We start from the raw sequence: 130182 nt of genomic DNA, 5'->3' as shown, positions 1-130182 counted from the left end.
AAGGAGGCAGGCAGACAGGGGGAGAAATGGGATGGGGGCAGTTGGGAAGAGAAAGAGGGGAGAGAAGTTGGATCTGGAGATGGAAGGGAGGGAGTTGAGATGCAGCATCTCTTCCCCCCCCCTCCCCTTCCATCTCATTGTTCAGCATCAAGGGGGAAGGGAAGAACAACAACAGAAAAGAGAGGGAGTAAAATGTTGGACCAGGAGGAGAGAGAGCAGGATTAATAGGAGGCTTGGAAAGGAGTGAGATGGGAGAGCTACAGCATAAGAGAAGATGGAAAATTCATAGCTAAAATTTTAAAAAGAGGGTGAGATTTGAGTGGACAGAGGCAGAAAAGAAAAAAGGAGAAAAGTTGAAAGGGAAAAATCAATATGTTGGAGATGGGGATTGGAGCAAGAGAGGAGAAAAAAAATGGACAGCAAACACTGGAAAGAGAATTAAAAGATAGAAAATAAAATTATTTTTTCTACCTTTTGTTGTCTGGTCATTTTGCTTTTGGTCCCAGTTTTTCTTTCTGATTTTTTCTATTTTGTGTTTACAATATGTCAGATTTGAAATGTGAATCCTGTTGGAGCTGTTAGGCAGCAAGCGTGAACTAGGACCTAAAAGAGACAGGAAAAGTCTATTTATTTTGTATGTAATACATAGCTGGCGTGGGGTTGGTGAGGTTGTATCCCTATACTTCTACTAAGACTAACCCCCTCCTTTGTTGGCGCCACTGGTGGTGGTGATTGATTTGACGCTCATAGAAGTCCTGTGAGTGTCTGAGCAGTTGCCACCGCTGCCCACATTGTGCATTAGTAAAGGAGGGGGTATTTTAATAAAAAAAATTCAGCCCACAACTTAGCCTGTGTTTTAGATTTTGGCCCCTTATGTGATTTGAGTTTGGCATCCCTGCTCTAGGGGGTGAAGTACTTCTATGCACAAAAGAGGAGTGGGACTTGGATGTGATTATGTGTGATGATCTTAAGGTGGCCAGATAGGTAGAAAAGGTGATAGCAAAAGCTAGAAGGATGTTTGCGTGCTTAGGAAGAGACATGGCCAGCTGGAAAAAGAAAGGTGATAGTGACTATTTAAGTTGCTGTTGAAACCTCATGTCTACAACTCTGGAGATCTCATCTTCAAAAAGATATAAACGGGATGGAGTCTGTCCAGAACCAAAATGGCCGTCGGCAGAAATGCTCGAGTGGGCAGCTCCATTAGTACTCTATAGTGGATGCTTCTTTGGCATACTCTAACTCCATTTTTATGTGGAAGGGGAAAACCAGATCTACCCTCCTGATCCACGTCCGACTCCAGCAATGAGGCAACACTCACATTAGTCATTTTTTGGTCTGCTCCCTCTACAATGATGTCATTTAGCTCGGTCATGAAAGCTTCGGTGTGCAACAGTGCTGAAGGGGATTTAGCCCTGAAGAGAAAGTGGTTCCTCAACACAGTAAATGACCAGATATTGACCAAAAGACAAACAGGAGAAACTGCCTTCATAACGGTGAGAGGCATGAAAACAACAATGAAGGAGACCAGATGGTGCTCAATCCCTTTTATTATCAAACAGACTCAACACGATCGTGTATCTATCACAGAGTTACCAGATAATGCACAACTTCCAATTAATAAAACTCCAGAAGATATAAGTGGAAGCAAAAGAGTAAGGAAGGATTCTGGAGACTTATTTTCATCACCTCTCTCTAGCGTACCCATGGTTAAAGCTAACGATCAAGCTGGCGGTTTTTTGTTGTTGTTTTTTTTTTAAGATCAACACTGGCCTGTTGGCCCAAACAGGATTATATCATCTGAACACAAGACAGAATTATTACAACCAGTATACCAACACGAGATTTCTGCTTTACAAACAACAATCCAACAACCCTATCAGACAAGGTACAATCAACAAGTCGCAACCATATCACCAAGGTACTTCTATCCACAAAGAGGAAGAGGACAAGGTTACTTGTGGCAAACCACATTTGACTGATAATCTGCCTATAGCTAGGCCTAATGAACATCATATTGAAGAAACTATACCCCCATATTTAACCTCTACAGACACACTTTGACTGCTATGGTCTCTCTTTTGTACCAACATTCAGATATGATCCTCTACAAACCAGGGTGGTTTTATGTCAGTTCAACAGAAAGTTAAGGATACAGCAATTTTTCTCAAACAATAGTAGCAGCATTGATTTGTCTGTTATGAGGCTTTAGTCAAAATAGATGCCTCCTGGTATCAATGACCCAGCCGTTGACATGTTCCACCTGTGTGTGCTAAGAAACATCACTAAGTTGGAGGAAAGTCACAAAAAGAAACCGTTCTACGATTTATCAAAAGAAGAACAGAATGCAGCATTCAATCTCTCAAAGAACAAAGATATTGTCATCAAGCCAGCTGATAAGGAGGTGGGATAGCGATCCAAGATAGAGATGCATACATTAAAGAAATTTAAAGAAAGAGAGACAAATTTTTGACAATACATATTACTGTGTTTTAGATAAGGATCCTACTGCTGACCTGAAAAACGAAATAGAAGTACTTATTCAAATAGCCCAAGATGTTGGGTACATTACATTGAAGGAGAATAATTTTCTTCTAGAAATAAAACCCTGTGATCCCTACAATCTACACATTACCGAAAATTCACAAATCTTCCACAGCACCCCCCCCCCCCTTCCCGGGAGACCTATCATTTCTAGTAATAATTCCATCGTAGAGCCACTTCCAAAATTTGTCGATTTTCTTTTTACGTCCTTTCATACCACAAATTGAAACCTATGTCAGATTCTTCTCACATGATTAACATTTTGGAGACAGTAGATATAAATCTCAGTGATACTTTTCTCAAACCATGGATATAGATGCTCTCTATACGAATATACCTCACTTAGAAGCACTAAATACAGTATTGTGGATAAAGCATTACAGAGACGTCAGACAGATAAGAGGATACCTAATCATTTCATCCTTGCACTAGCCACCATAGCATTGACTAACAACTACTGTACTTTTGTTTACAAGGGACTTTTTTTCAGCAAATCTGAGGCACGGTCATGGGGGTCGTCTATGGCTCCAGACCTGGCAAATTTATATATTGCTGACTTTGAGGATACATATTTGAAGAATAATCCCTTTGCTGATGCAATCCTTCTATATAAGTGGTACACAGACAATGTTTTTATTATATGGAAAGGTGATTCAACCCTAAGACTAATATACTCGCTGAAAAAATACAACCACATTACCTTAGCTTTCCAAAACTCACACTGGCTCCCAGTACAAGCACACATACAACACAAATTCTACTGCACCCTATTCAAAGCCCTAAATCAGGGGTGTCCAACCTGCGGCCCTGTGAAGTATTTTGTGCGGCCCCGGTCGAGGGCGATGCAGTGTTTTCCTCTGCTGCCCCTGGGTGTTTACAGTCTTGCCGACTCCCTCCTCTGTCTTGCTGCAGCATTTGCACGGCCCCATAAATATTTTTTTCGGCCAATGCAGCCCAGAGAAGCCAAAAGGTTGGACACCCCTGCCCTAAACGGAAATGGACCAAGCTATCTGAACAACCGCCTAATCAGGAAAAACACATACAGACCAAGGAGAACTCAAGCACACTTTACCCACCCCCTTATCAAAAGCATGCAAAGCAAAAAAATATATGACGGTCTAAATAGACAACCACTCTCTAATCTGACCATGACGCCCAACTACAAAACATTCAGAAAAGAACTGAAAACCATACTATTCAAGAAATTTGTCAAATGATCTAACCAAACCGTATCGACCCTTCCCAGATCCCAATGCATACTATAACTATCAACCTTGGATAGGTTCCTAAAGGATAAAGGGATTGAGGGGTACAGATAGAAGCACAGGTAGGATATAAAAATGGTCAAATCACTTCACAGGTCAAAGGACCTGGTGGGCCACCGCGGGAGCGGACCACTGGGCGGGATGGACCTCTGGTCTGACCCAGTGGAGGCAACTTCTTATGTTCTTAATCTCCCTGGGAATGCCCAGGCTAATTTCTTGTTGTAAACCGCCTAGAACTGAAAGGTATTGGCGGGATAGAAGACATCAATGTAATGTAATGATTTAGAAAATCTGAACAGGTTTCATTCTTGGATGAATAGATGTGATCCTAATTTAAAATTTAAGATACAGAATGATCAATTTAGACATTAAAGTCATCAAGACAGAACACAGACTTAATACATCCATTTTCAGAAAAGACACCGATAGAAATACATATTTACATTATACCAGTTATCACAATCGGAGTTTAAAAGATAATCTGCCATACTCACAGTTTTTACAATCAACAGGCACCAATCATGATGCACAATTTCTCCCAAAGGGGTTATCCATCAACATGTCTAAAGAAAGGATACCAGAAGGCCAAGGAACAAGATCGTCGCACACTTTTACAGATAAACATCAGAAAAGAAGATCCAAAAACTCAATGCACCATGCGGTTTTCATATTTGTCCAAGGATATCCAAAAGATTATCAGAAAACATTGGCACACCATCCAAACTCATGCCTGTTTTAAAAAAATCCATCCTATTATTGCTTATTCCAGGTCTAAGAACTTAAGAGAACAGTTATTTCTGTCTACCCTTCCTTCCATGAACACAAGAACAATAGTGCCTGTCTCCCAAAATGGTCATTCTCCATTTGGTACTTGCACCATTTGTAAGCATTGTATTGCAACTAAGGAATACACACATCCAGTCACAAAGGAAAAAATAATTCTCACAGACAAAACAGATTGCAATACTTCTGTGATCTATGCTGTGATCTGTTCTTGTGATCTTTGGTACATTGGGAAGTCAAAAAGGATGATTAAAACCAGACTAATAGAGCACAGAAGTTGCATCAGCAGACATATAGAATCAGCACCCCTTGTAAAACATTGGATAGGCAACAATCATACTATTGCAGATTTGAAGTTCTTTATAATCAAAGCAGTCAAACAAAATTGGAGAGGTGGTAATCTAGATCATGACACCATATTTCCTAAAGGATTGAATGCTGAATTAGAATACACTTCCTGTAAACATGACACTTTAGGTGTGCCATTGCAGTCACCTGATCTACCAGTGCATGTGTATAGCTCAGTTTGGGAAGGGGGGGGAGGCAGGGTCATGTGTCCTCTTTTTGTCTTCACATATATGGTAACCCTACCTAATAAGTGGGAGAAATGGCTCAGAGTGTGAGAGCCTTCAAATGTCTCCTCCCCTCCCAAGTGAGGCTCACCATGTCTGGAAGGAAGCACATTCCCTTATCCACTAATCTAATCTTGCAGAAGGTGATGCTGGTGGACTGGGAATGAGGATAGCAGTACAAAATACCTGAATTTAGAGGGTCAGGATCCCCTTCTTTTTCTGGCTGATTCACCCTGGGAAGGAAACTGTGTCAAGCTTGGATGGTTAAATTTTTCTTAAGCAGGAAACATGTTTGCATACAGAAGCCCAGAGGTTCTCAGCCCACCACGAATATGTATAGAATGGAAGCAGTTCATGCAAATTTATGCATATTCAGTGTGTGTGCGCTGAAAACTTGACAGGGTTGAGAATCTCTGCAGTAGCCAAAAACCAGGCCTGTGAACTCAGCCTCTTGGTTAAAAACTAGAAATCACATATACAAAGAACTACAAAAAAACTACTTTGGTGGCTACAAGTGATCATAGTAATAGCAGCAGTGTGCATAGATCAAATTGGTCTTTTTCTGCTATTATCATGTAATTAGAATTTCTAATCTTAAGGCATTTATTTATACATTGAAAATATAGGTTTTTATTTTCCTGATACAATAATTATGTGTTCTTTTATCATCATAATAATAAATGGTAAGGAGAAATTAGGCTCTTACCTGCTAATTTTCTTTCTGTTAGCCTGTAGACTGGTACAGTTATTCTTCACAGATGGGTTATATCTCACTGTGACCAGCAGGTGGAGACTGAGACATAAACTTGTATATTTGCTGAGGCTCCCCCTACCAATCCAGTCTGCCGAATAGCCAAGCAGAAGCTAGGAAAAACTAACTGAGAACAGTAAAAACACTCCAAACAAGCAAGGCTGACTTTAGGCATGAGCCAGGAGTCGCAGGGGTGCCAAAAGCCTACCTCCGCCTTCACATCTGTGGCAATGCTAAAGCTGATATATTAAGCTCTTTAATAAACGGCACGCTGCTTTGCTCTCACCCCTGCACTGCTGCTGCTAGCACAAGCACAGGTTTAAATGTGAGAACAAATAAATCCTGCTTGTAACAAACAGAAGTACTTGTTCTCACACTTAAACCTGCGGCAGTGCCAGGAACAGCAACACACTTTCACCATTGTTTAGAGCAGTATCTCCCAAACTGTGTGCCCCAAAGAGATTCTGGGTGCACCATGAGAGATTGCAGAATTTTGCTTTATTTTTAGAAAGTCCCTCCATACGTATACACTAGAATAGATCAATGTACGTCACGTACACAAGTTGGTCAATGTTATGAGCGTCTGTGTGCGTAAGGATACAACCATCCAGGCAAGCTCTGTCCGGCAAAAAAGGCGAACCCAGGAGTCAATAATCTAATCTAAACCTTAGGTTTGTATACCGCATCATCTCTACATTCGTAAAGCTCAACATGGTTAACAAGAGTTAGGGTAGAAAGGAACTCCAGTGGGGGCAAAAAGAGGAGAAAAGAATTAGAGGACTAAAATGACCAGAGAGGGAGGGGGAGTTACGTTTTTGAGAATAACCAGGTTTTCAGATGTTTACGGAAGAGTTGGAGAGAGCTCTGAAATAAATTCCAACAGCCCTAAGAGGGGAGCTGAATTAGTCTTACCACCCGCTGGAGACTGAGATGGACTGGATTGGTAGTGGGGGAGTCTATCCTAATATACAGGTTTTGGTCTCAGTCTCCACCTGCTGGTTGTAGTGAGGTATAAACCCATTCGTAAGGAGTATATTGGTCTACCAGGTGCTACAGAACTTTATATAAATAACTCTCAAATCAAATTTTTTGTTGGTTTTACAATTTTATAATTTCAATTATAATGTGCCACAAAAAATATTTGCTCTGTTTAGTGTGCCAGAGCTAAAAATGGTTGAGGCGTTGGTTTGAGTAAGGAGCTTAAGTGGGAGGGGGCGGGCTGGCTGGAAGGGTGCTGACGCCTTGGGGAATGGGGAGCTGGCACTGGGATTGGCCTAATAGCAGGGAGCTGGAATTAAAGAGGGCTGATGCTTGTGAAAGCTGAGACATGGGGCTGCAACATGGATGCTGAAGATGACATGGGGGGAGGATAGAGACTGTGGAAGAAGCAAAAGCAGATAAGGAGGATGAAGAAGAAAGGTAGGATCAGTGCATATTGGAGGAGGTTGTAGATGAGCAAATGATAGGGAACGACAGGGGGCAGCAGCAGAAGACAAAGAATGGGGAGTGTGGGTATGAGAGGCCCTAGGACTGGCTGGCTACTGGGAGTCTAGACTCAAGGCTTGGATGGGATTACAAATGAGGATGGGATTGAGCAGGAATAAGACTAAGCAATTGGGAGAGGGATTTGAGAGCTGTAGAAAGATGGGGAGGGCTGGAAGGCAACTAAAAGGGACAGAGGGCTATGAAGAGGGCGAGAGAAAGGAGATGGACAGGGGTGGTAAAAGGGGAAATGGAAGACGGAAGAAAGGAAGTAGAGAATGAGCAACAGGGGACTGGAGAGGGGATGAATGGCATACAATAGAAGAGATTGGCGGGGAGAGGATAACTAGAGAGTGTGGAAATAGAGGACAACACAGTGGCTTTAGAATCTGGGGGACCAAGTCAGGTGGGGAATGGGAGGACAAGTGACATAAACGTGGGAAACGGAAAGCTGTTAAGTAGCTGGGAGAGGAAAAGGAATAAAACATCCCTAGAGAGAGGCAGAGGAAGGAAACAAGATGACAGATCTAAATGTATGGAAAAGGCCAGAGCCCAAGTAACAATTGACATTCACACTATACCACCGAGTCCTGAGAAATTGCAAAATTGTCCCCTAAGCAACAGCTGGCTCAGGACGCAAGGATCCCTTAAGCTGGCTCCGAGCCTGAGAACCGTGAAAAAGGTTCCCTTGCACCAGCCACCAGTCAGTTCTCACAGAACTAATGACACACCAAAAAAGAGTGACGAGTTCTGGTAAATATTCCTGGGGACATAGCTACACCAAGAATACATTCTTTGGAGCAAGTGTTAATTTGTGTATGGTTAGAGCTGGGTCCTGACTCTGGGCCAGATTTGGCAAACTTTCAACGCTGTCGCTAAACTGGTTGCAGACATTTTAGCAGCGGATTATCAAAAGGGTTTAACGTGGTCTTTAGTGGTCTCTTGGCACTGCCCTGCAAATGGGCTCTTCAGTAAATGAAATGAGCACTCCGGTGGACTCTTAAAAATCGCCGAGCCATTCTCCAAGAGTGGTGTCGGCTTTTGGTGACAAAAATCACCAACTGGTCCGGGGGTGCGTATTATAGCTCCCTTGGCAGCGGGAGAGATGCCCAGTCACTCCTGCCACCAACCAACATACTTCCCAACCCCCCCCCCTTGGTAGCGGGAGAGTTGCCCATGTTCTCCTGCCTCCCCCTGTGCCTCTGATGACCCCCACCAGCCCTCTCTCCCTTACCTTGCATGCATCCTGAATCCAAGGAGGGCCTAAGGCTCTGAATGGCCCAGACACATAAGGCCCCACTCATAGAAGGAGCCTTACATTTTGAAGAAGCAGGCCAGCTGGCCAGCTGGAGTTAGGCATCCCTCTGGCCAGCTATCTGAAAGTAAGGTAGAGGGCGGGGGTCATCAGAGGCATGGGGGGAAGGGGGGCTGCAGGAGAACGTGGGCAACTCTCCCGCTGTCTTGGTGAGTTTGGGGGGTGTTGGTTGGCAGGAGGAGAGATTGGGCATTTCTGCTGCTGCAGAGAGGGTGCTGGAGGTATGTTTCTTGGCGACGGGAGAGATTGGGCATCTCTCTCCCACTGTTGTTGGTGTGTTTTTGTGTGTGTGTGTGTGGGGGGGGGGGGGGGGAGTTAATTTATTCTGTGCATGTGCCCATCACTATAACCAGTGATGGACACTTGCAACTTTTGCTACTCTCCACCAACTTCATTTGTATAAGTGTTTTTTGGAGAATGACTTTTTTAAAAATCACTACAGCAGCCCATCTGGTTTTTAGGCTTTTTTTTTTGAGAATCTAGTCCTCTGTGCTTTATTACTTCCTAGGATGACCCCTCTTGCAACCTCAAGTTGTTAATACAGCACAGACAGTTGAAGAGCAGTTCTTTATCGGAGCTGGAGATGGCCTGGCCTAGTAAATCGGTGAACAATTCCTACTATCCATTCAGTCATGTCCAACCCTTGGATACTCTGAAGGCCAGTCCTCGCCATGCTGCCCTGTTTTCCACAGCTTCTTCAATTGCTTGATGTTCATTCCTGTGTCATTCTTGATGGTATCCAAGCCAATGGGCCTTTGGCCTCCCCTGCTTCCTTTTACCACTGACCATACCGAATGGTAAAAGGAAGCAGGGGAGACCAAAGGCCCGTTGGCTGGATACCATCAAGAATTTGATAGGAATGAATGAATCAGTGAAGTGCAGTGTACTAAAAAAAAAAGTAGTATACAAGTCCCATCCCCTCCTCCCCTTTAGCATATATGGAGGGGGAGGGATCTTAGCTGGAAATGCTGCAGGGGACTGGTTATTAATGGTGGCACCTAGTGGTCAAATTTAAAGCTCAGAAATGTCCTAGTGCGATGTCCTCCAAACCACAAATTTGTCCCCATCCCATTCCTGTAAGCTCTGCCTTAACTCCACAAGCCTCAAACACTTATGATGTTAAAGTGTTTAAGGATGAGGACAGAGCTCGCAGGAATGGGGCAGGGGCAGGAAAAGAAGTTCCCGTGGGGACAGGGAAAAATTTGTTCCCGTTTCATTCTCTACTCCAAGTCTGAACGATAAAGCAGGCTGGGATGCAAAAACGTACCTGGGTAGCTGCAAAGCAAAATGCCTGGTGCCAGTTTCCAAGCCCAGAGCTCCAGGGTTAACTGAAGAACCAGTGACGTCTGTAAGACATGAATACAGCAGCGAGAGCTGAAGCGTGGACTTGGATAGGATGCTTTGAGAACAGAGAGTTTGGACAGAAAAAGTACACAATTCGTTATTTAGGGGGGGGGGGGAAAGTAACACGAAAACAGATTTTGAACAAGATTTGGGGCTTTTTGTTATTAACTGCACCATTTTATTAACTCCTGTAACAGGACTGCAGAGTGAGACCAGCAGCTTCAAAGTGGCAGTTCTTGATCCTTTCCCGTCCCCTCCTGCAGTTTATTCTACCCACCCTAATCCCAATTTGAAAGGCATGGAAAACACATCACAAACATTTGTGTCTTTACAGGTTTAGTACCTTTTCAAAGCCATTGCTCTTGGGGGGGGGGGGGGGGTTGGCTGTGTCTCTCGTGCTGATTGAGGAGAAGCCTGACTACAATTCACACCTTCCCTTCGCTGCCAGATGCGCTGCCAGTCCAAACAAGACTCAAGGCAGCAGTATTGGCGAGACTGCCTGAACCACTGTTCTGTGTTTTAGGGTGTTTTCATTCAAGCACTCGCATGGCGGTGACTGCTGCAGCCACAGTCCTTCCTTGCTCAAGACTAGCAGAAAATTAGATGGAAAAGACCACTGCGGGAGGGCGGGCACTGCATTTCACCTTTCAGTCTGGAGCTGCCAGTCTCAGTTCCACGCCCCAAACTCATCATGGTTTCTGGAGAATTTAAGAGCACCAGAAGCAAAGCAAGCTGCTACGTGTAATGGGTAACTTGCACTGTGGTTGTCAGTCTTGAAAAGGACAAAACCAGAAATCTAAAATAAGAGCTGAAGCGTGCGTTGGTAAAAAAAAAACATTGAGACCCTCTTTGTCCATATCTTTTTAGAGTGGTACCCTTCTAAAATTTGCCTCCCTGGCAGTGTGGTCTTTTGCTACTGGGAGGCCAAGATTGTCTTTCGGGTTGATGTCTTTATCCACGGGAAGATGAAACCTCCAAATATTTTTCTGGCCAACGATGGTAGCCACACTTTGCTGAGCTTGATAAAGTATAAGCGTTGGCTTTGAACACCAGGAAACATACCGACATCTTGGATGAACCAGGTCTATGCGTATTCAGCAGCTTATTTATAAAGTCTCTTGTTAACAGGCTGTCTCGTTTGGAAAAAAAAAAAAAAAAAAAAAAAATCTCCTATGCTTATCACAAACTAACAAAAAAATATCCCCATATGTACAAGGATTACATCGTGTCCCCCTGTTAAGGAGTCAGTAGGAATAGCCTTTGCCGTAGTGCTGCGAGGAGATGTCCTGAACGTAGGCCATATTCTCATCCAGGTGGGATAGGGGGACCGTGTCTTCCTCGCTCACCTGTCGCTCAAACTCGGACTTCAGGGTTGGGCGCTGGTTGTCGGGGAAGGCTAATGAGAAAAGCGCTTCTGGCTCGCACACAAATTTGTAAACATAACGCTCTCCAGCAACCTGAAGAAAAAAAAAAATAAGAGAGAGGTTATGAGCAGGGTATGTACTGGTAGGGTGGGCGAGGTCATTGTAAGGAATTCCCCATTGCAAGGGAACACTGTCTCAAATACCCTAAAATACTAGTGGAAAGTTAGCATCAATAGCACCTACATTGATGAGGCAGATATAAAGCCATAGGTAGAGTACACACGTGTGCACATATTAGCACATTTTATAATCAACAGCTAGCATTGGGAATCTGAACATGCAGCACCTCTGGTATGTTTGCATTTTTCATAGTACAGGCGGAAAAAGATTTCTGTTTTTATTTCTCCAGGCAGCGTCCAACTTCTTGGAGTTTCCAGTTGTTGTTTTTTTGTTTGCACATTTCTAACCTATGGTAATTTATTCTGTAGTTGGTAGGACGGTATCCATATTTTGCATATGTGACACTGGTGATGTATTTTGTGAGCATGTGGATTTTTGTGTACACCTTTGTAGCAACCATTCGTGATCTCTTTTCCAAATAAGTGGTGAGTTATAAGGACGTTTCCTTTCCTTTTCACAGACTTTGTTGCTGGTTGCAGAGAGTGTGACTATTGTGGGGGTGGATTCTTCTGTAGTCATTCCACCCCTTAAAGACCTCCCTACAATTAATGGCGTAGTAAGGGGGGGCAGTCTGCCCCAGGCACCATCTTGGTGGCGCTGGCACTCATCCTCCTCTCCGCCCCCACTCCTTCCCAAACCCCCAAACACCCTTTCCCATCCCACGTAACTCTTTAACGTTCTCAGCGCGAGCAGCAACCCCAACCTCAAATACCCTGTTTTTCTATTTCAGAAGGCAGCACGGAGGTATCACAGCAGACCCATCATGTGAAAATTAAATAGCTGTCCTTCTGCACACCATCCTGGTGTACCCTAGCTCTGAAGCTGTCACTTGTGACAAAATGTCACTCTCCGATAACAGTGAGCGCTCTTCTTAAAAAGAGTGTCCTGAATATGTGAACAGAATCAGGAGACAGCGTGTATTGAGGGAAAGTAACGACACTCATTCCAGAATAAAGGACTAACTTAGTGTAGTGTTTATTAGCTTTCGAAGGTGACCCTTCTTCCTCAGATCAGAAAGAAGAACAGCCACCTTCAAAACCTAATCAAACAATGTACTAAGTGAGTCCAATAAAAAGGTATTACCTTTAATTCTATATATTATCTCAGTGGACTAACCCAGCTACCACATCATTTCACTCAGAATAAAACACAAAATCAAGCATGAAAATTTTCTGGCTGCCCTAATTTGCACCCAGCTACAGGTGCCCCAAGCCTCAAAGACTCAAGAACTGTTCCCCCTCTTCCAATGCCCACAGTCTCATTTCATATCAGGGGCCAAGGTTCGTATCATATAGAGAATGACACAGTGGCTGTTACCCGCAGCTAGTCGAGAGTAACCTGCCAAAACGGTGGGAGAAAAGAAGTGGTCACCACGGGTACGGGGACAAGGCCATTCACCGCCCCATGGAGTGAATGGCCTTGCCTCTGCAGTGGAATGCGCGTGGTCACTGAGCGTGGGGTCCAGCAGCCCCATCCCTCCTTCCTAACGATTGTCGCCATCCAGGCATCTCCCTCCCTCCCCCTCACTGTCGTGGCGATTTTAAATTTTCTCTCAATAAAGCAGCTGGAGCCTTGAAGTCGCGCGTGGCTGCCGGAAAGTTCTCCTCTGACGCAACCGGAAATAGGAAGTTGTGTCTTAGGAGAAGTTTCCGGCAGCTGCACCCGACTTCAAGGCTCCGGCTGCTTGTTGAGAGAAAAATTAAAAATTGCCAGGGAAGAGGAAAGGAGGGAGATGCTCGGAGACGGAGGGAGGGGGCTGCTGGACCACGCGAAGGGTGCTGAAGGGAAGTGGAGAGAGGAGGTGGGGTGGTAAGAGGAATAGACGCTGAAAGGAAATGGGGAGAAGACGGAAATGGGGAAGAGAGAGTGGGGAGAGGACGTTGAAGGGAACTAGGGAAGAGAGAGAGGTAGAAGGCACTAAAGAGAACTGGATGGAAAGAGGGGATAAAGAAAAAAAAGGCACATCAAGTTTCAAGTTTATTAAAAAAAAATTTTATACCGCTTAATCAAATTTCTAGGCGGTGTACAGAAATAAAATGTGTCTTAAAAAAGAAATGCAGCACAACAAAGAAAAATGGGGAGACCCAATGATCCACAGTGAAAACAATCCACCGATGAAAACAAAAACTGTGGATACAGATGTTCTGGAGATAATTTATTAAACACTGATATATAAAACCATGAAAATTCAATTAAAAAAGTACAATAATAAAAAATACTGTGATAAAAATCCAACCGGACCCTACACGGTCCATGTTTCGGCGAACACGCCTTCCTCAGGGGTCCAATGGCTTGCAAAGAATTGGACTGAAAACAGTCTACTGTCTTTAAACCTGTGAGCAAAGAACACCGCAGAGAAGCTGAAATCTTCCGACGACAAGGCCTGCGTTTTGCGGGAAAAACTTGGGACCCGCTGCATCAGGGATATTTATGTGTTGCTTAAGATATATCCTTGATGCAGCGGGTCCCAAGTTTTTCCCGCAAAACGCAGACCTTGTCATCGGAAGACAGATAAATTTTAAAGCAACGCCTGTGGTTCCTAAAAGAGCAGTTTTGAGCTAAGTACGTTTTGAAAATTAGTATGAACGGCAGTAATTTGCTTTATGAACTGAAGTTTACAAGGAAATGAAAATGGAGTCAAATATGAATTATAGCGAATTATTAACGTAGTATTTATAGCACATGAGCACTTCCAATGAATTATTTCAAACAAGCACTTTAGAATAAGCTTAGCTGAGTTTAATACCTTAAATATTGAAGGAACAACAATGAATTCAATGAACTTAATGAACTGAGACTAATTGAAATATTTATGGCATAGAAGCACTTTAAATTAGGAATATGTTTTAAAATTTGTAAGATTACTTCTGGGTGGGTTTCGAGTGTCAATTTGGTATGTAGTCTTTATACCATGATGAATTATTAAATTGATTAATTTTATATAGTAGTTTAATGATTGTAAGAAAAATGAAATAAATGAAATAAAGTTGGATAGTAACTATAAAGTTTTTTAAGTATAGGAAGTAGATTACAACATTAATCATTAATTAATTTGGTAGGGAGGTTGGGACAAAGCCTATGAGGAGTATGAGAAGATTGGTTTTCTTTCTCTTGGAAAACCCCCATTATGGGGAGATATACTCCATAATCTGAGGCTTGTCTCTATACATAAAATTTAATAAAATAATTATTAGGAAGTAGTCTACTCCCCTTTTTGACTTTTTTAATGGTTTTGTGTATGTATATTTAATTTATTTATACACACACATACCATAAATTATGTGACCAGATTTGATATGAAAAAAATTCTCAATTTTCCTCTACGTTGCTAGTTTAATTCTCCAGCATATTTCTATCTCCTTTCCCATCTCTTTTTCCTCTATTTTCTTTAATATTGTGGATATTTTTGGTTTTTTGCCATTTGATCTGATTTTCCTATTAATGATTGTTGTATGGATTTGGGATTTACCTAAGTAAGAAATCTTTTCCGTATCAAGAACTATCTTGAGATTTTTATTTATAGAATTTCTTAAAATAAAGAATGCTAGTGTAACTCTGTGGCTACTTGCCTAATTTTAGGTGTGAGTGCTTAAAGGGCATTATAAATGCTTCCATCTAACTGCTGTCAGGCGTGCAACTGACAGAATTCTATAACTTATGCACTTAGTAGATAAAGACAGGTTGTTCACCCTCTCCAGGGTAGGAAGAATGAGAGGGCACTCTCTAAAGTTGAAAGGGGATAGATTCCGTACAAACATAAGGAAGTTCTTCTTCACCCAGAGAGTGGTGGAAAACTGGAACGCTCTTCCGGAGACTGTTATAGGGGAAAACACCCTCCAGGGGCAGATAAAGACAGATTGTTCACCCTCTTCAAGGTAGGGAGAACGAGAGGGCACTCTCTAAAGTTGAAAGGGGATAGATTCCGTACAAACATAAGGAAGTTCTTCTTCACCCAGAGAATGGTGGAAAACTGGAACGCTCTTCTGGAGTCTGTTGTAGGAGAAAATACCCTCCAGGGATTCAAGACAAGGTTGGACAAGTTCCTGCTGAACCGGAACAAACGCAGATAGGGCTGGTCTCGGTTGGGGCACTGGTCCTTGACCTAGGGGTCGCCGCGTGAGCCGACTGCTGGGCAGGATGGATTACTGGTTTGACCCAGCAGCAGCAATTCTTATGTTCTTAAGTGTGAGGCATGCCCCCGATCCATTCATGCCCCCTTCCAGTTGTATACTATGGATTTTATGCATGTAATATGTATTACACTAAAGGCAGTTAAGTGCCATTTAATTCAAATTATAGCCAATTATCGGTTACTGATGGCTCTCAGAGCCCGTCAATCTGTCCAGAATTTAGCAGCTCGGCTGCTTGGTAAACCATCTCATATTCATCATATTACGCCCTTGCTTTTAAGTATTATTGCTTGCCAAGTTGTGCAGTTAAAAATGATCTTTTTGATTTTGAGAGATTAGGCAGGGGAGGTTCCTTTCTATTTTGTTCAGTCTCTGTCCTCTCTCAATCTGGTCTGGTAAGTGTGTTCTGGGACGGGTGTGTTACTGCAGTCGCCTGCTCCAAGAGATGCGTCAAAGATCTTTCTATAGCAGAGCTCTTTTTGAGTGGCAGCGGCCTACGAATGATCTGTCTTTTTCAGCGAGACAAATAATGGATTATCCAACCTTTAGAAAGTTGGTAAAATCAGATCTTTTTAGAAAAGATCTGTTAAAATGCGTGTATTTCATATATGTTATTTATTCCTGGAGTGTGTCCACCCGGCTATATGAATTGTTACCCATGTTGAGCTGCTAAGCTATTATACGGGATATAAGAACTGAATTGTACTGTAGGGTATTGTATTGCTGTATGAATACTAGTGAACTATTGTATTTTTCATAAGCAGATAAAGAAATTACTCTTTCAGAAAGCATTTGAACAACTGCTGTAAGATGGAGTGTTACATATTTTCATTATATTTTTCTGTTTGTTTTCTGCGAATCGAGTGGGGTATACAGTTTTGTTTCGTTTAACAAACAAATGAACAATTAAGATATGTGCATAAGTAACACAAACAACTTTGCATGCACGTTTATAGAAATAGGGGGATATGATCGATCATCCAACTGAGACGCACTTTTCCAAAACTCACCCAGGGAGGATTCTCAAAACTCGCTGGCAAGATCCAGCGAGTTGACGTAGTGGCTGTAATGGGAGCAATGTTTATTTTATGGGCGATTCTCAGCATAAGAGCATGCAAATTATATGCACAATATTTGTGCGGAGAATCGCTGGTAAAGATCGGGAGGAACTATGCTAAGCACAGCTCCTCCCATCCACAGGTCTCCCCAAGCCTGCAGGGGCCTTAGGTGCCTAGGCCAATCAGAGCCTTAGGCCCAGGATGCACTGGGAAGAGGCAGGCCTGCCGTCCAGAGTAGGCATCCCTCTGTCTTGCCTTCATCCAAAAGGTACTGGGGGATGGGCAGATTGTTAGGGGTTTTGGGGAGTGGGGGCATCCCTCCTTCCAGGGGGTGATGGGAGGTTGTCATGGTAAGTTTTGAGAATCCTCCTCTCAGTCCATTTATTTTTTGTCAGTTTTGACCTATGTAATTAATTTCGTCAAAGCAAGATGCATTTACTATAGCTTATTCCTGTGCCAAAATTCATGGACCGAGTGAGTTTTGGCACAGGAATAACCCAAGGGAAATCAATTTTGCCTTAATGAACAAAATTAATTACAGAGCTCAAAACTAAGCAAAAGCGGACTGAATGGTTGGGAAAAGTGCTCCTCAGTTTGGGGAATGTGACCTGGCCCACCTTTTGCATAATGCCCTTCTCATAATAGTAGCGAAGAGATCGGCTCAGCTTGTCATAGTTCATGGCTGGACGATTCTTCTGCAAGCCCCAGAGTCTGGCGACCTGTAAAACAAGAGGCGTTACTGCAGCCACAGCGATCACCATAGAACAGCAACTTCAGCCAGAGCCCTCGTGTGTCCGTCCCCTCCCCCTCCCATTACAAAAATATCCACTTCATCCAAAAGGATAAATACAGTAAATAAAAATGAACTTCAAGATATACATTAAAATACCTCTACTTAGAAAAACATTTTCTTGAGCTGGGCTAAGCCTGGACTCGTGTGGTTTTAAAAACCAGAGGCAGGCCTTGCTCCACTAGAAGGTAAGGATGGGAAATCGGGTCCTTCTAATGCAAGAATAGTAGAAATGGTGACTGATAAGACCTTCAATGTTAAAATCATGAAATATTTTGACTAAACAAAGATCTGGATTTCCTACGACATTATAAACCCTAACATTATACAGCTTTGTCACCCTCTGATCACCTTTCCATCTCTGCCTACTTCTCACCCCCTCCTTCCCTCCACAACCACTCCTGCCTTCTCCATGAGACTTATCAATGGCATGCTTTTATGTTTCGCATATGCACAGTGTCCAGAAAAAAAAAAAAACCCAACAACCCAGGACCCCCAAAGTTTTTCTAAAAAAAAACCAAACAAATGTACTATTATTAAAAAATGATTACTATTATTGATGGATATTATTGCAACCCAGACGATTCTTGTTTTCAAAAGCGACACCATTCAGGAACTGACCAAGATCTGTTTCAGCAAAGGAGAAATTAGGTTCTTACCTGCTAATTTACTTTCTTTTAGCTTCTCCAGACCAGTAGAGGTTAACTTTACGAATGGGTATATATCTAATCATGACCAGCAGGTGGAGACTGAAAACAAAACTTTGGGACAGTATATCCTAGCCCCTCCTCTCTATTTCCCTCAGTCTGCCGAATAGCCAAGCAGAACCAAGAACTGGAAAACAACAGAGAGAAAAAACAATACTCCGAAAGGAGTAACAAGTAACAAACCCAAAATGCTGTTGGAAAATGCAGAAGAGAAATTCCCGAAGGAAGAATGTCCCCACAGCTCGCCAGCTAAGCCAGCCGAGCCACAGCCGCTGTTCTTCAATTCTCCCCGGCCCTAGAAAAATACTAGAACCCGCAGCAAAAACCAAAAACTGCCCGCGCAACAGCCCCAACAACAACAACAACAGACAGGGTGGGGACCTCTACTGGTCTGGAGAAGCTAAAAGAAAGTAAATTAGCAGGTAAGAACCTAATTTCTCCTTCTTTAGCACTCTCCAGACCAGTAGAGGTTAACTTTACGAATGGGACGTACCAAAGCAGTCCCTCTCACGGGCGGGACCCCCGAAGGGCCGATACCAGTACACGCTCACCGAACACCGCGTCCCGACGCGCCTGCACATCAACCCGATAATGACGGACAAAGGAATGCAAGGAGGACCAAACCGCAGCCTTACAAATATCCACAGGGGGCACGAGCGACGACTCAGCCCAAGAAGCCGCCTGACCCCGTGTGGAATGAGCCTTGAGAAACTCCGGAACCGGCTGCTGTTTCAGAAGATAAGCGGAAGCAATCGTCTCCTTGATCCAGCGCGCAATAGTAGCCTTAGAAGCGCCAGCTCCCCGACGAGAACCCGCCAGGAGGACAAAGAGATGATCGGACTTCCGGAATTCCTGGGTCCGCTGCACATAAGAGCGAAGGACCCGACCGACATCCAACTTGCGCAGCTGCCGTTGCTCAGAAGAGCCCTCCCGACTACCCAAGACCGGGAGAACCACCGATTGATTGACATGAAAAGGAGAAACAACCTTAGGCAGAAAGGAAGGAACAGGCCGCAAGACGACCCGTTCCTTAGAAAACTCCAAGAAGGGAGTCCTACAAGAGAAAGCCTGCAGCTCAGAAACACGCCTAGCAGAAGTAATGGCCACCAAAAAGACCGCCTTCAAAGTAAGGTCCTTCAAAGAACAGTCGTCCAAGGGCTCGAAAGGCGGACGCACCAAAACAGAGAGAACCAGATTAAGATCCCAAGAGGGAACCGAGGGCCGAAGGGGAGGCCTAAGCAACTTGGCCGCCCGCAAAAACCGAATCACCTCAGGAAGCGCCGATAAACGCTGACCTGACACCAACCCTCGAAAAGCCGACAGGGCCGCAAGCTGAACCCGGAGAGAAGACCAAGCCAGGCCTCTATCCAGGCCATCCTGCAAAAACTCCAGAATGGAAGGCAGAGAAGCGCGAAAAGAGGTCACTCCCCGCGCCCGACACCATTCCTCAAAGAGACGCCAAACCCGCACATAAGCCCGAGAGGTAGAAAGCCTCCGGGACCCCAACAGTGTAGAAATCACCTTGTCTGAATATCCCTTCTTGCTAAGGCGACCCCTTTCAAGAGCCATGCCGTAAGACAGAAGGGAGACGGGTCGAACATGGGAATGGGACCCTGCCTCAGAAGGTCGTCCGAGAGAGGCAGAGGAAGAGGATCCGCTACCAGGTGCCTCACCAGATCCGCATACCACGGACGGCGAGGCCAATCCGGCGCCACCAGCACCACCAAACCCGGATGGTAAACAATGCGAAGAAGCACTCTGCCCACCAGCGGCCAAGGAGGGAACACATACAACAGCCCCTCCGTTGGCCACGGCTGGACCAGAGCATCCAGACCCTCGGCCAGACCGTCCCTGCGACGACTGAAGAAGCGGGGCACCTTGGCGTTGCCACCCGTGGCCATCAGGTCCATCAGGGGCTGCCCCCAAGCCTGCACTATCAACTGAAACGCCTCGGCGCCGAGACACCACTCTCCTGGATCTAGGAAGTGACGACTGAGGAAGTCTGCCTGAACGTTGTCTACTCCGGCTATATGAGAGGCCGAGAGGTCCAGCAGATGGGATTCCGCCCAAACCATGAGCAGAGCCGCCTCCTGCGCCACCCGAGTGCTCTTGGTGCCCCCCTGACGATTGACATAAGCCACCGCCGTGGCATTGTCCGACAGCACTCTGACTGACTTGCCCCGCAACAGGGAGTGGAAAGCCAACAGCGCCAGACGGACCGCTCTGGTCTCCAACACGTTGATCGACCAGGCGGCCTCCTCCGCGGACCAGGTGCCCTGAGCTGAGTGACCCAAACACTGAGCCCCCCAACCCAGGAGACTCGCATCCGTCAGGAGCACCGTCCACTGCGGGAGATCCAGACCCACCCCCTGAACTAGGTGAGGGGTCTGGAGCCACCAACGCAGACTGCAGCGCGCCAAGCCTCGTAGGGGAACCGGAACATCCATCCCGTGCCTCTGGGGAGACCACCTCCGGAGCAGAGCATACTGGAGAGGACGCATGTGGGCCCGCGCCCACCTCACCACGTCCAGGGACGCCGCCATCGACCCCAAGACCTGGAGGAAATCTCGCGCCCGAGGACACCGGGACGCCAAAAGCAGGCGAATCTGAGATTGCAATTTGCTCACCCGGCCCTCTGGGAGGAAGACCTTCCCCAAGGAGGTGTCGAACAGCACCCCTAGGTACTCCAGACGCTGAGCCGGGACCAACCGACTCTTGGCAAGGTTGACCACCCAGCCCAGCGACCGGAGAAACTCCACCACCCGAGCAGTAACCCGGGAACTTTCCTGCAACGACTTTGCCCGAATTAACCAGTCGTCCAGGTAGGGGTGTACCAGGATGCCCTCCGACCGCAAGGCTGCCGCGACGACCACCATCACCTTGGTGAACGTCCGCGGAGCCGTGGCCAGCCCAAAGGGAAGCGCACAGAACTGAAAGTGCCGACCCAAGATCGCAAAGCGCAGGAAACGCTGATGAGAGGCCCGAATGGGAACATGCAAGTAGGCCTCCGTCAGATCGAGAGAAGTGAGAAACTCCCCCGGCTGAACCGCCAGAATGACCGACCGCAGAGTTTCCATACGGAAAGAGGGAATCTTGAGAGCCCTGTTGACCCCTTTCAAATCGAGGATGGGCCGAAAAGTCCCCTCCTTCTTGGGCACCACAAAGTAAATGGAGTACCTGCCCGTGCCCCACTCTGGAGGGGGCACCGGAACAACTGCCCTGAGATCTATCAAGCGCTGAAGGGTCTGGCGAAAAGCCTGCGTCTTCACCGGAGTCTGACATGGAGAAGCGAGGAAAAAATCCGGCAGAGAGCGGGCGAACTCCAGGGCATAACCGTCCCGCACCACCTCCAGGACCCACTGATCGGACGTGATCTCGGCCCATTTGGGGAAAAAATCTCGCAGCCGGGCCCCCACCGGAACCAAAGGGGGCGCCGGCAAGGCGTCATTGTGCAGGACGGGAAGCGGGGGAACCGGCGGAGGGATTCCCTGCCCCCCGACGGGCCCCCCGAAAGGGCTGCGTGCGCTGGAAGAACCGACCCCGGGAAAAACCCGGAGACTGGAAAGAAGCAGCCCCACGCCCCGGGCGATACTTGCGAAAATCCCGCAAACGCCCCCGGGCCGCACCCCCCCGAGACGCCGGGCGGGCACGGTCCTCCGGCAGACGGGGAACTTTCGAGTCCGACAGAGTCTGAATCAACTTATCCAAGTCCTCTCCAAACAAAAACGACCCCCGAAAGGGAAATTTAGTAAGCTTAGCTTTGGACGCAGCATCCGCCGCCCAAGCGCGCAGCCACAACACACGCCTTGCGGCCACGCCAAAAGCCATAGACTTAGCCGAGCTCCGCACCAAGTCATAGAGAGCATCTGAGAGGAATGAGGCCGCCATCTCAATCTTCGCAACCTCCTGATCCACCAGAGACCAGTCGTCAGACTCTCGATCCAAGACCCGCTCCGCCCACCGAAACACGGCGCGAGCGACCAGTCCCCCACAAATAGCCGCCTGGACCCCAAGGGCCGAGACCTGAAAATTTTGCTTAAGGAGGCCCTCCAATTTGCGCTCCTCAGGGTCTCGCAAGGCAGAACCGCCCTCAACAGGCACGGTATGCCGCTTGGAAATCGCCGAGACCACCGCATCCACGACCGGCGAAGCTAACGTAGCCCGATCCCCTTCAGGAATGGGATACAGGCGAGCCATGCTGCGCGCCAGCCGAAACGGCGTCTCCGGCGTTTTCCACTGCTCCAGAATAATATCCCGAATATCCTGATGCATAGGAAAAGAGCGGGAAACGGAACGGATCCCCCGCAACAGGGGGTCCCCCACACGCGGAGTCTCCGGCGGCGCGTCCTCAAAACGCAAGACCGAAGAAACCTGCTGAATAAGGTCAGGCAGCTCATCTTTCTGAAAAAGACGCACCACAGACGCCTCGTCACTGGAGAACGGGAAATCCGACAACCCGCCGCCAGCTTCCGTCCCCTCCAGAGAGTCCTGGAATTCCTCAGAAGGGTCCAGGTCCTCCTCCAAACCGACCCGATCCTCCGACCACAAATTCTCGTCCCACGACACCCGCGGACGCTTGGACAAGGTAGGCGGCGGAGGGGACGTCACGCCAGACGAAAGAGGCAAAGCCGCAGGAAGCGCGGAGGAAAAACCACCCCCCGAGACCCCCTGGGCGCAACCGGGACCCCCAGCCGCCTGAAAATAGGCTCTGCATAAAGAAAAGAAAAAATCAGGAGAAAACCCCCCCGAGGGTCCCAAGGGACTCCCTGCCACAGCAGGGGACCCAGCAGAACCTTGCCCCTGCATAGTCAAAACAGGGGGAAGGTCACCTGAGGTGGAAGACAAAATGGAGGGGCCAGACAGAGAAGATGGCGGTTTTCCCGCCAAAAAAGCTCCCTCCATAGCCTGAAGCGGCTGAGAAACCTGAATAGTCTCAGCCGCTAAAGCAGGCAAGCCGGCATCAGCTGTCAAAAAATCAGCTGAGAGGGAATCCTCTACAACCCGACCGTCGGCGGTCTGGGGATTCCCTCCGTGGGCGGACGGAGAAGACCGGGCTTCGCCACCGTTCCCTGCCGACTCGCGAGGCACCATCGGCGGGGAGCTCTGGGCGCCTGCAGCCGCTGCCGACGGAGCTCCTCCACCGCCCCGGCCTGAACACCGCTTGCACAGGCCGGCCGCGAGTGCCTCGCGTCTGGAGCACAATGAGCACTTTTTCCCTTTAGAAGTGCTCATTGCTCCATACGCGACCTAGCTGTAAAAAAGTGCCGGTTAGTTGAAAAAATACAGTAAAATACAGTTTTCTTAAAGGGATACAACCCTCCAGACCAGCACTACCTCAGGATTTTTTTTTTTTTTTTTTACAGAACAGACTCCACAGGCTCTCAAAGCAATAGTCTTGCTTGATTTAGGGGGCAAGGCTTATTGCTGAGGCTCCTCTAAAAAAATGTGGGGAGGTGGAGGAAGTGGGGGGAGGGACCCCGCTCGTGACCCGCCGGGTTTGACACCCCCGAGGTCGGACGAACCCCCAAACAGAGTCCGTCCAAGCTCCGTCCGGCTAAAAACAGGGACAAAAAACACCTTAAACAAATTCCAACAGCCCTACCAAGGGAGATGGGTACAGATCACTCAACACCTGCTGGAGACTGAAAGAAGACTGAGGGAAATAGAGAGGAGGGGCTAGGATATACTGTCCCAAAGTTTTGTTTTCAGTCTCCACCTGCTGGTCATGATTAGATATATACCCATTCGTAAAGTTAACCTCTACTGGTCTGGAGAGTGCTAAAGAAATGGCGTTTAGCGAAGATAAAGTTGGGATTACATTTTTGCTTCAAAACAAGGCCTAGGGCACAAAGTGTTTGCTAAGGGAGTTTCCTAAAAAACAAAAAAAAGGTTGGATTTTCCTGTTTCTCTTTCGATGTTTACTCGGTCTGCTACGCTTCTCACAGTCAGCTGACAATTTTGATGCACAATTCAATTAATTTTGGCAACATTTTCATCGGTTCTACTCATTACTGGCTGCCCTGACCTCTCTTCATCAGTGACGCTTTCTCTCCCTTCAGAATAACGTTTCATCCATTTGTACACTGCCGTTTTCTTCATGGCATTATCCCCATAAACTTAAGACTAACATGTTCCCGACTTCACTTCCACTCTTGCCAAGTTTAACAAGAAATTTAAGGTTTGTTCACGGCTCTAATTCAAGCTCCGACAGTCTCGTGACGGAACACAAAAACACACAATAATGAATGCCATTCAGCAAGATACCACCACACATCGAAACAAATGCAGCTGTGAGACACTGATATATACTAAGATTATGGAAGTCTACATTAAGCGCAGGGAGGCAAGTTCGCCAACTTAATTGTCAGACCTCGTATGTCATCATTTCTAACCTAATCAGGATTTCTTAATCACACATATCCATTATAGGTTCTGGGCAATTTACAAGATAAGAGGCCCCTCCCGCATCATGAGAAAGTAGTTACATTGTAGTGGAAGGTTACACTGTTATAAGAAGGTGAAAGTTACATGTTTCCCTGAAAATAAGACCTACCCCAAAATAAGCCCTAGCATGATTTTTGGGGTAGGTCTTAATATAAGCCCTACCCCAAAAGTAAGCCCTAGTTCCCGGAAGCCTAACCCAAATGTCCTTGGATTCACCAGCAGCAACGCTTCCCCCGCTGACCCTCCCATCTTTCCATCTCTTCCTCCTGTTCAAACCCCTCCGACCGCGAGACCTACAAAGCAGCATCGGCAGTACACTAAACAGGCTGCTTCGTGGCCTTCTCCCACAGGGGCATTCCCTCTGCCGCATCACTAATGGAAAGCCTAGTAGCCAAACTCCTCACCAACTACCTAGAAGACCACAACATACTCCACCCTACACAGTCTGGTTTCAGAACCAACTACAGCACAGAGACACTACTGGGTTCCCTCATAGACACAGCTAGACAACACCTCAGCACAGGTAGAAAAATGCTGATTATTCAACTGGATCTCACTGTAGCATTTGACCTGGTGAACCACAACATCCTACTACAAATACTAGATACAATAGGAATAACAGATAAGGTACACACATGGTTTCAAGGATTCCTACAATCCAGAACTTACAGAGTAAAGTTGAACAAAGAAAAATCAGAACCATGGTCCAACCCCTGCGGCATATCCCAAGGATCTCCACTATCCCCAACTCTCTTCAATCTCTATATTGCATCCCTCGGCACCTGCCTGGACAAATTAGGCTTAACCTCCTATAGCTATGCAGACATCACCATTCTCCTTCCTTTTGACCAACCAACGTCCTCCATGACACACACACTACAAAGGACATTTGAAGCAGTAGCAACATGGATGAAAAATCACAAACTGAAACTGAACCCAGACAAGACAAAATTCATTCTCCTCGAAAATAATAAAACCCCAACCATAACTAATCTAGTAATAAACTCAATCACATACCCTATACAACCCACTCTAAAACTTCTAGGAATGACTATAGACAGATGCTATATCATGCAACCACAAATCAACAAAACAATACAAAAATCATTCACGGTCATGAGAAACTTAAGGCAAGTTCGAAAATTCTTCGACAGAACACAATTCCAGCTCTTGGTCCAATCCCTAGTCCTAAGTCTTCTAGACTACTGCAACATACTCTATCTCCCCTGCCCCGCAACCATGATAAAACAACTACAAACAGTTCAAAACACAGCGCTAAGACTTAGCTATTCACTGAGGAAACACAACCACATCACGGCAGCATAATTTGACTCACACTGGCTCCCAATACAAGCAAGAGTACTATTCAAATTCTATTGCTTACTATTTAAAACCATAAACAACCGCCTAATCCAAACTACCTCAACCGGACATAGGAGAACGCACAAACCGTTCACGCATCCCCCAATCAGACGTCAAACGAAAAAAAAACTGTACGATGGCCTTCTAGCCATACAAGCAGCAAAACTAGGCTGCCAACTCTCCATTTTACTGATAACGATCCCAGACTACAAATCGTTCAGAAAAGAAATAAAAACCATGCTATTCAAGAAATCCTTGAAGACAAACTAACACCCGCAAGACTCGTCCCAATTCTCTGCAGCAACCTGCTCTACTCTTCAATTCCTCTGGAAATGTACAGATAACTCCTTTTTTTTTTTTTTTTTTTTTGATGATGCAAAAATAATTAAACATTTTTATTAAGTATTTTAAAGGATACAAGAATCATTTAAAGTACATAGAAACAAAGTAAAGCTTTCTGTATATAAAATATATAAATCTATGTTTAACTGTATAGGAGCAAAGGCTCCAATTATTAAAAATGTATGTAAGGGATATATAAGATAAAGATGAGAGAGAGCAGTAAAGGAAAAAGGAAAGAAAAATGAAAGATAGAAGAGAGGAGAAGAAAAGGATAACAGGAGTGTCTAAGAAGATGAGCGTACATAGGAATCTAAGAATGACCATGGAGATTTGTTGTATTTCAAGTTCATGCAGGTTCGGAATGTAACTCTCTTCTCATATGCATAGGATTCAAATCTATGATACATACTCAGAGAGTTCCACCAAAAGGTATAATCTAGTAGCGAAGGTGATTTCCAATTTTTTAGAATGTGCATGAGAGCAGTCACCAACATGGTATCAATGAGTTTAGGTGGACAATTTGATTGTGTGAAACATGTGTGTTGAGAGCGAAGGATTACAATGTCCATAGAGATTTCTTCTGAGCAATTAGTAATAGATTGTATGGTGTTCCAGACGTAGGTCCAAAAAGAACGGACTAGAGTACAATGAAATAACATATGATCAAGAGTTCCTTCCTCTTTCAAACAGTTCCAGCAAACAGAGTCTTGCTTTAAGTTAGCTTTCCACATGCGAAGTGGGGTCCATATTGCCTGCCACATAAGAAAGTACATTGATTGTGATACTCTAGAAGATAAAAGCGGGCGATTTGTTGATGACCAGAAAAGCTCCCAATCAATGTCAGAAAGCGGAGTGGTAAGTATAGCGTCCCAGTGCTTCACAGATAACTCCTTTTGTAATCCGCCTTGAACCGCAAGGTAATGGCGGAATAGAAATCACTAATGTAATGTAACAAGAACCCGCCACAGTGATACATTCAGGGCTCGCTTAACCTATGGATCAAGTGAGGCCCTGGTCCAGAGCGTCAAAATCCCAGTCTGGTCTACCTTCAAGCTTCCAGCAGGATAGATGCTGCACAGGGATTTTGGCACCCTTGATCATCAGTGTCCTAAGCTAGTGCCTCACCTGGTCCAGAAAAAGGGGGAAGACTAGAGAGAGGGAAAGATACCAGATTGCAGGAGGAAGGGGGGAAGGAGAGTGGTGCAGTGGTTAAAGCTACAGCCTCAGCACGCTGCTCCTTGTGGCCTTGGGCAATCCCTCCATTGTATTTCCCCATGCCCCCCTCCTGTAATTCTTGTCAGTCCATAGTGTCCATGTAAATACATATACTGGTTTTTAAAAATAAATTTTATTGTAAAACCGCTTAGAAATTTGATAAGTGGGATAACAAATTTTAATAAAACTTGGATAGATTGTGAGGCCGCCGGGACCGACAGGGAAAAATGCTTGAGTAGATGAATAAATTCATGTAAACCGTTCTTAGCTCCCCTGGGAGAACGGTATAGAAAACTGAATAAATAAATAAGAGAGAGAGGGGTTTTTTTTTTTTGGGGGGGGGGACACCAAAGCAAAACTCAGGGTGCCACGGTCCCTTGAGCTAGTCCTGGACATATTATCTCTTGGGCTCCAGAAGAGCTTGTTATACAGTCTTCAATGCACAGCTGTGTGGATTTGAGGAAGCTGAGATAATCAGATCAGGTTTCATCAGCGCCAGACGCTTTACTTCAGTTCCAATCCCTCAGAGGATCTCCTTTAAGCTTTCCATAGTGACTTTCAGCACTCTGCTAGATGAATCACTAAGTTATTTGAGGGGGGGGGGGACAAAAAGCAGAGACTTTTTACTCCAGGAAGGACGTTTCGATTCTCACAGGACAAATTACTGCGGTTTAGGATGTTAGATACGTCGAGACATGCAAGCAGGCTTTTACTCGCATGCTTTTCCGAAAGAACTGAGGTGGCTGCCGGTCTGTTTATTATACAGGAAGACGCCCTGGGGCTTCTCGGCGCAGGTTACAGCCAACGGCTGCTTTTAGCTCTACAGTCAGTTTGCATTTCGTCGCTATTTTAATGAAGATGTCCCTGTCGATCTGTCAATAGTTTTTGAAATATTGCTTTGAATGTTTGGTTTAATAAATATATTAAGTGAACAATGGTGAACCAGCCACAGTTAACACAAAGATGTTATTCCCCTCCCCCGTAGCTCATGATTCAGTGGCATCTATAATGTATCCCGTAAATATCTTATACTTCTTATATGATACTTCAAGATTAAAAAATAGTTTCCAAGTTTAATAGTTTCTTGACATACAGTCTTATCACTAGTATCTAGACGGTTTACAATAAATACAGTAAAAAGATTAAAGTTTTAAGGGGCGTTCCCAGACAAAGAGGACTAAAAGGAATCTAAGAGGGGAAGGGAGGGAAAGTGACAATATAATTACAGTAGGGGAGGGGGGGAAAGGATAATTACAATTGGTGAGGGCATATTTTTTTGTTCCTGGGACATGAGTAAGTTATCAAGTATGGAAAGCCTCTCGGAATAAAAACGTTTTTAGTTTAGATTTAAGTATCATTAGGGAGGAGTCTTGTCTGAGGTCCTTGTCTGAGTTCCAAAGTATTGGGGCCATAACGTTCTTCTCCTTCCCATTATAGGGATTCCAACAGGAGAAGCCTACATTAAATACGAAACTGTCTTTGCCAGGTGGTTTCTTAGAAAGGCATAAAGTAGTTGAATTTATTTAATAATAATAATAATAATTTATTCTTATATACCGCCAGACCACAAATGGTTCTAGGCGGTTCATAGCAGATAAGGCTGAACATCCAGCGAATATACAGTTCAAAAAGATACATCAATTTCTAGAATGTAAACAATATATATGTTGTACTTAAAAGCATGAGGAAGCTTGGGTTACAAATTTATCAAATATCTTGGTGGGGACACCGGCACCTCACCACCCCCATTCCCCATGCCATGCTCACACCCTCACTTCCCACCCCCCCACAACTATACCTCTTTATATCTATCTTCGCCAGCACGAGCAACTTCTCTGACCCGCGGCTTGGCTCCCCTCTGAAGCCACTTCTGGGTCGCAGGCCCAGGAAGTGACGTCAGAGAGAAAGCCAACACTGGCGCGAGTTGCTCATGCTCCAAAGATTTAAAGAGTTACCCAGGGGTGGGAGGGCAGGAGTGTTGCCTCTATATGACTAGAGTTGGGTACAGTTGAGTAGACTCTGCTGTGATGAACGAAGGGTTTGTGATGGTTGGTACAGAGTTACCAGTTGATCGAGATACGATGAGGAGTGAAACAGACAGGTCTTGAATACTAATGAAAGGATCTTATAGGTTAATCTGTGTTTTATTGAAAGCCAATTAGCAGATTTAGTGGCAGAGTGACATGATAAAAATTTCTTTATGCCTGTAATGAGTTTTATTGCAGTGTTTTGGATGAGAGGGAGATGCTGAAGACCATGATATAGGGCATTCCAGTATAAGTTATTAATTACAAGGGCTGAGCTATCAAGATATGGTCTGATTAATTGAATCATTCTTAGCATGAGAAAACAGCATTGAGTGGCAGAAGAGATTTGTGCTGGAAAGTTAACTCATCTATAACGCCTAGAATTTTTAGCGTAGGAACTAAAGGGATCATTGTGTCAAAGAGAAAGAGCGAGATGATTTTGAGAATAAGCTAAGAAGTGAATTTTTAGACTGCATTTGAACATGATAAGGGAGAGAAATCCCTCCCCTCCCCACCCCTCGGCATCAAAACCTGCCCCTTCCCACCGAAACCTCTTTGTCCAGTCCCCACATCTTCTCAATCCAGATCTCGGGACACACTCGGCCAGTTTATCTTTTGACTGGCAGGTGGCATTGGTTGGGCTTGAATGGGCAAGGTTATCTGAGAGAGGAGGAGGGTTTCACACATTGGGTAGGGGCTAGTAGGGACCCCAAGAGCTTCAGCAGGGACCCTTTATTCTGCTGCTCCCTACAGGGTAGGTTAACTACACCTCCAAAACCCAACACAGATCATATGATTTATCATATCTATGTAAAAAAAAAAATTCATTTTCATCATTTATCAGTTGCTTTGCATGTAACGCATTTGCCACACCTTATCCATAAAATTTTCATATAGCCGGTAACTTGTGTAAATGCATTTTTGACATGCAAGAAGTGCTGAATCTCATCTTTTAAGTGCATGAACACAATTTAGGAAAGTAGAAAGCTTCATGGGTCAAGACCACTCTCATACGACAAGACACAGGACAGCAAATTTGGCAGACGGACAAATAATGCCGAGCTTTGTTTTCAGAAGCGTTTTGTGACAAGACGAAAAACAAACCCTTGAGAAAATACAACCTATTTTATAGAAATGAATAGAGGTGAGATGGAGAATAGAGTTTCGTAGAAGCGATAAACCAGCTTGACTGCCACATCATCCAGTACATTACATGTAAAAGCTACCATATCAATTAAACTGTAGCGAATAATAAAGGCTATAGATTTCTACAGGTGATAAGAATGTCTTCAAATGAATCCAGAACATTCCATTCTCCCCAGATCACAAGTCAAGAGGCGCACAGATCAACATCATTACAGATAGGTGAAGAGACGGGATGTAGTCATAAATCCCAGCATTCATCTCTACCTGCACTTTCTGAACAAAGGCCATGTTGATGTAACCTCATAACCTCATAACCTTTACCAACGCCATCAGTACTCAATTAGAAGCAGGCAACTTACCATACCCAAAGAATAAAGATGAAATGTTTAAAAAGGCATCCCTCATCTTAGCTATTAACACAGTTTATTTCAGGTCTGTCTTTAGTTGAATAAGTGCAGAACTCTCAGTCATCTGTGCTCCATCTGCTCATGCTAGAGCCCAAGGTTGAGTTGGAACCAAGCTAAATACACCCATAAATCATGGGCTGACATTAATGGATGTTCCAGACGCATTTCCTAGCTATTATCGAAGTTTAATGCTCTGTTTGGAACTGGGAAGTACAACAGAGTTCATGGCCATTTAAATCAATCTTATCTCTAGCTTGGGGAAGTGGTAAGTCCTTGTCTTGTACTGAAAAGGTTCTTTTGGCAAGGCTTGTTCAAAGCTAAAGGCTACATTGGCAATTGTGACAAGTTTGAAAAGAGAATGAGGCACAAGCATTGAAACCTGGGACAGCAAGACCAAGGTAGCGAGTCCTCTAAAGCAGTGGTCCCCAACCCTGTCCTGAAGGACCATTAGCCAGTCAGGTTTTCGGGATATCCCTAATGAATATGCATGGGGTAGATTTGCATGCCTGTCACCTCCATTATATGCAAATCTTTCTCATGCATATTCATTAAGGCTATCCCGAAAACCCGACTGGCTGGTGGTCCTCCAGGATAGGGTTGGGAACCACTGCTCTAAAGGTACTCATCGATTTAAGATATAGGAATCATGCCCTGGTTTAGAAAAGGTTAGCCAAGTTCAGCCCTTGAGGGCATCAACAGGCCCAAGTTTTCAGGATAATCTGAATGAATGTGTGTAATAGATATGTACCTCTCTTAAACATAGAAACATAGAAGATGACGGCAGAAAAGGGCTACAGCCCATCAAGCCTGCCCACTCTGCTTACCCACCCCCTGTCTATGCCCTAATGACCCAATTCCCTTATCTTGACCCTCATAGGGATCCCACATGGGTATCCCATTTATTCTTAAAGTCTGGCACGCTGTCTGCCTCTATCACCTGCACTGGAAGCTTGTTCCAATGATCAACCACTCTCTCTGTGAAGAAATACTTTCTGGTGTCGCCATGAAATTTTCTGCCCCTGAGTTTGAGCGGGTGCCCTCTTGTGGCCGAGGGTCCCTTGAGAAAGAAAATATCATCTTTCACTTCGACACGTCCCGTGAGGTACTTAAATGTTTCGATCATGTCTCCCCTCTCCCTACGTTCCTCAAGAGTGTAGAGCTGCAATTTGTTCAGTCTCTCTTCGTACGAGAGACCCTTGAGCCCCGAGATCATCCTGGTGGCCGTCCACTGAACTGATTCAATTCTGCGCACATCTTTACTGTAATGTGGCCTCCAGAATTGCACACAGTACTCCAGATGAGGTCTCACCATGGCCCTGTACAACGGCATTATGACTTCAGGCTTTCGGCTGACGAAACTTCTATTGATACAACCCAATATCTGCCTTGCCTTAGATGAAGCCTTCTCCACTTGATTGGCAGTTTTCATGTCTGCACTGATGATTACTCCTAAATCTCGTTCTGCTGAAGTCCTAGTTAAAGTTTCTCCATTCAAGAAGTACGTCCTGCATGGATTTCCACTTCCGAGGTGCATGACTTTACATTTCTTAGCATTGAAGCCTAGCTGCCAGGTTGAGGACCAACTTTCCAATGTAAGCAGGTCCTGCGCCATATAATTCTGTAAACTGCATTCACTTACTATATTACATAGTTTGGCGTCATCGGCGAATAGTGTTATTTTACCTTGAAGCCCTTGAGTCAGATCCCCTATGAATATGTTGAAAAGGAGTGGACCCAGGACCGAGCCCTGCGGCACTCCACTGGTCACCTCCGATGTTTTAGAGAGGGTACCATTAACCACCACCCTCTGAAGTCTGCCACTCAGCCAATCATTGACCCATGCAGTTAGTGTCTCTCCTAACCCCATCGATTCCATCTTGCTTAGCAGCCTGCGGTGTGGGACACTGTCAAAAGCTTTACTGAAGTCCAGGTACACGACGTCCAAAGACTCTCCCAAGTCCAACTTTCTTGTTACCCAGTCAAAGAAGCTGATGAGATTGGATTGGCAGGACCTACCCTTGGTGAATCCATGCTGACTGGGATCCCGAAGATTCCCTTCATTCAAGATCGTGTCCAATTTGCTTTTAATTAGTGTTTCCATGAGTTTGCACACTATTGATGTGAGACTCACCGGTCTATAATTCGCAGCCTCTGCCCTGCAACCCTTTTTATGCAGAGGAACGACATTAGCTAATTTCCAGTCCAGGGGAACTTTCCCCTTACTTAGGGAGAGATTGAATAGCTCAGCCAACGGTTTCGCCAGGACATCGCTCAATTCTCTGAGCACTCTTGGGTGCAAATTGTCTGGTCCCATGGCTTTGTTCACCTTGAGTCTTATGCATATTCATTTGTGTTATCCTTAACATCTGGAATGTTTGAGGTCCTCAAGGATTAAAGATGGATAAAACCTGGCTTAGAATATGGGGATCCAAATCTTAATTTAGTTTGGAAAAAGATCACCTGAAGAAGCGAGTTTGGGCAGATTGGATAGGCCAAGAATGTAGATTCCAATGGAGTGGAAAATAAGAAAGCCCACAAGTGAGAGGCTTTACAGATGACGTTCAGAAGGGGGAAAAGATTATGGTCTCCAGGTACAATCTGGCTTGAAGCAGGAGTCCAGTTCTTGAAGATGTGATGTAGTTACTGCAGTGGCTCATCCTCTGATCAACTGAAAGGGTCAGATGCAGCAAATGCAGAGTGAATACTCTGGGAATAGCGAGGATATACTTTTGGGTAACAGTTACCTGGGTATGGGTATCATGGAGTTACACAGGCTGGGCAATAGGCCGTGTGAATTTTAATTTAATTTTTTAGATCTGGTGGTTGATCCCTGTTCTTTTGGGCCTTCAAATCAGTCTGTACTAGGGCTGGGATCTGGTGCCATAAGCTTTCAATTCACATTTGAAGATCCCCTTCCTCTGATTTATATCCCTCCCTAGCACAGTCAACATAGCAAGGGGCCTAGGCAGCAGGGAAAGGGGAGGGGGATGTTTTACAGTATGGCTTCTTTTGGAACCTTTGAATCATGGTACCTTACCTGGGGATTGCCTGCACATAGATTGTGAGCCCGCCGGGACAGATAGGGATAAATGTTTGAGTACCTGATTGTAAACCGCTTAGACAACCTCTATTGATGTATAAATAACTTAAATAAATAAATGGATCCCAAATTTAGACACTAGGTGTCACCCTTAAGCAATGACTAGGACACCCTCTCCATACATATCCCCAGCCACTCCAGCTGCTAATTGTGGGATCAAACTGTGAACCTTCCACACTTTTCATCTGAATCACAGCTAGCAAAACTCTTTCTTTTACTACATATAAAACTAAAACACAAAAACCCCAAACAACTCGGCACCTTGTGCTCATATTTGTGATACAGTGGCAGGGATGGATGAGGCTGTGCTGTACTATTTCCATATTCAATCTCTGGCTTGCTACCAAACAAGTGCCAGTGCAGCAAGAAATTAGAGCAAGGTCAAGTTATAAGGAAGCCATCCCAATCAACTCGGCTTAATGCAGACAAGGAAAGATGAACCGCTGCACTAGAGATACTGTTTTTATGATTAAAAATTAGTCAAGAAAAGCAGCTGTTTGCGGGCTTTCTGAAGAATCTGTTCTTCCACAGCACCTCGAGCCTTAGTTGGCAGTTAGCTGTGTGGAAGTGGGATGGTTTCTTCCCTCCCATCTAACCCACTGACTAGCCAGGGGCTGCAGACAATGAATCTTTCCCTGTGCTGTGTGTCCAACTTTCAACTTATCGGCCTAACCATGTTGTCCAAAGATAAAGAGGTGTACAATAATTTGGTACCATATATACTGAAATATAAACTGAGACTTTGGGGCCCCCAAAAAATGGCAGTCTTGGTTTATATTCAGATCCTCAAGTCTGCATGCTCCCCCGGCCCTCACCCAAACCCGTTGCAGACCTCCCTCAAGATCCTTATGACATGGGGGCTACTGGCTTTACACCACTTGGATAATGACTAGAGAGCTGGATTTTAGTTTCACAGCGGTGGGATTTCGAGGATGAGTTCTGCCACCCCTTAAAATAAAGGACACGTGCAAAGGTTTGGTGCCGACGTGTCACTACTACCACTTGTTATCATTTCTATAGACTGTCCCTGTTCAGAAGAGCTTACAATCTAATTTGGACAGACAGGACATCTTGGGGTTGGGGAGTTTCTAGCAGAAGGCATGATATGATGGGTAAAGGTATCTGACAGTGAGTGGGAATTAGGAGTTGAAAGGGGGCTTTTAGCTTAGATTTGAAGACTTCTAGAAACAGAGCATAATGTATCAACTGGCAGCCTGTTCCAGGCCTATGGCGTGGCAAGAAAGAAGGGATGGAGTCTGAAGTTGGCAATGGAGAAGGGTGCAGATAAGAGGGACTTGCCCGATGAACAGAGTTCACGGGGAGCATAGGGGGAGGCAAGTGAAGAGATATTGAGGGGCTACAGAGCGAATACACTTGTAAGTCAGTAAGAGGAGTTTGAACTGTATTCAGAAATGGATGGGGAGCCAATGAAGTGACGAGGAGGGGAGGGTAATATGAGCATGGCAGCTCTCACGGAATATAGGCCGTGCAGCAGCATTTTGACTGAAAGGGTGAGAGAGGGATAAGCAGGAGACCCGAGTACGATGCAGTAGTCTAAGCGAGAGGTGATGAGAGCATGGAGAAGGGTTTTTTGATCATGTGCTCAGAGAGGAGAGGTCGGATTTTGGTAATATTAGTGTTGCATTTCCACTGATTGAAGTCCCCCGATGGAGTCTCAAATGAACAGGCAGCTCTCACTACATGCCCAGTCAATGGGGTGTTTTTTTTTTTTTTTAGGATATCCACAATGAATATGCATGACTTAGGTTTGCATACTAAGGAGGCAGTGAATGCAATATGCATAGTCATTGTCGAAATCCTGAAAACCTGACTAGCTGGGTGGGCCCTGAGGATTTAGTTGAGAACCAGTGGACGACCTACAAGGTGAGGGCTCACGGTCACCAATAAGGATAGTGTGATGAAAGGTGGACCCAGGAATTTCTTCAGAAGACACAAGGATGAACCTTCCAGTCAGTCTTGACATTTCAGATCCCATCTCTAGGTAAATTCTAGTGAAGTGTCCAATGCCATTTATCTGTTCCGTTATCATTCTGTAAAGGATATTACCGACAAACAACTCAAGAGACAACTGATTAAGAGAAAACAGTAGAAACAAATGTGAATAACAGAGATAGCCATCAGTCTTCCCTTCCCATTGCTCCTCAGCAATATCCTTCATCAGTGCCATAATTCAAACAAGTACTCCATACTAGAACATTCTAGGATGGAAATCAAGAAGCCTGTACTGACTGGAAGCTGCATGTTCATTTTTTTTTTTTTTTTTCTTAAATTTGCAAGCTGAAAAATGCTTTTGAGTTCCATTCAGAACCTCTAACAATGTTTTAGTTTTTTTAAAAAATACCAGAACATTCAAGTTTTCCAGTCTCTGGTGTCTCCTTGGCATCACTTTAGAAAACCTCAAGGAGTCGGTGTCTTATAAGTGCATGATCCCCCACCTGCACCCCAGAAGACCTACAAGGTCTTCGCTTTCAGGCCTAAGTATGGATCTTACTTCTTCTGGTTCGATGAGCTTGAACTCCATTCCTCTGCCGGTCCAGGCAATGAAATGAGAATTGGTAGGATCATCCAGCAGAGCCACCAGGAACTGCCAAAGCTGGAGAGAGCCCCGTCGCTGATATGGTGGGCCCTCTCGGTATGCACCAATTTCCTGCTTGATGTCCCCTGCTGTATTTAACAAATGGCAAAAATTAGTTTGATTTTCACCTCCTTTCAGCCCTTACCACCCCTTCAGCAATGACAAACTTTTCTTTGGCAGGTCTGGAAGCAGAAAGGTAAACGGATATTTCCCCAGAGTTGTACTATTTCTAATCACATCATTAGAAAGTCCCAGCACATTGTCTCAAAGAATGACAATTACGATAAGCTATCATGACACAGGTCAATCACATTTACACCTCTGCTAGTTAAAAATTAAATTTTAGGTTACACAAGTGCATTAAAAAAAAAAAAAAAAACCAAAGCAAAAGTTTCCAAGTTTATTTAAAATTTGATAAAATCGCATTTTCAGAAATTCAAAGCGATGTAGAATAGTGAAAAAAACAAAAAAAGAAAAAGGGGAGACAGACAATTTTAGGACAATACTGACTTATTGAAACGGAGAGGGTGGTACGGGTATAGGAATCGGTATAGGAAAGAGAACGAAAAAGGTAGAAAAACATAGATGGTGGGATGCCTTCGTAAGGGTCGGTGTCCTACTAATACGAAGGTGAATGTCTACCCAAAACATGTAGCAAAACCAGCGCAATGATCTTTTATCGTGCAGGGGTAAAACTGTGGAACTCACTTATGGGCTAGATACAGAAATGTGGTAATAGAGGTACATTTAGGAAACTACTTAAACCAATTGTTTGTAAAAGCCTTTTTCTAGGCATCGATTTTTGCAGATTGTTGATTTTTTGAAGATCTAATTATTTATGTTTATTTTGTTTTCATTTTGTTTTAACAATTATGTTTGTAACATTTTGTAAACCATTTAGCCTGGGCAGGAGGGCTTGGGCTCCCTCCTGCCTGAATCATTGTCAGGTGGGGTGGGGGTCGCCTGGGTAGGAGGGTTGGGCTCCCTCCTGCCCGGATCATTGTCGGGGGAGGTGGTCGCTGGGGCAGGAGGGCTTGGGCTCCCTCCTGCCTGAATCATTGTCAGGTGGGGTGGGGGTCGCCTGGGTAGGAGGGTTGGGCTCCCTCCTGCCCGGATCATTGTCGGGGGAGGTGGTCGCTGGGGCAGGAGGGCTTGGGCTCCCTCCTGCCTGAATCATTGTCAGGTGGGGTGGGGGTCGCCTGGGTAGGAGGGTTGGGCTCCCTCCTGCCCGGATCATTGTCGGGGGAGGTGGTCGCTGGGGCAGGAGGGCTTGGGCTCCCTCCTGCCTGAATCATTGTCAGGTGGGGTGGGGGTCGCCTGGGCAGGAGGGTTGGGCTCCCTCCTGCCCGGATCGTTGTCGGGTGTGGTGGTTGCCTGGGGCAGGAGGGCTTGGGCTCCCTCCTGCCTGAATCATTGTCAGGTGGGGTGGGGGTCGCCTGGGCAGGAGGGTTGGGCTCCCTCTTGCCCGGATCATTGTCGGGGGAGGTGGTCGCTGGGGCAGGAGGGCTTGGGCTCCCTCCTGCCCGATCTGATTGGGGGGGAGGGGTGGATCGCTGAAGGAGAGATGGCTCATCTCTCCTGTCGCGATAGCGATCGCCCACCCCCCTGAACCACGGCACTTCGGGATGAGGATCGCCGGCAGGGGAAATGCCCTGCTGTGATGTTCACCCCAAAGTGCCACGATTCGGGGAATGGGTGATCACCATCACGGCAGGAGAGATGGCTCATCTCACCTGCCGCGATAGCGATCCCAAGTGCTGGGTTTGGAGCACTTGGTGGTATCGCTATCGCGGCAGGGGAGTTGAGCCATCTCTCCTGCCGTGATAGTTGCTGGGGGGGGGGTTTGGATTCTGTAACCGGTGTTGTTTTTGACAGACACCAGTTACAGAATCCAGCTTTTAGGCGAAGGAGTGGCTCCTCCTTCGCCTAAAAGCTCTTGTGTTGGGCGTTTGGGAATTAGGATTTTTTTAAGGTTGATTATACGGTATAAGTTTAGACGTAGTGGTGTTCTGGCCATTTAAACAGCTGAACGTAGAGGCAGGCCATTATCCCAAAAAAAAAACCTCCTTTTGGACGTTTTTTTTAAATGGACATTTTCCCTGCTTCTGCTTTCAACGTTTAGGGCCTTAGGCCAAAAGGGGACTTAGATGGGGGGGGGGGGTTTATTATGCCCCTCCACGTGTTTATATAATTGGGAAGTACCCCTGGGAATGCTTGTCTCTAGGTTGCTATTCCTAAGCATAAATGGTACCGTATAGAATCAAGCCTAGGAGCACCTAAGCGGACTTAGACCTCCTAAATAAAGGGTCCGCTCCATTAGGCCAGCTTTTCACTCGCCTAATTTGGTGCTGCCTAAGTCAACCACGCCTATTCTCCACCATAACCATGCCTACTTTTAAACATACGAGTCCTTAGGCATGGGAGGGGCGCCTCGACTTAGATGTCGAGAGGCAGTTTGGCGCTGAACTTTTTTAAACCGATTAAAGTTTTTATTTTTGATTGGCTGAAATAACCACTTGAAGCTCCTTCCCAGCTCCATTTTCCCAAGACTGTATTTTTTTCCTTCTTTGAAAGGGACACTTTGTGGTAAAGAGAGCATGATTTGAACTCAAGTCTCAGGGTCTTTCCTGAATAGTAACGGAATGCTCTCACTGACACAGTCCAACACCCCACAATTCCTCACAAGCCAACCCAAAATAATCTTATCTTTTATTAGGTGTAAACGAAAAAGTTGAGTTTGAGGAGTCCACGTTCTCCGTTTCTGACCTTCAAATTTCTCTGGCACAACACAGGCGTCATCAGCATAAACCCTCATCTGTTTCTCATAGCTACATCCTGCAAGAGAAGAATGCCAGGCATTACACAAACATACAAGTCATGAGCAGATAAAATAAACTTGGCCCACCCAGGCTGCCCGTTTGTGCTCACTGACTCTGGTATTACAGGTCTGTTTTGATCCGAGCGCTCCTCTGGTTCAAATCCCACTATTACTCCCTGTGACCTTGAGCAAGTCACTTAACTTTCCTTTGCCTCAGATACAAACTTGGGGCCCTTTTACTAAATGGCATTAAGATTTGGAGTGAACACAGATTTTACTGCTGGAGTGAGCTTGGACGGCAACTTCAGCAGTAGGAACCTACGATATTACCAGGTGGACTTTAGTATGTGGCCCAGAAATATCAAAGAAGAGACAAGTTAACTTAATCGTGTATTTCTAATTAACTAATGGGCAGACTGGATGGACCATTCAGGTCTTTATCTGCCGTCATTTACTGTTACTATGTGAACCAGAAATCTAAAGCTATTATTTTTAAAGATATTTTGCTATACAAGTCATGCACTAATGTAAACTAAACTAAACCTTAAGTTTGTCTACCGCATCATCTCCATAAAGATAGAGCTCGGCACGGTTTACAGGTAATCCAATAAATGAGGGAAGGACATAATAAGAAATTAGAGGTTAAGAAGAGGATAGCTAGCTTTACATCTTAAATAAATAGCTTTAATTTTGGAGAAAAGCCAGGTTTTCAGATGCTTTCGGAATAATTGGAATGAGCCTAGGTTCCGCAGCAGGGCAGGGAGGTTATTCCAAAGCTCAGAGAATTTGAAGAAAAGGGATTTCCCTAATTTACCTGCATACATGACACCTTTTAATGAGAATGAGAAAGAGAGAAAAAAAGAGAAAAGAGAGAGGAAGAGAGAGAAAAAAAGAGAGGAAGAGATAAAAAAAGAGAAGAGAGAGAAAAAAAGAGAGGAAGAGAGAGAGAGAAAGAGAAAAAAGAGACACAAAGAGAGAGAAAAAAAAGAGAGAGAGAGGGAGAAAAAAGAGAGGAAGAGAAACTAAACTAAACCTTAAGTTTGTCTACCGTATCATCTCCATAAAGATAGAGCTCGACACGGTTTACAGGTAATTCAATAAATGAGGGAAAGACATAATAAGAAATTAGAGGTTAAGAAGAGGATAGCTAGCTTTACATCTTAAATAAATAGCTTTAATTTTGGAGAAAAGCCAGGTTTTCAGATGCTTTCGGAATAATTGGAATGAGCCTAGGTTCCGCAGCAGGGCAGGGAGGTTATTCCAAAGCTCAGTGAATTTGAAGAAAAGGGATTTCCCTAATTTACCTGCATACATGACACCTTTTAATGAGAATGAGAAAGAGAGAAAAAAAGAGAAAAGAGAGAGGAAGAGAGAGAAAAAAAGAGAGGAAGAGATAAAAAAAGAGAAGAGAGAGAAAAAAAGAGAGGAAGAGAGAGAGAGAGAGAGAGAGAGAGAGAGAGAGAGAGAGAGAGAGAGAGAAAAAAGAGATACAAAGAGAGAGAAAAAAAAGAGAGAGAGGAAGAGAGAGAGAGAGAAAAGAGAGGAAGAGAAACTAAACTAAACCTTAAGTTCAGTTACAGTCCGAACTGAATTCTGCGAGCAACATGCTTCAGAATGGACAAGCCAACCTATTTGAAGAACATGCTGCCATGATATAAACCAGCATATTCACTGCTTTCTGCAGGAAGGCGTTTATTAATTGTTCTTACCATCACTGCAGAGGTTTAGTCGTCATTAGGGGATCTGTTTCCTCTGCGGCCACACCTTTTCATGGAATTCTCTTCCCGAATCTCTTTGATTGAAGACTTATTTGATAACATTCAGGAAGCAGCTGAAGACCTTTCTATTTCAAGAGGATTTTGGCACACGAGGTCCGACTGTTCTTTTAATTTGGCTCCATTATTAATGTTTAGGACGTGACCAATGTTTTATGTATTGTAAAGGCATCACTTTTTTGCGATTCTATGTGGAAATTTGTGATCTGTCTTGCTAAATTAGATTACTAACCAGGTTATACATTTGCAAAAAAAAAAATAAAAATCAGGATATCGGTGCTAACCTGACTGGTAGCACTAGCCTCTCCCCTCAGGAAGCCTGATACCCCGCTGGTCCAGGAAAAAGTGTGGCCACAGGCAGGCAGGTAGGGTATTGGTAGGAACACCCCAGTTGAGCTTCTGCAGCAGAGAGCTGTCTGAAAAGGCTCAAGAGGAAGCACTAACAGGGGGCCATGAGAACTGATAAGAGGGGAATACCCAGAAAGGAAGGCAAGTGGGAAGAACTGGTGGAAGGAAGACACATGGGAGGTGGAGCAAATCCAAAGGGGGCAGCTGACCCAGAAGAAAAGGAAGACATTCTGGAAGAGAGACTGGGAGAAAGCCGAGGAGAGAAACTAAAACCAGATGCCTTTTTCAACTCATCAAATTTATCAATTTTCATCACTGCTTGGTTTGTATGCAAATATTCCCCCATTTAAGTCTCTGGCACAGAGTTGCCCAGGTATGCCAATCCCTTTTTTCTCAGGAATATTTTGGAAAATGTTCACTTCTGTCCTTCTTCAGGGCCATTCCTGCAACTATGGTCCCTGACTTTAAGGGTGCACACGCTTGCTGAGTGCTTATCGGTCCATTCTTCAAGTGTGCCAGTTCCAAAGGGACCACATTGCAGCCTGAAGCCATTCACTCTTCTGCAGAGTTAACTTCTTAGTCCATTTGCCGTGAGCCAGAAACACCTTTTGTAATTGCTGATCACACCACAGGGGACTCCCAGACAAGAGCTAAGAGTCGGCCCCACTTCTTGTAAAGTCACTGCAGAACTGTAGATCAAAGGCCCCAATCGGCTGGAGAAAAATTCTGTGCTGCACTTTTAATTTGGGGAGAGGGAGAGAGAAAGTTAGGAAAAACAGCCTACCTTCGGCTCCTGCGGGGTTTGGGTATCCTTCGATATTCATGTAGACTGAAGGACAACCAGGCACATCTGTAAGGGAACAAATGTGGGCGTGAAGAAAGGATGCTATGTGAGTTTATCTGACAAAGGCACGTTCATACCATAACTGCAAGAGCCTGAACCAATGCTACAAGCTGTAAGATTGCCTTGTCTAGAGTACAGTACTCCCCCGAAATTCACGGGGGTTCTTTTCCAGGAACCTCCTTGAATTTCAGGCAGAGGGAGAGGGCATCTGGAGCACCGGCGGGTGAAGAAAATCCCTCGGTCTGTTCCGACCGCCTCTTCCTGTAGTAAAATCAGGCTACACCAACCAGGAGCTGCTTTGACACGCAGTCGATTGGTGTGGCCTGACTTTACAACAGGAAGAGGCGGTCAGAGCAGACCGTGAATGAGTGAGTCCGCGAACCGCAAATTTGCGGGGGAACACTACTATGTTTCAACTTTTCTTTGTCCTCGTTTCCTTTCCTTCCCTGCACAGTTAATCTTCCCTTTCATTTTCGTTCCAATTTCTTTACTTCTCTTCTAGTCGCATCGGTAACAAAAATCATATGCACGAATACAGGATGTCCAGTGCTATACTCGGAGAGACCCCCCCAGGATAGAGATTTGGGAGTACTTGTAGACAATTCAATGAAACAGTCCATGCAATGTGCGGCGGCGGCGAAAAGGGCAAACAGAATGCTAGGAATAATTAAGAAGGGGATCACGAACAGATCTGAAAAGGTTATCATGCCGTTATACTGGGCCATGGTATGCTCTCACCTGGAATACTGCGTCCAACACTGGTCGCCGTACATGAAAAAGGACCTAGTACAACTCGAAAGGGTCCAGAGAAGAGCGACAAAAATGGTTAAGGGACTGGGGGAGTTGCCGTACAACGAGAGGCTAGAGAAACTGGGCCTCTTCTCCCTTGAGAAGAGAAGACATGATCGAAACATTCAAGATATTGAAGGGAATTGACTTAGTAGAGAAAGAAAGACTGTTCACCCTCTCCAAGCTGAAGAGAACGAGAGGGCACTCGCTAAAGTTAAAAGGGAAAAGATTCCGTACAAACGTAAGGAAGTTCTTCTTCACCCAGAGAGTGGTAGAAATCTGGAACGCACTTCCGGAGGCTGTTATAGGGGAAAACACCCTCCAGGGATTCAAGACAAGGTTGGATAAGTTCCAACTGGAACAGAACATACACAAGTAAGGCTAGACTCAAATAGGACACTGGTCTTTGACCTAAGGGCCGCTGCGTGAGCAGATTACTGGGCGCGATGGACCACTGGTCTGACGCAGGGGTTTAATCCAGTGCATGCTGTGACTCGTAGCTTTGCTTTTATTAAGAAATGCAATAGGGAAATCAGAACTACAAATCCCAGCATGCACTGGATTAAACCCAGGACTGGATCAACTCTGTCCTGCAAATTGGGATCCCGTTAGCCTTAAATTAGTCAGAAATGTTAGCTGACTAGAAGAATATTATTACAGAAATTTGTGGTGCATGCACACACACACACAAGGGGCAGAGCATTGTCAAAAAGACACTGCGAGATTATAGCCCCTGTATGTAAAATTCCATTCAAGGTCCCTGTGGGCTGATGTAGGCAGTGCGGCATCTCACCAGCTCACCTTACAGGGTGGGGAGGGCGATGATCTCAGCTGCCTCCGTGCAGTGAAAGAGTACACCCCGGCCAACCCAATAGGGACTTCTAGTCTTTCTTATGCCCTCCATTTTGTGAATGAAATTCCTGCTGGTCTATTCAGTAGGGAGGTGGGGGTGGAGGTGAGGGGCCTGGATATGCTTTAGGAGAGGGATGAGCAGTTCAAGGTCACATAACGGAATCCTCAAAGCTGCAGTGAAATGCTTTGACAAGTTCTTCAATCTGTGATGGCTGCAAAATAAAGGAATCACTTGTAGAAGGAAAAAACAAGGTCTGATAGATTTGTAATTTTAGCACAAATAAAAAAAAGGTAATGCTTTTCAGTCCAATTAGGATGTGCCCCACAAGAAGTCTGCATTTGCAGCTACCCAAGGTGATTAAAATCTGTCCTCTCTCTCATCTAATCCAGTAATCAATGCCCTGGCACCAGTGCACTCTCAGCCTGCCTGTAGGTGTCACTGTTGAGCAATGGCTGTGTCTTCCTTCCTTCCTCTCAGGGATCTAAGAGCACTGCTTTCTCAGTTTCTACATGTCCAACCAGCCTAATGAGCAGGCTCTAGGAGCTAAACCCATGCTATTTCCTCAAGGTTAGGCCACAATGCTACTATCAAGTCTATGGGCTCTCTGGAAAATAGAGACAAGAAAATAAGAGTTTCCAAGCTTTCTTTTGGCAATGAATTACTCCTGAAGAAATACTGCATTTGTAATTTGCTTGTGCAGAATTCCTCGCCTATGTGGAAACAGGAAGCTGTCAGAGTGAAGGCTGTGGGGAGGGCACCAATGTTGCTTATGCATTGCTGCTAGCTACCGCTCCAAGTATTAAAAATACTTTCAGAAGATACATCCAGGGGTTGGGGCTTGAGAGGCCCAGGGAGATGCTGGATCGCTGGGGAGTGGAAGGGGTATTAGCGTCTCTGCAATGGACAGGGAGCTGGGAGAAGACCTGCTTTTCCCTGCCTGAACATGTGCAACCTCTAGGTAAGCTTCCTTTGCCGCTGGGGGATCTGGGCCAGCTTAACCTATGGACTGATGATGTCAGAGACTCAGGCATTTGGTGCCCTTTGCTGCTGGCACCCTGGGCCAGAGCCCCACCAAGTCCATAGGTTCAGCCAGCCCTGGTTGTACCAATATGCTCTCTATCATGCAGTTTTCTTTCTCTCTTAACTTCCCCCCTCCCCTATTTCTCTCTGATCATCCAAAATCTCAGGTGTGACGGGCATGCCTCAGGCAGACCCACCAAGACCTTTTCTTCTGCCATATTCCACCTACTCTGATGTAACTTATTGTGGGTAACAAAGGAAAGAACCTAGAAGGTCCGGCCAAAGGCAGCCTGTTTTCATCTCTGCCTCCACTAACCATCATGGGAAAGGGATGGAGAGAAGCTGGGCCTGCATGTGGGGGGGAAACAAAGGAGAAAATATGTTAGACCTGGGGGGTGGGAGACGCAGGGAGAAAGGGGAGAAGGCAAGAACATAAGAATTTGCCACTGCTGGGTCAGACCAGTGGTCCATTGCGCCCAGCAGTCCGCTCACGCGGTGGCCCCCAGGTCAAAGACCAGCCCTACCTGTGTTCGTTCTGGTTCAGCAGGAACATGTCCAACCTTGTCTTGAATCCCTGGAGGGTGTTTTCCCCTATAACAGATTCCGGAAGAGCATTCCAGTTCTCTACTATTCTGGGTGAAGAAGAACTTCTGTACGTTTCTACGGAATCTATCCCCTTTCAACTTGGAGAGACTTGGGAGTAGTGGCACTCTCTAGAGTGCCCTCTCGTTCTTCCCACCTTTGAGAGGGTGGACAACCTGTCCTTATCTACTAAGTCTATTCCCTTCATTATCTTGAATGTTTCGATCATGTCCCCTCTCAAGTCTTCTCTTTTCAAGGGAGAAGAGGCCCAGTTTTTCTAATCTCTCAGTGTACGGCAACTCCTCCAGTCCCTTAACCATTTTAGTCGCTCTTCTTATGTATGGCGACCAATGCTGGACGCAGTATTCCAGGTGGGGACGTACCAAACCCCGGTACAGCGGCATGATAACCTTCTCCGATCTGTTCATGATCCCCTTCTTAATCATTCCTAGCATTCTGCTTGCTCTTTTCGCTGCCGCCACGCATTGTGCTGATGGCTTCATCGACTTGTTGACCAGTACTCCCAAGTCTCTCCAATTACTGCCCCGGACATCTTGTATTCGTGTATGGGATTTTTGATACCGAGGGGAGGAGTGACACTGGACCAATGCAGGCATGAAGGGAGCAAAGGGATAGGGACACATAAGGGCCACACTGGACACAGGAGGAGAATAGGGATGCTGGAAGACAAGGGAGAACAAATATTAAAAAGGAGGAAAGCAGAAGAGAGACACTGGGACCAAAGCAATGCTCAATTGAAAGGTAGAAGGAGCATTTTTCTTAATTTAATTTTATGTCAGTTTTGAGAAAGGTGCATCTCTAATGTCCGTCGTCCTACATTTTTCTATTTCTTTTACTAGGACAGGTTTTCTAAATAGGCTCTTTGCAGTGTTCGTTTGCTGGAGCTCTGAAGGGGGACCCCCTCTCCACATCTGCCCAGGAGACATGGGGTTATAGGGGCCCATTCAGTCCTAGCTATGCCACTGTGTACTGGGTCCATCTAGCCCAGTAGTCGGCTTCCAACAGTGGTCAGTCCAGGTCACAGGTATAAGTAAGCACCAAGAAAGGTTTCTCAAATATTATTTGAAAATATTAACATGCGGTCTCATGACGGTTTGGCCTAGTGTTAAGACTCAGATGAGCAGAAATCTTGATGCACGAGTTTGGTGCTCCTTCCCCCCTCCCCAAGCTTTCAGTGACTCTGGGCAAGTCTCTTCACGTCCCTGGGCCTCAGTTCAAAGGAACAAACGTTAGACAATCCCACCCATGACTTTTGTTGCATCTTACTCCCTGTATCCTCTCATATTTTATTCTAATACAAGGTTGCTTTTTCTGTATTTTATTACATAATTAAGAATGAAGGGTGTGAGCTTTTTATTATGAACACACTCCTGAGTTGAGCATGCTGTCTGTATGTAACAAAAAAAGAATGAATCATAAGTGTTCCACCTTTCTATCATTTCATTCTTCCGCTGTGTTTACAAAGCTGGTCACCCAGATTCTTCTGGATGAGGCAGATGTGTAGTCTTATTCTAAGAGAAAGGACATCACTCCTCCAGCCAAAGCTAACATTTTTAATTTATCCCCATGGGAGCTCTCTGTGACTGATGGGCTTGCTTTTGAGTAAAAGATGAAAATGTGACAAGGAGCTGCCGTGGGAATGGAACCTGGTTCTCAGACCATCGCACCAACCACTAAGTCTATTCCTCCACTCCCGTGATGGTGCTTACGTGCTGCTGCAAGACAGAAAACTCTAGAAGGCCTAAAAGCAAACAAATCCCACCCAATTCCTCATGCTTTATGAAATGTCTTTTTATATTTTCAATTTCTCTGCCTGCTTCCCATACTGACTTTTCCAAGTAAAAGTAACAAACAGCTGGAGTACCCTCCAGTAAAACAGCTGCAAGTGCAGGCTTTTGATACCATGAGCCCAGCCTTCTAACCTATCAAAATATGCAAACTCAACATACTGCCAATTTAATTGATTCAGGCAGATCCTCATTATCAAGATGCAGTACTGCTTTTTCTTTATGAGACTAAAGAATACCCATCAGGCCCAGGCATGTTCCCTCTATACAGAGCAGTGCAAATAAATAATACAAGACAAAGAATAAGGAGAAAATTAAAACAGACCTCACTCAAACAACCAGGCTTTGTGACAAAGATGGAAATTTTGATAATGCTAATAAAGAATCAGATACCTACATACTTTGCACCTTCTAAAATTAATCAAAACTGACCCCATCATTTTTTTTATTGTGCTAGGGATGGCTTAATATTTCGTTAACAATAATTGAAATCCTTTTCTGACAATGCTACCATAAGGCCTAGATGTTTGGGAGAGATCTGATCTAAGTCCATGGCCTACTATATATTGTATATACTTTAATATAAACCTATATGAATATAAACCAAGGTAACCTTCCCCTCCCCCCAAAAAAAGGGGGGGAGGTTAACTCAGATATAAACCAAACTCATGTCAGTCTCACAAGGTTACTGTGGGAGTGAGTGGCCTGAGGTTGTGAGTTTAATCCCAACTGCCCACTGTGACTCTGAGCAAGTCACTTAATCCCTCCTTTGCCCCGAGTACCACAGTTAAATTGTGAACCTGTAGGGACAAAAAGGGAAAATACTTAAAGAGTACCTGATTATTATTCAATGTATTGTAACCACTTTGGCTGAATCTCTTCATGAAAAGATAGTTAATAAACATAGCAACCACTGTGGGAACTCATGTCAGCCATTTTGAGTAGTGAGACTGCATGGGGCAGGAGAACAGAAGGATTGCTTTTGACCTGGCTCACTACTGGACAACAGGACTTAAGGTAGGCACAGGGAGAGGCCCACAATAGGTCTGAGAGGGGGAAGTCTCAAATAGAAACTAAGACCCCCATTTTTGGGCCATTTATTTTGCCCCAAAATCTAAGTTTATATTTGAGTATATACAGTATTGTTTATTGTGAGCATCTATATCACTACTAATGACTGGGGAGTCAATTCAGAGCAATTTGCATAAGCTTCTGTAGAGGTGTTACAATATAGAGTTACAAAGAGCTTCTGCGAGGTGTTACAATACAAGGGCTTTATACAGAGCTATAGGGACTTTGGTCGCAATGTTACAATACAGAGTTAATACCGACATAATTATGTCATAATCAATCATCCTACTTATGTTACTGCCACATCAATCATCCTACTTATATGCATATGTTTATACCAAATCAATCGTCCTACGTATATTCACTTACACTTCTCCCTCGGTATTTGCGAGGGTTAGGTGCAGAGCCGGACCGCGAAGTTTGAAAAATCGCAAATAACTTCTTGGCCGGCTCTGACCCACTTCCACCTCCCTCCTGCGTCCCCAGAACCTTACCTGGTGGTCTAGCGGTGAAGCGGGGCACAAGGAAGATCGCTCCTGCCCCGCTTCACCGCTAGACCACCAAGTAGGGTTCCAGGGAGGCTTAGACGGCTTAAAAATAGCCAAAAAATGAAAATATTTTTTGTGTTAAAAAAAAAAAAAATCACGAATAACTGATTTTGCGGATACTGAAACTGCACATTTGTAGGATTGCAGCTAACTACACAATATTTACACACCTCCTAAGAAGGTTGGCCAATTCAACTAAATAATCTATGTTTTATGTTTATCTTTGAAATATTATCTTCCTCAGAGTCTAGTTTTCTGGGCTTCTGGGCTATTCTGGGTGCAAAGGTACCCCTAGACCACGTTATCTGCATTAGGTATATGATTGAAACCATGGGCATAAATTTGGGAAGTAAAGCTACCTATTTTCTTCCGAAAATGCTTTGCCAACCGATTGAACATGCATTTCTACACCAGTGGTTCTTAAACTGGGCCTCATGGACCATTCAGCCCATGAGTTTCTCCAGGATATTTATTGACTATGTGCAAGATATATTTGCAAACAAGTTCCATACTAACCGCTTTGGCCCGGATTCTATAAACGGCATCCTGATTGTAGGCGGCCAACTGCTGCCTAACCAGACAATCGGGACGCTTATTTCCTACTCCCGAACCTAGGGCTAGGCGTGGTTTGGCTCGGAAGTAACCTTAGGCGGACCTAGGCGACCAGCGGGAGACATGTAGAAGTAGACGCTGATGCTGAGCTTATCGCGGCAAGGGATCTCCCTGCTGCGATAAGTTTAGCAGCCATGGCTGCCCGTCCCCCCTGAACAGTCGCGGCAGGAGGGATACCCAGTCTCTCCTGCCAGACACTCCCCCTCCCGGTAGATTGCGTGGCAGAAAGGATGCTCAATCCCTCCTTCCGGAACCCCCCACACCCACCATAGATCACCCTATGGGAGGGGCCTAGGGGATCTAGCCAATCAGAATCTTAGGCCACTTCCAGTACATCTCAAAATGCACTGGGAGATGGGCCTAAGATTCCGGTTGGATGAGGGGTCTTAAGCGCATGGGCATCCCTCCTGCCATTAGTCTTCGCGGGGTGGGGATGGGTTGCTGCTAAACTTATCATGGTAGGGAGATCCCTTGCCACAATAAACTCAGCAGCAACCCGATTCTGTAACCAGCATCTGTAACGTGGACGTCGGTTAAAGAATCAGGTTCTTTTAGGGGGGCTTAGGCACAATTCTGTATAGGACGCCTGTGTGAGATTCTCAAAAGCCGCTTAGGCTGCTTCTGAGACCAGACGTCCTATACAGAATCCGGGCCTTTGTGCCTATTCCTTTTGAACATCCTGAAAAAAATAAGAGAGTAGTTGGGTTGTCCACAAACACTACACTGAGGCCCAATGTTCCACAAAAAAATCAAAAACGCTATATAATTCGTTCCATAGGTCATACCAGAATCATATGCATAGTCCGTCTGCTCCTGTTTGATCAACATGGTGGCTGGGTATCGGGGGCCTCTGCTGGCGTTCATCTGGTTTGCCGGCTCATACAACGGGTCATGGTATTCTTGTTTAAAGCCTTGTTGTGGGTAAGGAGGATGAGAGTCTGACACCTGGCGCTGGTAGGGGACTGGTGATTCCCGGCTCATGCCCTGAGAGACCGGAAATGACTGGCACATTTCCACAGGCTGCTGGTATCTGGAATTAAAGGGGAAATGGAATTACAAAACAAAACTTTTCTTAATTGGGCTTTAAAATCAGGTGAGAACTCCAGATTTTAGTCATATTTTTCCACCACCATTAAAATACCAAAGTGCAGTTACTGGCCTATAGGACTGTCACATCATGTGGTATTAGAAGGGAGACTTTTGGGCCGTTTCTGGTTTTAAAATTGCAACCCAAAGTAGTGTGGAATTTGTCGTACCTTATTCTACCCATTAAAATAGGATTGGCAGAAGCGGACTGCCTCCCCTCACCACATTGTTCATCCCTCTCCCAACTTTTTTATTTTTATTGTAATCCGCCGATTCCCTCTTTCCCCATGTTCCCAATAGTTTTTCTTCACGTTTTGACTTTTGATTGTCTTGTTTTGACTCTAATTTTTAAAATTTCATTTTAAAATTTTAATTTATTGTAAACCGCTTAGATATGCATCTTGGTTTTATATTTGCGGTATATCAAATAAATTGAACCTGGGCGGGGGCGGGGGCGCTGGCACCTCTTCACTCCCCCATGCCACACTCATGCCCTCCCCCCCCCCCCCCGATACTTCTTTGTCAGCATGAGCAACTACACTAGCCTGTTGCTCGCACCAGCCTGGCTTCCTCTAAAATCACTTCTGGGTCAAGGGACCAGGAAGTGATGTCGGAGAGAAAGCCAACGCTGGCGTGAACAGCAGGCCTGAGAAGTTGCTCACGCTGGCGAAGCTTTAAAGAGGGGGAAGGGATGGTACAAGTGTGGTGTGGGGGTACAGGAGTGTGGGTACTTCCCGGACATCTCCTACCCTCGCTACGTCACGGGTCAGAATTTCAGGACTCTCTCCTGGAAATGAAGAAATGAGATAAGAAGCAGGCTCTCACTCTCACTGTCATTCCCACCTCCCCAGTTTCCCTTGCACGTGGCCCATTACCCTTGTTCCATGAGGTAAGCTCGCGTGGGAAGAGACTGGGAAGATGAGCCCTGAGGGCTCACGAAGCTCCGGTCCTGCCTGGAGAAGTGCTGAAGGGGGGACATCTGTGCCCTGCCCTGAGTTGGTGACTTGATTCCAGCTGGTCTGTTTTGATCGTAGGCACTGCAGACATCAAATAATAATAATAACTTTATTTTACTATACCGCTACAATCTTGTGACTTCTAGGCGGTTTACAATCAAGATAGCTGGACATTCAGCGAAATACAATATTATAGGCAGATATTCAGAGGAGATACAGTGAGCAGAGATTTTAAGAAACCAGAATACAACCTTTATGTATTTCATGAAATTCATCCGTATAATACAATGAGCCCAATATTCAAAGGATTTTGCTCCTAACTTTGAGTGCTCTTTTCATAAATTGGCCTCTGAAAATTTACTGGGGAGGTGTGCGTAAATATTTGCTCAAGATTCTACGAACTCTTAAAATTTAGGCACGTAAGAGAGTGTGTGGTGCAGTGGTTAAAGCTACAGCCTCAGCACCCAGAGGTTGTGGGTTCGAACCCATGCTGCTCCTTGTGACCTTGGGCAAGTCGCTTAATCTCCCCCATTGCCCCAGATTGTGAGCTCGCCGGGACAGGGAAAAATGCTTGAGTACCTGAATAAATTCACGTAAACCGTTCTAAGCTCCCCTGGGAGAACGGTAGAGAAAATTGGACAACAGGGGCAGATTTAAGGTGGAGAAATAAAAGGTCCTATTTTACTAAGTTTTCTACCGCGGCCTGGAATGCTAAATATTCCAAAGGTCATAGGAATTCTAGGAGTGTCGCAGCATTTAGCACGTCGGGCCATGGTAGAAACCTCTACTTCAGAGGAGGGGGCGTTAAAAGTTTAGTACTGATTTTCAGCACTGGGCTCAAATCAGGTGGAAGATAAATTTTAAACTCTTAAAGGTAGGTGAATTTTTCAGCAGAAAAGTTATGCTCCTAAATCTGGCTGAAAACAGGGCACTCATAGCCTAACGTAGGAACATATGTTTAGGAGCTCAGCATTTTCTAAATATTGGGCTCAATGCAAACATTCAGCAAATTGCAGTGCTTTCGCCAAGTATGACAGCTTATTTGTTGAATTGAAATGCGAGTTAGTTAAACAACGGGCCTAAAAGTAAGCAAAGCATTCCCATTTACCAATTCACATCCGTTTTCAATTCAGCAGCACAAGATAACAGTCCTGTTCCGAGGCACAGAATACACTTCCCCTTCCCCATTCGCAGTTCCTGCACTCGCGGTTTCATATACCGTATTTTCACGCATATAACGCGCGTGTTATACGCGTTTTTACCTACCGCGCATACCCCTCGCGCGTTATATGCGTGAGCGCGGTATACAAAAGTTTTAAAACATAGTTCCCACCCCGCCCGATTCACCCCCCCAGCAGGACCGCTCGCACCCCCACCCCGAACGACCGCTCGCACGCGCTCCCACCCGCACCCGCATCCACGATCGGAGCAAGAGGGAGCCCAAGCCCTCTTGCCCGGCCGACTCCCCGACGTCCGATACATCCCCCCCCCCCCCCGGCAGGACCACTCGCACCCCCACCCCGAAGGACCGCCGACTTCCCGACAATATCGGGCCAGAAGGGAGCCCAAACCCTCCTGGCCACGGCGACCCCCTAACCCCACCCCGCACTACATTACGGGCAGGAGGGATCCCAGGCCCTCCTGCCCTCGACGCAAACCCCCCTCCCTCCAACGACCGCCCCCCCCCCAAGAACCTCCGACCGCCCCCCCAGCCGACCCGCGACTCCCCTGGCGACCCCCACGACCCCCCCACCCCCCTTCCCCGTACCTTTGGTAGTTGGCCGGACAGACGGGAGCCAAACCCGCCTGTCCGGCAGGCAGCCAACGAAGGAATGAGGCCGGATTGGCCCATCCATCCTAAAGCTCCGCCTACTGGTGGGGCCTAAGGCGCGTGGGCCAATCAGAATAGGCCCTGGAGCCTTAGGTCCCACCTGGGGGCGCGGCCTGAGGCACATGGGCCCAACCCGACCATGTGCCTCAGGCCGCGCCCCCAGGTGGGACCTAAGGCTCCAGGGCCTATTCTGATTGGCCCACGCGCCTTAGGCCCCACCAGTAGGTGGAGCTTTAGGATGGATGGGCCAATCCGGCCTCATTCCTTCGTTGGCTGCCTGCCGGACAGGCGGGTTTGGCTCCCGTCTGTCCGGCCAACTACCAAAGGTACGGGGAAGGGGGGTGGGGGGGTCGTGGGGGTCGCCAGGGGGGTCGCGGGTCGGCTGGGGGGCGGTCGGAGGTTCTTGGGGGGGGCGGTCGTTGGGGGGAGGGGGGTTTGCGTCGAGGGCAGGAGGGCCTGGGATCCCTCCTGCCCGTAATGTAGTGCGGGGTGGGGTTAGGGGGTCGCCGTGGCCAGGAGGATTTGGGCTCCCTCCTGGCCCGATATTGTTGGGGAGTCGGCGGTCCTTCGGGGGGAGGGATGTATCGGACGTCGGGGGGGGCATCAGGCTTTCAGGATGGGGACAGACCTTCAAGGGGGGACAGTGCACGGAAGTCAGGGGGGGTGAACGGAGAGTCGGGACAGCGCACGGAAAGTCAGGGCGGGCGAAAGGAGCGTCGGGCAGCATGCGCGGTATACCCGTGAGCGCGGTATACCAAAGTTTTTGTACATATCATCGTGATTTCTGCGCGCTATACCCGTGTGCGCGTTTTATACGGGTGCGCGTTATTTGCGTGAAAATACGGTAATCGCGATTTTTTATGGGGAGGGGGAAAATTTAAAAAAAAGTCTTCATGTAAAAAAAAAAATCCATCTTTTTTTCCTCCCTGCCACCTTCCCGGCCTTACCTGGTGGTCTAGAGGGCTTTCAGGGCAGGAGCGATCTTCCTACGCTCCTGCCACGTGCAGATCGCCATGAGGAAATGGCTGCTGGGAGTTCCCGTAGTCTCTCTCAGAGCCGGATAATCGCGGTTTTTCAGCATTCGCGGTCCAGCTCTGCCCGTATCCCCCGCAAATGACGAGGGAGAAGTGTATCTGTTTGGGGGGATTCCAGTCCTGGAATCTAGTACATAAACCACTGTCTTGCAAACTTTCTCAAGCCTCGGCACGCTAAACTCAGGGCCGCGTCTGCAGGGCCTCCGGGCATGCGCAGACGTCGCCGTGATGACATCACATACATGCGTCCATGTCCGCGCACGCACAGAGGTCCAGCAGACAAGGCCCTGAGCTTGCTAACCCTGAGATTATTACGCCAGTGTGCGTGTGCGGCAGAGAGGAGGAGAGGCACCAGCTCACTGCTTGCAGCCTACCTGGAATCTCACCAGGGCACGCTTTTTGCAAAACAATGATGTAAACACACCAATTCCCAGGCAACAATTGCCAACAGTATCTCAAAGCCTAGGCAGCCTTAACAAGACATCAGGTCAAGCAGGCCTAGGTTTAGTTTGGGCAGCCCCTAAACATGAAGAGTAGTTCAGAGTCATTCCTGATGCGTTTCTAACTGACTTCTGAATCATCGCTCAGGCCTAGATACTTCTGTAAAGTTAACTAGCCTAATGGGACAGACATCTTGTAAAGGCTGTATAGGCCTTACAGAATACCATTATTTGCTCGCAGGCTCCCTTTGAAATGTTCATACCTACCCCACAACTGCAATTGCTTTGCAGAAAATAAACTATGATAATTTTAAGAAGATTTGGGGGCCATTGGAAAGTTATTGCAATGAGTGAATATCATTTTCCTTTGTTAGGTATATATATTTATTGGGGGGGGTTTGGGGGAGAAATATTTATATATTTTAATATGATATGATTCATTTGAAATTTGTTTATTTATAATAATTGAGGGTGGATGGGTGGGATGATTATTTGAATAAATTTTTCAAGTGTTATATGTTTGTTACGTACTGGTATAATTGTGTACACTTGTTGTTTGATTTAAAATGAATAAAGAAGTTAAAAAAAAAGAAAAGTCCATACCTAGTATAAAGGCACTGCTCGCCATTGCGATACGGGAACTGCTGCTTGAGGCTGCAGGACAAAGACGGATCCGAACAGGGACTCCGCTGCTCCTTTTTAATTTTGACTGGAGGGCTGTGGAAAACTATGGTAAAGAAAAAACAAATAAAGTTAAAATGGCTGGTTAACACTCCTTAATGGGAGACACGTGACAGCCTATAATACCTTCAGTGGCATCTGAGTCACTCTGCTTAGAAAGCAAACCAAATGAAATTCTCTCAGTCAGCCCTACAGATTCCCTCTCCTCAGTGGGAACATTTGTGGTTCAAACATCCAAACCACGCTCAATTGCAAAAGCCCACAGCGAGCACGAGTCTGAACTCCTCATCAGAGGCACTATAGTTTGAAGACATAGACAAGTGATATGTTACAAAGGCCTCGCAGGCACGCTTTAATCCTCCAGGCGCAACATCAGTTCTGGATGGGGAAGGGCAAACAGCGCAGGACTCTGGAAACCCCAAAATAATGGAGTATACATCTGTCAGGCAGTAAATGAGTCAATGCATGCAAAAGTACTACATAAATATTTACTAGGGACAAGGGCTGGTCAGTCCTAGACTCGGTGAATATTATGGAATGGCTAGGGTTACCAGATTTTACTAATGGATGACTGGGGGAGAGTGTGGCGCAGTGGTTAAAGCACCCTGAGATTGTGGGTCCAAACCCCCGCTGCTCCTTGTGACCCTGAGCAAGTCACTTAATCCCCCCATTGCCCCAGGTACATTGTGAGCCCACCGGGACAGACAGGGGAAAATGCTTCAGTACCTGAACAAATTCATGTCAACCGTTCTGAGCTCCCCTGGGAGAAAATTGAATGAATGAATAAAGAAAGTCCAAAATCTTCCTAACATAGTACAAATGGTACAATCCAAATCAGGAAACTTGATGTGCTTTTGTTACATAAGAACATAAGCAGTGCCTCCGCCGGGTCAGACCATAGGTCCATCATGCCCAGCAGTCCGCTCCCGCGGCGGCCCAAACAGGTCACCTGTCTGAATCATCAGAAGGGGCCCCCTTGCCACCCTGGTTTCCCATTGAAGTCCTATCTTCCCATCGAAGTCCTAACCCTCCGGTTTTGCACATGCACGACCTGGTCGGGTTTCTATACTTATTTCCTGGATACTTCTCTCAGTATCCCACGATCCCTTTATCCCTCAGGAATCCGTCCAATCCCTGTTTGAATCCCTGTACCGTACTCTGCCCGACCACCTCCTCCGGCAGCGCATTCCAAGTGTCCACGACCCTCTGGGTGAAAAAAAACTTCCTTGCATTTGTTTTGAACCTATCTCCCTTCAGTTTCTCCGAGTGCCCCCTCGTACCTGTTGTCCCCTTCAGTCTGAAGAATCTGTCCCTATCCACCCTCTCTATGCCCCTCATGATCTTGAAGGTCTCTATCATATCTCCCCTGAGCCTCCTTTTTTCCAGGGAGAAGAGCCCCAGCTTATCCAACCTCTCGGCGTATGGGCAGTGTTCCAGCCCTCTTACCAGTTTCGTCGCTCTCCTTTGGACTCTCTCAAGCACCGCCATGTCCTTCTTGAGGTATGGCGACCAATACTGCACGCAGTATTCCAGATGCGGACGCACCATCGCTCGATACAATGGCATGATGACTTCCCGCGTCCTGGTTGTGATGCCCCTCTTTATGATGCCCAGCATCCTGTTGGCTTTTTTCGAGGCTGCTGCGCATTGTGCAGATGGCTTCAGTGATGCATCCACCAGCACACCCAAGTCTCTCTCAAGTCTGCTGTCTCCCAACAATGCCCCCCCCATTTTGTAGTTGAACAACGGGTTCTTTTTCCCTATATGCATGACCTTGCATTTTTCCACATTGAAGCGCATTTGCCATTTGTCTGCCCAGTCCTCCAGCTTCTCCAGGTCCCTTTGCAGGTCCTCACACTCCTCCCTGGACCTAACTCTGCCGCACAGTTTGGTATCATCTGCAAATTTTATGACCTCGCACTTTGCCTCTTTTTCCAGGTCATTGATAAATATGTTGAAGAGTAACGGCCCCAGCACCGATCCCTGTGGCACACCGCTTGTGACTCCCCGCCAGTCAGAATATTGGCCCTTTACTCCAACCCTCTGCAGTCTACCCGACAACCAGTGCTCGATCCATCTGTGCACATCTCCTCCCACCCCGTGGTTCCACAGCTTCCTAAGCAGTCTTTCATGTGGCACCTTGTCGAAAGCCTTTTGAAAATCGAGGTAAATGATGTCGATGGGTTCCCCATTGTCCACCCGACTGCTTATTCCCTCAAAGAAGTACAGAAGGTTCGTTAAGCACGACCTTCCCTTACAGAATCCGTGCTGGCTTGTTCTCAGTAGACCATTTCTTTCAATGTGCTCGCAAATGCCGTCCTTGATCATAGCTTCCACCATCTTCCCTACAATTGAAGTCAGGCTCACCGGCCTGTAGTGGCAAAACTGAGCCTTCTTCGGGGACCTTTAAAAATGTACCAATATGCATTCAGGTCTTTATCTGCTCTCATCTATTAGGATACTAAAGAAAGCTAGACTCTGGCATATTCGACTTTACAGATTAATTGAATAATAGCAGGAAAATATTATTTTGTTCTTTTGACGAGTTTTTTAAAGTACATAAATGCTGTTTTTCCCCTCCAAAATACAAGAAACGAAATTAACCAGAAAGAGGTAAAATGAAAGAAAGCAGGTTGAAAAGAAGACAGAGCTTGACCCCCCCGAGTGCTCTTTCTTCTCTGTGAGCAGGAAGTGCATAGGCCAGTTCACTCAAAAATGAAGGAAAAAGCCTCAGAAAGGGCCCTCCCACCTCACCAAAACGCCTTTCTGAGGCTTTTTCCTTCATTTTTGAGTGAACTGGCCTATGCAGTGGAGGCTTCGTCCAGGGCAAGACAAATGATGGGCTGCATCCGTAGGGGTTTTGTCAGCAGAAAACCTGAAGTCATAATGCCGCTGTACAGATCCATGGTGAGACCTCATCTGGAGTATTGTGTTCAATTCTGGAGACCACACTACCGGAAAGATGTGTTGAGAATTGAATCGGTTCAGCGAATGGCTACCAGGATGGTCTTGGGGCTCAGGGATCTCACGTATGAAGAAAGACTAAAAAAACTGCGGATGTACTCACTGGAGGAGAGAAGAAAGAGGGGGGACATGATTGAGACCTTTAAGTATATCATAGGGCGTATAGAGGTGAAAGATGATATCTTCAGTCTTACAGGGCCCACGGTAACCAGAGGACACTCGCTGAAAATCAGGGGAGGGAAATTTCAAGGTGATGCTAGAAAGTACTTCTTCACCGAAAGGGTGGTCGATCATTGGAACGAGCTGCCTCAGCAGGTGATTGAGGCCAACAGCGTGTCAGATTTTAAGAGAAAATGGGATATTCATGTGGGATCTATAGGGGAGTAAGAATCAGGGAGTGGGTCATTGGTATGGGGAGACTCGATGGGCTATGGCCCTTTTCTGCCGTCAATTTCTATGTTTCTATGTTTCTATGCTCTTCCTGTTTACTTTATTGGACATTACCATACTCGTTTTGAAAGTGTTTATCTTATTATACATTGAGTTTTCATAATATCTGGGTTTTTACTGGCTTTCTTCTCTGTGATCCATCTGAACTACAGCTTACAGACCACTTCTAGCCAAGTCCCACAGAACCTTGACAATGTCTTCCCTTTGTTCCCATTGTATTTGTAATCATTGCGTCCTTAGAGATCACACAAGTGCCGCTGACATATTATTCATTAACGTACTGCCCCCCCCATGACTCATGTTTCATAGCAGAAGTCCCCGATGACAGGCAACGCCTAACACTTTCCCACTAATGATGTAAAAAAAAAAAAAAGAGCTTCTTCCATTTCTGGGGAGTGATGCAATGCACTGCCCTGCCCCCATCTCAACCTGATGCCATCCTGGCTCTGAAACAGGACGCAAGATACACAGCCCGATATGATTCTGTTAAGTTTTTAGTAGTGAACCGACATGCAGGGTGGACTGGCAAACCACAGTAAGGCTACCAAATTAAGTTTTCCTTACAAGCTACCTCCAGTTCACACAGGAATCTCTGGAGGCCAGAATGCACCATTAAGCCACTGGAAGAGAGTAAAAGCAAACTCGTCAGATATGCTGTATCCACTACATTGGCCGACTCATGATTCTTGTAAATCTGGCACAGAAAATCATAATATGGTCAGGGCCAGCTCAAGGCATGGCCAAAAGCCTGCCTCCCCTGCTGTGGCCAAAACTTCCATCCCTATGACCTCACAATGCAAGTGTTAAGAGCCTTAGCCTATAGGAGAGAAGGAGATAGTGGATGCTGCGGATGGGCCGTTTGGCCTTTCTCTACTATCACGTTTCTATGGGTCATGATGAAAAAACACCAAAAAGTCCAACAGGACAGAGAGCCCATGGGTATAAAACAGTACAAAAGGAAGTGGGAACGGACAATGAACACTCCACCGATGATCACTGATGCAAGACCAACTTGTTTATTTCAGAAAAGGACACAAACAGAAGCTGTGGACCCAGAAAAAACACCATGCATGCTTACTCCTCTGCAACCATTTCACTTTGTCTTTGTAGACTCTGTGCCTTATTTTCATAGTTCAGCTTTTGTATATTTGTGTGTGCACAGGGAGGATCCAATAGAAACCAGCATACTTTACTTTTTTCTGTCGAGGTGGGTTTTGTGCATCTGTCCAGAGACTATACACAGATTCTGCAGCCAGTTTCCAGGGACCTTTTCTATGTGCTTAAGGGCATTAAAAAATGCGATAAAAGAGTTAGGATGACTTCCCTATTAGGAAAGGCTAAAGCAGTTAGGGCTCTTCAGCTCAGGGATGATACGATAGGGGTTTATAAAATACTGAGTGGAGTGGAAAGGGTAGATGTGCATCGTTTGTTCACCCTTTCCAAAAATACTAGGGACTAGGCATGCAATGAAGCTACTAAGTAGTAGATTTAAAACAAATCAGAGAAAATTACACAATGTGTAATTAAACTCTGCAATTCGTTGCCAAAGAATGTGGTAAAAGCAGTTAGCTTAACAGGGTTTAAAAAAGGTTTGGATCATTACCTAAAAAGAGAAATCCATAGGCCATGATTGACATGGCTTATTCCTAGGATAAGCTGCATACAATCTGTTTTGCTACTTGGGACCTAGCTTGGTATTTGGAACCTGGGTTAACCACTTTTGGAAACAGGATGCTGGGCTTGACGGACCTTCAGTCTGTCCCAGTATGCCAATTCTTATGTGCAACAGCCCCAGGGATCACCTTCAGCCCTAACACATCAGGGGACCAGCTATTCTGTGATAAATGGAGACATCCTCCTAGCGTCAGCTCTGCTGTTGTAAACTGAAGGATATCATAGTTTCCAAGCTCCACAGCCAGCTGTGCCTGACACACTACCAGAGTCTCAGAGATCAGCTTTTGAGGAATTCCACTGAACTGAAATAAGAACATAAGAAGTTGCCCCCACTGAGTCAGACCAGAGGTCCATTTTGCCCAGCGGTCCGCTCCCGCGGCGGCCCATCAGGCCTAGTGCCTGAACAGTGATCCCTGATTAATTTTATAACTTACCTCTAATCCCATCCCTATAATCTACCTTTACTCTTATCTGTACCCCTCAAACCCTTTGTCTTCCAAGTACCTATCCAAAGCTTCTTTGAACCCCTGTAGTGTGCTCCTGTTTATCACATCCTCTGGTAGCGCGTTCCATGTATCCACCACCCTCTGTGTGAAAAAGAACTTCCTGGCGTTTGTTCTAAACTTCTCCCCTTTCAATTTCTCTGAGTGCCCCCTTGTACTTGTTGATCCCCTTAATTTGAAAAATCTGTCCCTGTCTATTTTTTCTATGCCCTTCATGATCTTGAAGGTTTCTATCATGTCTCCTCTAAGTCTCCGCTTTTCCAGGGAGAAAAGCCCTAGCTTTTTCAGTCTGTCAGTATATGAGAGGTCCTCCATACCCTTTATTAGCTTAATTGCTCTTCTTTGAACTCTCTCAAGTACCTCCATGTCCTTCTTGAGGTACGGCGACCAGAATTGAACACAGTACTCCAGGTGCGGGCGCACCATAGCACGATACAGTGGCAGGATGACTTCCTTCTTTCTGGTCGTGATACCCTTCTTAATGATACCCAACATTTTGTTTGCTTTCCTTGAGGCTGTTGCACACTGCGCCGACGCCTTCAATGTTGTGTCTACCATCACTCCCAGGTCTCTTTCAAGGTCGCTCACCTCTAGCGCTGATCCCCCATTTTGTAAGTGAACATTGGGGGTTTTTTCCCTATATGTACGACTTTGCACTTCCCTATGTTGAAACTCATTTGCCATTTTTTGGCCCATTCTTCCAGTGTTGTCAGATCTTTTTGGAGATTTTCGCAGTCCTCCATGTTATTTACCTTGCGATATAGTTTGGTGTCATCCGCAAATTTAATAACCTCACATTTTGTTCCTGCCTCCAGGTCGTTAATGAATATGTTGAAAAGTAGCGGTCCCAGCACCGACCCCTGTGGAATTCCGCTCGTGACCCATTGCCAGTCTGAGTAATGGCCCTTTACTCCAACCCTCTGTTTCCTGTCCGCCAACCAGTTTTTGATCCATCGGTGGACCTCCCCTTGCACCCCGTGGTTCCATAGCTTCCTTAGTAGTCTTTCATGTGGCACCTTGTCGAAGGCTTTTTAGAAGTCAAGGTAAATGATATCTATGGATTCCCCTTTATCCACTTGGCTGGTTACCCCCTCAAAGAAGTATAATAAGTTCATGAGGCATGACCTGCCCTTGCAGAAGCCATGCTGGCTCGACTTTAGCTGCCCATAGTTGTCGATGTGTTCCCAGATGCTGTCTTTAATCAGTGCTTCTATCATCTTTCCCGGGACCGAGGTCAAGCTCACCGGCCTGTAGTTTCCTGGGTCTCCCCTTGAGCCTTTCTTGAAGATGGGCGTAACATTTGCTATTTTCCAGTCTTCCGGAAAATGATCTCATTTTGAATAGCATCTTTGGTCTTGCTGGTTAAGGATTGAAGTAAATGGGTATTCGGGATGGTGATGGAATTTCTGGAATGGACAGCTGAAATGGTGATAAAATTGCAAAGCCAAGTGTTCTCACTGGTGACAGTGGTTATGGGAGGAACTAGTAGAATGGTTTAGAGATCCCGCCCTATACACCTTACTGGACAGCCTATTCCAGTCTTTATCTGCCATCATTTACTATGTCACCGTGTTTCTCTAGTGCTGGCTGTCTGGTTAATGCTAGGCAAGCCAAAATGGGAAGTTATTCAAATTATATCCTGGAACTATTCCAGAGGTGGGAGTCATTTACTCTAACCACATTTCTGCTACTTTCCAGATGTTCAAGCTCACACTTTATCTTGCAGAAGTTGTAAACACTTATTAGTTCACTTCCAGGGGATGGAATAATCACCCATGTAGTTTTCTGGGGGGGGGAAGGGGGGATGTTAATGTTTTAAACTGAAGGCTTACAGACTGGATAGTAACATTCTACCTTTGACTACCTTACGTCCAGACATCCAAACCAAAAAAAGTTAATTATAAACTAATTATAACTCAGGCAATTTCAAAGACTCCTTAAAGATCAAAGAGCTGGGTGTGGTCTGCTGCAGTGCCTTGGGGCCATTTGACGTTTCAAAATTTGCAAGTAAACACAGGACTCCTACACACCATTCCCAGGCAGAATTATATAATAGGTGGAAACTTGTGAGAAGTGCAAAATTACTGATGTTCTGAAATGCAGCGCAAAAGAGTGGAGAGAGAAGATGCCAGCGCATTCAAGCTTTGTGTTTCTGAAAAATGACAACCTTGGTAGCATGTCAACATCTTTCAAACTGTAGATTGGTAAGAGCAGCAATGGCCCCTGAGAAACTGGATTCTCTGCAGGTCACCATAAGAATTAGCTGCAGAGATTTAAGTATTTAGATACTCAAAAGACTCAAATCACCATTCCAAGAAAGAACCCAGCAGAGGACAATCAAAATACAACACACACAATTAAAAGCCATAGATCTGTCCCTAACCAAAACCAAGCCAATCCGATCCTTCAATACCAAATCCCACCCTCACCCTTCCAACCAGTCACTAGCCTCAAAGTTGAATTCCAAAGAAAAAAAAATCCAGGTCAAGCTGGGTAAGGGGCCTAAAACATCAATTGATACATCACCAAAAGCAGTGCAGCTCAAACTTTTATTTAATATGACCCCAATCAACAACCCAAAATTTATCTCACCCTAGCTAAAGAAGCAAAATATCAGGAGGGGCATAATAAAAAAAACACATCTAAGTTCATTTGGGGCCTAAGTCGCTAGTCACCCAAAAGTCGGCAGTGTCAAAAGTCCATTCCCGAAATATATCTCCAAAATAATTAGTTGTTTTTTTTTTGAAAATCGTCTAAGTATACATCCAGCCGTTTGGCCAGACCGCTAAATCGTCTATTTTTATACCCCATTCTCGTCCAAAAATTCATCCAAGTCAAAAACGCCTAGAACAAGACCTTTTGGACATGGAAGTGATGGACTGGTCACCCAGACATAGCAACACAGTAGTGGGGCACCTTACAGGGCACTACTGCGAACATCACAAAACAGGTGCCATATAAATATCCCACCACAACTCCCTTATAAGTCATGGCGAGCCCCCCCCCCCCCAAAACCTACTAGACCACCCTACAACCCTAATAGCCCCAGACTACTTAAGCCACCTCTGTGCTGCTCTACTAGGCTTTCCTATACCAGGTGTTGATGTTCTGGAGGCAGATATGTAAAGTTTTTATTACGATTTTTATGGCGGTGGGTCAGTGATCACTGGGGGGATTGTGTGGGGGTCTGTACCACATCTCTGCAGTGATTATCTGGTCACTCTGTAGACCTTCTGGGCACTTAAGACCTGGTTTTCAATCGTCTAAGTTGCTACGTATAAGTTCCGTCTATGCAGCCTCGTTAAACTTTCGGTTATACTTGCAGTACGACTTAAGTCTAGGTCGGCCCACGTCCAGCCCAAATCCCGCCCTCACCACGCCTCCTAAAACGCCCCTTTTAGCTCTGGGCGTACAGTAGCACTGAAAAGGCCTAAGTCATTTTTAGAGGAGGAGGAGTGTGTGGCGCAGTGGTTGGATCTACAGCCTCAGCACCCTGGGGTTGTGGGTTCAAACCCTGCGCTGCTCCTTGTGACCCTGGGCAAGTCACTCAGTCCTCCATAGCTCCAGGTACGTTAGCTAGATTGTGAGCCCACCGGGACAGAGAGGGAAAATGCTTGAGTACCTGATTGTAAAACCGCTTAGATAACCTTGATAGGCGGTATATAAAATCCTAATTAAAAAAAAAAAAAAAAAAATCCTAATAATACGTCTAAACCCCGGTTTGAATATCGGCACTTGGACGACTTGTCTTACTGATCGGCCAAGTGCCGATTTAGGCCGGTTTTCAGATGTATTTCTGCTTCGATTATGAGCCCCCGGGTCTCTACCCTCCCCCAATTTGTCCAAAGTAGCAGCAACAGTCAATGGAGGGACTGTGTATCATTTTCCACCCATAGACCCTAGTAATCTGAATGGCTTTTCAGACTAGTAGGAACTAAGCTTACTTGGAAGGATCAAAGGCCTGCAGATGTTTACTGGCTCAGAGGCCACATATTGAACCCACAACTGGGTAAGGCCATAGCAGAAGTCCAGAGTTAGGGAAGTGGTCCTGTTTTTCTGAACCCATCCATGCAGTGGGAAAGAGTGTGTGTTTGTGTCAGGGGGTGGGAGGGGAGGTCCTCAAGCGACAGGAAAGAGCGCAGGGGGGGGGGTGCAAGGCACGGTGATGCAGGGCACCACCTCCCCTCGCTACACCACTGCACTTAAACTCTATGGCACCTGAACACCGCAGCGCCCGACTATACTCAAAAAGGTGTACGCTGAAATAGTTGCGACGCCTATGCTCCTCCCATGTGGACGCCTCCTTTGTGATTACACAGGAGAACACTTAGGCACCAAGTTATAGAACAGCATTAAGCACAATTAGGCACTTAACCGCTGTGTTTTTCATGTTTTGACACTCAATTACTGTTAGTTTCCATCTGACAACCAAATTAGACATCTAACTTTTGGCACCCTATATAGAATTTTAAAGTAAGTATTATTTATGCTTTATACCAGTATATCGCAAACTGTGTGCCGCATGAGATTTTAGGTGTGCTGCGAGACGAGGAGAGGTGCCAACGTTGGCTGGCTGACTGCCTACAGGATGTGCCTCTCACGGCAAGAGACAACCTGTAGGCAGTCTTCTCCTGCTTTCCGCGTCTCGTCTTTTTTAGCACCCCCCCTACTGACGATCAGGGTCCCATCTGGAGGGCTTCCGCGCAGGTGCATGACATCGTCGCAGTGATGGCCGCGCACTTCCAGGCGCCCACGCGCTGTGGCCGCCGATTTAGTATGCTGCGGCTCGTAAGGTTTGCGAGACACTGCTTTATACAGTGCCAATATACACAGCACTGTACACAGGAGTTCCATGGTTGTCATGTCCCTACCCCTGAGAGCTTACCCCATCCAAGCGTCTTATGCCATTCCACACACTACAATGCCAATACCTCATTTTTCACAGCTCAACAAGACCTTCACCCATTCCAACAGCTCCTTTAACTTTCGCTTTGCTCTGACAAATGACTTCCACTTCCCTGCCCCCCCTTCCCACTAGTCTTCAAGAGTTAAACCACTTCCCCACTGCACAAGCTGGAGCACATAGCTATTCTGCCTGCCTGAGGCAAACCTGGACTCATTCCACACTGAGGGAGAGGCAGGGATTAAAACAAAATAAAACACACTGACATCCGCTCCAGCTGCCAGATATAAAAAGAAGAGGTTCAGTGCCAACTAACAGAGCGAGGGACAGCATACTGGCAGAGACCAGGGCGGAGGCGTGTCGTGTTACCCAGCAGCGAGAAGTACATGTTTTGTCAGACTTTGGATTTTATTCAATAGACATCCCCCTCCCCCTTTAGGCATAACAGAGAAAAAATTTTTCAGGAAATAGGGCGCATCCCAAATGTTACACCTACACACAATGGAACAGAGCTGCCACCTGAACAAACTGATGCAGTATTGCTTTTGGGCCACCACAGACAAGAAACAGTAAAAATCAGACCTGAACTACAACTCCAGGAATGCAACAGGACAAAACCAGGACTGGATCCGCTTGTTCAAGTGACCTGGAGCGAGATGGCAGCTAACTAGAAATAACCTGCTATCTTGTGTCAACACTTCACTGCCTACTCACTCAACTCTAAAGCTCTTTCCAATTTGAGCTGAAAGCCATTTGCAACATTTTTCGTGTGTGTGGGTACCAAAAGTGCTTACCTTCTAAGGGGGTGTTCCTGAGATAAGGGGAGGCATAAGACTTGAACATTTTTGCCCTGGTTCACAGCTCATTGCTCTACTCACCATTCTTCACTGTACAGTCTGAAAGCCAGCGGTGGCTCTCATCAACCTGAAATGGAGTTCCCCTACTAAAAACTCTTCTCTTCCCTTCTCCAGAAACATGCAGCTGGTGTTGCCTTCACAACTAGCGTTTTCTATCTGTCCTGCAACCAAGGTTTGAGCTGGGTAGCGCCAACCTCTCGTACCACCACAAGAATGAGAACAGTATGGGAGTTTGGCTACCGTGTGGCCGACACTCAAGTGAGAGTAAAGAGGTACAAACAGAAAGCTGTGGTGCCATGAGTGGAACCTTTAGATGACCCATTGTGGTAACTATAGGGAAGTACGAGCCATCGATGCGCAGGTTGGCGCGGTCCGATCGGCACACTACCTTAAAGCGACTCCCTGTCCAAACAAACCAGGAGGCTTCTGGATGTATGTCCAAAATGACTGTGCAATGAGCCCTATTGCGAATGGGGCTCTGGAACAGACGGCTGGTGACTGTACCCAGGCTCATGAGGGTTCATCGCAAAAACGGCTGCAGTTTGCACAGGAGTATTGACACGGGACTTGCACCAACGGACAGCTCTCCAATGAGTCACGATTGAGAGCTCCATCGAACGGATGCGTCAGGCGTGAAACCACCTAGAACACACACCTAACAACCATTGTTAGACGTACACAAGCTGATAGCGGTAGCGTTATGGTTTGGGGAATGTTTTCTTGGTATGGTCTGGGTCGCTCAATATCTCTGGAAGGCACTCTCAACCGATATGAGTTCTCTCTCCATCCTAGCTGATCAAGTATTTCCCTATGGCTGTGGGACCCTGTGGAGTTTGGTGGAGCCTGTACTCGTGCAGTTTGGCATCTCCCTCTCTCCACCTCTTTCCACCGTCTACCTTAACATTTGTCTCTCTCTATGTTTAGATGTTGTTGCCAGCAGTAATCAACATACATTGTCCAAGGCTTGCTCCAACACCTTCCCTCAGATCCATTTTGCCCCTGCGGAAACAGGAAGTTACATCAGAGGGGGTGGGACAGGTAAGAGGGAAAGCTCTGGATAAAGCCTTGGACAGTGGTTGCTGCTGGCAACATCTAAAGACAGACACAAATGTTAAAATAAGGGAATATGCCAAACCTTGCAGGCAGGGGAGCAGAGGATGAAATGTCTCTAGGCAGTATAGCTGCAGAAGCACCCAAGAAATTGAGAGGGGGAGGGAGAGGAGAGGAAATGCCCCTCCCTAAGCCCATGAGGGCCCTGTGTGATCACCCTTGGGTGTCATCGTAGACAATACAATGAAACCTTCCGCCCAATGAAATTTAATGTGGACAAATGCAAAGTGATGCACATTGGGAAGAATAACCCGAATCACAGTTACCGGATGCTAGGGTCCACTTTGGGGGATTAGTACCCAAGAAAAAGATCTGGGTGTCAACGTAGACAATGAAACCTTCCGCCCAATGTGCGGCGGCAGCCAAAAAAGCAAACAGGATGCTAGGAATTATTAAAAAGGGATGATTATCGACTAAGAATGTTATAATGTCCCTGTATCTTTCCATGGTGCAATCTCATCTGGAGTACTGCATTCAATTCTGGTCTCCTTACCTCACGAAAGATATAGTGGCCTAGAAAAAATTCAAAGAAGAGCGACCAAGATGGTAAAGGGGATGGAACTCCTCTCATATGAGGAAAGAATAAAAAGGTTGGGGCTCTTCAGCTTGGAAAAAGAGACGGCTGAAGGGAGATAGGATTGAAGACTACAAAATCCTGAGTGGAGTAGAATGGGTACAAGTGGATCGATTTTTCACTCCGTCAAAAATTACAAAGACTAGGGGACAATCGAAGTTCCAGGGAAATATTTTTAAAACCAAGAAGAAGAAATATTTTTTCACTCAGAGAACAGTTAAGCTCTGGAACGCGTTGGCCAGAGGTTATGGTCCCCTCTGCTTACGGATGGCCTTCCAGCAGGGAACTACCATTTACTGCTCTGCCAAGGTTAAAACTAAAATATAGAAATGGAAAATGATGGCTGATAAAGACCATATGACCTTATTATTTTAACGCCAGAAAGGGAATGATTCCTCACCTCTGGCCCCACTACTTTCTATCCTACCCTGCAACAGAAGACTCAATTTAACACCTTGCAGCAGGCATGCAATATCAGCCCCGCATAGGCCTCATCCCTCCTTTGCACAGGTTCTGTTACCAAGGAAACCTTTGGAGAAAAGACCCAAGATTGTGCTCCTGCTGCAAGGTACCGCTGAGCCTTTCCTAGGGTTACTAGATTTTACGTCGGTAAAATCTGGGCCCCTAGACCTGCCCCCAGGCCCGCTCAGTTCCGCCCATCCCCGCCCCTTTACGCCCCAGCTCCGCTGCCCGTTCGTCTGGCAGGAAGGCATCCGCACACACCCCCTCCCGATGCAATTTCTTTTGAAAACCTGGACAAAATGCTGGGTTTAGAAAAATCATCCGGGGAAATCCAGATGTCTTGTAACACTAGCCTTTCCTAGCTTGCTACTGGTGGTAGTGGGCGTGTAGCAGAGGCCCGAATTAAAGACAAAATGTTTAGATGTTTGTATATAATTTTACTATGTATGTTATTTTGTGCTCCGCCTTGATAAAGGCGGAATATAAATAAACGAAGGGGAAAAAAATGGCATAAAAGTTTGGTGCCAAAGGCAGATATCTATTATCGTCTGTGCCTAAATCCAGGCCTACATGTCCCTCAGATCCTCTGAGGGACCAGTTGCAGAAGATACAGAAAGTTGGGACATGAGTGATAGAGGGGGGGGGGAAAAACAACCCCAGGGATTTAAAAATAAGGAAAAGAGACAGGAACAGAATGGGAGGCTTGCAGCCAATGGGAGAGAGAGTGAGTGAGAAAGCGAGATGAAGGAGAGGACCCACAGAAAGCTGAGCAAAGAAAGAGGAGCAGGAAGTTCTTGAGACTGAATATACTTTTATTTGAAATTTTCCTTGAAGCTTGGAAAAGATACAGGGGCTCATTTTCAAAGCACTTAAGACACACAAAGTATCATAGGCTTCTGTGTGTGTCTAAATGCTTTGAAAATGGAGCCCTACATAATTAATGCCCACAGCCACCCTCCTGCATTAGGCTGAACAAGCACTGCTCGCTCTGTGCCTCCCCGTGCCACACCAAACACGTCACAAAATCCCTTCGTGCCGGTCTGTGACGCACCATCCAAGGAGCTGTGGGACTGATGAAAGAGCAATGCAAGGCGGCTCCAGTCTGAGATAGAAACAAAACCCTTGAGCCTGACCCAGAGAGCTGAAGCAGGGCTTCGGATCTAACCCCAGAACGTTTACAGCATCACCCAGATGCTGGGCCTGGTCTAACCCATTCGGGGGATCTGCCTTTTAATTTGGCGTCAGATAGGAATTTAATAAGCTCACGCACACACCTAAGTATGTGTAGAATTCGTAACAATCATTTTTATGGTTTATTCATGATATATCACAAATTAAGCAAAATAACTGAGACAAGATAGTTCAAAACACACGTTCAGAAACTTAGAGAAGGTTAAAAAGAAAAAAGTGAAGAGAAGAGAGGTGTAAGGCTCCTGTAACTATTCTATACCAATTCACCCAAAATGTCAACAAAGACAGATGGCTAATTAAACGTTCCTAATACAAGGTACAGCCCTGTAAAGAGAATCTTTATGACTGAACCATGGATCTGTTCCAGTTAGATCGGCAAAGCTACGGCCATCACAGAAGTTAGAAATCAACATTAACACTCATTTTGAATCAAATGTTTCTGAAAGGGAAGACAATAAAACCAAGGCTGGGGGCCTGAACTGGTATGTCCACTTATTGAAAAGGGTGACACAGAAAAGTAGAAATTTCCAGTGACAAAATCAGTTAGAAGCTTTAATAGATCTCCAAAGATCATTTAGGGGCTTTTTTTTTTTTTTTTTTTTTAACTAAGGCCCAGATGCACTAAACTCACTATGTGTCTAATGATCATCGCTAAACCAGTTGAAACAGTTTAACGTCGGACTTAATGTCCACAATGGCTCACTGTGGGCTTTTCCGTGTGCTCATTGCAATCACCGACTCTGCCATGCAAACGACCTCATTAGTATTAAAGCGAGCACCCAGATCGATACCCTAACATTGCTTAACGACCCCAAATTACTGACAGCCACGACGGCTCCCGAATAAAAAGACAGGCAAGAGGAATGCCCATTCCCTCCTGCCATGGAAACACAGCCCCCCCCTCCCATACCCCCTCCGCATGATTGTGGCCACCTGGAGCCCCCAAGTTCCTGACCCCCTCTCCCCTGAAGATTATAGACACTCAAACACCCCCACACTCCTGACCCTTCCCCTGCGAAGATCGCAGCTACCCAAACCACCCACACCTGACCCTCCCCCCCGTGAAGATTGTGGCCCCTGATTATCACGTGTGGAGTTCCAGGTGGCTCAGTCTCCATGGGAGGGGGGGGAGAGAGGAGAGGGTCAGGAGTGTGTGTGGGAAGGGGGGTTAGGGGGGGGGTTCAGAGTGGCTGAGGCAGGGGGAAGTGTGTGTCTGTGTGTTTCTGTGTCTGTGTGTGTGTGTGTGGCGACACCCTTCCCTGATGCTTTTCCACCTCCCCTCATACCTTCATTTATTTTTACCATATAATTATAAACTTTCCTCTCCCACTTTCCCCTAAGTCCATATATGTCATTGTCTTCATCTACTTCATGTTTTACCCATTTCTTTTTTACATCGTTTTAAACAATTACTATTATTTTAGCTTTGTAAACCGGCCAGATACACGTTGATGGTCGGTATATTAAAATGTAAATAAACTTGGAAACATGGTCATACACAACATCTGTGCCCATTAAAGAAAAAAAAGTCTTCCTGCCCCAAACAGGTCTTCCCCTACCGCCCAGCATGTGTCAAAGTTGCTTTTTCAACGACTGATGGGATGAGATTATGGCAGACCTCCACGAAACTCATTTGCATAGGAAGTCATTTGAGCAATGATCACGGTTTTAAAATCGGACAACTTGTTGGCCCCACAGTGACTCACTGGATTTTAAAGACGCTTTTAGTGCATCCAAGACTAGTGCGTTAGTCTAATGTGTGATAACAGCTAACCGCTTGAGTATTTTTAAGATTACACTTCTCCCTCCGGATTCGCGGGGGATAGGGGCAGAGCCGGACCGCGAATGGTGAAATACTGCAAATATCTTCTGGTCCGGCTCTGACCCACCCCCGCCTCCCTCCTGGCATCCCTGGCATCTCGAGACTACGACGGGAACTCCCCACAGCCATTTCCTATTGGCGATCTACACGGGGCAGGAGTGTAGGAAGATCGCTCCTGCCCCGAAAGCCCACTAGACCACCAGGTAAGGCCGGGACACCGGGGGGACGGCTAAACTGTGGGGGGGTTTCTTTTTTTCATCCTCCCCCCCCAAAAATCGCAAATATGTGAAATCGCGATTGCCGAAACCGCGAATGGGGAGGGGGAAGTGTACTGTATGTGCTAAGTCACGTGTTAAAGAAATGCTATTTTAGGGGGTGATGGAAATAGGCAGGGCATGGGTGGAGAATAAGTATGGAGAGTGTAGCAACATGCAATTAGCACATGACCACTTACTGCAAAGGTCCTTAAATCTAGTTCTTGTGGTCCATAACCCAGCCTGATTTCCAGGATTTCCACACTGAATATGTATGAGATCTATTTAAATACAATGGAAGCAGTGAATGCAAACAGATCTCATACATATTCAATGTGGAAATCCTGAAAACTAGGCAGTGTAGTGAATATTGGGACTGGATTTGAGGCCGCATTGCTTAACAAATATTTCCATTCTCTGTTCATGGCTGAAGTGCTGGGAGCGGGACCGCAGAAGACAAACGTGAATAGGGATGGAGGAGTAATAGACCCTGATCGATTTTCAAAGGTTGTGTTTGTGAGGAGTTAGCTAAAATAAAGGTAGACAAAGCGACATCCGTGGGTGCTGAAGGAACTTAGGGGAGTTCTGGTAGCTCCACTGACTGACCTTTTCAATGTGTCTCTAGAGTTGGGAGTGGTACCCGAGAACTGGAAGTAAGGAAGAAGTAGGGAATTACAGGCCGGTAAGTCTTGACTTCAGTGGTAAGCAAATTAATGGAAACGCTTTTAAAACAGAGAATGGTCAAGTTTCTGGAATCCTGTGGATTTCAGGATCGGAGGAACATGGATTCACTAGAGGTAGGTCTTGTCAGACAAATCTGATCAATTTCTTTGGCTGGATGACCATAGAATTGGATAGAGGATGTGCACTTGATGTGGTGTATTTAGATTTTAGCAAAGCCTTTGACAGTGTTCCACACAGACGTCTAATAAATAAACTGAGTACCCTCGGGATGGATCCCAAAGTGATGGGCTGGGTAAAAAACTGGTTGAGTGGAAGGCAACAGAAGATAGTGATCAATGAAGATCACTATGAGGAAAGGGATGTTACCAGTGGTGTGCCTCAAGGTTCTGTCCTTGGGCCTGTTCTTTTAACATTTTTATAAACGATATCGCTGAAGGATTGTTGGGTAAGATTTGCCTCTTTGCGGATGATACCAAAATCTGCAATAGAAGAGGCACACCGGATGGTGTGAATAACATGAAGAAAGACCTGGCGAAGCTTGAAGAATGGTCTGAAATTTGGCAGCTAAAATTTAATGCTAAGAAATGCAAGGTCATGCATTTGGGCTGCAAAAACCCAAGGGGGTGAAGAACTTATGTGCACGACAGAAGAGTGGGTGTGATTGTATGTGATGATCTTAAGGTGGCCAAACAGGGTTGAAAAGGTGACGACGAAAGCTAGAAGGATGCTAGGTTGCACAGGAAGAGGTATGGCCAGTAGGAAAAAGGTGGTATTGATGCCTCTGTATAAGACTCTGGTGAGACCTCATTTAGAATATTGTGTACAATTCTGGAGGCTGTACCTTCATAAAGATATATAAAGGATGGAGTTGGTCCAGAGGAAGGCTACTAAAATGGTGTTTGGTCTTCGTCATAAGGCGTATGGGGACAGACTTAAAGATCTAAATCTGCATACTTTGGAGGAAAGGCGGGAGAGGGGAGATATGATAGAGATGTTTAAATACCTACGTGAAGTAAATGCGCATGAGTCGAGTCTCTTTCATTTGAAAGAAAATTCTGCAATGAGAGGGCATAGGATGAAGTTAAGAGGTGATAGACTCCGGAGTAATCTAAGAAAACACTGTTTTACGGCAAGGGTGATAGATGCATGGAACAGTCTCCCAGAAGAGGTGGTGGAAACAGTGACAGTGTTTGAATTCAAGGCCTGGGAAAGGCCTGGGTAGAAAGAGATAATGGTTCCTGCGGATGGGCAGACTAGATGGGCCTTTTGGCCTTTATCTGCCGTCATGTTTCTGTGTTTCTATTAAGGTATGGGCGGGTTTTGGTGGGCTCACATTTTCCACCATAAATGTAGTGGCTAGAGTGGCTTATGGGCCTGGGTCCTCCTCTCTATGGTTCACTAGCCCACCCCCAGGCTATTTCAGACATCTCTGTGCAGCTCTACTAGGCTTTCCTATATCGGGTTCTGGAGACAGGTATATATGTTTTTATTCCAATCTTTTTGGTGTGTGAGGGGGTCAGTGAACACTGGGGGAGAGTGTGGGGGTCTTTACTTTGTCTCTGCAGTGGTTATCTGGTCACTTTGGATAGCTTTTTGGCACTTATACCTGTTTTTACATCATCTAACTTACAACGTTTAAGTTCCGTCCACGATGTCTAGGGAAACCTTTGATTATCCATGCAGGACGACTAAGTCTAGGTCAGCCCCCATCCCGCCCTAACCACTCCTGCAGATATGTCCATTTTAGCTCCGGGCGCACAGCGGCATTCAGAGGCCTATAATGTCCCTGGATATGTCCCAAAAAATTGGTTTGATTATTGACACTTGGATGATCTGTCTTTTAGGTCATCCAAGTGCCGACTTAGGTGGGTTTTTAGACTTTAGAGTTAGGTTATAAATGGTATATAAATCCTTAGGGTGAACATGCCCTCTTTTTAAGAGAACTGCCTAGGCGTCCGGACAGATTTTCAAAACCCAGCACTTTGTCTGGTTTTTGAAAAGCGTTGAGATCGGGGCCACATCTGGAGGGCACCTGCACGTATGTAATGTGGTGATGTCACACACACGCGCGCACGCATACGTATGACATCATCGCATCGCCTCCATGCCCTCCAGACGTGGCCCCAAAGAGACGAGGCTTGTGATGGCCCAGAGTTGTGGCGTGGAACGAGGCATGGCTGTGGGCGGGACCGGGGCAGGGCCACACATCCTCTTTTTCAATCCTGGTAACCCTATAAATGCTGAAATAAAATAAATAAATCCCCCTGGTAGGTTTTAAGGCTTCTCAGATCAGTCCCCCTCCTGTGTTTCGGCAGTATACATAGCACTCTGGATACAAGCTTGAGTCATGCACACAGTCTCTCTCCCACATTCAAAGGGTTTCAGTTCTAGGTCACACGAGGGCTTTCCTTTGTCTCCCTGACCTGAACACTGGTCATCCCTAGGCAATGCTTTGGATTTTCATGAATGAATCAGCGGAAAGCAGAAACCTCAGCACAGGAAAGGGGCATTTCCACTTCTAAGGACAAGGTCTTGAGCAAAGAGAGGGTGGAGGAAGCAGACAAAGTGTGCAGAAAGAGCTAGACTTAGGTTACACACCTCCTCTATTGCCCCAGCTCAGCTGTACAATATCTGGTTATGATCTGAAACCATTTTGGAACTGAAAGAGATGGAGGGAGGGAGGGAGGTTGCAAGATTTTTGTGGCTTGTGGCCCATAGGCAGGTTTTGCAGGGATTTCAACATCCCTAGTGCGAGGGGGCTGTCCTGATTTCATGGGCCTTCCAAGACCGAGCTGCATGAAGAGAAATTTAATCCAAGATGTGCTGGGGAGGGGGGGGGAGTGTCACATGGGAGAGGGAAAAGATAAAAGCTATTTAGAGAGAGAAAATCTTCCTGCGGCCTCCATTTTTTTTTTTTTTTTACTTCAGCAAGGCCTACAGATCATAAGCATTACAAACAGGGCCTAATCATCCATAACAATCAATAACACAAGATTAACAGCAAACCTGCTGCGCTGTTACTGCCCTGAGGGTTATATACACTGTCCAGTGACTACCCTTCCCCAGAGCTAAGAGCACCACCACAGGGGTTATTTCAAAGGTCTACCCGTCTGCTCACTCACTTTCCACTGCCCCTCCCACCCCTACTCTGTACCCAGACACTTTACTGTACAGCAATCCTAGCATTAATTGCCTTTTACAAAGGAGCAGAAGGGGTGGAGAGGCTTGCAAGTAAATCAGTCATTTGCCATTGCCCAATCCCATCGTGGCTACCTATATTTCACTAAATCTACATTTATACTCTAGGGATTATGGTTATACTGGTAAGTCCGGCTCTCGCTGTGTGCTGCTAGCCGTACGATCCATCCATATCCAGCCGTATCTGGTGATGAGGGGCTTCTTGAGATGATGATGGGGAATTTGGAAAAGGCAGAATAAAGTTTTGAAGGCAGCTAACAAGTTTATTCTTAATGCTTTATTGTTAAGCCCCAAAAATTGGAGGGGGGGGGGGACTTCTTTTCCCCATAGCAACCCGATGCACTCCTGTTTTTCCTACTTAATGCACATGTGGACAAGCAGTTCTGATTTCCCCCAAGAATACCTACAAGAATTACTCATTCATGCATGCAGCGTCATATACATCTCCCTCCCTTCTACTCCCCCCCCCCTCTCCGTGATATACTTTGATTCAAAATGGTTGGAGCAGCTAAGGAGGACAATATCAGACTCCAGTTTTCTCCTCGTGATTAAAACAAAAATAGTAGAAACCACAAAGGAAGCCTCCTTACAGGATTTGGTTTACTGCCATCCAGCATGGAGGGTTAGATCTATCCTCGAATGCAAAACTCATCCAGAGGGAAGGTCATCTATAACGGTTCTAATCTCAAAAGCTCCTGCACAGTTCTGCTTTGGGATGGCTCTTATAATTGTCCAAAAGGGCTGGAGAAGATTGCAGGCTGCCCATCTACAGGCTAGCCCTACCTTTAAAGGGGCAGAGTAACACACTGCTTTCCACAAGGAACAAACCTTGCCGAGACTCAGAGCTGGCCAAAATAGCTTGTTCTTCCATTCTCCATTAACAATTACAGCTTGTGACAAAGAAAAAACCAACCCCAAAACATTACCCTCTGCAAGCTAAATCTCTCCCTGTATTTGGCCATCTGCGAGTCTCAGAAATTTTGCGCAGAAGCCAAGGTTAGGAAAGCTCTTTCCGGCATGGAGCAGCAGGGGCTAATGGGGAGGGACAGAAGTGGAAGGTTAAAAAAAAAAAAAAAAACCATTTCAAGACACACATTAGAAAGCACTTGTTACTTAAGAGAATATGGAATGAGCAGTAATGGCCTATGAGTAACGGAAAGGTCACTTCAGAGGCACAGAGGCAATTAGATATTGCAGGGGGAGGGGCTGGCGGAGAATGGATTGAATGGGGAACAATCTCCAAAATGCCACAGCCCAGTTTTATATCTTGCATTATTGTTGCAAGCACATACCAGTCTTACTAGTTGAAAGATGGAGGGGGGGAGGCCCAATATTCAGCGTTTTGCCGACTGCTGCCTTTAAATCCAGAAATTTTATGCAGAGTCATGTCCGGGCACCAGCTCTGAATTTCTGGGTTTCTGGAGCTGGCCAAGTGCAATATTCAGAAACTCAACAGGCTACGGGATTACTGCTTAAAGATAGGACCTATTAATGAGGTTAAGTACTGAACAACGGCACTTAACTAAGTTCCAACTTCATCCCCAAAATAGCTGGTTTTCAGTTTGGTGCCAATTATTTTCAGCAGAACTAACCAGTTGAGCGCTACTGAAAATGAGCCATTAACCCCGAGCAGGCTGGCTAAATTGTTTTATCGACCCTGGGATTGTTAAAGGGTCATTTTCATAATGGCCACACGGTCGCTAAGGCACCTTTTATTTGAACCACTTTACAAAATGCATGATTAATTTTTTCGCACTAATTTGCACTGTGAAGATACACTTGTACTTTCCATTTCAAAGCATTTTGCAAACAATCGCACATCCATTTTCTGACAATGCTTTTTATTCATGCTAACCCAATGGAATGTTGGAAAGAAATTAAACACATGGGGTCAAAATGCCTAATGGTCTTAGTAAAAATGACTGAAAACTCAACAGAATGGACCCAAATTTAGCAGAAGGAGAAACCCAGGAAGACCCATGGAGGTCAAAAGTTGGACAGACTAGAAATAAATTCCCCTAAAAAGAACATAAGAATAGCCTTACTGGGTCAGGCCAATGGTTCATCAAGCCCAGTAGTCCATTCTCATGGTGGCCAATCCAGGTCACTAGTACCTGGCCAAAACCCAAGGTGTAGCAATATTCCATGCTACCGATCCAGGGCAAGCAGAGGTTTCTCTATGTCTTTCTCAATAACAGACTATGGACTTTTTCTCCAGGAACTTGTCCAAACCTTTCTTAAAACCAGCTATGCTATCCGCTCTTACCACATCTTCTGGCAACACGTTCCAGAGCTTAACTATTCTCCGAGTGAAAAAAAAATTTCCTAAAATTGGCTTTAAAAGTATTTCCCTGTAACTTCATCGAGTGTCCCCTAGTTTTTGTAATTTTTGACGGTATGAAAAATCAATCCACATGTACCCGTTCTACTCCACTCAGGATATTGTAGACGTCAATCATATCTCCCCTCGGCCGTCTCTTTTCCAAGTTGGTACCGAAGCAGAAGATGGTTTTTGAATCTGCATCTGTGGAAATTGACATAGTCAATGGTACAGAGGTGGAACCGAAAAGCTTATTGTGTTGTAGTTGTCTTGACTTTAAAGACCTCTTCTATAAGGTGGAACAACGTGAACAGGACTTGGAACGATGTGCAGGGCCAAGGCACTGAAGGCCCCAGCTGTGGGGATCAGTGGCTGATATGGTCCTGCTACACTGAGTGGACTGCTTACAACTACTCAGTGGCTTAGTCATTGATGGAAACACCACCGACGTGAAGACAAAGAACTTAATTGTCCAGGCAGATCAAGTAAATTGTATGCTGAAAACTGTTTGATGCTCCAGGCCTGAAAAAAGGCTCTGAGATGCCCAAATCAAAAAGTTAACTCCAAATAAAGAAATAATGGAACCGGGAAGAAGAAAAATAAAGAAACTGAAAAACTATGAAGAAAGATGGCAAAAATAATGGGAAGGCAGAAAAAAAACCTGACACTTTCCATCGCACTTGGAAGAGCTCCAAGTAGAGTGCTTTCAGTTCCATGGACAACTGATGGTCCCGTGAGCCAACGTCAGGCAGGAAGGCTCCAGCGCTTGCGTGGTACAGGCAGTCTCAAAGTTTGAAAATTTCTTAAAGTGACGGCATACTTTTTCCACTGTCCGGACCGGGCTCTGTGGATGACATCACCCATACGTAAGAATATGCTGCCTGCTTGTCCTAGGACAGGGGTAGGCAATTCCTGTCCTCGAGAGCAGGAGCCAGGCCAGGTTTTCAGGATAGCCACAATGAACGTGTATGAGATGGATTTGTATGCACTGCCTCCTTGAGATGCAAATCTATCTCATGCATATTTACTGTGGATATCCTTAAAACCTGACCTGGCTCTGGCTTTCGAGGACCGGAATTGCCTACCCCTGGCCTAGGACAATGAAAAAAGCTATACTTGTGGCTTTTGGATAAGTGCATCTATGCACTGTGTTCATTACACAATGAAATGCATTTGCTTTTATTTCTGCAGTGTTGCAGTAAATGCTGAACATAACTTCTTGGATTCCCAGTTCAATTTGTGTTTTCAAATTTCTCGCTCCAGTTTGGGATCCCTTGTTCTTTATTTGGTGAGGGTCTGTTTGTATTTTGTGCGTGGCTGAGGTGCGATATTTCTTTGCATATAGTTTCTGTGTTGAGATCTGTAGCAAATCTGCCTGCTTTGTTTGACTAGAGGTAGGCGTTCTGGTGTTTTAGGTCCACTGTAATATTTTTAGAGTTGCCCATTCAAAGGTTATTGCTGGGGGGGGGAATTCTGTGCCTCAGAATTTGCTCAGAATTTTGTCCTTGCTTTGCAGAATCCTGCACAGGTAACAGAGGGCAGAAAAATGGTCAGGTCTCTGATCCGACTGCTCATAGAAATCCTCCCTCCTCTACCCTGTTTATGCTACAACGTATTTGTATCTCTGACCACCATCTGTTAACTTTCACTGTTCATCACCCACCCCTCAGACCAGGCCAATCACTACTAATCTGCTTAGGAACCTTCAGGCTATTGTCTCTGCCACCCTCTTCAACACCTCGGGCATCCCTCCCCCTTCAACAACTATGTTATACAAGTCTGTCAATGAAGCTGTCTTCTCCTATAACAGGGGTAGGCAATTCCGGTCCGCGAGAGCCGGAGCCAGGTCAGATTTTCAGGATCTCCACCATGAATATGTATGAGATGATTTGCATACACTGCCTCTTTGAGATGCAAATCTATCTCATGCATATTTATTGTGGATATCCTGAAAACCTGACCTGGCTCCGGCTCTCGAAGACCGGAATTGCCTACCCCTATCCTATAACATCATTCTCTCATAGATACCCTTGATCCTATTATTTCAAGTCTTGTAAGGGCGCCAAACTCCAGCCCTGGCTGACCTCCAGCATCTGCTACCTGCGCTCAATTTGCTGAACGTCTTTGCTTAAATCCCACACACATGCAGACTTCATACACTTCAGATTCCTGCTGATCTCCTTCCAGTCTGCCCTCTCACTTGCCAAACAAGAATACTATGCCCATTTAACTCTCTTAGATGTAACCCTCACTGTCTCTTTGCCACACTAAATTCTCTACTCAAAATGCCCTCACCTCCAATTCTCCCTTCACTTTCTCCTCAGACTATGACCGAGTTCTTCTACAACAAGGTTCAGAAGATTCACCTTCTCAACCAGTCACCTCCCCCTACCTTCTGTCCCTTCTGCCAACCTCCCCTCAACCCCTGCCACCTTTTACTCCTTTTCTGAAATCACTGAAGAGGAAACTGCACATCATCTCTCCTCCTTCAAACCCACTACCTGCTCCTCTGATCCGATTTCCACCCACCTATTCAGCGCTCTCTCTCCTGCTGTCATCCGTCCTATCTGTCACATCCTCAGTCTATTACTCTATTACACTGCAATTATTCCCAATGTCTTCAAGCATGCCATTGTTACACCTCAAAAAACCCTCACTAGACCCCATGTGTGCCCTTCCAACTATCGCTCCATCTTCCTCCTCTTCTTATTCAAGCCAGTTGGACGTTTTGTTCACCGCTGTTGCCTGGACTTCCTTTCATCTCAAGCTATTTTTGACCCTCTTCATCCACTCCATTCTACGGAAACCACCCTTACTTAGTCTCCAAAGACCTGTTCCTGGCCAAATTCAAAGGCCTCTACTCTTCTCAATCTATCTGCTGCTTTTGACAGTTGACCGCCACGTATTTCTTGATACGCTATTCTCACTGGGATTCCAGGGTTCTGTTCTCTCCTGGTTTTCTTACTACCTCTCCCACTGACCTTTCAGTGTATACAACGGATCTTCCTCCACTGCTAGCCCACTATGAATCAGTGTGCCTCAAGGCTCTGTCTTGGGACCTCTCCTTTTCTCCCTCTGATCTCCTCCCATGGTTTTCAGTATCACCTCTATGCTGATGACTCCCAGATCTTCCTGCGGGGATGCGGAGTCATCTCTCCGAGTCAGAGCGGAGGGAGTGATTAGGAAAGTATGGTCGCAGTTTGGCTGCTATGTAGGTTGGGGTATTGTGGTGGAAAATTTTATGTGCCATTACTAGGGCTTTGAAGGGTTTTTATATCATGATCTTTTGTTCTAGAACATTTTGCCCACTGAAAAACGTCTGCTTCTTCCACCATTATTGATGCCTTTGAGGTACCAGAATAATTATCGATCCCCACTTGTCAGTTCTCCACTTTAGGCATAAGTTATATATGTCATGGAGCAGGTTTTACAATATTTTGGTATTGTTCTGACAGTCATGTTTGATATGAATCTTCAAACTGAGCTTTCCCAGTTTAAGAAACATCTTAAGACATATTTGCTCTATCAGGCTTATTGAGTAGTATAGGGAAGGGCTTCTGATAAAGTACTGATGCTGGACATTTGGAGTGATTGAAACATGAAAGCAGATAAAGGCCAAATGGCCCATCCGCAGAAGCCATTATCTCTTCCTCTATCTAAGAGATCCCACGTGACTCTACCAGGCTTTCTTGAATTCAGACACAGTCTCTGTCTCCACCACCTCTTCCGGGAGACTATTTCACTCATCTACCACCCTTTCTGTAAAAAAGTATTTCCTTAGATTACTCCGGAGCCTATCACCTCTTCTTAACTTCATCCTGTGCCATCTTCATTTGAAAAAAAAAAGACTCACCTTCTGTATATTAATGCCACAGAGATATTTAAACATTCTATCATATGCCCTCTCTCCCGTCTTTCTTCCAGAGTATACATATTAAGGTCTCTAAGTCTGTCCCCATATACTTTATGATAAAGACCACTAACCAATTTTGTAGCAGCCCTTTGGACAGATGCCATCCTGTTTACATATTTTTGAAGGTGTGGTCTCCAGAATTGTGCACAATTAAATGAGGTCTCTCCGGAGTCTTATACAGGGGCATCAAGACCTCCTTTTTCCTACCGGCCATTCCTCTCCCTACGTACCCCAGCATCCTTCTAGCTTTTGTCGTTGTCATTTCAACCTGTTTGGCCATCTAATAATCATCACATACTATCACACCCCAAGTCCTGCTCCTCTTTGGGCATCTGGAAGATGAAGAGAGGAACCATGTTAACCCACTACAAAACCAGTTTGGCTGAGCAGAGCGGTTAGGTGGAGCTGGCTTAGTAAAGGTAAAAGTTACGTTCAGAAAGATCACATTAACAACAAAACTTCTGTTTTCTCTTCCAACAGATTTTAGCAGCCTTTAGTCTTTATTTACCGAGAGGATCGAGGATTCTATTATTGGCATAATCTGAAATCAAATCCTATTATATTGACCGAAGGGCTCAGAGAACATCTTAAAAGACACTTCTCGCCAGTACTTCCATTGGAAAAATGAAGACCCACCCAGGAACGCAAGTCACTTCAGCTTTTGCAATTCCTTGGTGTCTTGGGACATGCCTGCTGTGACTCACGGTAGCAGCAGAGTATGTGCGTGTGAGGTGGGGAGTGGGGGAGGGAATCGCACCGAGGCAACAGGGCGGTATGTATCAAATTTGTTCCTGTATCAGACCAAAGGCACCAGAAGGGTAACAAATGCAAAAAAAATGTCATTGAAAGCCTGCTGCCTGCCTTGGTTTCTGAAGATGTATCTGGTCCTAGACCAAATGGTTTACACTTGTATATTTACACCAAAGCCTACTCCCAGATCTGCTAAACATTTTTGGTTTGTAAGCCTTCTTTGGATAGAAATCCAGTATAAACAAGCTGTCAAGCCAAGCTGGGAAAAAATATCTAATAACGGGTGGGGGAGGGGCGAATGGTAGGAAACTCGAGAAGCAGCCCAAATCCTGAAAGCCAAAACCCGGGTTCTGTGGTATGGCATTAATAACCCAGAGCGATAAAACAAAGAAAATAAAACACAAGTAAATAAAAATATGTAAACACCTACGCAGGCTGAAAGAATGAGGAGACGGTCTTCTAATTACATCCAGAACGGAGCTGAAACAATATCTCACATTCATGCAGGCAAAGCTGAAAAACCTGCTGCAGTACTTCCTGGCTGTTCCGTTGTCCTCTCTGCTTCATTTGCTGTTTACACAACTGGTCCCGGACTCATTTTAGCTTGGGCCAGAGGACCTATTAAGCCTCTGGATGGGACCACCAACACAGACTTCCTCCTATCCTTACCCCAGTCTTCTCCTGGGTTGCCAAAGCATTGTAATGTCAGCAAGTTGGGACAAGGTTGGCAGAAAGTGGAAAACTTTCACATAAAAACTATTGTGAAAAGATTTACGATGCATGGATATCGCACTCCACTCATGACATTGAGGCTCTGGCCCTATATGAGCTCAGGAGCCATGGAAGATCAGATCCAATCATACTTGTACAGAAGACCTCCAAGGATCACTATTTATTTAGTCATTCAATTTCTATATCGTTCTCCCAGGGAAGCTCAGAACGGTCAGGTAGTCAAGCATTTTTCCCCGTCTGTCCTGGCGGGCTCTCAATCTAATATACCTGGGGCAATTGGGGACCGAGTGGCCTGCCAAGGGTCACAAGGTACAGCATGGGTTTGAATCCTCAACCACAAGGGGCTGAGGCTGTAGCTTCAATATCTGTGCCACATTCTCAGACATAGTATGGTAGAAGACAGCATGGGAAATTAAGCATTTTATTTAGAGAAATATTCAGAGAGAATGACATGGGGACAAATTTGTCCCCGACTCCGCCAGATCTATCTTCATTCCCATCCCATCCCCGCGAGTTCTGTCCTAATCTGTACAAGCCTCAAACACTTATGATTTTAAAGTGTTCGAGGCTTTCTAAAGACGCCTTTAGTACCTGAAACCATTGGTCTTCCCTGATGTGCAGCAACATTTACAGACTGAGCACCACAAACGCTTCCTATGAAGCACCCACCTCCCATATGTATCTTCCCCTCCCCCCACTTTTATCTCAATGTAATTTAATTCCCTGGTGTGTTTTTTTCCTACTTTTCATGTAAGATTTGTCGGGAAAAAACACTCCTCTCTCTTTATTATACCATACCTTGTTTTTATGTTTATTTTAAGTTATATTTATAAAACTTATTGTAAACCATTTAACCAATAATTGATAGACAGTATGTCAAAAATTAATAAACGGAAAGCTTGCAGGGATGGGACAGGGACAGGATGGGGAAACATAGTAAGACCCGAGTGGTCCATCCTGTCTTCCCAACCATACAAGCTCCATAAATTCATTTAGTTTAAATGGTCCTTTTCTTTAGATATTTCTGGGCTTAGGTTCTATCTACTGAAGTCTCCGTCAAAGCTCACTCCAGGCCATCTTAACCATCCCAGCCATCGAAGCCCTCCCCAGCCCATCCTCAACTGAATGGCCATATACGGGACAAAGGCCTGCCCAGTACTGGCCTTAGTTCCTTCAATGTATATACCCATTATTTTCTGATTACAAATCCTCTGTGTTCATCCCATACTTGTTTGAACTCTATCACTGTTTTCCTCTCCACCACTTCCCTCGGGAGCACATTCCACGCATCAACCACCCTCTCCGTAAAGAATAATTTTCTAACATTACTCTTGAGTCTACCAACCCTCAACCTCAAATTGTGCCCTCTGGTTTTACCATTTTCCTTTCTCTGGAATAGATTTTGTTCTACATCAATACCTTTCAAGTATTTGAACGTCTGAATCATATCTCCCCTGTCCCTCCTTTCCTCTAGGGTATACATATACAGTCTCTTCCTCATATGTCTTTTGGCACAAACCTCCTACCATTTTCGTCACCTGCCTCTGGATCGCTTCAAGTCTTCTTATGTCCTTTGCCAGATACGGTCTCCAAAATTGAACACAATGCTCCAAGTGGGGCCTCACCATCTACCTGAACATCCATGACGCCTTTCATTCCCATAGACATCCCCCACAAAGCGCCACAATACACTAAGTAAATCCATACACAAGACCAACTATCCCAATGATCTCCAGCAGGCATGGGTAGAGATGCCAAGAATGGACCATCCTAAAGAGTGAGATTTGTTATGCCAAGGAATGATTTAAGTGTAGCATTACTTTACAAATGAATCAAGGCAGCATTAAAATGATACTGGCTTTTCTTTGGAGCCTCTGAAAGAATTCGGACAAAGTGGGGAGCAATCTGGGTAAATTTTTTGAGCTGAAAATTGTCTTCCACCCAGGAATTAAAAGTACTGTATATACATCAGTTTAGATTGTAAGCTCTTTCAAGCCGGGACCGTTTTCTTACTCTGTGACTCTGTACAGCGCTGCGTATGTCTGGTAGCGCTATAGAAATAATTAATAGTAGTTTCTAAGCACGTGTAAAAGGAGAAGCAATAGGCAGGAAAGCGTGCTCAGATTTCCATTTACTGGTTGAACTACTTGGTAAACTTCTCTAAGGCTTCCCCTCTCATGAAAGCAGTGCTCAAGGTCATCAGTGCACTGGTAGTGAACCTCCGACGAATGAAAGCGTGTGAGGGTGAAAAAGCTCACACTCCTATTGAACTAAGGAGTGAGACTTGGCACCTCTTCATATGTGGGAGAGGGGGGGAGAATTCAGATGAAGCATTCTGAGCAGTCAGAGGCTAAATTCTATCAAGGGTTGTCCATTTCAATACCAAGAAGGCACCTATTTGGATCCGGTTCTATAAGGAAAAGTAGATGCAAACTATTCTATAATGAAAAGCTGGCATTTACTTTTCCTTATCCAACAGAATCCAAATAGGAAGGGACATAGCTAGACGCCTCATTTTGGATGGACATAAGCTCAAAGTGGGTGGGCATGAGAGCCTCGCCTCTGCCTTGCATCTCTTCACCTCACCCCACCCTAAGCAAGATGGTAGTTCCACTCCTCCAATCCCCCAGTACCTTTTAAATCTTTATTTTATTTATTTAAAACATTTATATCCTGCATATCATCAAAATCTATGCAGGTTACAATACACTGTACATACAGATGTATTAAAACAGACAACTTCACACATTAAAATCATACACAAAATTTATCAATAAAATACTGCAAATATATTTCTCCTTTCATAAATTACCAAAAGCCTCCTAAAAAAAATAAGCTTTCAGCGCTTTTCAGTGGAAGCTCCTTCCTGTTGCTCTTGCTGACCTCAAGCCTAACCTCTGATGCAATTTCCTGATCCTGCAATCAGTAAGTTGTGTCAGAAGGAAGGCTTGGGGTCAGCGCGAGCAGAAAGTACGAGCTATGATTCGCTGCCGGTGAAGAACTGAAGGGCTTACAAAGGTTATGAGGGGTTTGGGGGAGTGGCATTAAGAGACTCCCAATCATCTGAGGGAGGGGAAAGACAGAGAGAGATGCGGGAGAGAGTTTTGCAACCAGTAGTGTTGTGTAGTAACTACCGTATACACTCGAATATAAGTCAAGACCCCCATTTCCCCCCTCGACTTGAATATAAGACAGGGGCTTAATATTCAAGTGCCCTGCCAGGCTCTGCACCCAGTCCCCCCTCCCTCACTGCCCTGTACCATCTCTCTCCCAATGCCTTGGAGGCCTCCAGCGCTGGGCTGGGATATGAGGGATCCTCCGTCTCCCATCCCAGCCAAATCCCCCCTTCCCCCCCCCCCCCCCGATTCCTCAGTGGCCATGTAGTGGGCCTACATTATCCCACAGTTCTAAGCAAGGCACAAATTATTAATATATGCATGATAAAACAATACACAAGACAAAACATTCAGAAAATCGTTAAAAAATTACATACCGCTTTAGATGGCTAATACAACTCAATAATAATACATAACAATGCAATCATAAAAAAAACAACAGTATGCCTAATACACTAGCAATATACACAAGAAACAAGGAAATTTTATCTGCGTTATAGTAGCCTGAAGAATAGCGAGGCGAATGTGACAAGAAAAACCAGGAGAGTGGCCTCCATAACCAAATAACGAACAAAGCAAACCGTGGAGACTTTCAAAGCACAAGTGGACTCGATTAATTCAGAACTCTGCTTTAATTGGGAAGTGGCTTGACACTAGAGAGTTGCGCGGGGACAGAAAACCCACCCGTCCCCGCCAGAATCCCCTCCGTCCTCACAAGGAATCCCCTTCCTGCCCACCCCTTCCCCCCATAAAAAGCAATTACTTCATCAATTCCACAGTTTCTTTTGTGTTTGCGCTTCTGTTTTCCTTGTGGAATCTCTTTGGTGGAACCTTTTTTTTTTTGTTTTCTGTTCAGGTAATCGGTTAACTTATAAACCCCCTCTTCAACTAAGGCACGCTATCTGATTTAGCGTGCGTTAAATGCTAAAGTGTCCATTATATTCTATGGCTGCGTTAGCCATGAGAGATTCCGGAATGTTACTTTATTTTTAAAAATTCCCTTCATGAGTATACACTAGACTAGACGACACGTGCGTCATGTACGCAAGAGTCTATCCATGTTACGAGTGTCAGCTTGCGTAAGGATGCAACTGTCCAGTCAAGCAATCAAGGCTTTGTTACTGGTTGAATCTCCTTATCTTTGCGAACTTGGATTTTCAGCTCTGAGAGATGGTAGATGATGAAATGTGCGTTTTGCTCGTCAACTAGTGAGCCGCATTTTGAGTTCATTTGCGCTCAAACAAGCCCATCCGCTGCACCGATTTGCAATTCCATTCTATCTCCTTTAGTTTCACCATTGTTACAATTACCCATACATAGCTTAAAAAACGTCAGACAAATAACTCTCAAATGTATTTTCTTGTTGAGTTTTGCAGTTTTATAATATCAATTATAATGTGCCAAGAAGAACATTTGCTCTGTTTAGTGCTGCCGGAGCTAAAAAGAGTTTGAGAGACACTGGTCTAGACGCAATACAACTGAAGAAAAGATAAGACAACGTTCTTGACGAGCGTGTAATGCATGGAAAGGTTGCTAAAGGATAATTAGTGAAGACAAATAACATGGTAGTATTATAATCTAAAAAAATCATTAATAGAGTTTGAACTGAAATCAGTTTAGTACTGGTAAGCATGCTAATGACACACTTGATGGAAAAGGAAGAGGGCTGCTTTATTCTGTTGCGTCTATAAGTGTTTTAACCTATAACTTGGGATACCTGCATAGAAGAAAACGGTTAGGGCTCTTCAGCTTGGAAAAGAGACAGCCGAGAGGAGATACGATTGAAGTCTACAAAATCCTGAGTGGAGTAGAACAAGTGGATCGATTTTTCACTCCATCAAAAATTACAAAGTCTAGGCGACACTCGATGAAGTTACAGTGAAATACTTTGAAAACCAACAGTAGGAAATATTTTATCACTCAGAGAATAGTTAAGCTCTGGAACGCGTTGCCAGAGGTTGTGGTAAGAGCGGATAGCGTAGCTGGTTTTAAGAAAGGTTTGGACAAGTTCCTGGAGGAAAAGTCCATAGCCTGTTATTGAGAAAAATATGGGGGAAGCCACTGCTTGCCCTGGATCGGTAGCATGGAATGTTGCTACTTCTTGGGTACTAGTGACCTAGATTGGCCACCATGAGAACGGGCTACTGGGCTTGATGGACCATTGGTCGGACCCAGTAAGGCTATTCTTATCAAGCTTTGATAATATTAGAAATACGGGGGACAAAGGATAATTCAGAGTTTATGATCAATCACAGATATTTTAAAAAGGAGACAACTGGAGTCGCACTTGAATAAAACAAACAGGATGTCCATAATGGCATTCTAGGCCAGTTATAAAGCAACATACCGCTGTCTTAGAACAATTAAGTTAAGATGGTGACATTGAAGCCAGTCCACAATTGACCAGGACTTGGGTGTGATTGTATGTGATGATCTTAAGGTGGCCAAACAGGTTGAAAAGGCGATGGCGAAAGCTAGAAGGATGCTAGGATGCAAAGGGAAAGATGGCCTATAGGAAAAAGGAGGTATTGATGCCCCTGTATAAGACACTGGTGAGACCTCATTTAGAATATTGTGTACAATTCTGGAGACCCCACCTTCAAAAAGATATAAAGGATGGAGTCGGTTCCAGAAGGTGGCTCCTAAAATGGTTGGTGGTCTACTTCATAATGCGTACGGGGACAGACTTAAAGATCTCAATCTGTATACTTTGGAGGAAAGGCGGGAGAGGGGAGATACGATAGAGATGTTTATACATGGCATAAATATGCACGAGACGAGTCTTTCATTTGAAAGGAAACTCCAGAGTGAGGGGGCAAGGTATGAAGTTAAGAGGCGTCAGGCTCAGGAATAAAATAAGGAAATACTTTTTTTACAGAAAGGGTGGCAGATGTGTGGAATAATCTCCTGCTAGAGGTGGTGGAGACAGACTGACTGAATTCAAGAAAGCATGGGATCTCTTAGGGAGAGGAGGAGATAGTGGATGTTGCGTATGGGCAATTTGGCCTTTATCTGCCATCATGTTTCTCTGTTTCAGTCATTCAAAATGGCCAGCATTGGCACTGCACTACTCCATAACCCTGAGAGAACAAATACATCCCAAGATGTTTCTTAAACTGAGAAAGATTATTTATAAATAGTGTGTATTCATGGTATAAAATGTATTTTATAAAGACCAAGATTTATTGGGAACCATCAATGTACACACAGGTTCCCTACTCCTCCATTGAACCAGATAGGAAGCAGTGTTCAATAATCTTAATTAAGTCCACTAACGTGATCCAATGAAACAAAAATAAAAAAATAATAAGAGGATTGTTTTACAAAGTACTAGAATTGTTATAACACGTTTCCCGCAGATTGTTAACAATGAAGATTCATGTCAAACATGACCGTCCAAGGACTACCAAAATAATGCGGAACCTACTCTATGACAGGTATAACATACGCCTAAAGCAGAGAACTGACCGGTAGTTCTCATAATGACATTGTGGTTATGTCATGGTAGGCGCCTACTGGACTGATCCTCAAACCTGCCCCTATGATAATTTTGAAAACTATTTCAATTACAGGGAACAATTTTGGATTTTTACATTGCGTTCTGTTGCTTCCGAGGGCCTCAATAAACAAAACAGAATGGATGGCATTGGTATAGCTCAGCTCTTAACTAAACTTAAACTTGAGTTTATAGATCATGTCATCTCTATACCAATAAAGCTAGACTTGGTTTACAGTAAATAAAATAGAAAAGAAATCGTGAGATGAAGACTTTACAATTTTGAGAATAGCCAAGTTTTTAGATATTTACAAAAAGTTTGAAGAGAACTTAGTTCTCTCAACCACGGAGATATCATTCCATAATTCAGTTATTTTGAATTTTTAAAAAAAAGAGAGACTTCCCCATTTTACCAGCAGAGGCTATGCCTTTCAGAGAAGGGAAGGACAATTTAAGTTTTTGCACAGTTCTAACCCAGTGGTCTGAGAAACTCAAACCCTTTGCAGGGCCACATTTTGGATTTGTAGGTCCTTGGAGGGCCTCAGAAAAAATAGTTAATGTCTTATTAAAGAAATGACACTTTTGCATGAGGTAAAACTCTTTATAGTTTATAAATCTTTCCTTTTGGCTAAGTCTTAAGAATAATCTTGTCGTTTATAGCTAAAGAGGCATATGATCAAGAAACTGTTTCATTTTACTTTCGCGATTATAAGAAAAATATCGAGGGCCTCAAAATAGTATCTGGCGGGTCACAAGTTTGAGACCACTGTTCTAACCAGACCAAGTCTTTTAGAATTCCAAGACAGAGGAATTAGGAAAGGACAAATGCCAAACAAGATTTTAAAGGCTATACAGGCACATCTGAAGTGTATCCTGGAGAGTATGTCCAGCAGCAGCGATACATGCTCTCTGATTGGTTTGCTGAAGATCATGTGATTCTGTTTGAAAGGGATTAAAAGCTTCTTGAAAAAAAAGCCACAGGCATCTTGGAATGGTTTGTGTGAATGAATCTGTTGGGTTCTGTACTACTGTTGGACAAGTTATTTCATTATATGACCTCATATTGTTCTATTTTTAACATGATTTTTGTATTCATAACTGCATGGCAAAACATGAATTCATGCCGGCGTTAAATGTCTCCTGTTATTGACTTCTGCTTGTAAAGATAAGTTCTTTTATTATACTGAGAAAAAAAAATTAAAATACTTAATACAGAAGATTGAAAGTAGGAATAAATAACTGGATCGATGACAAATAAGAATTTAGTCAAACTATCTTTCCCCTCGTTAAAAGGCATCATGTATGCAGGTAAATTAGGGAAATCCCTTTTCTTCAAATTCACTGAGCTTTGGAACAACCTCCCTGCCCCGCTGCGGAACCTAGGCTCATTCCAATTATTCAGGAAGCATCTGAAAACCTGGCTTTTTATCTATTTAAAATGTAAAGCTAGCTATCCTCTTCTTAACCTCTAATTTCTCATTATATCCTCTCATTTATTGAATTACCTGTAAACCGTGTCGAGCTCTATCTTTATGGAGATGATGCGGTATACAAACTTAAGGTTTAGTTTAGTTTACCCAATTGTTGAATATGGAGAATGGGTACTCAGCTACAATTTGCCTTCTGTATTCCCCCCACAGCAGGGCACTCACTGTCCCGTTCTTCTTCAAAGCAATGCGTTCCTATATGTATGAGAATATTGCCACTGAAGTCTGTCAGCATAGCTATTGCTAGCAATCAGCATTTTCAGTTGGCATAACTAATGTCAGCAAAGGTCTATGGGAAAGTATATCAATTTGACTCTGGAATGTTGATGCAGAATTCTGTGCTCCTGCACAGAATTCACATCCATTAAGCATCCAACCAGACTGGATTGTTTATCAAGAAGATAGGCTGCTTGAATGGGACAAAGAAGCCAGAGACTAATCCCATCTACCATGCCTGCAAGTATCACACCCTCCTTATCAATTAAACTAACCATTGTTTCAAACAGTTTACAATTTCTAAACAGAAAGATAAAGGGAAATACAGGAGTTTCTATATTCAGAATAAGATTCCAAGCTATAAAAGCCTCCTCTCTGCAACACACATACATCTTTCTTTCTTTCTCTCTCTCTCTGGCCGATCTCTGGAACCCGCAACTTAGACCATCACCCCATCACCCTTTCTCTCTCTCTCTCTCTCTCTCTTTTCCTCTGAACTCTGTAAGGCAGGGAAACTGCTTTGCTCTCTCATTAATTGTAATGCTTATGAATATTGCTTTTCTGTAAGCCTATTTCTATAATATATTCTTTATGCAATCACCTCTGGCTGTGTTTCTTATTGGATTCTACTCCTGGTGAATCTTCTGTGAGGGAACTGAACCTGGGACCTGGCGTTTGTAAGGGCGCCTCTCACGTAACCCCTACAACCTAATATTGAGGGGGACCTGACACTCCAAACCTTACAAAGTCCACAGGGATGCATGATGTGGAAAGGAGAAACTTAAAAATGGCTGACATAAAGGCAATGAAAAACGTGGATCTCCAGGAACTGAATTTAAAAAAAAAAATCTTAACTCCTGAATGTGATCATTAGGTGCGCTGATCACTGCACAGTGTGAGACACCATCCTATGTTCTCCCCCCACCCCCCCCGACACATCAAGCATAATACTCACAGTTCTCCGAGTGGAAGTCCGGAACAAACTGCTCATCACTGTCTGGGACCTGGGCTGCAAAAAGGGAAAAAACAGACAAATTAGTCGTTCACATGACGGCCTGAAAATTTTCACTCAGCATATTAAATGATTTCCTGCAGCATAGTTATTTCATCCTTTCCGGAGACCAGAATCAGTAAACCCAAACCTCAGACTCACAGAGACTCCAACTAGTAATACTGGGTTTTTTGCTTTTTGTTCTGGATCTAAAATACTGGTAAATGTAACTTATAAAAAACATTATTTTAGGTCTAGGACAAAAAAGCATAAATTGATAAATTTACTGTATGTTATGTTGAAGATGGTGGTGTTACATTTTTACCAATTCCACAGCCCTGCTGAAGTTAGATTCTCAAAACTTTGAAGTAAAAAAACGATGGGACACTGTTGCAGCGATTTCAAAAAGGCGAGTCATTCTCAAAAAAAAACAAACCCACGCGTGCAAATGAGGTTGGCGGAGAGTAGCGAAGGTTCGCTAGATTTACATGAGATGAGTCGCTGGTGATAGTGACCGGCACACGTACAGAATACACCACAAAAGAGGCGTAAATGTGCGCATGTGCCGAGAAAAGCAATGCCGTAAGTACACATATCGCATGCGTGCCTTACTGGAGCATAATATATGTTCACGACACATGCGGCTGTAGACACTGGATGCTCGTGTCGCATAAACAGATAAAAACTACTATAATTCATGTAAATCTTTGTAATTTTTTTTTTTTATGTCAAATTTTATCATGAACCACAGCCAGAAACATAAGACAGCTATAACATACGCGCTTAAGAAGCGTGCTTTTGACCACCCCATCGAGGGGACACTCGATGAAGTTACAGGGAAATACTTTTTAAAACCAATAGAAGGAAATATTTTTTCACTCGGAGAATAGTTAAGCTCTGGAACGCGTTGCCAGAGGATGTAGTAAGAGCAGTTAATGTAGCTGGTTTTAAAAAAGGTTTGGACAAGTTCCTGGAGGAAAAGTCCATAGTCTGTTATTGAGAAAGACATGGGGGAAGCCACTGCTTGCTCTGGATCGGTAGCATGGAATATTGCTACTCCTTGGGTTTTGGCCAGGTACTAGGGACCTGGATTGGCCACCGTGAGAACGGGCTACTGAGCTTGATGGACCATTGGTCTGACCCAATAAGGCTATTCTTATGTTCTTATAGACAAAGGAAATAACAATGCAGTAATGTTTGTGGCCAATCCGCTGCAGGCTGTGGTATCTCTTATTATGACGACACAAGAATTATCCTGTTGCACATGGTTTTCCAAACCTGGCCTGGAGAACCCACAGTCAATTCAGTTTTCAGGATAGCCACAACGAGTACAAACAAGATTAATATGTGTGTTCAAAGCATGCAAATGACTGCAAGGTTCCTAGGTCAGGCATCTGAAATCCTGCCAAAGCATAGCAAATTTGCGGCCTTAAAAAGGCTTTGTATGGTCTTGGAAGCTCCCTGAATAGGTTCTGCTTAGTTCCCATAACCAGTGCTGTAATCTGCAGAGGATCACTGGTTTCTTCAGGACCAGTACTGCTATCAGAACTAGGATTACCATATGGCTCCAGAAAAAGGAGGATGGATTGAGACATATGGGGTTTGTTCCCATTGAAAACAATGGAAGTAAAACCCGGATCCCTCAATCTGCCCTCCTTTTTCTGTACACTAAGAACGCTACTCTACCCGGCCATGTGGAACATCCCACGTCCGCTTGTCTGCGCTGCAGTTGGCTGGGGCTTAAGATGCAGATCCAGCACCAATTAGGAGAAGATCTACACCAGGTCAGACCCTGTAAAACCTGAGGTGCAACATTTGCAGAAATTTGAGGCACCTTGCTCAACCAAACACCATAGTAAACAGTACGGTTGCTGACCCTGCTGGGGGGGGCTGCTTCCTTTCCCATTGCTCTGTGATCGTCCTGCACACCCTACCCTAAAAGCGGAGAGTGGCTGGATTTAGAACCCATGGAAGAAGGTTCTGGAACAGCCTCAGGGCTACTGCTACAATGAGCAGACTAGAAATAATGGGACGGGGGTAGGTGTTTGGGAAATCTCTAGGTCAGTGTGCCCCGGAGGATTCCAGGTGTGCCACAAGGTGTCGGCAAGGAGGAGATGCACTATCGCTCTCCGACTGCTGACAGGACGTGCCTCTCGCGGCAAGAGGCACATCCTGGAGTCAGTCGGCCGGCAGATCTCCTCTCCTTCTGCAGCACCCCCTCACCGGTGGCTAATAGAAGACTCAAGGCCACGGCTGGAGGTCCTCAGAGATTAGTGTGCCGCAGCTTAAAATGTTTGCGACACATTGCTCTAGGTAATTGCCAGATTTAGTAAATGGCACTTAAAACAAGGTACTCGAAGCTATTTTAGAAAAAAAGGACAGTCCTGGCTTACATCCCCAGTATTCCAGAACGCTGTGCTCACATTTTCAGAATGCCCCCGTCCAATCCGTGCTCTTCTCCCCTTTTAGGTTGCGAGCCATGGGATTTGGGTGCTCCGCAATATAGGTATGCCCGCAACTCTAACTGACACCAGCTAACACCAGTAAACTGCTAGCGTCCATTGACTGCTTACTAATGGCTCATTAGCCAATTACACAGGTTTGCACCCAAGTTTGTGTGACCAGTATAGAATCCAGGATATTTATTTATTCAGTGTTCTTTCCCGTTCTCCCAAGGGATCTCAGAATGGTTTACATGAATTTATTCAGGTACTCGAGCATTTTTCCCTGTCTGTCTCGGTGGCCTCACAATCTACCTAATGTACCTGGGGCAATGGGGGGATTAAGTGACTTGCCCAAGGTCACAAGGAGCAGCGGGGGTTTGAACCCACAACCCCAAGGTGCTGAGGCTGTAGCTTTAACCACTGCACCACTCTAGAAATCAAAATGTAGAAGTGAGCCAAGTATAGGACAATGAAGCCATTGTGACATCACTGATGAGGCTGGCTCTTATTGGTGGAATGAGGCATTACGATGTCACGGACAATCAAGCCATTGTGATATCACTGATGAGGTTGGCTCTTATTGGTGGAATGAGACATTATGATGTCACGGACAATCAAGCCATTGTGATATCACTGATGAGGTTGGCTCTTATTGGTGGAATGAGACATTATGATGTCACAATACCAGCTCTGGTTATCAGAGACTAAAACTTTTCACACTATTTATTTATTCAGTTTTCTATACCGTTCTCCCTGGGGAGCTTAGAATGGTTTACATGAATTTATTCAGGTACACAAGCATTTTTCCCTGTCTGTCCCAGTGGGCTCACAATCCATCTAATGTACCTGGGGCAGTGGGGGAATTAAGTGACTTGCTCAGGGTCACGAGGAGCAGTGGGGGTTTGAACCCACAACATCAGAGTGCCGAGGCTGTAGCTTTAACCACTGAGCCACACTCCCAGCCGTAGCTCTAACTAACTGGAACTAAAAGAAAACTAGTGATCCAGAAAAAAAAAAAAATTCAATCCTCCTCTAGGATATAATATTAATGCTGAAATAAGAATACTTTTACCTTAGGCCTGTCACGGTAGCAAAAAGAGGGTGAAGGGTGAGGGGTGATGGAGAACAAGATGAAATTGACTTGAAGAAACCAGAACAATGCAGTAAGTTATTCATTCCAAGGCCAAAGCAAACCAGGAATAAGAAGACATACTTCTAGAAACTAGATTTTTTTTTTTTCTTAGATTTGTTTTAAACATCTTCTCGATTCTGTCTTCGCCCACTTCCTCCCTCTTGAGGAAGCGATCAGACCTTGACCCGAATGAAAAGGCAAAGAGTTAATATTAAGTGCATCGAGCGTGTTTCCATGCCAGGAACTGCATTTGACTTCTATTGCTCCCAGAGTTCAGAGTTTGCCAAGGTAAACATTCCAAGCCTCCTTCTACATCGGAAGCCACAGAAATGCCCGTGGCTTCCAAAGCAAACGAGAGCACTGCCAGTCACTGACGCAGGGCAATGTCTAAGTCCCCCTGATTTAAAGCCTGCCCTTATTTTTTTTTGCCATCCTCTGCAAGTGCCTCAGACGATGGCAGAGTCGATCAAAAAAGGTGACCACCTATTCAAATGTAAGCACCCTGAGAATCCAGTCCACTTATTCTTCTATAGCTGCGCCAGTCCTGGTTTTGCACAACCCCCTCTCCCCTTTCACGTGTATGAGCTTGTAGTTTTGATCTCTGAATTACATGGTCACATTAATGATTTTAATTCTGCCTTCTACAAGAAAATGGGAACTATAAGCCCATACATTCAAACAGATTGCTCCCAGTAGCTTGAAAGATCTGATAAAGCAGTAGGATGGTGAAGAGTGGCCTAATGGTTAGAGCTGAGGCCTCAGCACCCTGAGACTGTGGGTTCAAGCCCAGCGCTGCTCCCTGCAACCCCGGGTAAGTCACTTAACCCCTCCACTGCTCTAGGTACATTAGGGAGATTGTGATCACCTCTCTCCCCTTTTATTTTCAATATCTATATGTCCACCTTGAAGCTTTTCCATCTCTTCCCCCCTTTGAAACACTGTATATATATCGTCTATTCATTGAAAAAACATGATCACATTACTGAGGCTTCATCAATTCTCATTGGCTTCCAATCCAGGAAAGAATACAATTTAAATTCTACTGTATACTATTTAGAACTATAAATGGAGACAGCCCAACCTACCTAAACGACCGCCTCATCCAAACCACCTCTACCAGGCATAGAAAAACACACACCCCATTCACTTACCCCCCAATCAAAGAAGTAAAATGGAAAAAACTATACAACGGACTACTGGCCACTCAGGCAGCAAAGATAGACAGCCAAGTCTCCAACCTATTGATAACGGTGTCAGGTCAAAAGCGCACCGGGACAAAGGCGCGCACAGACAATTGAGCGCAGTGTGGAGGCACGCGCTGCAGAAAATTACAGTTTTTACGGCTCCGATGGGGGGGCGTGGGGGGGAACCCCCCACTTTACTTAATAGAGATTGCGCCACGTTGTGGGGGGGGTTGTAACCAGTGTTCCCTCTAAGCGGGCGGGTGTTGTGAGCAAACTTTTTTCACCGTGAGCCAAAAATATCGGGCGCCAGCAAGTTATGAGCCAACTCGCCCGATTCTCCTCTCGCCGCCCTGCCATCTGCCGTACGCCTCTTCCGATCGTGCGCTGTGACGAGAAACGTGTGCGCTGCGATGTAATATTTTGTGCGCCAGCGCACACCAGCGCAGCTTAGCGGGAACACTGGTACTTCAAATGGTTTTATTTATTTCCCCAAATTTATTTTTGTTATACGCATTGAAAATATTTGATATTGCGTTTAAATCAAAATCTCAATAAACTTGAAACGAGTGCCCGTGAGATTGTGGGAGGGTTAAATACTCAAAACTTAGAAGTTTTTGCTACGCCAGCTTTCTGGTATCTTTACATACAGTGGCGTACCTAGCATATGTAACATCCGGGGCCCATCATTTTTTGGCACCCCCCCCCATCTGTAAGAAAAACATGATTTTTAGTAACAAACCACACGTCACACATGAGTACCTAGGAAAAGGCAGCATCTTACATATTGCAGTGAGCAGTACATCAATACACCCATTGTAAAACTAAACAAGCCAGACCAGCACAGATCAATCCTACACCGTCAATCCTAACAGAAAACCATGTCTTTCGAACACACAGAACACAGAAAACACCTTCGCCTAGTAAGGAATATGTAATCACAAACTAACCCCTCCCTCTTTTACAAAACTGTAGTGTGGATTTTAGCTACGGAGGTAACAGCTCTGATGCTCATAAAATTCTGAGCATCAGAGCTGCTACCACCAAGGCTGGTGCTAAAAACGCTTCACAGTTTTGTAAAAGGGGGGATAAAATAAAAATACATAGACAAAGGTTAAATTGAACCAGCAAGAAGCTGGACTCTGCATACAATGCTTCACAGAAACAGTGACACATGTCTCCTAAAGCAATAAATAAATAGAAATTTTTTTCTACCTTTGTCTTCTGTGGTTTCTCCTTTCCTCATCTTCTTGTAACTCTCTTCCTTCCATCCACTGTCTGCCGTCTCTCTTCCCCTATATGGCATCTTCTCTCCTTCTATGCCCCTTCCAGAAACTGTATGCCTCCCCCTTCCATCTCTCCTTTCACCCCATTGGTCTGGCATCTCTCTCCTCGCCTTCCCTCTCCCACACCTCTCCTCATAGTCTGGTATCTCCCCTTCCCTGATTCTCTGGCATCTCTCTCCTTTCCTTTTCTTCCATCTTTCGCTCCCCCTCCATGCTCTCACATCTCCCCCTTCCTTTTCCCTTAGACTGGCATACCTTCCTCCTACGCTCCAAGCCCTGGCATCTCCTTTAATTCCCTCCCTCATCTTCCTTCTCCCTCCAGCTGGGTACCGCAACCCTCTTCCCTGCAGCTCTGCACTTCCCCACAATTGCCATGCTTCGGTTCCTCTTCTTCCTTCCTTCCTCCCCCCCCCCCGCGGGACCCTGCGACACCATCAACTCTTACTCCCTCTAATGTCGGCCCTGCAGCTCCAGACTTCCTCGCACCTTCTCCCCTCCCCTTTGGATCGCTATTATTTTAAATGTTATAGCCGCGGAGCTGTATCCATCAGTGGAGATGTCTAACCTCGGCCTGCCCCGGAACTCTTACTGCAGCAGCCGCCCGTCTAGGCAGGAACAGGAAGTCACTGTTGCAGTAAGAGTTCCGGGGCAGGCCGAGGTTAGACATCTCCACTGATGGATACAGCTCCGCGGCTATAACATTTAAAATAATAGCGATCCAAAGGGGGAGGGGAGAAGGTGCGAGGAAGTCTGGAGCTGCAGGGCCGACATTAGAGGGAGTAAGAGTTGATGGTGCCGCAGGGTCCCGCGGGGGGGGGGGGGAGGAAGGAAGGAAGAAGAGGAACCGAAGCATGGCAATTGTGGGGAAGTGCAATCCCCCCAATGCGTCCCCTTACCTTACCGACGCGTGTGTGCGCTGTGAAGAGAAACTTTGCGCTGCGATGTAATATTTTGTGCGCGAGCGCAGGCCAACGCAGCTTAGCGGGAACACTGGTTGTAACCCCCCACATTTTACTGAAAACTTCACTTTTTCCCTGTTTTTAGGGAAAAAATTAAGTTTACAGTAAAATGTGGAGGGTTACAACCCCCCAAACCCCCCACAACGCCGGCGCGATCTCTATTCAGTAAACTGGGGGGGCTCCCCAACAAAAACCCCCGTCAGAGCCCCTAAAAACTGTAATTTTCTTTGGCGTGCGCCTCCGTCTTGCACTCAGTTGTCGGCGCGCGCCTTTGTCTTTCGCGGGGTTGTCTATGAACCATTGACAACAACCCCAGACTACAAGATGTTCAGAAAGGAAATAAAAACTAAACTCTTCAAAAAATCCCTTAATAAAGCTTAATACCATGATAAAGCTTAACCCCCCTCTTACCATCCCCTCCCTAACCCCAGATCCTACTTTTCCCTCTCTTGGAAACCTTCTCTGATCTAACGTTGTAACCCTTCTTCCATAACTCTTTTTGTAATCCGCTTTGAACCGAAAGGTAATGGCAGAATAGAAATCTGTAATGTAATGTATATGCAGATGGCATCTTCGTCCTTCTCAAGATAGATTCGAATCTTACTAACCTCACCAAGATTATTATAGCATGCATAACGAAACTCCAATCTTAGGCTCTTACTGTACAAATGAAGCTAAATGAGTCCAAAACAAAACTACTTTGGCTTGGCCCAAAGTTAGATCAACTACCTCCGTTCATTCCATTGCCTTCTGGATCTTCACTGCAGATTGAATTCTCAAGCAAAGTTTTGGGCATCATTATAGACTCAACACTTTCGTTTACTGATCATCTTAACTCTAATAAAAAAATGATTTTTTAGCCTCCATATGTTGAGGAAAGTGAGATCCTATTTCCACCAACAACATTTTGCTGTCCTTGTTCAATCAATCATCCTTTCAAGGATGGACTACTGCAACTTGGTCTATTTAAGGCTTACCAAGAAAAGTATTCAAAGACTTCAGCAGATACAGAATATTGCAGCTAGGCTGATCTTTGCAAAGAACAAATTTGACCATGTTTTGCCGCTCTTGCTACAACTCCACTGGCTCCCAGTAATTTCCAGGATCTACTTTAAATGAGCCTGCCTAACTTTCAGGATCCTCCATGGCATTCTTCCCTCTTTAATTCCTCTGTCTTGGAATGCTGCGAGACCCGACATCACCAGATCTATCCAAAAGCTCAAATTATCTTTCCCCTCACTAAAAGGCGTTATCTACATTGGAAAACTAGGGAAATCTCTTCACTTCAAAACTACAGAGCTTTGGAATAATTTCCCTGCCCAGCTGCACAACCTGGGCTCTTTCCAATTATTCCGTAGATACCTGAAAACTTGGCTATTTTCAAAAATGTAGATTTCCGCTTCCCCCTACCACCAACTCCCACTATACTTCCCTTTTAATTTTTGTAAACCGTGTCGAGCTCTATATTTATAGAGAAGATGATTAAGGTTTAGTTAAGGGGTGCACTACCAGACTCCTAAAGAACATAAGAATTGCCGCTGCTGGGTAAGACTGGTAGTCCATCCTGCCCAGCAGTCCCCCCCCCTGAGAACTAGCATCGCACCCCTCCCCCGCTCGAACCAGCATCGCTCCCCCCTGCAAAGCCCCCCCCCAAACAAGCCCCTTATCCCATCTGGCACCGGCATGTCCTGTGGGTTGGTGCTACATGCCGGTGCCAGTGAACGAAGGCCTTCTGTCTCTCGTTCTCTCCGAGGACATTATACCAGCTCTGCTGAGGACATTATACCAGCCTGATACACAATCCAGAATAAAATTAAAAAGCACCGAATGCGAGGACTACATGCTTTGAGAAATTATAAATCAAGAGCAATACATTTCTAAAACTATTTTCTAATATAATAAACTTCATTTCATTGAAATTTTATTTCTTTTCTAACACTATATTCAGGTTCCTCTCGCGTAGGATCTAGCTTCTGCATGAGGGGTGCGGGCTGCCCCAGGCGCAGTCCTCCCAAGGGCACAGCAACCCTCCTCCTCTCGGCCCCCTCCCCCCCACCGCTCCTCTATTTGCCGTGCGCTCTGCCCCTTGCTTTCCTCTGTACCACTTTTTACATCCCTAGCGCGAGGTTGCTGCCCACTCGGCATCAGCGTTCTCTCTGAAGTCACTTTCAGGAATCGCAGCTAGGAAGAAGTGTGAGCCGACACCGATGTGGGCATGCTGCTCACGCCAGAGAAGTTAAAAAGGGACAAGGGAAGGGGACACGCGTGCCACCACCCCAGGTACCGCTCACCCTTCCTACGCCACAAGTTTGATTAAAATGTTGCATCTTCATCATTCCCAACAGAGCCTGGAAATTCTTTAGAGTCACCCAAATTGTATCCTAGTCAGACGGGTGTGCAATACAGAATATATGCCGAAGATATTCTGTTTTTTTCCCTGATAAACGATATCCTTAGTACAGAACTATGTTTGCAAAGATACATGGAAATGGATGAACATGATTTAAAATTAAATGTCAATAAAACGGAGGTAATGATGGCGAAAAGTCAAAGAGAAAATGTTGAGTTGGAAAGTGCGGTTGTTATGGGGGAGGGATTACCAGTAAAAAAGGAGATGCCTATTTTAGGAGTGTGTTTAGATCGTTGTCTGACAATGGAAAATCAAATATTGAAAACGATCAGGGCGGGTTAAACGCAACTTCAAATGTCAATGTTTATTACAAACTTTATATACTGCATAGCCTAAAAAGGATCCAAGCGGTTTACAATGTATAGTTCACATTCATAAGAAAAGAACTCCATTTAAAAATCATAAAATACTATAACAATCAACATCTCAATAACAATAATTCTAAAAATAAAACTCTCAATCAAATCTCAATAAACCATAACTAATTAATACAACTGAAAATTTTCATAAAAGAAATCAATCATTACATAAATAGAAATTACAGTCCCAGACTCAATTCTTCAATTTGAGAAAGCCAGTTGAAAAAAAAAAAAAAAAAAGTGCTTTTAAATGTCTTTTAAAATTTATATACGATTATGGGCAAGTTATTCCATAATAAATTTTCAACCAGCCCTTTTTTTGTAATTTCGTAATGAGAACATTAAATCAACTGTTTTAACAATATATCACGTCCTTTTCTTGTTCCACCCACTATTCTCATTCATATATCTTATGGATATTATGCACTGCTTTTAAAGACCCTCAGAAACACCACCTGAGACTCATTCCATTCAATGTCTTAGGTTTTAAGTGCTGTCTCCTCATCGGGGCAATAATAAAAGCATAGCTCTCTTTGCTGTGTAACAGATAAATAAATAATTCTACTTGTGGTTCTTTTAAAGCAGGGATCTCAAAGTCCCTCCTTGAGGGCCGCAATCCAGTCGGGTTTTCAGGATTTCCCCAATGAATATGCATTGAAAGCAGTGCATGCACACAGATCTCATGCAGATTCATTGGGGAAATCCTGAATACCCGACTGGATTGCGGCCCTCAAGGAGGGACTTTGAGACCCCTGTTTTAAAGTGACTAATCTTATTGTGGTCATCCGTTGAAGGGTATCTTAGCCAACATGTTTCACCAAACGGTTTTGTCAAGGCTGTAACTCCCTTTATTCAACTACATGCTGTCCATTTCGACCATTTTCCCTGTCCCCGCAGGAACTCATTTTCCTGTCCCATCCCCGCAAGTTCTTTTTCTGTCCCTGCCCCATTCCTGCAAGCTCCGTCCTCATCTGCACAAGCCTCAAACACTTTAAAATCGTAAGTGTTCGAGGCTTGTGCGGGTTAAGCCACAGCTTACAGGAATGGGGCAGGGACGGGAAAAAATTTGTCCCCGTGTCATTCTCTGCTCAAGCCACTGCACTATCCATTAGGCTAATCCTCTAGTTTACCAAATTTGGACTGCAGTTGCACTAGCTCCAGCCACAACCAGGAATAAACTGAAAACCAAAGGACGCTGCCGAACAGGCAACCGGTGATCCAAATCAACCGCATCCTGCCCTGACCCACGCTGTTGCATTTTGTCCTAAGTGTAGTTTGCAGAAGATTACAGCAAAATCAAACATTTGGGGGGAACCGGGGTCTGCATCACTATATGGAAAACCAACTATTATAAATGCTGCAGCATGCAAAGTTTCTGGAATATTGATTTTTACTGCTGTCTCATACATGATTTATTCCTCTGATGTATTTTAAGGTCCATCACATCACTCATCTCTCCACTACAATATATTTAAGGCTTTAAAACTTGTCTCATAGAGCTTTTCATACAGAGCCATTTGGGTTGCCCTCTACCTGTCTTATTTTGAAGATGTTCTCTCTAGAATGGACTAGAATATTCTAGGGAAGGTGTCATCTAAGATCTGATCACCTCCTGGGAACGCCTTTCTCGGTACACCCCAGCTCTGGCCACCATTTAGTCAGTTTTTAGATCAGATACGATCAGCCACAATGCGCGCATCGGCGTTTCACTCCCCTCAATGCATTGCTCCCTCGAATTTCTGCAGCCCAAGCACCAAACACTACACTTTTACATTTCAAATCTTATTTGCCAAGCGCTCGACCCCCTTCAAGCTTTCTTAGATCAACTAAAATGATAAAAGGAAGGGGGAGCAAGTAGTCTTCTTGCAGGAGGACCAAATGGTAACCAGGACTACTTTCTGCCCGGGCCATTAAATCAAGAAATCATGAGGTAGAAATTTTTTGAATTTTAAAAGAGATGTAAAAGTTGAGAATTGTTAATCGAGAACAATAGAGCCTCCTCCGTAGGTGTTAGGGAATTTTTATAACATGCATAGTATGTGTGTAAATGCGAGGATGAAGAAAGTGGAAGATGGCAAGATATTATTGATCACATAAGAGAATTAGAATGAAGGCTGGTAGAGCTGCAGTGATACGAGGCATGAGGAAGCTGGGCCGTTTTGGGAATCGGGTTGGTAAACGCAACCGTCGCTAAAGCAGTAAAAATAGGTTTAGTGACGATCGCTGACTAGTGCATCTAGCCCAATGTCCTTATATTAAAGGGATCTCGTTGTTCACAAAAAAAATAACGTTAGAAAACCCAATCTCTTTTTCCAGGATGGCCAGACACACATTCCTGGAGAGAACACAGACTGTTCATTCATTAAAATCTCACAGATCTGCGCAAGACCAGACAGGCTCCAGTCAGCAAGAATCAGCTTGACAACGGCAGAAGTGCCAACTTTGTGGGTTCCTCAGCACCCCTCCCCCCTCAACCACCCAATATTGTGCCAACTCCTTCATTGCCTCCAGGGAGGGTAATCAGCATCCAGTTCTTTTGGAAAGTTGGCTCCGATGGCCTGTAAAATGGAGCTGACAACTCTTACTGGGTGGGGGCTGGTCAACCCTGGTTTTAGCACCTCAGCTGCAGCTTGAAACAGTGGGAGAAGAAGGAAGTAAAACCAGGACTAGCTCAATCTTCTTTGACTTGCATCAGAGACCGAAAACCAGCTGTCTTCAGACTCCCAAAATGTTTTCTACTCGGCATCTGTTTTATTTTATTTTCACCCTGCTCACACCTTTTCAGTATTTTAGTACTTCTCAACCCAGTCCTTGGGGGCACATCCTGCAGACAGGTTCTGAGGACATCCACAATGAATATGCATGGAATAGATTTGCATATCAAGAAGGTACTGAATGGAAATCTATTTAAAACATAGGAATTGCCATATTAGGACAGATCAAAGGTCCATCAAACACAATATCCTGTTTCCGACAGTGGCCAAACCAGGTCCCAAGTAGTAAAACAGATTTTATACTGCTTATCCTGGGAATAAGTAGTGGATTTCACCAAGCCATTTCAATAATGGCCTATGGACTTCTCTTTTAGGAAAGAGAGTATCCAAACCTTTTTTAAACCCCGTTAAGCTAACTGATTTCACCACATTCTCCAGCAACAAATTCCAGAGTTTAAATTACACGTTGTGTAAAGAAACATTTTCTCCAGTTTGTTTTAAATCTACTACTTAGTAGCTTCATGGCATGTCCCCTAGTCTTAGTATTTTTGGAAAGAGTGAACAAGCGATTCATATCTACCCTTTTCCACCTCATATCATATCACCCCTGAGCCGTCTCTTTTCCAAGCTGAAGAGCCCTAGCTGCTTTTACCTCTCCTCGTAGGGAAGTCGTCCCATGCATATTCATTGTGGATGTCCTGAAAACCTGGCTGGCTGGGTCTGCCCCCAAGGACCGGGTTGAGAAACACTGCAGTGTTTAGGCCAGCAGAGACCATCGTCTCAACTGCTGAAGTCAGTGGAAGGCACATGATTCCAAGGTATCAACATATTGAGGTTATGAGATTTCTTTTATTAATTTTTTTCCCCTGCTAGTCGATCATCCTTGACTTTTAGAAACGAAGCATGGCACACGAGATCACTTGCCAAAGAGTTTAGATTCTTGATTCCACTTTATCTTTCAAACCTCAAGCCTGTTTCTTCTATAATGGGGGGTTCCCTCCCCAAAAACACTCCCCCCCCAACGGCAGTGCAAACACAACCCCCTCAGAGCGCTTTCAAATCGAGTTTAAATCCAGTGCGCTGATGGTCCTGCACACGACTGTCAGCCCGGCTTTGTCTGCACACGATTGTCTCGTGCAGTTTTAACTATGAACCATTTTAACAGTACAATTGGCCCTCGACACAGCCAAGGAAGGGAGAAACTTGGCCATTGGACATAGTGTATCCCCTTCAGTCCCCCAGGGTTCGGCGCTTTCAGCGTTACTATTTAATATTTACATGGCCACAATTGGTCAATTGTTTCAATCTTTGGGGGGTTGAATACTGCATATATGCGGATGATAACACCTTTTTCTTCCCAGTGTGTGTCTGGGGTGATGGGTTAGAAAGGTTGCCAAGAACTTATATGAGTGAAATTACAGGATGGATGGAAAGGCAAGGTCTAAGATGGAATGTCGAAAAGACTGAGGTAATGTCAGTGGGGAAATCCGACCGGGTTAATTGGCCAAAAACACTGAACGTAATGGATGAGGTACTGCCTTTGAGGGAGTCAATGACAGTCCTGGACCCAGGACTTGCAATGGGTTGTCAAGTGGTAAAGACAGTGCAAGTATGTTTTGCACAGACACATTTACTGTATCGTTTAAAACCAATGCTATCATCACCTGACTTTCGTGCCGTTGTACAAGCAATGATCCTGTCTCGGCTGGCCTACTGCAATGTCCTGTACGTGGGAATAACAAAGACCAGGTGCAAGGAATTGCAGGGGGTTCAGAATTCCGCGACTAGATTGATAACTGGAACACCAAGATATGAGCCTATTACTCCATATCTCCATCAATTGCATTGGCTGCCGGTGGTATTTAGAATTCAATACAAAGCAATGAAGTTATGTCACCAATATCTGTATATATTAGACTCAAAGGTTTAAGAAAATTAAGGAAATATAAGGATCCGATGACGAGAGGAGGTGTAAAGCCACCTACTATGAAGATTTATTGAGTGGGGAGGATCATGGGAGAGATTTTGCAATTGAAAAAGGTTTAAGTATATAAGGTATATATATTGAGGCTGTGAACCAATATCTGTATGGCACGATCCTGAATTTTTTAAAGAGTTTGATGTCTGGATATCAACCATCAAGATCACTGTGCTCCAAAAATTCAGCATTGCTGAAAAGAAAAGCTAATCCTAAATATGTGGAAACGAATACCATGACATTTATATGTGCTGGAGTAGAGTTGTGGAATAGCCTGGTTGGTCAAATCCGAAAATGTTAGAGACAGGAACGCATTTAGGAAAAATGTTAAAAACACAACTATTTGTAGATGCGGTTCTATGAATAACTGATCTTATCTAAGGATTGAATCTGTCTGCTTTTGTTCCTACTTTGTTTTACTATTTTATGTATGTAAGTTCTTGTAAACCGTCTTGGAAAAAAACGGTATAGAAATTTTTTAAATAAATAAATTACTTTTTGTTTTTGGGATTGTTTTTTTAATTGAAATTTCTTAATGCATTACAATATTAGAAATCAGGCAAATGGCATGAAAGAAAATCACCACGGGAAGGAAAGGAGCGGAAAACATCACGAAAATAAATCGCAACTTTGCTGGAAATCATATACATTTACCTTATGGAGTAGATTAAGCTGATTTTTTTCTCAGGTTTATTCAAAAGAAAAAAAAAGATTCCAGCTGACTTGATTCCAAAAACACAGAGGAATTATTTTCCCACATGACCAGGCATTTAGAAGGAAACTTCAAGAAGAAAGTGCCTCCTACTGCCAAGATTTGGGGTCTCAGCAAAAGAAAGGCCTTGCGTCTGCCTGGACACGTCCGGGAAATTTGAAATTGACTGCCCATAAAACAACACTGATTTTGGGGGGGAAAGCAAGCTTTCATAGTAACTCTTTTTGGACTGTTTGGTTTGATTTGCTCACCTTCCTGGACAGGCTGGGTAGAGAAATGGCGCACACATGTGGCAGTGGGGAGGGGGGGTGGGCGGGGAAGGAGGGGAGAAGAGAACAGGTGTTTGCACCATCACCAAGACAGACCCTCACCTACTACGCCACTGTTGATAATGTAGGCTAGATTGGATAGACCACGCAGGTCTTTAGGAGGGAAGAGAGTGAGGCATAGTGGTTAAAGCTATAGCCTCAGCACCCTGAGGTTATAGGTTCAATCCCCGCAATGCTCCCTGAGACCCTGAGCTAGTCACTTAATCCTCCACTGCCCCAGGTACATTAGATAAACTGTGAGCCTGCCAAGACACATAGGTACTCAAGTACCTGATTTGTTAACCATTCTGAGCTCCTTTGGGAGGATGGGCTAAAAAAAAAAAAGGAATAAATCATTTTATCTGTAGTCGTTTACTATGTAAGTCTTATTAAATTTGATCGCGTTCTTTCTTGAGGCACTGATGGCAGCGGATCAAGTGATAACAACTCCATAAGACTTTTTGACAGGACTCTGCAAAACAGCTCAGCGAGCCAGGCGGCACAGCAGAGGACCAACGGAGTTGTACATTGGATTGACAGGCGGAACTAAGGAGGTGGCGATCAGCAGAGTGGATGTCATTAAAGGCAACATAGTCTGGGGGGGTCAGGACTGGAACCACTTCTATTCCATATCTTTATCAGGCTTGGATATAGATGACGACACAAATCTGCACCAGTGATGAGGAAAAAGGAAAGACAACTCCAACACACACACTGGAACACTTTACCAGCTTATCTAAGGGAGGATACAGTTCTGGAGAGATTTAAAGGATCTCTAAAAGGCTCTCTCTTTAAAAATGCTTTTGAGACTTCAGAAATTAGACATGAATACTGTAAGAAATGTCTCTCTTTAAATCTTTCTGCTAGTCTTACAGCTCTGGTTTCAATCAATAGCCCTCCCTATTTGGCCTTCGACTACTTGTTCATGGTTTTAAAAAAATACAGTATATAGCTTAGGTAACTGAAGGGCATTCATATCAAATTTTAAATAAAACTTGAAACTTCAAAGTTTCAAGTTTATTAAAAATTGTGATTAATCGCTTATTCAAAGTTCTAAGTGATGTACAAAAATTAAAAATTAAAAATTTCTAGGGGACGGAATAAACAATTTGGACTAACCAGACAGAACATATAAAACAAAAGGGGAAAGAAATACAATTGTTGATAGTAAAGAAGACAAATAAGGAAAAAACAACAGGGAGGGTACAAGCGGAAGACTTAAAATAAGCCAGAAAATAAAAATTTGTTAAAGGATCCTAATCTAGCTTACAAAGAAAGCATTTGAGGGAAGAACAAACATGTTGCATCCCAGTTGCATAAATCCTTTGGCTACACATCCATTTCAAGCTCAAAAACCTGGAAACTGTCAAAGCAGGAAATATTTTTTAGAAGTTTTTTTGCATGCCAGATGAGATGAAAGTACCAATGTGTGCTGAAATGCAGAAATAGTGAGATAATACTGCCTCTGTAGAGGTCACCCATTCTCAGAGGAACGGCTGGAGACAAAAGACCAGCTGTAAGATAAATGCTTCCAACCCCTGCACCTCTGACACCATCTCATTTATTACGTTAAAGCGAAGTTCAACAAAATCCTTACTATTTAAATCCTGAATGAACTTTTGGAGGGACAGGGGTGTAGAGGGATTCATTGATAGCTTTGATAAAAGGCAGAGTCCAAGGATACATAAATCAAACTTGAAAGAATAGAAACATAGAAACTTGATGGCCCATCCAGTCTGCCCATCCGCAGTAACCATTATCTCTTTCTCTCTCCGAGAGATCCCACGGGCCTATCCCAGGCCCTCTTGAATTCAGACACAGCCTCTGGCTCCACCATCTCTTCCGGGAGACTGTTCCACGCATCTATCACCCTTTCCGTAAAAAAGTATTTCCTTAGATTACTCCGGAGCCTATCACCTCTGAACTTCATCCTATGCCCTCTCATTGCAGAGTTTCCTTTCAATTCAATTCTGTAATATAATATCATGGCTCCAGTCACATCCTCACAGACTTTGGAGCAATATTACTGTATTTTGATTTTACTCAAGCCTTTTTCAGTTTCGATACACCACAGTGTGGTCTCTTTAGTTTCTGGATCATTCTGCCTATGACTGATAAAATTGACTGTGTTAAGACCCATCTCATCTCCTCATTTTTACCTCCTGTTCCAATATGTCACATTAGGGTTGTCCAGAAAAACCTAAAAGTTGGAAAAATTGTGCATTCCCAAGAATTTGGATTGCGCTTGATCAGAAAATAATTTTTAAAAAAATTTTTTAAAGCCCATCCTGGGGTCCCTCAAAACCACTAATTACATAAAGCCCCGTTTTTCTTTAAATTTGCTATTATTTTTGCTTAATGGAGCAAATTTCTTGGTATTATAGCTCTAACTTATGTTTTCACACCCAGCAATGATACATCGATAAAAAGATATTTTCTGAAAAAAAAAAAATCTAGTGGTATTTCATTAAACCTTCAATATGTGCACTTTATTGTGAACAACATCGATTACAGACTAAGGGCTCCTTTTACGAAGCAGCGGTAGCGGTTTAACAAGCGTAATATTACACGCTAAACTGCCGGCCGCGCAAGCTGCTACCACCTCCTCTTGGAGTTTTTCGGCTAGCGCAGGGGTAGCATGTGATTAAAAGTTGCGCGCGTTAAATAAAAAGGAGCCTTAAGGGCCAGATTCTATAAACAGCGCCATAAGTTAGCGGTAGGCATCGTACCGCTGCCTATCTTAATTGTTTTTAATTGGCACGATAATTCACCGTGCCAATTAAAAACAAAAAGTAGGCACTGGTAGACACCTACAAAGGTAGGCATCATAGTCACGTCTAAGGAGGCGTCTTAATGGTTTCCCAAGGTCAAAATAGGCGTGGTTAGGGGTGGAGATAAGAACATAAGAAGTTGCCTCCACTGGGGCAGACCAGAGGTCCATCCTGCCCAGCGGTCCGCTCCCGCGGCGGCCCATCAGGCCCACTGCCTGAACAGTGGTCTCTGACTAATTTTTGTAATTTACCTCTAATCCTGTCCCTATAACCTTACCTCTATTCCTATCTGTACCCCTCAATCCCTTTGTCCTCCAGGTACCTGTCCAGACCTTCTTTGAATCCCTGTAGCGTACTTATGCCTATCACATCCTCCGGCAGCGCGTTCCATGTATCCACCACCCTCTGGGTGAAAAAGAACTTCCTGGCGTTTGTTCTAAACCTTTCCCCTCTCAATTTCACTGAGTGCCCCCTTGTACCTGTGGTTCCCCTTAGTTTGAAAAATCTGTCCCTATCCACTTTTTCTATGCCCTTCATGATCTTGAAGGTTTCTATCATGTCTCCCCTGAGTCGTCGCTTTTCCAGGGAGAAAAGCCCCAGCTTTTTCAGTCTGTCAGTATATGAGAGATCCCCCATACCTTTTATTAGCTTAGTTGCTCTTCTCTGGACTCTCTCAAGTACCGCCATGTCTTTCTTGAGGTACGGCGACCAGTACTGGACACAGTACTCCAGATGTGGGCGCACCATTGCACGATACAGTGGCAGGATGACTTCCTTCGTCCTGGTTGTGATACCTTTCTTAATGATACCCAACATTTTGTTCGCTTTCCTTGAGGCTGTGGTGCACCGTTAAGATGGGATTTTCATAGGTGTTTGCAATGTAGGCCGGTAAAACCCTGGCTCGCATTACAGGCGCCTACGTTTTCTGGTATACGCCATTAGCCTCAATTCTTTAAACAGCGCCTAAGCATGACTGCTGGTGCCAACGCAATTTTTGTAGGTGACTGACCAATTAAAACCAATTAAAGTAATTACGGGGCCCTTTTATTAAGGCACTAAATCAGTTAGCGGACCTTAATAAAAGAACCCCTATGTTGGCCAGCGGTACGGCGCCTACTGCTAAGTTATGACAACGTTTATAGAAATCGGGTCCCGCCAGCTGGTTTAGCGTGGCAGCATTTTTTTTCCGCGCAATTATCAGAACAGCCCGCCATGGTCTTTTCCGAGCAGCCTCCGACTCTGCCATGCAAATGTATTATAACGAGGTCATAAATATTAAAGGGATAGTAAAAGGGACTCATTAAATATGTCAACGAGCACTTCAGACAATTTCTTCATCTTCGCCAGGCAATTCTCCAAGCGTGGTACTGGCTTTTGGACAACCAAATTACCAGCTGGTCCAGAGGTGCTGGTACTGTGAAAAGCGTGTCACAGGTGTGTGTTTCTGGCTGTGGCTCACGATAAAAAAAAACCCTTAAAAAAACCACCATTCACATAAATTATAGTAGCATAGCTGTATAATAGTTTCAGGGGGAAAAAAAATCTCAAAAAGCATGCGTCTTGGGCACTTGTACTAAAGACATGTCTTCTGCGTGCTTGTCGAAAGCAGGGCTGTGGAGTCGGTAGATAAATGTTCCGACTCCGACTCCTCAGTTTTTTGTACTTCAGACTCCGACTCCGACTCCAGGTACCCGAAATTTCCTCCGACTCAGACTCCACAGCACTGATTAATTTTCAGATCGTTAAAATGGAATGTCAAGTTGAGAGAAATGAGCATTTTCGACACCACCTTCTTTTTGCTTTTAATCAAGGTTCTAAGGCCGCAGAAGCTGCTCGCAACATTTGTGCTGTGTATATAGTGGGTGCTATAGCTGAAAGAATCGCTCGTGATTGGTATGCCAAGTTCAAAAATGGAGTCGGTAGATAAATATTCCGACTCCGACTTCTCAGTTTTTTGTACTTCTGACTTCGACTCCAGGTACCCGAAATTTCCTCCGACTCCTCAGCCCTGGTCGAAAGCCAATCCTTTCACCTCCCCTCCCTTCCGTCCAATAGTGCTGGCATGCCTACGATCGACACAACAGTCACGTGTGACGTGTGCCTATATTGCGCTCCAATAGCACGATATGCGTGCCTACAGCGTAGCTTTTTCTTGGCACCGACGCACATTTACGCCTCGTTCTGTGGATTATTCGGCGACTCATCTCATGGAAATTTGGCGACCCGTCGCAAATTTCGTTTGCATGCACGGTTCCGAGAACGACTCGTCTTTTTTTAAATGGTTACATTTACGGCCACAATAGCAGCCTGTTGGATTTTACCGGCGATATTAGAGAATCTGGCCCTTTTTGTCTTCAAATGAATCCTATCCTGGCCCTACCACATTGCCCATTTTCCATTTGTGCTGGGTCTTCAAACCCTTTCATCCATATATCTCCAGATATTAAGGGATCCTTTCATTTAAGCTGCAGAAAAAGGTGGCTTTAGCGTACCCTTCTGCAGATCTTTCCTGCACTCCAAGAACATTTTTTTTTTGACAGGGGTAGAAAATGGCCAATTTTCCATCTTTTGAATTAACAGTCATGCTTTAAATTTTGCCATTAGCATGTGGCCAAAAATTATACTAGCTTGTGAGCTTTTGGAGGCAGCGAGGACTCGCACAATAATCACACGGGAATATAGACGCACTAAATTTGTAAACGCATGTGTCGCGCACACACATTGCAAAATTACTGCAGGAAGCCTCAGTGCATCCCATAATAACTCCTTTTCAGCTGTGGTAAACGCAGGCTAGTGCTAACTGTGGATTGTATAAGAACCCCTTAATGATTTATGTAAATGCAGAAGTTTATAGAAAATTACTAAAGATGCTGTTATTTGTAGAAATAATTTTCCTTCTCCGGTAGAGCTGATGAACTACTCACGGTTTGTTTGTATGCTTATTTTATCATGTTTTTGTTTTAAAACTATGCATGTAAACCGTTTAGTTGTAAACGGTATAGAAATTGTTAAAATAAATAAATAATACCCCCAACCTTCCACAGGCCACAAAACAAGAAAGTCTCTGCAAACAGGGATAGTCTCTGGCTGTTAAGTACATCACCACTTATCATGAAACACCCCTAAAGGGCTCCCTGAGGATTCCCAACTTCCTTAGTACAGCGAAAAAGAACCATTGTAAGTCTGTAAATTACACACGTCAACACATGCACCCCCTTATCCAATACCACTTAAGGGCTTCCTACAGCTAACTCTCGTCAGACTAAGGAGATAAAGGGTGTGAAGAGCTCATCATGACCTCTAGGCTTAAGGTAGTTTATCAGTTCCTGAATCAATACAAAGCATAGAAAAAAAAAAGAAAAAACGATCTCGTCCCTTGGACAGACTCACAGCCTAGAGACACACATGTACATTAGTATACACAGAGGAAACTGCTCTAGCGTGAGCAAATGATGTTACCTGTTACTGCAGCTAGGACCCTCGAAAACTAACCCAGTTCCCTTTTGATTCATTTCGTAACATCTATGCCCAAATGGCCACTAGCGACCAGATTGGAACCTTCCTTCTCAAGATTTAAAAAGCAGGTTACAAAGTCGACTCTTCCATCAAAACCTCAACACTCGAGACTTTGACATAATGCTGTCATTCGCCTTTCTTTCCACCGTCTTAGCTCTCCTCCTTACTTCTCCAGATTTTCAATGACACTGTGCAACAAATTTTTACTTTTTTTTTCTGGGCCAAGAAGAAAATGAGGTTTACTTTATAGAATTTGACCTCCGATCACGTACAATTTTCAGCAAATCGCAAATATTTATTTATTGCATGAGAAGTCATAATGTAACGCATTGCGCCGATTTAAGAGTTCCTATAAATATTATTTTCTAGAATCGTTTTGCTGTTGAAATATGTTTATAAATGAGATTTGGAGCATCTCTAATTAATGTCCAATAATAGTCAGCCAACATTGATGAATTCCATCTGCCCTGGTGAAACCTTTCCCCGTGCTCATACTACTAAGATTATCGGGGAAGAAAAAAAATCTAATTTGAGACAAACTGTTTTAATATTTCACAGATTGTTATAACATTTACTCCAAGCATTAGACAATATAGTGAAAATGTTAATTTTTATTGCTCTTTTGCCAAAAATCAGAGGGTTATACTGAAAAATTAAGGTCAGTTTTAAATTCAGCGACCCCCAAATCACTATAGAACAATTCATGCCCCAAAACCTCTGTTGCAGAGTGTTATTTGTAAAGTGCCTCGTTGAATTATTTTTAGTTCAATGTTGGCAATATATCAAGCCTGGGTAAATAAATAAAATATAGTCTCACCAGCTCCACACAGAAGGACCAGCAAAAGCAGAACATTCCGACGCAGTCTCTATGAACGGCTCATTCACATACACAGTAACATAGTAAATGATGACAAATGAAGACCTGCATGGTCCATCCAATCTACCCAACAAGATTTCCAAAGCCGTATCACCAATCTATTCCCAAACAAAATCCATTTTAAAATTCTTGGTGGGCAGCAATACTTGTAATAATCCATAGAGCAAGTTAAGAGGTCACGGTGTCGTAAACAGACATCCGGTATTTAGAAGGGCATTCTCTACTGGCTTCAGGAACAGAAAGCAAGCATGGTCTATAATCTCTGTTTTTACTGGCACTGGCTAGAAGCTAAAATGTTATAAGGGTAGATATGTCATCCTTTTGTTGACAATTACAGAATCCCTCGTTTCAATCTGAGTTTCTCTAAGTTTGCATGGAACTCCAAAGAGCGCCATCAGGAGAAGTTTCTTGGTCCCGTTCGTTTATTTAATTTTTTCTTAAAAAAACCCAAAAGCGGTGGCGTCAGGGGAAGCGATCCAGAGAAAAGGGGAATACTTGCGATTATCCACTCAGTTCTTGGTCATTCAATCTTTTCACTCCTCCAAGGTGGTCTCGATTCTCCTGAATATCTGCAGTGGACATGCCAAGACGTTTCCTTATAGCTAGTCTAAGAAACCCACCTCAACAGGCAGGGGCCACCAACTGAAAGCTGAGACTCTATGCAAGGAGCATTTATGCTTTTCAAAACTACTTTTAGTTCAAGAGGCCCACTCTCAAGAAACCCAAGACTTGCCTCAGGATCTTAATCCTACCTAAACGAACATTAATCAATCGCCTCTTTTGTCAGTGACCCAGCAGCAATTCTTATCTTCTCCTTAGAAACATGATGGCAGATAGTCTGCCCATCCGCAATAGCCATTATTTCTTCCTCTCTCTAAGAGATCCCAGGTATCTATCCCATGCTTTCTTGAAATTCAGACACAGTCTCCCTCTCCACTACCTTTTCCGGGAGACTGTTCCACACATATTCCACCTTTTCTGTAAAAAAGTATTTCCTTAGATTACTCCTGAGCCTAGTTCTAAAGAGCTATAAAACAAGCAAGCCCTTATTTTTGGGGGCGGGGTCTACGTGCCTGAGGTCTCTCCTGCTGAAGATAAAGAAGGTACATTTACAAGCTTGAACTTCTGCAAGGCTGAGTATTAGTGCTCTAATACAGTAGCACAACATTCAATCCAGCAGCCCATCCTTAAAAAATTAAGAAAAAGGGGTCCAAAATATTGTGATTTTGGCATCTCATTTTCTCAGCGGTCAATTACAAAAGCTGGACACTACGGAAACAAGACAGAAAGATCGATTCATTTAAGCTTTGTTGCTGGTGAAGGATTTTGTGTGTGCTTTGGACCACCAGAAGAACTAACAAAATCGATTCTCGAAAAGTTCAAACCAGCTATGTCACTCGAAGCATAAATGATGACGTTCCAACCGTCTTATTTTGGTCACACCATCTGAAGAGAAAGTTCATTGGAGAAGGACATTGTGTTTGGGAAGATCGAAGGAACCAGGCGAAGAGGGCGACCTGCAATCAGATGGCTGGACACGTTGAAAACAACCAAGGGGATGACGCTGACAGACCTTATCGGACTAGCACAAAACCAATTTCTTTTTAGATCTGTAACTCATCAAGTCTCTAGGATGCGAGCATGAATCAACAGCATCTAACTAATAAAAATCAGTGAATACAGATGTGGCATTGGTCAAAAGAAAATCATTCATGCAAAAAAGCAATGGACTTTATTATTCAAATTTTGCCTGAAGTGCAGCATGAGGTTTCACGTAGATCAGAGACATGCTAACAAATCAACTTGGCCTCATCGGGATGCTGTTTATGCTGTCAAACATCTGATGCATCAGGTCCAAATGTGGTTGAACACCAATTTTCCTTTAGAACTGATTTGGTTTGTAAATCTTTGAGCTGTTCTGCTACTTGGGATCTAGCTAGGTGCTTGGGGACCTGGGTTGGCCACTGCTGGAAACAGGATGCTGTCCCAGTACGGCAATTCTTATGTTCTTACATGAGCCAAGTATAGAACAGTCAAGCCATTGTGACATCACTGATGAGGTTGGCTCTTAGGCATTGGTGGAATGAGGCATTATGACATCATAACCTCAGCTCTGGAATGTTGCCTCTATTTGGGTTTCTGCCAATACTTGGGACCTGTATTTGGTCACTGTGGAACCAGGATCCTGGGCTTGACGGGCCTTCGGTCTGTCCCAGTACGGCAATTCTTATCTCCCCAGTCAAACCACCCTCATTTTCCAATCCTTTCACTAACTTGCTGTCCAGTCATGTTCATTCACTGTTCCACCTCCTATCTTCTCTGTGTAGATATTCTCTCTCCACATCCCTGTCTGGAATAGCCATCTCACCCCAGTTCAACTAAGCAAGCTAATCCAATCCTGGTTTTAACCCAGTGCATCCAGAGATTTGCAGTTCCATTTGGTTTTCGGTTCTTCACCAATGTAACAGAACAACTTAAAAGTCAGCATGCAAAATCATATAAGCCCAATATATTCAACACCTACTGATACAGCTAAAGGAGATAATGTTCAGATGAATTTAAGTAACTTTCTGGAAAACTCCTCGGAAGTAACTTCTCTCATTGTGACATTTGCTTTGGAATTTGATAGGGTCTCGATTCTCCGGACTTATTTCAGACATATTAATGAGCAATTTCTAGGTTCCTGATATATCTCAAGTAACACAGAAAAGGAGGAAAGACTTCTTGGCATATAGACCTAGAGTCCAAACCTTGGGTGGATCCTACATAGTGAAATTTCCTGCTGCGACACGCTGGCAAGGAGGAGAGTCATCCATGCCGGCTGACTCGTGGCGAGAGGCATGTCCTGTAGGAAGTCTGCAGGCGCAGGTGACTCTCCTCCTCTCCCTTGCAGCTCCCGGATCCCTCCACTGAAGCGGGTCGCTGCCAGATGGGCCTATGCGCATGCGCGGACATCATCGCGCCAATGTCCACACACTTCCGGGTGCCTTCTGGTCGGGGCACTGGATTGAGTGTGCCGCCAGCCAGAAAGTTTGCCAGACACTGCTTTAAGTGGGAAAAAAAACTACCTATTTTTTGAACCTAAGCAATTGTTAGATTTCATTGTGGCTAAAGTACACTTCTCCCTCCATATTCATGGTGATTGGGGGGGGGGAATGAAATGACCCGCGAATATGGAAAAACCACGAATATCTTTCTCATATGTTATTCGCAGTTTTCTGTAAAAACCCTTGAGAATATGATAAAACCGCGAGAAAGTATTTGCTTTCCAGTATTTTTTGCTTGTTTGTATAGTAGACTATTCAGTAAAAATAAACTAAACACACACACAATCCCCATAATATCCAGCTTCTTACAAACTTTAGCAACTTACTGACCATGCTACACTCTCCTAAACAATACATTAGCAATCTTGAGAAAAAGCCAGAGCAAACGGCAGGGGGTGTTTAATGAACCGATCATTTTCTTCTCTAACCGCGATAGCCATGCTGAATGCTCCGTGCTGCTCCCGACGCTCAGAGTCCCTATGAGCGTCGGGAGCAGCGCGGAGCATTCAGCACAGCTCCCTGCGCTAATAACCACCATCACGGTTTAGTAAAATGAGGTTAAACGCCTGCGGTAAAGAATTTCACAGTCTAGTGCTGCCACTGAAAACCAGCCGAGCTCCCAGGGAAACCAGCTTCACTCCTGAACACAACAACAGAACAGACACTACCTGTTTACGTGAGCGTGGCGTGCGTGATGGAACATAAGGTTGCGGTAACATTTTTTTTTTTAAATACACAGCAGGTTTGGCCATATCATCATCTGTGAGGCCTTGTTTTGCACAGAATGCGGAGGCAGAAATTGAACATCCAGGTTAGGATGCTCACAATTCATCTGGTATTTTACAAAAGGCTCTGCTGAGCGCGAAGTCTTTTGTAAAATAAAGTATGAAATACATGGACGCTGGCATGACCAGCCTCTTCAGAAAGAAAAAGGGAAAAAATAAAACAGGAATGGGCTTTACACATGGCAAAATACATGGCTGAATTGCACGAAGCAGCATTAAAGTGCAGGGTAAAAACTAGTATTTGAGATTATACAATTAACCCGTCACTCACTGGTGACAATCCCAAGTCCAAACAAGCAGTTAGCTGGCTCTCGTCCAGGCCTTGGAGCCAATGGAAGACATTTTGAAACATGATGCAAATGGACAGCGTCTCACCCAAACCACACTCCCATGAAATTTCTGCATCAGGTAGGAAGAGTGGCTTTCTGATATCGGCATTTACACTGGCATGCAAAGACTGATATTTCCACCAGCAACCTGTGCCAAGTCATCAGATGAGAATCAATATGCCCGTTGACCACAGCAACCGATTAATCACGCTGCCGAAATGTTGAATCATCTGTTAACACTTTCAGGCATGCCTGCACAGAGACCTAGAGCAATGCTTCCCAATCCTTTCTGTGGCTGCGACTCCACGATTTTGGCCAAATAAAATGTGTGTGACCCCTAAAGGTGCAGAATACTGATGCACCTATGGAGAGCCCACCTAGGTTGTGACCCCAAATGGGGTCCTAACCCACAGTTTGGAAAGATCTGACCTAGACAAATCATGATAGAGTCAGCCAGCCCCAATATTAGTCCTTGGACCAGCACACATTAAATTCCTCTTTGAAGACTGTATCAAAGTCTACAAAAAGCTGCAATTTAAAGTATGCAACTCATGCTATCCTTTTGATCTCATCAGTCATGGGAAAAAAAGTATCTAAAGTGACTCAAAAACTATTGTGTTTTTTTTTACTTCAAGTACCCAATCCCTGCAACTTAAGGGCAAAGCAATTTACCTGTGTCTTCCTATTAACTCCCTAATAGTTTGGTACATCCTATTTTTCCTTTAACCTATTAATAAATGATGCTCAACGGTCCAATAGAGATGGTATCAACCAGGGGATTAAGGTCAGGGATATATATTAGCATAAATTATAACAAACACAACACAGCATTATCCCAAAAGAGAGACCCTAAACCTCGATAATGGGACCAATCCCTGAAGTACCCCTCATAGCAAAAGACAGTCCTCCCCAGCTCACCTGCTGCCATATCAGTTTTCCCAAAACACAACGAAAACCAACTCACTAGTCCGTCACAGCCCACATCTCCCAGCCTCCAAAGAAGCTCATCGTGACTCAAAGTATCAATGGGATGATGAAATATCTAAGAAAAACAACCAACACCGCCCCTCCTGCAGCCAACTCCTGATGTAATTTGTCCAACAAGGAAAACTAACACAGTCACGCTGCACCTGAACCCCAACCAGTCTGGGTACAGAACCTCCAAGCCTCCCAAAAACCCTACCCAATCACAGCAAGCGTTTTAATGAGCGAGTGACATAATGCAACTGCCAGGTTAGTCCACAGAGATACCGGCTCTGATGAGACATTTCAACACTGTACATCTGACCAGCTTTCCAGAGCTGTGCCCACTACATAAGCACCAGACAGCTCAAAGGGATGGGGCTACCTACGGCAGATCCTGCAACACAGAAAATTGAAAAAGGCCTCCTCCATCAGGCCAGTGAATGCAAAGTATTAGGTCAGTCTAAAACAAACAAAAAAAAAAAAAGTTTCACCTTCGCTGTAAAAATACATTCACGCCCCTCTCTCAGTACAAACACATCTGCCATTTCTTTTTCTTTCCCCAGATGTTTCTGTGGGTGGATCAACAAGCGTTTTCATGACCCTCTGCTATAGCAGGCAGAGAGGATAAAAAAAATTAAGCACAAAAAATGGGGGGGGGGGGGGAGCGAGGTCGAAGGAGTGATAAAACTGAAAAAGCACCACAGGCATATTTTAGGAAGTTTCCTCTTGAAGCTCATCCCTGACACCAACAATCCTTAGCCCGCATTCCAAGCCACATTTAAAACACAGCTGGATTTTGAGATGCAAAATACCAAAATTCTAAAGAAATGTTTGGGAGACCCACAGTGTGCAGACTGAACCATTCCACATCCCTCAATAACTGGTTAAGAATACAGAAAAGCAAATATTTCATTCCTTTTTAGCATGTTTACCCATGCATCATATAATCAAAGAGGATATGCTATAAATATGGGATGCATGGTGGTGCTAGTCGACCTTCAGCATCTACTGGACTTTTATATTTAATCCATCCCATTAAATAAAAATGGTTAATAAATTTAAAAAAAAAAAAAAAAAACAACTTCAAATTTATCTATCTTTCTTCTACAGCAGATTCTGGAACTAGCTCCAGGTAATTTCACCTATTTGCAAGTAAAATTTGCCACAGAAAGCCCACAGCTCTGCTTCTCGGAGGGGACGCAACGTAGGATTACTTATAGAGTATCTGCAGCTGGATGAACACAGTATAACCCCGTCACTGCTGCCACTTCCCATCCCAAAAAACATGGATGCTGTGGATGGACAGACTGGACGGGCCTTTTGGCCTTTATCTGCCATCATTTTTCTAAAAGCACTCGGAGAGATGAGAGCAAGCAGAGTAATGCAAATAAGGATCTCTCACTGGCTCACCCTTTGCGAGCCGCCACTTTAGTCTGCTGCCAGGGTTTCTGGATCCTCAGCCAGAGCTCTTCTTGCGGGTCTCTGAGCTTTCTGAGGGAAAATAAAGTCCAGCTTTCCAAACCTATATAAATTGTTTGGCTTTCTTTCTATACTAGAAGGGTAAAATTAAAGGAAGCCAAAAAAAGAAATGCAGTAAAAATAACAGAGAAGTCCTTATGATCTTATTTTGGGACACTTCATTTTCAGTGGCTCACATAACTTAAAACCAAACTAAATAAATATTGCATAATGTCCTAGTATATTGTGAAACCTGTAGGTTTACATGTTCGGCACTCTTCCCCAACAGTGTCCATGCTATCTTACACAGTGGCATAGTAAAATCTGCCACTAGAAAATGTTTTCAGCTCAAGCCTCCACAAAAATACGAATAAAGCATCATTTAGGGCAGGGGTAGGCAATTCCAGTCCTCGAGAGCCGGAGCCAGGTCAGATTTTCAGGATATCCACAATGAATATGTATGAGATGGATTTTCATACACTGCCTCCTTGAGAAGTAAATCTATCTCACGCTTATTTACTGTGGATATCCTGAAAAACTGACCTGACTGTGGCTCTCTAGAACTGGAATTGCCTACCCCTGATTTAGGGGGACAGTCACCCCAAAGCCCAACCACAGTTCAGCAGCATTTAGGGAGTGGTAGCAAGGTCAGTCGGAGCATGATTCTCCTTCTAGTTTAAAATGCACTGCGGAAAAGGATGAGCATTCCAATTCCACTTGTCGGTGGACTCCCTCTTCACCCAACTTTGGAAGAACCTAGGGTGGGGGAGGGACTCAAGATGAACTAAGGCAGATATGGAGAAAATCCATTCTGCGACAAATTCAAATAGCAGGGTGTTCTAGGTCCACCTTATCTGGTCTGTAAAACAGGCAGGGAGGGGCTGGGGGAGGGCAGTAGTGAGGAATTATTCCTTACAGTACAGTCAATCCTTGGATAACGAGTATCGTGGTTTACGAGCATTTTGCAAGACGAGCAAAACATTTTCTTAAATTTTAACTGGAGAAACGAGCGTCGTCTTGCAGTACGAGCGTCACGTCAAATATGCACAATACACATCACTGATCGCAGCTGAACGTGATACATGCACCCGCAGTTCAAGCGCGCACAACATACGCACATCTCACGCTGAGCGCGGCCGAACGTAATAAAAGCATCACACCCAATTCGCCCGCAGTGTAGCGACTGTTCGAAACGAGTGAGATCTTGCAATACAAGTACATACAGTACCGTATTTTGTATTAAAGTTTTTGGGATGTGGAACAAATCGTCCGAGTTTCCATTATTTCAACATACGAGCACTTTGGATTACGAGCATGCTTCTGGATCGAATTATGCTGGGAAACCAAGGTACCTCTGTACTTTCAACCTGTCACTAGCTTGTGTTATCAGCTCTGGGGGACCCTCAAATATTTCACAACCATAAGGTCTCTCTATTGCTCCATAAAGATCACGCCTCTTCATTTCAGTCTGCTCTACTGTGAAAGCCGGTTGATCCCATTTATCAGCTCTGCAGCTGCTCTGTAAACACACCCCATAACACCCCCCAGTACCGAGTCTCTCACCAAGAGCTGGACAGATGAAGGGAATTTGAGAACCAGATTCAGAATGGGCGCCGACGACATCCTGCACCTCAATTTAACCAGAAGGAAATCCATTTTTCAATCCAATTTTTATATTGGGTAGGGTGGGGGGTGCGGAGGACACAGGAACCATAAGCAAACCAAGGCAGCAATTTGAGTCACAATACTCTATGTATATCATGCATTTGTACCCAAGCAAATCGTTACACCCTTCCATCCTATGTAATAATCAGAACTACGGTGGGAGTTGGGCCTAGTTATTATCTAAGTTTTGACTTGGTTGTTGCCTATTAATCCATTCAGACAAAAAAAAAAAACCAAACAAAAAAAAAAAACGTACACCCGACAGCTGGCTAACTAGATAGGAAGGAAACCCCCCCTTTATTTTCTGCATCTGAATTTAACAGATCCCAGCTATCTATATTTTACATACACTATATAAAATTAAATCAGCATTTTGCAAAATCCTAACCATCCAGTCTCTGAATGCCATCAAAGACCACAGGATACAAATTTAAGCAAAGAAATCTCTGCTTATCAGGAGGGAGTGGTACCATTAACCCCCTAGCCTTAAAGAACGCTGTGATCTCAGCATAGATTTGGGAGCCTATGCCCCTACATGTTTAGAAACTTAAATTTAAAAAAAAAGCCAGATTAACTCGTGCTGCACACAATCACAGCCATTAAGGTCGACTGCCGACAGAACACCTTTAAGAGTCCATTAGCCAGACTCGAGTTTCCATTAATTGGACTCAAAGGGATTCTTTTGCTTTCTTTCAAAGACAAGTCCTGAGCAAAAACATCTTATAAATCAAACAAGCCTGCTGTTTTAAAGAAAATGTCAGAACAGAAGCAAAATTGAACGTACAAAGTTCCAATCACGGGGTGGGGAAAACACGTTTTTATTAAGAGCATACATCCTAATGTAATTTTTTCAGGTATGAGGGAAATCATTGACTAGAAACTGGGAAGTAACACGGTTAACCCCCAAGTCTCAGCTACTACTGGTAGACAAGGCAAACAAAAAATTATTTTTAAAACTAGGAAAATGGTCCAGGAGCCAAAGCTCATTTCGTAAGCAAATACATAGCACGATTCATAGTTCTGCCTTTACACAACCCCAGCAAGTTGGCAGGGATAAAAAGAAAAACATATTTAAACGTTTGATATAAGGGGAGCTAAATAAACGAAGAATGAGCCAAAACGTACATTAAAAAAAAACCAAACAAACGGGGAGTAAACCACACTCACCTTCTGTCAGCCACGTCTCCTGAAACTGGCTTAAATCCTGGAAGAGATCTGTCGAAATGAAAAGTTATTATTATTTAAGGAGCTACTGAAAATCATTCTGCTTAAACGTTTTAATTGCAGGATGAGCTTATTATAAGACGCGTGGCCTGCCTTTGATTGAGAAAGATTTGGGGGAGGGGGAAAGAGCCACGAAAGCTATAAAGAGATTCACTGTTGTATGATTTGTTAGCGTTACCTTCCGATTCCTGCGGTGGCAATTCCGTGTCCATGAAATTGCTTCTGATGGGTATTAAGGTTCTGCCCAAGTTCCCATTTCCTTGGAGGGTCTAGAGGAGAGAGAGCACACGGGAGCTTCAGAAGCCATCCTCAAGAGGCAAATCGATGTGATCAGGCAAATAAAATTTCATTCTTAAAAGGGGTAGTGTTTCAAATTCCAGAGAAGACTAAAAATGACCCGAATGTGCCCATTCTATGTTAAATACAGTGTGGGTATATATGGATTGGGGGGGCTTATATACCGCATCTTCTCTATGACAGTAGAACTCGGCATGGTTTACAAACTTAGAAAAGAGAACAAGCGCAATGTGGATTTGGAATAGTACGGAGAGGAGCGGAATGGACAACTTTGAAAAGCGCCAAGTTTTCAGATGTTTTCGAAACGCTTGGAAAGCGCCCAGATCGCCCAGTTGAGCAGCAAACTTATTTCCCCAAAAGTAGAGCCTTCCCTAATTTGCCAATGCAGATAACGTCTTTCGACGCAGGAAAGGCCAATTTTAATTTCTGAGTAGATCTGGTAATGGCAGATCTTGCAGAACTCTGAGGAGGAAGATTTTAAGGGCTCCTTTTACGAAGCACGCGCTAATTTGCCCTCGTTTTTAGGCTAGCGTGCGCTTCAAAGTGGCATGCGATAAAGCGTAAAAGGAGCCTAAATGTTAAGCAGGCAGAAAACTATCAGAAACCTCAAGTGACCCGAAGAGGGAAAACCAGACACAATAGTTTTCATACTTACAGTGGTTAAAGTGTAGGGGACCTGCTGATCCACGTAGCCTTTTCTTCTGTGGTCCATCGGTTAACTTTTTGTAGGCATTTGAGGCAGGATCTTTTTTTATTCTTCTTCTTCTTTCCTCCCCCTCCCAAGGCCGGAGGAAAGACGGAGGCTGAAAAACATGAATGGGAAGGCAGAACCATGCATGGATAATGAGCTCCATTCACAAAAAAAAAAAAAATATGCACGCAGAGAGCGCGAGCCAGCGAGCTTTTTGCCACAAGATCCAGCCCAGAAGACCTTACCTGGGGGGGGGGGGGAAGGATCTGCCAATAGATCTGGAAACGAAAATAGGTATCTGAAGTTCTAGATCTGGCCAGGAGACGATTTTTTTTTTAAACAAGGCAAGCTTTTTAAAATCGGGGGGGGGGGGGAGGGGAGGGAAGAAAATACTTCCGATTGTAGCCCTAGGAAACGGAAAAAGGGTCCCTTGTCCTTCACTTTCATCCCAGGTCTAAACTTGAGTAATCAAATAGTTGGGGGGTGTCTCCCCCCTCCCAGATCTGGACGTTCGTACAGCGCGTTTTCCCTTGGAATGCCATCGCTTCCCCCTCCCCCTCCCCGCACACATGGAGACTCGCGCGCGCGAGGGCTCGAGGCTCCTTCGGAAACGCCCGTCTTACCTGCCGAGGGCCGCAAAATCACGGCCGCTTTGGCGAGGACTCGCCTTTCCGCTCGCTTTTGTTGGCCCGGGGGAGACGCAGCGCCGCTGAGTTTCCTTTCATGCTCTCGGGTTTCCTTCGGCTCCGGTTTCACGCGCTTTTCTTTTTTTTCTGAATGAAGCCTGGGCCCCGCGCGCGATCCCACCAATCAGAGCGGGGGAAGAAGGCGGGGCGCGATTCTGTCAGCCAATCGCGAGAGCTGGCTTTTTTTTTTCTCCCCAGGCCCGCTGTTTCATTCAACTCTCGGATTCCATTCATAAAAAAAAAACCCCAGCGGGAAACGAGCCTGGCGAAGTTCATTCCCTACGTCTGCAAGGGCAAGGAGGGAAACTCGAGTTTTCCAAGGAGTTCTTGCCGTTTCGAGGAAGCACAAACTACAAATTCACAGATGCGTAGAGGGGCATGATAACAAAACAAAACAACAATCTAAATCCATTTTGGGCCTAGGGCGCTAGGCATGTAAATATTTCTTCGAAAATCGTCCAGCTGTTTACTGCAAAAATCGGCCAAGTCCTAAATGCCCAGAACAGGACCTTTTGGACGTGGGAGGGGTCAGCAGAGTGATGGACTGGACACCCAGACATGGCAACAGAGTAGTGGGGCACTGCTGTGAACTTCACCAAAAGGGTGCCACATAAACATCTCACCACAACTCCCTTATAGGTCATAATGAGCTCCCCCCAAACCTACTATACACACCTTTCTAGCACCCCAATAGCCCTTATGGCTGCAGGTGCCACCTGTATGACAGTACAGTAGGGTTTTGGTGGATGCACATCTCTCACCATGAATGCAGTGGTTAGAGTGGCTTATGGGCATGGGTCATCCTCTCTATGGATCACTAGCCCACCTCCCTAGACTATTTAAGCCACCTCTGTGCAGCTCTACTAGGCTTTCCTATGCCAGGTGCTGATGTTCTGGAGGCGGGTACCCACTGTACCTTTAAATTGGACAGCTGCCTGCTGAGTATGTCCGAACCAGTGGCGCACAAGCGTGCCAATGCCTGGGCCCGCAACACTTCCTGAATTGGGTGTTTGCTGGACGGCTGCCTGCTGGTTACCAGTATGTCGGGGCCAGCGACACACAGGTGCGCTGCTGCATGGCCATGCACCACTTCCTGAATGGCTGCCGTCAGTCCTGACATACTCAGTAGGCAGCTGTCCAATTTAAAGATACCACCGGGGGGGGGGGGGGGGGGGGGAGCTGGGACAGAATTTAAAGGTGCCGGGTTGGCCAGTGTTGAAAACAGGATACTGGGCTTGATGGACCTTTGGTCTGTCCCAGTATGGCAATTCTTATGTTGTTATGAGATAAGGCAGGGCAGAACCAGCTGAGAACCCAGACACCACTAGTGTGATGAAAGCTTTGCTGTTGCTCTTGTCAACTCACTAGTTTCTCCTTCACATGTTTCATGTAATTCTCACCTGCCTTTTAACACCCGTCCAACCCCTCACCAAGCACTTCTTATCTTAATTCTTGCTTCAGCAGCATTTAATCTCCACCATAGTGGATTTTTTTCAGGTGGGTTGAACCAGCAGTCACCCCCTGACCAGTCACCCGATCCACACAGAAAATCCAGGCTAAACAGTGTTTTTACTTTTTAGTTCCAGAATTAACTTGGTCTAATTTCCTCTCGCTGAATAGAGACAAAACAAGTGCTGGGTGCTACAGGAGGGAGTCAAAATTTTCATATCAAAGCTGTTTCTGAACTGTCATATCTCAGCAGATGAGCAAGACGAGGAGAATTGCTTCTGCGGTGTAATCGCCATCTTCCCTCCTGTGATTCTCGGTGACCGTTCCAGATTCAAGATCTTCATAATTCCACAAGCTCCTATGGGAAGATAGGATACAGACATTTAAATACCTGAAACCAATCTTTTCCCGAGAAAGGAAAATGGTAAAACTAAATAGTGTGAATTAAGGTTGTAGGGTGGGAGACTTAGAGATCTTTTTACTAAGGTGGGCTATGCGTTTTAGCGCATGCTAAGTATGCACGCGTGATAAATGCTAACGCCCCATTATAAGTCTATGGACACGCGCTAAAACAGCTAATGCGCCTTTGTAAAAGAGCGGGTTAGGAGTAATGTTTGGAAATTCAAAAAAAGCGTAGGATGAACACCGAGGATCTCTAATGAGAGAATGAATGGTATAAAACAAACGAAGGCCGGTACTGGGCACTCTTGCACGCTCTGGGTCCCTTATATGGTGATTTGGTTTAGGATAGACTGGGGAGGGCTTTGATAGAAGCTACAGTGACAGGATGGTTAGGATAGACTGGAGTGATCACTGGGGAAGTGTGTGGGGGTCTGTAGTGGTTATCTGATCACTTTGGATACCTTCTTGTGACTTAGACCTGGTTTTAGATGGCCTAAGTCACAACGTTCAGGACAGGTTCCGTCTCTAGGCAGTATTGTAAAACTTTCGGTTATACGAAGGTACAAAAGTCTAGGACGGCCCACGTCCTGCCCAAATCCCGCCCTCAACACTCCTCCTGACACGCCCCTTTTAGCTCTGGTCATTCAGCAGCACTGTGAGCCCCATATTGTAGTCATTGACCTAGTTAACTTTCGAGGTTGTTATGTATACATTTGTTATTTATATTATTAATGCAGCTATTGTTATATTTGTTGAATTTGTTATGTTGTATATTTATTGAAAATTTATAAATAAAAACAACAACTTTTTCTTTCCTTTTCTATTTTGGAATGGAGTTCTTTTTTAAGTTGT

At 44.7% G+C, this 130182-nt stretch overlaps 1 protein-coding gene across 3 annotated transcripts; it reads right to left on the bottom strand.

Annotated features, from left to right (window-relative positions):
- Positions 1–9631: 9631 nt before the first annotated feature.
- On the bottom strand, positions 9632–127589 carry ETV4 (ETS variant transcription factor 4). Of its 3 annotated transcripts, none has more exons than XM_033917293.1 (13): positions 127417–127589; positions 126758–126905; positions 125984–126074; positions 125749–125796; positions 93649–93702; positions 55940–56063; positions 51951–52112; positions 50775–51019; positions 42647–42712; positions 39688–39756; positions 36838–37007; positions 17403–17504; positions 9638–11510 (listed from the first exon to the last, which is right to left on the bottom strand). In XM_033917293.1, exons 2-13 carry the CDS (start codon positions 126812–126814, stop codon positions 11298–11300), a joined length of 1401 nt encoding a protein of 466 aa, XP_033773184.1. In that variant the 5' UTR covers positions 126815–126905; positions 127417–127589; the 3' UTR covers positions 9638–11297. The 3 variants fall into 3 exon arrangements, with proteins under 3 accessions (XP_033773185.1, XP_033773184.1, XP_033773183.1); XM_033917292.1 differs by having other exon boundaries at positions 9642–11510; positions 36838–37010; XM_033917294.1 differs by lacking the exons at positions 125749–125796; positions 125984–126074; positions 126758–126905; positions 127417–127589 and adding exons at positions 99983–99986; positions 107270–107276 and having other exon boundaries at positions 9632–11510; positions 36838–37010.
- Between the last annotated feature and the right edge of the window lie 2593 nt (positions 127590–130182).

The sequence above is a fragment of the Geotrypetes seraphini genome, chromosome 13 (assembly GCF_902459505.1).
Source record: "Geotrypetes seraphini chromosome 13, aGeoSer1.1, whole genome shotgun sequence".
NCBI classification, from domain to species: domain Eukaryota; kingdom Metazoa; phylum Chordata; class Amphibia; order Gymnophiona; family Dermophiidae; genus Geotrypetes; species Geotrypetes seraphini.
This window is presented reverse-complemented; position numbering and strand designations above follow the sequence as displayed.

Bases quoted from the DNA above. Each gene is read 5' to 3' on its own strand.
- ETV4 (XM_033917292.1), bottom strand. From the start codon at position 126,814: ATGGACCACAGAAGAAAAGGCTACGTGGATCAGCAGGTCCCCTACACT. The intron at 52,113-55,939 runs GTATGGACTTTT...TGATGTCTGCAG, and splicing joins GAGCAGTGCCTTTATACTAG to TGCCTACGATCAAAACAGAC. The intron at 37,011-39,687 runs GTCAGAAACGGA...TGTTAAATACAG, and splicing joins TGTGCCAGAGAAATTTGAAG to CAGGGGACATCAAGCAGGAA.